Source organism: Adiantum capillus-veneris, chromosome 19 (genome assembly GCF_014529385.1).
Source record: "Adiantum capillus-veneris isolate H3 chromosome 19, ASM1452938v2, whole genome shotgun sequence".
Lineage (NCBI taxonomy): Eukaryota > Viridiplantae > Streptophyta > Polypodiopsida > Polypodiales > Pteridaceae > Adiantum > Adiantum capillus-veneris.
In genome coordinates this window covers 2189267-2333445 of record NC_140949.1, presented here as the reverse complement: position 1 = coordinate 2333445, position 144179 = coordinate 2189267, and the positions used below count along the sequence as shown (strand labels likewise).

At 43.3% G+C, this 144179-nt stretch overlaps 1 protein-coding gene across 4 annotated transcripts; it reads right to left on the bottom strand.

The window, feature by feature from the left end:
- Positions 1 to 57985: 57985 nt before the first annotated feature.
- Positions 57986 to 111535, bottom strand: LOC147433463 (uncharacterized). 4 transcript variants are annotated; one of them, XM_086490140.1, is made up of 13 exons: positions 111250 to 111535; positions 64614 to 64667; positions 64432 to 64520; positions 64139 to 64254; positions 61918 to 63882; positions 61734 to 61812; positions 61394 to 61539; positions 61166 to 61263; positions 60902 to 61085; positions 60509 to 60817; positions 60256 to 60421; positions 60061 to 60179; positions 57986 to 59965 (listed from the first exon to the last, which is right to left on the bottom strand). In XM_086490140.1, the coding sequence occupies exons 1-13, from the start codon at positions 111309 to 111311 to the stop codon at positions 59645 to 59647; spliced, it is 3708 nt and encodes a 1235-aa protein (XP_086346266.1). In that variant the 5' UTR covers positions 111312 to 111535; the 3' UTR covers positions 57986 to 59644. The 4 variants fall into 4 exon arrangements, with proteins under 4 accessions (XP_086346266.1, XP_086346268.1, XP_086346267.1 ...); XM_086490142.1 differs by having other exon boundaries at positions 61394 to 61482; XM_086490141.1 differs by having other exon boundaries at positions 57987 to 59965; positions 61918 to 63879.
- Positions 111536 to 144179: the final 32644 nt, after the last annotated feature.

Genomic DNA, 144179 nt, shown 5'->3' with positions numbered 1-144179 from the left:
CCACTCTCTATCATTATATTAAGAATATTGGGTGTTAAGGTCCACCACTTGTCCAACCTATAAGACTATATCTTAATGGTTATTCTTTCTCACCCCTTGAAAGACTATATCTTAATGGTTTCCCTAGCTATTATTGCTAGTAGCATGAGTGGTTTGGTCTCAGATTCACACTTTATTAAGAATATGGGGTGTTAAGGTCCACCACTTGTCCAAACCTATAAGGCTACATCTTAAAGTTATTCTTTCTACTACTTGGAGTGACCATGATAGGTTTTACATGGGGGTTTGTTCCAAGGTCCACCACTTGTCCAAGCTAACTCTATTGAAACATAGAGAGAAGCAAAGGTCCACCACTTGTCCAAGCTAGGGTCCATTGAAACATGGAGAGAAGGATGCTCCACCATTTGTCCAAGTAGGCTCCATTGAAACATGAAGGAGAAGCAAGGTGCACCATGTCTCCAAGATGCTAGGCTCCATCGAAAAACATTAAACCCACGATTTGTCGTAGATGAGGGGTTTACATTCAAGGTCCACCACTTGTCCAAGCTATTATTGCTAGTAGCCTGAGTGGTTTGGTCTCAAGATTCACCACTTTTCCACTCTATGTCATTAATATTAAGAATATGGTGTTAAGGTCCACCACTTGTCCAACCTATAAGGCTATATCTTAAAGGTTATTCTTTCTCACCACTTGGAGTGACCATGATAGGTTTTACATGGGGTTTGGTTCCAAGGTCCACCACTTGTCCAAGCTAACTCTATTGAAACATAGAGAGAAGCAAAGGTCCACCACTTGTCCAAGCTAGGGTCCATTGAAACATGGAGAGAAGGATGCTCCACCATTTGTCCAAGATAGGCTCCATTGAAACATGACGAGAAGCAAGCTGCACCATGTCTCCAAGATGCTAGGCTCCATCGAAATACATTAAACCCACGATATTTCGTAGATGAGGGGTTTACATTCAAGGTCCACCACTTGTCCAAGCTATTATTGCTAGTAGCCTGAGTGGTTTGGTCTCAAGATTCACCACTTTTCCACTCTATGTCATTATATTAAGAATATTGGGTGTTAAGGTCCACCACTTGTCCAACCTATAAGGCTACATCTTAAAGGTTATTCTTTCTTACCACTTGGAGTGACCATGATAGGTTTTACATGGGGGTTTGGTTCCAAGGTCCACCACTTGTCCAAGCTAACTCTATTGAAACATAGAGAGAAGCAAAGGTCCACCACTTGTCCAAGCTAGGGTCCATTGAAACATGGAGAGAAGGATGCTCCACCATTTGTCCAAGATAGGCTCCATTGAAACATGAGAGAAGCAAGCTGCACCATGTCTCCAAGATGCTAGGCTCCATCGAAAAACATTAAACCCACGATATTTCGTAGATGAGGGGTTTACATTCAAGGTCCACCACTTGTCCAAGCTATTATTGCTAGTAGCCTGAGTGGTTTGGTCTCAAGATTCACCACTTTTTCCACTCTATGTCATTAATTAAGAATATGTGGGTGTTAAGGTCCACCACTTGTCCAACCTATAAGGCTATATCTTAAAGGTTATTCTTTCTCACCACTTGGAGTGACCATGATAGGTTTTACATGGGGGTTTGGTTCCAAGGTCCACCACTTGTCCAAGCTAACTCTATTGAAACATAGAGAGAAGCAAAGGTCCACCCTTGTCCAAGCTAGGGTCCATTGAAACATGGAGAGAAGGATGCTCCACCATTTGTCCAAGGTAGGCTCCATTGAAACATGAGGAGAATCAAGGTGCACCATGTCTCCAAGATGCTAGGCTCCATCGAAAAACATTAAACCCACGATATGTCGTAGATGAGGGGTTTACATTCAAGGTCCACCACTTGTCCAAGCTATTATTGCTAGTAGCCTGAGTGGTTTGGTCTCAAGATTCACCACTTTTCCACTCTATGTCATTAATTAAGAATATGCGCGTGTTAAGGTCCACCACTTGTCCAACCTATAAGGCTATATCTTAAAGGTTATTCTTTCTCACCACTTGGAGTGACCATGATAGGTTTTACATGGGGGTTTGGTTCCAAGGTCCACCACTTGTCCAAGCTAACTCTATTGAAACATAGAGAGAAGCAAAGGTCCACCACTTGTCCAAGCTAGGGTCCATTGAAACATGGAGAGAAGGATGCTCCACCATTTGTCCAAGATAGGCTCCATTGAAACATGACGAGAAGCAAGCTGCACCATGTCTCCAAGATGCTAGGCTCCATCGAAATACATTAAACCCACGATATTTCGTAGATGAGGGGTTTACATTCAAGGTCCACCACTTGTCCAAGCTATTATTGCTAGTAGCCTGAGTGGTTTGGTCTCAAGATTCACCACTTTTATTAAGAATATGGGTGTTAAGGTCCACCACTTGTCCAACCTATAAGGCTACATCTTAAAGGTTATTCTTTCTTACTACTTGGAGTGACCATGATAGGTTTTACATGGGGGTTTGGTTCCAAGGTCCACCACTTGTCCAAGCTAACTCTATTGAAACATAGAGAGAAGCAAAGGTCCACCCACTTGTCTAAGCTAGGGTCCATTGAAACATGGAGAGAAGGATGCTCCACCATTTGTCCAAGGTAGGCTCCATTGAAACATGAGGAGAAGCAAGGTGCACCATGTCTCCAAGATGCTAGGCTCCATCGAAAACATTAAACCCACGATATGTCGTAGATGAGGGTTTACATTCAAGGTCCACCACTTGTCCAAGCTATTATTGCTAGTAGCCTGAGTGGTTTGGTCTCAAGATTCACCACTTTTCCACTCTATGTCATTATATTAAGAATATGCGGTGTTAAGGTCCACCACTTGTCCAACCTATAAGGCTATATCTTAAAGGTTATTCTTTCTCACCACTTGGAGTGACCATGATAGGTTTTAAATGGGGGTTTGGTTCCAAGGTCCACCACTTGTCCAAGCTAACTCTATTGAAACATAGAGAGAAGCAAAGGTCCACCACTTGTCCAAGCTAGGGTCCATTGAAACATGGAGAGAAGGATGCTCCACCATTTGTCCAAGATAGGCTCCATTGAAACATGAGGAGAAGCAAGCTGCACCATGTCTCCAAGATGCTAGGCTCCATCGAAAACATTAAACCCACGATATGTCGTAGATGAGGGGTTTACATTCAAGGTCCACCACTTGTCCAAGCTATTATTGCTAGTAGCCTGAGTGGTTTGGTCTCAAGATTCACCACTTTTCCACTCTATGTCATTATATTAAGATATATGGCGTGTTAAGGTCCACCACTTGTCCAACCTATAAGGCTATATCTTAAAGGTTATTCTTTCTCACCACTTGGAGTGACCATGATAGGTTTTACATGGGGGTTTGGTTCCAAGGTCCACCACTTGTCCAAGCTAACTCTATTGAAACATAGAGAGAAGCAAAGGTCCACCCCTTGTCTAAGCTAGGGTCCATTGAAACATGGAGAGAAGGATGCTCCACCATTTGTCCAAGTAGGCTCCATTGAAACATGAGGAGAATCAAGGTGCACCATGTCTCCAAGATGCTAGGCTCCATCGAAAAACATTAAACCCACGATATGTCGTAGATGAGGGGTTTACAGTCAAGGTCCACCACTTGTCCAAGCTATTATTGCTAGTAGCCTGAGTGGTTTGGTCTCAAGATTCACCACTTTTCCACTCTATGTCATTAATTAAGAATATGCGCGTGTTAAGGTCCACCACTTGTCCAACCTATAAGGCTACATCTTAAAGGTTATTCTTTCTCACCACTTGGAGTGACCATGATAGGTTTTAAATGGGGGTTTGGTTCCAAGGTCCACCACTTGTCCAAGCTAACTCTATTGAAACATAGAGAGAAGCAAAGGTCCACCACTTGTCCAAGCTAGGGTCCATTGAAACATGGAGAGAAGGATGCTCCACCATTTGTCCAAGATAGGCTCCATTGAAACATGACGAGAAGCAAGCTGCACCATGTCTCCAAGATGCTAGGCTCCATCGAAATACATTAAACCCACGATATTTCGTAGATGAGGGTTTACATTCAAGGTCCACCACTTGTCCAAGCTATTATTGCTAGTAGCCTGAGTGGTTTGGTCTCAAGATTCACCACTTTTATTAAGAATATGTGGGTGTTAAGGTCCACCACTTGTCCAACCTATAAGGCTACATCTTAAAGGTTATTCTTTCTTACTACTTGGAGTGACCATGATAGGTTTTACATGGGGGTTTGGTTCCAAGGTCCACCACTTGTCCAAGCTAACTCTATTGAAACATAGAGAGAAGCAAAGGTCCACCCTTGTCTAAGCTAGGGTCCATTGAAACATGGAGAGAAGGATGCTCCACCATTTGTCCAAGGTAGGCTCCATTGAAACATGAGAGAAGCAAGGTGCACCATGTCTCCAAGATGCTAGGCTCCATCGAAAAACATTAAACCCACGATATGTCGTAGATGAGGGGTTTACATTCAAGGTCCACCACTTGTCCAAGCTATTATTGCTAGTAGCCTGAGTGGTTTGGTCTCAAGATTCACCACTTTTCCACTCTATGTCATTAAATTAAGAATATGCGCGTGTTAAGGTCCACCACTTGTCCAACCTATAAGGCTATATCTTAAAGGTTATTCTTTCTCACCACTTGGAGTGACCATGATAGGTTTTACATGGGGGTTTGGTTCCAAGGTCCACCACTTGTCCAAGCTAACTCTATTGAAACATAGAGAGAAGCAAAGGTCCACCACTTGTCCAAGCTAGGGTCCATTGAAACATGGAGAGAAGGATGCTCCACCATTTGTCCAAGATAGGCTCCATTGAAACATGACGAGAAGCAAGCTGCACCATGTCTCCAAGATGCTAGGCTCCATCGAAATACATTAAACCACGATATTTCGTAGATGAGGGGTTTACATTCAAGGTCCACCACTTGTCCAAGCTATTATTGCTAGTAGCCTGAGTGGTTTGGTCTCAAGATTCACCACTTTTATTAAGAATATGTGGGTGTTAAGGTCCACCACTTGTCCAACCTATAAGGCTACATCTTAAAGGTTATTCTTTCCACTTGTCCAAGCTAGGGTCCATTGAAACATGGAGAGAAGGATGCTCCACCATTTGTCCAAGATAGGCTCCATTGAAACATGACGAGAAGCAAGCTGCACCATGTCTCCAAGATGCTAGGCTCCATCGAAATACATTAAACCCACGATATTTCGTAGATGAGGGTTTACATTCAAGGTCCACCACTTGTCCAAGCTATTATTGCTAGTAGCCTGAGTGGTTTGGTCTCAAGATTCACCACTTTTATTAAGAATATGTGGGTGTTAAGGTCCACCACTTGTCCAACCTATAAGGCTATATCTTAAAGGTTATTCTTTCTTACCACTTGGAGTGACCATGATAGGTTTTACATGGGGGTTTGGTTCCAAGGTCCACCACTTGTCCAAGCTAACTCTATTGAAACATAGAGAGAAGCAAAGGTCCACCCCTTGTCTAAGCTAGGGTCCATTGAAACATGGAGAGAAGGATGCTCCACCATTTGTCCAAGGTAGGCTCCATTGAAACATGAGGAGAATCAAGGTGCACCATGTCTCCAAGATGCTAGGCTCCATCGAAAAACATTAAACCCACGATATGTCGTAGATGAGGGGTTTACATTCAAGGTCCACCACTTGTCCAAGCTATTATTGCTAGTAGCCTGAGTGGTTTGGTCTCAAGATTCACCACTTTTCCACTCTATGTCATTAAATTAAGAATATGCGCGTGTTAAGGTCCACCACTTGTCCAACCTATAAGGCTATATCTTAAAGGTTATTCTTTCTCACCACTTGGAGTGACCATGATAGGTTTTAATGGGGGTTTGGTTCCAAGGTCCACCACTTGTCCAAGCTAACTCTATTGAAACATAGAGAGAAGCAAAGGTCCACCACTTGTCCAAGCTAGGGTCCATTGAAACATGGAGAGAAGGATGCTCCACCATTTGTCCAAGATAGGCTCCATTGAAACATGACGAGAAGCAAGCTGCACCATGTCTCCAAGATGCTAGGCTCCATCGAAATACATTAAACCCACGATATTTCGTAGATGAGGGGTTTACATTCAAGGTCCACCACTTGTCCAAGCTATTATTGCTAGTAGCCTGAGTGGTTTGGTCTCAAGATTCACCACTTTTATTAAGAATATGTGGGTGTTAAGGTCCACCACTTGTCCAACCTATAAGGCTACATCTTAAAGGTTATTCTTTCTTACCACTTGGAGTGACCATGATAGGTTTTACATGGGGGTTTGGTTCCAAGGTCCACCACTTGTCCAAGCTAACTCTATTGAAACATAGAGAGAAGCAAAGGTCCACCACTTGTCCAAGCTAGGGTCCATTGAAACATGGAGAGAAGGATGCTCCACCATTTGTCCAAGTAGGCTCCATTGAAACATGAGAGAAGCAAGTGCACCATGTCTCCAAGATGCTAGGCTCCATCGAAAAACATTAAACCCACGATATTCGTAGATGAGGGGTTTACATTCAAGGTCCACCACTTGTCCAAGCTATTATTGCTAGTAGCTGAGTGGTTTGGTCTCAAGATTCACCACTTTTCCACTCTATGTCATTATATTAAGAATATTGGGTGTTAAGGTCCACCACTTGTCCAACCTATAAGGCTATATCTTAAAGGTTATTCTTTCTTACCACTTGGAGTGACCATGATAGGTTTTACATGGGGGTTTGGTTCCAAGGTCCACCACTTGTCCAAGCTAACTCTATTGAAACATAGAGAGAAGCAAAGGTCCACCACTTGTCTAAGCTAGGGTCCATTGAAACATGGAGAGAAGGATGCTCCACCATTTGTCCAAGGTAGGCTCCATTGAAACATGAGGAGAAGCAAGTGCACCATGTCTCCAAGATGCTAGGCTCCATCGAAAACATTAAACCCACGATATTCGTAGATGAGGGGTTTACATTCAAGGTCCACCACTTGTCCAAGCTATTATTGCTAGTAGCCTGAGTGGTTTGGTCTCAAGATTCACCACTTTTCCACTCTATGTCATTATATTAAGAATATGCGCGTGTTAAGGTCCACCACTTGTCCAACCTATAAGGCTATATCTTAAAGGTTATTCTTTCTCACCACTTGGAGTGACCATGATAGGTTTTAAATGGGGGTTTGGTTCCAAGGTCCACCACTTGTCCAAGCTAACTCTATTGAAAATAGAGAGAAGCAAAGGTCCACCACTTGTCCAAGCTAGGGTCCATTGAAACATGGAGAGAAGGATGCTCCACCATTTGTCCAAGATAGGCTCCATTGAAACATGACGAGAAGCAAGCTGCACCATGTCTCCAAGATGCTAGGCTCCATCGAAATACATTAAACCCACGATATTTCGTAGATGAGGGGTTTACATTCAAGGTCCACCACTTGTCCAAGCTATTATTGCTAGTAGCCTGAGTGGTTTGGTCTCAAGATTCACCACTTTTATTAAGAATATGTGGGTGTTAAGGTCCACCACTTGTCCAACCTATAAGGCTACATCTTAAAGGTTATTCTTTCTTACTACTTGGAGTGACCATGATAGGTTTTACATGGGGTTTGGTTCCAAGGTCCACCACTTGTCCAAGCTAACTCTATTGAAACATAGAGAGAAGCAAAGGTCCACCCCTTGTCTAAGCTAGGGTCCATTGAAACATGGAGAGAAGGATGCTCCACCATTTGTCCAAGTAGGCTCCATTGAAACATGAGGAGAATCAAGGTGCACCATGTCTCCAAGATGCTAGGCTCCATCGAAAAACATTAAACCCACGATATGTCGTAGATGAGGGGTTTACAGTCAAGGTCCACCACTTGTCCAAGCTATTATTGCTAGTAGCCTGAGTGGTTTGGTCTCAAGATTCACCACTTTTCCACTCTATGTCATTAAATTAAGAATATGCGCGTGTTAAGGTCCACCACTTGTCCAACCTATAAGGCTATATCTTAAAGGTTATTCTTTCTCACCACTTGGAGTGACCATGATAGGTTTTAAATGGGGGTTTGGTTCCAAGGTCCACCACTTGTCCAAGCTAACTCTATTGAAACATAGAGAGAAGCAAAGGTCCACCACTTGTCCAAGCTAGGGTCCATTGAAACATGGAGAGAAGGATGCTCCACCATTTGTCCAAGATAGGCTCCATTGAAACATGACGAGAAGCAAGCTGCACCATGTCTCCAAGATGCTAGGCTCCATCGAAATACATTAAACCCACGATATTTCGTAGATGAGGGGTTTACATTCAAGGTCCACCACTTGTCCAAGCTATTATTGCTAGTAGCCTGAGTGGTTTGGTCTCAAGATTCACCACTTTTATTAAGAATATGTGGGTGTTAAGGTCCACCACTTGTCCAACCTATAAGGCTACATCTTAAAGGTTATTCTTTCTTACTACTTGGAGTGACCATGATAGGTTTTACATGGGGGTTTGGTTCCAAGGTCCACCACTTGTCCAAGCTAACTCTATTGAAACATAGAGAGAAGCAAAGGTCCACCCCTTGTCCTAAGCTAGGGTCCATTGAAACATGGAGAGAAGGATGCTCCACCATTTGTCCAAGGTAGGCTCCATTGAAACATGAGAGAAGCAAGTGCACCATGTCTCCAAGATGCTAGGCTCCATCGAAAAACATTAAACCCACGATATGTCGTAGATGAGGGGTTTACATTCAAGGTCCACCACTTGTCCAAGCTATTATTGCTAGTAGCCTGAGTGGTTTGGTCTCAAGATTCACCACTTTTCCACTCTATGTCATTAAATTAAGAATATGTGGGTGTTAAGGTCCACCACTTGTCCAACCTATAAGGCTACATCTTAAAGGTTATTCTTTCTTACCACTTGGAGTGACCATGATAGGTTTTACATGGGGTTTGGTTCCAAGGTCCACCACTTGTCCAAGCTAACTCTATTGAAACATAGAGAGAAGCAAAGGTCCACCCCTTGTCTAAGCTAGGGTCCATTGAAACATGGAGAGAAGGACGCTCCACCATTTGTGCAAGGTAGGCTCCATTGAAACATGAGGAGAATCAAGGTGCACCATGTCTCCAAGATGCTAGGCTCCATCGAAAAACATTAAACCCACGATATGTCGTAGATGAGGGGTTTACATTCAAGGTCCACCACTTGTCCAAGCTATTATTGCTAGTAGCCTGAGTGGTTTGGTCTCAAGATTCACCACTTTTCCACTCTATGTCATTAAATTAAGAATATGCGCGTGTTAAGGTCCACCACTTGTCCAACCTATAAGGCTATATCTTAAAGGTTATTCTTTCTCACCACTTGGAGTGACCATGATAGGTTTTAAATGGGGTTTGGTTCCAAGGTCCACCACTTGTCCAAGCTAACTCTATTGAAACATAGAGAGAAGCAAAGGTCCACCACTTGTCCAAGCTAGGGTCCATTGAAACATGGAGAGAAGGATGCTCCACCATTTGTCCAAGATAGGCTCCATTGAAACATGACGAGAAGCAAGCTGCACCATGTCTCCAAGATGCTAGGCTCCATCGAAATACATTAAACCCACGATATTTCGTAGATGAGGGGTTTACATTCAAGGTCCACCACTTGTCCAAGCTATTATTGCTAGTAGCCTGAGTGGTTTGGTCTCAAGATTCACCACTTTTATTAAGAATATGTGGGTGTTAAGGTCCACCACTTGTCCAACCTATAAGGCTACATCTTAAAGGTTATTCTTTCTTACTACTTGGAGTGACCATGATAGGTTTTACATGGGGGTTTGGTTCCAAGGTCCACCACTTGTCCAAGCTAACTCTATTGAAACATAGAGAGAAGCAAAGGTCCACCCCTTGTCTAAGCTAGGGTCCATTGAAACATGGAGAGAAGGATGCTCCACCATTTGTCCAAGGTAGGCTCCATTGAAACATGAGGAGAATCAAGGTGCACCATGTCTCCAAGATGCTAGGCTCCATCGAAAAACATTAAACCCACGATATGTCGTAGATGAGGGGTTTACATTCAAGGTCCACCACTTGTCCAAGCTATTATTGCTAGTAGCCTGAGTGGTTTGGTCTCAAGATTCACCACTTTTCCACTCTATGTCATTATATTAAGAATATGCGGTGTTAAGGTCCACCACTTGTCCAACCTATAAGGCTATATCTTAAAGGTTATTCTTTCACCACTTGGAGTGACCATGATAGGTTTTACATGGGGGTTTGGTTCCAAGGTCCACCACTTGTCCAAGCTAACTCTATTGAAACATAGAGAGAAGCAAAGGTCCACCACTTGTCCAAGCTAGGGTCCATTGAAACATGGAGAGAAGGATGCTCCACCATTTGTCCAAGATAGGCTCCATTGAAACATGACGAGAAGCAAGCTGCACCATGTCTCCAAGATGCTAGGCTCCATCGAAATACATTAAACCCACGATATTTCGTAGATGAGGGGTTTACATTCAAGGTCCACCACTTGTCCAAGCTATTATTGCTAGTAGCCTGAGTGGTTTGGTCTCAAGATTCACCACTTTTATTAAGAATATGTGGGTGTTAAGGTCCACCACTTGTCCAACCTATAAGGCTACATCTTAAAGGTTATTCTTTCTTACTACTTGGAGTGACCATGATAGGTTTTACATGGGGGTTTGGTTCCAAGGTCCACCACTTGTCCAAGCTAACTCTATTGAAACATAGAGAGAAGCAAAGGTCCACCCTTGTCTAAGCTAGGGTCCATTGAAACATGGAGAGAAGGATGCTCCACCATTTGTGCAAGGTAGGCTCCATTGAAACATGAGGAGAATCAAGGTGCACCATGTCTCCAAGATGCTAGGCTCCATCGAAAAACATTAAACCCACGATATGTCGTAGATGAGGGGTTTACATTCAAGGTCCACCACTTGTCCAAGCTATTATTGCTAGTAGCCTGAGTGGTTTGGTCTCAAGATTCACCACTTTTCCACTCTATGTCATTAAATTAAGAATATGTGGGTGTTAAGGTCCACCACTTGTCCAACCTATAAGGCTACATCTTAAAGGTTATTCTTTCTTACCACTTGGAGTGACCATGATAGGTTTTACATGGGGGTTTGGTTCCAAGGTCCACCACTTGTCCAAGCTAACTCTATTGAAACATAGAGAGAAGCAAAGGTCCACCCTTGTCTAAGCTAGGGTCCATTGAAACATGGAGAGAAGGATGCTCCACCATTTGTCCAAGGTAGGCTCCATTGAAACATGAGGAGAAGCAAGGTGCACCATGTCTCCAAGATGCTAGGCTCCATCGAAAAACATTAAACCCACGATATGTCGTAGATGAGGGGTTTACATTCAAGGTCCACCACTTGTCCAAGCTATTATTGCTAGTAGCCTGAGTGGTTTGGTCTCAAGATTCACCACTTTTCCACTCTATGTCATTAAATTAAGAATATGCGCGTGTTAAGGTCCACCACTTGTCCAACCTATAAGGCTACATCTTAAAGGTTATTCTTTCTCACCACTTGGAGTGACCATGATAGGTTTTAAATGGGGGTTTGGTTCCAAGGTCCACCACTTGTCCAAGCTAACTCTATTGAAACATAGAGAGAAGCAAAGGTCCACCACTTGTCCAAGCTAGGGTCCATTGAAACATGGAGAGAAGGATGCTCCACCATTTGTCCAAGATAGGCTCCATTGAAACATGACGAGAAGCAAGCTGCACCATGTCTCCAAGATGCTAGGCTCCATCGAAATACATTAAACCCACGATATTTCGTAGATGAGGGGTTTACATTCAAGGTCCACCACTTGTCCAAGCTATTATTGCTAGTAGCCTGAGTGGTTTGGTCTCAAGATTCACCACTTTTATTAAGAATATGTGGGTGTTAAGGTCCACCACTTGTCCAACCTATAAGGCTACATCTTAAAGGTTATTCTTTCTTACTACTTGGAGTGACCATGATAGGTTTTACATGGGGGTTTGGTTCCAAGGTCCACCACTTGTCCAAGCTAACTCTATTGAAACATAGAGAGAAGCAAAGGTCCACCCCTTGTCTAAGCTAGGGTCCATTGAAACATGGAGAGAAGGATGCTCCACCATTTGTGCAAGGTAGGCTCCATTGAAACATGAGGAGAATCAAGGTGCACCATGTCTCCAAGATGCTAGGCTCCATCGAAAAACATTAAACCCACGATATGTCGTAGATGAGGGGTTTACAGTCAAGGTCCACCACTTGTCCAAGCTATTATTGCTAGTAGCCTGAGTGGTTTGGTCTCAAGATTCACCACTTTTCCACTCTATGTCATTAAATTAAGAATATGCGCGTGTTAAGGTCCACCACTTGTCCAACCTATAAGGCTATATCTTAAAGGTTATTCTTTCTCACCACTTGGAGTGACCATGATAGGTTTTAATGGGGGTTTGGTTCCAAGGTCCACCACTTGTCCAAGCTAACTCTATTGAAACATAGAGAGAAGTAAAGGTCCACCACTTGTCCAAGCTAGGGTCCATTGAAACATGGAGAGAAGGATGCTCCACCATTTGTCCAAGATAGGCTCCATTGAAACATGACGAGAAGCAAGCTGCACCATGTCTCCAAGATGCTAGGCTCCATCGAAATACATTAAACCCACGATATTTCGTAGATGAGGGTTTACATTCAAGGTCCACCACTTGTCCAAGCTATTGTTGCTAGTAGCCTGAGTGGTTTGGTCTCAAGATTCACCACTTTTATTAAGAATATGTGGGTGTTAAGGTCCACCACTTGTCCAACCTATAAGGCTACATCTTAAAGGTTATTCTTTCTTACTACTTGGAGTGACCATGATAGGTTTTACATGGGGGTTTGGTTCCAAGGTCCACCACTTGTCCAAGCTAACTCTATTGAAACATAGAGAGAAGCAAAGGTCCACCCCTTGTCTAAGCTAGGGTCCATTGAAACATGGAGAGAAGGACGCTCCACCATTTGTGCAAGGTAGGCTCCATTGAAACATGAGGAGAATCAAGGTGCACCATGTCTCCAAGATGCTAGGCTCCATCGAAAAACATTAAACCCACGATATGTCGTAGATGAGGGGTTTACAGTCAAGGTCCACCACTTGTCCAAGCTATTATTGCTAGTAGCCTGAGTGGTTTGGTCTCAAGATTCACCACTTTTCCACTCTATGTCATTAAATTAAGAATATGCGCGTGTTAAGGTCCACCACTTGTCCAACCTATAAGGCTATATCTTAAAGGTTATTCTTTCTCACCACTTGGAGTGACCATGATAGGTTTTAAATGGGGGTTTGGTTCCAAGGTCCACCACTTGTCCAAGCTAACTCTATTGAATAATAGAGAGAAGTAAAGGTCCACCACTTGTCCAAGCTAGGGTCCATTGAAACATGGAGAGAAGGATGCTCCACCATTTGTCCAAGATAGGCTCCATTGAAACATGAAGAGAAGCAAGATGCACCATGTCTCCAAGATGCTAGGCTCCATCGAAATACCTTAAACCCACGATATTTCGTAGATGGGGGTTTACTTTCAAGGTCCACCACTTGTCCAAGCTATTATCGCTAGTAGCATGGTTTGGTCTCAAGATTCACCAGTTTTCCACGCTATGTCATTATATGAAGAATATCTGGGTGTTAAGGTCCACCACTTGTCCAACCTATAAGGCTATATTCTAAATGATATTTTTTTTGACCACTTGGAATGTGCATGATATGTTTTACATGGGGTTTTATTCCAAGGTCCACCACTTGTCCAAGCTAGATCTATTACATATATATTATACATACAATATTCAACTAGATTCCCTACCTATCATGTCCAGTAGCATGGATGCTCTAGCTTGAAGGTCCACCACTTGTCCAACCTATACTCTCTTATGTAAGGGAGATCTCGCTATAAATTCAAAACCTTCCCGCCTAAATTTAAAATATCCCTCCCAAATCTTAAATATCCCGCCTAAATTTTAAACTATCCCGCCCAAATTTTAAAATTCAAACTTTTTTATAAAAATTTAAATTTTACTACTTAAATTTAAAATATTCTACGCAAAATTGATTTTAAATTCAAGTTTACCACAAAAAGATATCATTATACCACCTAAATTCAAATATGCAAACCTCAAATCATTATATTGTACATAAATTCAAACAAATTCAAATTAACAAGCCTAAACTGATATTAGTTTGCATAGATATGAATTTATCACACCTAAATTATGTCACCATGTTAGAGAGAGTGGTTAGAGAATTTGAACAAGGTCCACCACTTGTCCAACCTAGATACCAAGAAGGATTGAGTGTACAAGGTATTGTTTGGAGGTCCTTATAGTCCATTGGTCTTAAGGTCCACCACTTGTGGTAAGGGTCACCAAAAAGTGTATATATTCATCCAAAGAAATACACGTATTTTTGGTCTACATGTCCTAGTTTAAACCATTTATGTCCATTAGGTGTATCACTAAACAACACTACTATTTTGAGAAACAGAAGTTACAATCATATCTACAAATGGATTAGAGGAAAATCAGCTCAGCATACATCCAGAACTCGCTACAAGAATCGACTTTAACAGATCACGCAAGTAAGTCTTCCATTCAATTTTACTAGTATTACAATGTGTTAGTTATTTGTGATATTTATGTATGTATATATACTATGTGTGCATATCGTAATTAAGTGTAATTGTGTATCTGCATTATGTATGAGTATTACAATGAAATAACACAAATATACATACATACACATAGATAACACAGACGCACACATACATGAGCATGTATTTTCAAGAGAGAGATAGCAAATACAGAGATAGATAGATAGAGAGAGAGAGAGATAAATAACTGTTTTTTAGAGAGAGGAGAGAGAAAGATAACAGATTTCACTGTGTTTATGTATGTGGAAGAGAGGAAGACGATGTATGGGAATATGTGCACGTATTTTCAAGAGAGAGACAACAAGATAACAGATTTCATTGTGGTTATGTATGTGGAAGTGAGGAAGACGATGTGTGGGAATATGTGCATGTATTTTCAAGAGAGAGACAGCAAGATAACAGATTTCACTGTGGTTATGTATGTGGAAGAGAGGAAGACGATGTGTGGGAATATGTGTATGTGTGCAGGGATACGTTTAAACTATGTATCTCTGTCTTTTGACGAGAGAGTGTGTGTGCAAGAAGAGTTACAGAGAACCATCTTCTCTATATGGAGAAAGACAGAGAGTGAGAGAGAGAGAAATACCTGTTTTTTCTCTATTCGTGAGGTGTGCAATGTCTCCTGAGAAGACTGCCCGATCCTGCCCTTCTGGAAAGCGTTGTGTATGCTGCTGTTTCTTTGTCTTGTGCGCGAACTTTCAATCCTGTGCACTCCACCTGTGTGTTGTGTACGATGCCGAGCTTGCTCCTCTACGCGCGCGTATACTCCACTGTGTGCGATCCGTGTGCGCTTTCTGTGTTTTTGCTGCTCGCCTGCTTTCTCTGTGTGCGTTTCTCGTGCGCTCTCTGTGTGCCTAATCTTGATAGGGTTTATTAGAATGCCACGTATGCTACAAGTCCATGTTTTATCATAGGATTAAAAAAAACAAAAGCAATATAAAAAATTAACCAATTCACACGGCCAAAATTAAAGAAATCATGGTTGAAAATATGAAAAACATGCATAACTCTATACTAGGAATTCACTTAAAAAAAAAAAAATCTTTGGGCGCTGCCCCTAGCCCCGCCGCTGCCCCTCGACCCCGCCGCAGTCGCGCCGGGAGGCGACAGGGGCTGCCGCCCCTTGACCCCGCCCGGGGCGCTGCCCCGGACCCCGCCTGGGGCGCTGCCCCAAGACCCCGCTCAGAACAATATCCCAAAATCAACCTCCCAAGCCCCGCCATCGAGAGCGCTATATTCCACATCCCCATCAAGAGCGCTACCCCAAACCTCACGTGGAAGCGCTGCCTTGTCACCCCATTGTGGCATTGCCCTAAGACCCCGCATCTGGAGTGCTAAATGGGAACATTCTTCATTAGTGAAATTTTGAACATAAATTATATTAGCATATACTTAAATATAATACAAATATTAACATATTAGCTATACTACTAATTTACTATAGCAGTTCTAGATTATGTCCCATACTATATTTAAGGTGCCAAAGGTTTGGCCTTATGGTCCTAGATTTAGCCAAGTGGTCAACACATATAGGACCAAGTGCACACTGTGCCACAAAACTTGGCCACCACTTCACTTGCCAAAGTTTAGGCCACATGGTCAATCCTAACTTTCCAATGTTCTTATTATGTCACCTTTTGCCTCGTGGAAAACCTAGGCTTGTTTTCACATACTCAGGCACTTCAAGCCACAATAAATTGTCATTACTCTTCAACAACCCTTTTGTTCAAGTCTTTGAAAAAACATTGTTTAAGGCCACCCTAAACCATTTTCATTTAGGGGTGTCTAAAACTAGCTTTTTGGCAATTCGAGAAGAAAATGGTCAAAGTTTTATACTTAGTTTTAACCACTTGACCAATTCAAATATTGGAAAGCAAGGTCTTGTAATACTTTTCTTTGGACATCACACATTAAAACTAGGTCCCTCACTTGTCCAAGCTATGCTCTAATACAATAAAGGGCTTTTGGTTTCAAGATGCACCACTTTCCCAACCTTGATTCCATTAAAGAAGCTAGCTCTACTTAGACATTTAATAGCAAGGTCTTGCAGCAGTTCAGATTGAACATTTTCCATGGCAGCTAGGTCCACCACTTATCTAAGCTATGCTCTAATAGAGTAAGGGGGTTTTGGTTTCAAGATCCACCACTTGTCCAAACTTGATTTGGGAAGCAAGGTCCTATAATAGTTTGCTTTGGACATTCACCATTACAACTAAGTCCACCACTTCTCCAAGCTATGTTCTAATACACTAAGGAGGTTTTGGTTTCAAGGAGAACCACTTGTACGACTCTGTTTTTGGAAGTAAGGTCTTTACATAGTTCACCTTGGACCTTGGACATTGGATACTACAACTAAGCCCACCACTTGTCTAAGATATCCTCTATATATAGCCAAAGGGTTTGGGTTTCAAGATTCACCACTTTTCCAACCTTTCTTCCATTAAAGAAAGGAGGGGCTTTATAACTAGGTCCACCACTTGTCCAAGCTATGCTCTGATATGGAAAGGGGATTTTGGTTTCAAGGTCCACCACGTGTTCAACCTTGCAAGACTCAAGGGATACTTGGACATTGGAAAGCATAGTCCTATAGTAGTTGATAGGTGGCAGTGGGTATTACAACTAGGTCCAACGTATGCTCTCATATCGCAAAGAGGCTTTGCTTTCAAGGTCCACCACTTGTCCAACCTTGCTTCCATTAAAGAAATGAGGGGCTACGTAAACATTGGCAAGCAAGGTAGCAAGGTTCTAAGGTGTTTCACCTTGGATATTGGGCATTATAACTAGGTCCACCACTTGTCCAAGCTATGCTCTGATAAAGAAAGGGGATTTTCGTTTAAAGGTCCACCATGTGTTCAACCTTTCTAATATGGAAAGGGGATTTTGGTTTCAAGGTCCACCACGTGTTCAACCTTGCAAGACTCAAGGGATACTTGGACATTGGAAAGCATAGTCCTATAGTAGTTGATAGGTGGCAGTGGGTATTACAACTAGGTCCAACGTATGCTCTCATATCGCAAAGAGGCTTTGCTTTCAAGGTCCACCACTTGTCCAACCTTGCTTCCATTAAAGAAATGAGGGGCTACGTAAACATTGGCAAGCAAGGTAGCAAGGTTCTAAGGTGTTTCACCTTGGATATTGGGCATTATAACTAGGTCCACCACTTGTCCAAGCTATGCTCTGATAAAGAAAGGGGATTTTCGTTTAAAGGTCCACCATGTGTTCAACCTTTCTAATATAGAAAGGGGATTTTGGTTTCAAGGTCCACCACGTGTTCAACCTTGCAAGACTCAAGGGATACTTGGACATTGGAAAGCATAGTCCTATAGTAGTTGATAGGTGGCAGTGGGTATTACAACTAGGTCCAACCTATGCTCTCATATCGCAAAGAGGCTTTGCTTTCAAGGTCCACCACTTGTCCAACCTTGCTTCCATTTAAGAAATGAGGGGCTACGTAAACATTGGCAAGCAAGGTAGCAAGGTTCTAAGGTGTTTCACCTTGGATATTGGGCATTATAACTAGGTCCACCACTTGTCCAAGCTATGCTCTGATAAAGAAAGGGGATTTTCGTTTAAAGGTCCACCATGTGTTCAACCTTTCTAATATAGAAAGGGGATTTTGGTTTCAAGGTCCACCACGTGTTCAACCTTGCAAGACTCAAGGGATACTTGGACATTGGAAAGCATAGTCCTATAGTAGTTGATAGGTGGCAGTGGGTATTACAACTAGGTCCAACCTATGCTCTCATATCGCAAAAAGGCTTTGCTTTCAAGGTCCACCACTTGTCCAACCTTGCTTCCATTTAAGAAATGAGGGGCTACGTAAACATTGGCAAGCAAGGTAGCAAGGTTCTAAGGTGTTTCACCTTGGATATTGGGCATTATAACTAGGTCCACCACTTGTCCAAGCTATGCTCTGATAAAGAAAGGGGATTTTCGTTTAAAGGTCCACCATGTGTTCAACCTTTCTAATATAGAAAGGGGATTTTGGTTTCAAGGTCCACCACGTGTTCAACCTTGAAAGACTCAAGGGATACTTGGACATTGGAAAGCATAGTCTTATAGTAGTTGATAGGTGGCAGTGGGTATTAAAACTAGGTCCAACCTATGCTCTTATATAGCAAAGAGGCTTTGGTTTCAAGGTCCACCACTTGTCCAACCTTACTTCCATTAAAGAAATGAGGGGCTACGTAAACATTGGCAAGCAAGGTAGCAAAGTCCTAAGGTATTTCACCTTGGATATTGGGCATTATAACTAGGTCCACCACTTGTCCAAGCTATGCTCTGATATAGAAAGGGGATTTTTGTTTCAAGGTCCACCACGTGTTCAACCTTGAAAGACTCAAGGGATACTTGGACATTGGAAAGCATAGTCCTATAGTAGATGATAGGTGGCAGTGGGTATTACAACTAGGTCCACCACTTGTCCAACCTATGCTCTCATATAGCAAAGAGGCTTTGGTTTCAAGGTCCACCACTTGTCCAACCTTGCTTCCATTAATATAGCAAGGAGGATTTGGTCTCAAGGTTCACCACTTGTCCAACCTATGCAAACCTTTTTCATGTTGTAGCATGATTTTTGGTTTGAAGAGTATTTTTCTATAACTATGGATTTAACAATGTAATCTTTTTACTTACAGGATGGACTTTGAATCTGGGGAGAAAGTACATATGATACTTGACAATGAAATCGTTGGTATTGGTTGTGTGTGTAGAACAGATCCAGATTCCACTTGTGGTGGTACAAAGATAGGGCTGGGAAATGTCTCCATACTAGTGGAGGAATGCTTGAAGGATGTGGTCCTACCTTTTCCTACAATGGATACTTCATCTCTCCAAGGCTCATTATGGAGTGCTGTTCGATGGTCAAAGCTTCTTTTGCAATCTTTTGTATTAAATGGGAACTTAATTGATCCACACGAAAGCTACAATGGTGATGAAGAACATGATCATTCTGATCCTCTAGTTACAGATGCAATACCTATGACAAGCCCAGAATTTGAAGCAATGATTCGAGAGTCTTGGAGAAATCAGAGGGTCCTTTTAAAAGATGACACAATGATGCAAACCATGAATGAAGGGACCATCTTATATGTATTTCCACATGATTATGTCAACTTTCAGGAACTTGGTCCTGATTGTGTGGGTGTGGGTATTGAAAGAGAAAATGCAAGCATTCATGATGTGGTTGAAGTGGGTAGCATCACTTTGCTAAAGTGGCCCATCAAGCAGACAACAATGTTGAATGGGAGCCCATTACAACGCTTTGTTCCTGTTGATGGCATGCATGCTACATATGAGGATGTATCCAACGATGGCAATGTTGGAAAAAAACTTGATGGGAGTAATGTTGTCCAGTTGTCAAGGAAGAGACGATACACTTTCATGAACAGGACTCAAAAATCAAAAGCAGCACCAGCTTCGACTTTTTACCTTTCAAACAAATCAATTCAAAGGGTATCATGCATTGATTGTTGTGCACAAAAATGCTGCCAATTTGCAGATCGTGATATGGTGACAAGGTTACGACAACAATTTTGGGGAGAGTCTCAAAAATCACGCACTAATTATGTTTATGATGTTCTTTCTATATGTTATCAGAAAGATGAGAAGTCACGATACCAATTCAGGCTAAATGGCTCTATTGTTTGTTGTAGAGCATGGTATGAGCTACATGGAATACCAAAGACATCATTTTATCGATACAAGGAGAACTTTGAAAATGGTGTGCGCCAATATGTACATGGGAACACATGTACATTGAGAAGGGGACTTCAACATACTAGTTTAGCAAGAGCACTACTAAACGAGTTTGTGGAAAATAACTCTGAGAAAATGCCACATAGAAGTAGAACACTGCTAGATGGCTCAAGAGAGACTCAATTGGTGATTCCATCAACATACAAACAAGTGGATATTTTATGTGAAATCAACACGACACTTGACCAAATGGGCTATGAGAAGAAGCTATCCCAATCTTCTTTTGGTAGAATTTGGAACAAAGAGTACCCACATGTCACTTTAACAAAGACGAGTGAGTTCTCTAAGTGCAATATTTGTAGCTCAATCAAGGCAAGGTTAGAAGCTAAACCTTCTCTTGAAGAGAGAGCTCTTCTCTTGAGGGAGAGAGAAGTTCACATGGCACAACAAAAGAGTTGCAGAAGCCTATATTATGCATGGCGCACGTATTCAGAAACTCAACCACAAAAATATGTATGCATAATCCATGATAAGATGGATCAAAAGAAGACTGCCATTCCTAGATTACGCATTGTTCCCAAGGGTGTGGATTCAGGATATAATCTGCAGGTGGCATTGATTGGCATGATCACTCATGGACATGGAGAAGGTCATTACGGACACTTTGTCTTGAATGGTTTGTGGCCAGCTGATCCAAATCTTACAATTGGCTCAATTGCTAATTGTTTACATAACCTCGAGAGGATAGATAAGCATCCTCTTGGTGATCTAGTAACAAATGGACTTCCAAGGAGCAATATTTCACTACTACATGCTTTGAACTCAAGGGATGCTTTGGACTACCATAACTTGAGTGATGGAAAAGAGCCCATTGTGCAGTCGTCAGAAATTGCAGAAGAGGAATTGGGGTCAACATTTCGCAGATTGCCAGAGAACTTGTTGCTGCAATTGGATAATTGTGCAGGGGAAAACAAAAATCGATACTTATTTGCCTATTTGTCAATGCTTGTTGCAAGGGGTGTTTTCAAAACCATCCAGCTGGGATTTTTAATGGTTGGGCATACACATGAGGACATAGACGCCATGTTTAGTAGGTTTTCAGAGAAGTTGAGAGTTACACAAACCTATACTTTGCCACATTTGATGGATACATTACGAAACAGCTCATCTTCATCTCCAGCTCCATTTTTTCTCACAAAGATCCCTGATTTCAAGCAATATTGTGATGGCTATCTTTGTGATGGACAAGACATACTTGTTGGACATTCCAAACCGCTTCAGTTCAGGTTCTTTATGCAAGATGAGACACCAATGATGCAATATAAGGCACATGTAGGTGTATCAAGTTGGAGTGGAAGTATTCGCCTTTGGAAAACAGACACAGAAGGCAAGCCAATGTTACCACATGGAGATCCACCTCTAGTACAAATGGCGGAGTATGTCAAGGCCCACGAAGAAGTCATTTTGGGGCTAAAGAACTATATAAAATTTTGGAAAAATTTAGGGAATGGTTCAAGTATTCCGCGATATTATAGACCCGTGATAGATTATTGGAGTAAGGTAATTGAAGAGATTGGAAAAGCAATCATATCAGAGGGAGTCTTGTATGAAATGTTTTGGCCAAAAACTCAAGAATATTCTCATCTACAAAGCACTACAATGAATTTGCAACAAGGAGCAGAAAGATTCCTAGGCCTTGAAGAGTTGAATGATCATTTTTGTGGGCCTCAACGAGATAGGCCAAGGGAAGAGTTTGACCCTATGTCTGATGTGCACCAAGGTGACTTTCTTATGCTTGTTCCGAGTGACACAGAAATCTATCCAGTGTGGCTTGCAATGGCTTTATCTGACATTGATAATGAGCCTACATCACCAAACTACAGAAAACTCTTGATTCAATATTGGGCACCTTGCGCGAGAAAAAGTGGGATGACAGATACTCAAGCTTACAGTAATTGTTGGAAGGGTTATTGGGCTGTCAACTATAAGGACCCACAAGTGTGGGAAACTATAGATGCAATTGTTTGGTCCTGGAGACCCAACAAAGAAGGACCATTTTCTAGAATAAAGATTCCAGAAAGACATGCTCTAAAAGCCAAAGAAGGCCTCACTCGTGCACATCAGCCACACTTGGATCAAAGTTCAGATATGGTATCAAATGTGGAGTAGAATTATGTGGAGCTTCTATTGTGACTATACTAGTCAATTTGTAAACAAAATCTTTTTTGTATCTTCCTTTGTTTTATGTAATTTATAGTTATTATTCAAATCCATGTGTTGTACATCCTCTTGACTTTTGGTGTTTATCAACACCACAATCCTATGAGATTTTCACTTTATTTACTAGCCACACACCTCAATTTTTCCCACTTTAAGTGGAAAATTCCCAAATTACATGAATTCGGTCGATTTGGAGATTCCCATAATGTGAGATTTTTACCAAAATACCTAATATGGTCTTAATCGCTGAGCCGGCCTTTCTTCAATACAAATGCACTTGCGTCCTCGATAATCAGAATAGACTGGGACTCCCCTCGAGTTTGTTCCCTCTAAGAAGATCACATTGAGCTTGGAATCATTCAAAGGATTTAGGGAGGTGCTTCCTCCTGGCATTGGTCCATCATAGGTGAAACCTCCTGGCTATGAACTACCCATCATGAAGAAAGATTTGTCTGACGAAGTGTCAGTATCACTACCTTCCTCAATAATCGGTGCTAGTGGATCTAGCCTTGCCTGAGTTACACTCTCCTCGGTGGACACTAAGCTACCTTGGTCACCTGCCACCTTCTGGTCTCTAAAAATGTATCTTCCTGATCTTGAATTCATCAAACTTATCAATGCAATTTATCAAATCCAACCACTCACCTGGCAAAGGATCAGTCTCTGCACAACTTCTTGCTTTGCTGCTGAATATACCTGTACACAAGCGTTTAATTTTGGCAATCGAATCAAAGCATTTAACTGCTAGATGTTATCTTAGCAATGATTGGTATAACTGGAGAATTAATCTCAACCACTACTGTATTTTATACACTGCTGATGTTCTGGATTAGGTCTGCTAATCTGTCTTTGCTCCGTCAAATGGACAAACAAGGTCCAAATTCACTTCTGAAAGAAGTTCTGGGACCCTTAAGCCAAATGGAATCTCACTGTCTAAGCCCAGATAAATTTTCTCTTCAATAGGCCCCAGTAGACATCCTATGCGTAGGATGTATCTTGTTCTGTTTTGCCTAGATTTTCACACTATGGATTCCCCTTGATGTGCTGAGTCCACAGCTATTTTTACTTTTTGATTCTAACACTTGTAGGCTGGTCAAATGATCAAGAATCTGTTCCAGAAGCCTAATGTCTGTTCTGATGAATTCCCAAGTCAAATCAACTCCAAATTGGACTAAATTTTCCTAGGAGGCTTATCTAAGGCTATACCATGCCTTGCTATGCCCACAGTCAGTATCTGGCTTCAATTTCTTGCTTTAGACATCCTACGCGTAGGATGTCTTTTTCATCAGAATGGCTTCAAATTCAAAACACGGGCTCCCCTTGAGTTGCTAATCACTTTGGTATGCTCAAAATTAGGTTTGGAATGCAAAATCACAAAGAAGACATCCTACGTGTAGGATGTCTTTTTGGCCTAGTTGACCCCAGACTTGACCGACAGCTTCCCCTTGATGTCAGCAACCCAGTGGTATGCTTAGATTTTGGTTTGGATTTCAAAAGTCCCCAATTTTAGTTGTTCTTGCCTTTTTCAGTCAAAAGTGCTAAAGTCTGTTTTGAATCCAATTTCCTCACCCAAATGAGATGAAACCCCTCTCAGTCACTCAATATATCATGCAGATCATGCTCATGCAGCCATCCTATGGTTTTGGTCTTAAAATAATGCTTGGGCATAATTTGGATAGGATGTCTGGCAATTTCAGTCTATCGGGCCTTATCCTATCAAGATATGGTCAAATTTCCACTTTCCAATTGAAAATAGGGTAAACCCCACCTTCTGAACACACTAGTCAACTCAAAATCCCAAAATTCCCACTAGATTAGCCTGTAGACATCCTACGCATAGGATGTCTCCTGGCTTAAAATTAAATTTTTTCCTGACAGAAATGCTCATGATGCTCTGCAGCTCTATCAGAAACACTCACAATAACTTTTGAACTTCACTTCAGCTTTCAAACATACTTTTGTGTCGTTTTGCGTCTTTTACAACCTTGTGATGAATTTACCAAGCAAGTATACATGCATGAAGTGCTCTAGATCCTGAATCATGATGTCCTACTTATTCTACTCCTACTCATCATGTGAAATGGTGATAATGGTGTTTTGGTTACTCTCTGGCCTCTCCGGACTCTCAAGCTCTTCTTTCACCGCTTCTACCACTCCAACTCCTACTCTCGAACTCAACTAATATCTAAAAATGTCTCAATCTACCTAAATCTACCTAAGTCGAAGGATCTAGGCCAGACACACGCTTCCTACACTCCCTCTAAGACCTAGAGAGTCCTCCACCCTCTGGTCCTATCTAAATGTAAAACGAGACTCTTGGCAAGCCAAAAATCCCTATCCTCAAGGACTACTCTCGGTCACCTACCTAAGGTTTTCGTCCCCGGCAGCGGCGCCAATAATGGACGGATACGCCGCGACGGACGTCAGCACAGCGAGAACTCACCTAACAAGATTTGTCAGCTAAGGACGAAGCTCGACCCGCAGGCGCGTGGAAGCAAGTATAAGGTGTCAATCTACACTCGATCGACTCCTAACTAATTCCTACAAACGTCTCTATCCAATGTCTAAGTCACAACCCTCAAGAGTGCATAAGAGGAAACTTCCTACAACGCTTTCTAGAACCGAACACCCATCAAACAATCTCAAAACACCACAGAACTTGAAGGAGACCCTACTAACACCAATAGGTCGCTCTCCCTAAGGTCTATGAACCAAAACCCCAACCCAAAACACCCGGTGCAAAATAACGTAGGATGTCTGGCCGAAATTTGCAGGTCTTCGTTTCCAAAATCTAAAGTGCCTAATGTGTAGCTCTACTCAATGTGAACGCGTGGATATGCTGCAATGCAAAATCGGACAACGTATGCTCACCGAATCACCAGATGAAGCTCGTAGATGGAGCTCGCAAAACCGAACCGTACGCGCACAATGTAGGTATCGACATGTAGCTCTCGTCGGGGGCAACACGTTGCACTTCTCCGCACTCGATTCCGACCACTGATGCACACGTTGCATCAAGATGAAGCTCACACTCTCTCTCGTACACAGTACGCTCACTCACAGACTTCAAAACTTCTTTAAAAATGACAAAAGGTTTTTTTCATTAAGGTCAAAAGGTGGTATAAATACCTTACGATTCTCAAACCCTAAAGTTCCAAATTAACCATCTACTCAATCTAACTATCAAAACTGGGATACAATCTGGAAACTTCTGTAAGCCCCAATATTTACAAGGTGAAATGTCTAGTTTTCTCAATAAATGAATAATTACAAAAAATGATAATCTGCCGAGTAGTCAGTTTTCGTAGGGTGTGTCCAGCTTCTAACACTCATACACAATGCTTTTCATGTGAGTCTACTTAAGCCCTACAAAGGAGAGCCACCAAGTGAACTAATTATTGAAGACCCTCTAAGGTGCTACAACCCAAAGCTATCCTTCAGCATGAAGACAAGGTACTACGACATGGTAAGATTATCCGATGTTATCTTATTAAGTTCAAAAATTATCCTTTTGAAGATGCTAGATGGATGCAAGGAATATAGCTTAAGGATAGTATGAACCTTGTCAATGCTGACAATTCTACATTAGAGTAAGCAAATGTACAAATTTCTTTTCAATGACCAATGTTTTTGTCTTATAAGACTACTTCTCTTATTTTTGTGCAAAAATTTGAATATTATGCATACTTAGAATCATGTTTCTGATGACGCGTCTCTCAAACACCAAGTAGAATTTGTCACTCTACTTGGGAGAATGAATGGACTAAAGAGCAGGCATGATTGCAGTAGCTATGACTCCCAAGCACAAAATGGATTAATCATCCATCTTGGACAGATGTCGTAGGGTAAAAAAGGATCCTTTACACGCTAAGCAAGATTGACTAATGACTAAGGCTTTATCTCTTCTACCTCATAATCGAGGACGATTATGATTTCAAGAGAGAGGTAATGTCATAAAATCTAATATCTAACCAACCCAAATGATTTTCTCATATTAAAGTGATCAATTAATGTGGGAGAATAAATGAGAACAAGGGTTAGGATGATATAGACATGTGCTTATAGATCTATCTCAACACAGGCACAATTGGTAAAGGGGCCCAAATGAGATATTGTCTGTCAAAGAGCAAGGCTAACCAATGGAGATTAAATGCCTTAGGGTTAGCTTCATTGAAGACCTCCAATAGCTAGTGTTAAAAGTACTTTGACCTTAGGAAAGCTAGGGATGTGCCTGAGGTGGGAACCCGGCCCAAGCTTGAGGTGCTTGTCATGCCTGATGATTGAGATACTTGAGATGCTTGAAGTGCTTGATGATTAAGATGGTTGAGGTGCTTGTCATGCTTGAGATGTTAGGGCTGTACTTGAGATGGGAACCCAACCCAAGCTTGAGGGGCTTAAGGGCCAAGCTTGTGGTGAGACATCGGCCCAAGGCTGAGGGGCTTGAGGTGTCACAAAAGTCAATGCAAATCCCTACAAGGAGGGGGCAACCCATGCAAGAAGGGAGGGGGGGGGGGGGGGGGGGGGGGGGGAGGGTAGTTTCTTGACCACTGTCTCTCCCAAAGGGCACCCCTTGCCCAAGAGGCAAGTAGGACACATGTCAAGCCCCTAGCTAGGTTACCCTCTAGTGTGCCTAAAGCCTATTGGTTCACCTTCCAAGGGGTCCAATGATAATTTAATGGATTTAATTAATTGTTTTAGCATTTATCAAGTCCTCTCTCTCAAACGGGAAAGGGAGACACTTGTCCCAAGGCTACCCTTGTTGCTTGATAGGCCCTTGCTTGTGATTGTCTAGGCCAAGAGGGGTCCAATGAGCTTCAAGAATGAGCTAAAAGGGGGGGGGTCAACCAAAGCAATCTAGTGGGTTTCTTGAGGGATATACTCTCCCGCACACACTCACACACACTCTCATTATGTGTAGTGCAAAGTGCAAGAGCTCCCTCTCCTTCTCCAAGTAGGTAGAGAGGTTGAGAGCCTACACCAACACTCTTGGCTATGGAGTGCAAATCCAACCAAGAGCCTTGCTTCAATGCTTAAGCTTTCCATCTTCTCCATGTTCATTACTATGCTATTAGGTATGCTAGCAAGAAGAGTGATGATAAGTGAGAAACTAATTCTTTCTCCTATGAAATTGTGAGATCCCCAACCCGCCGCTAACGGACGCAAAGCGGACCCCGAACCCCGACGGCCTCTAAAATGCCGGGGGCCGAATGGCTCGCCTCGAGCCTGCCACGGTAAAGCGAACAGGGGGCACCACCTAGCTTTGAGCGGCTAGGACGCAAAGCCCATGATGATATGAACACCGTAAGCCTACACACAGAGAGAGACAAAGAGAGAGAGAGAGAGAGAGCACTCGCAATTGATGAAAACAACCTCGGGGGTGTGAGGATGAATTATTTATGCAATATTTACAAGGTGGCATGCCGTGGTGGTAGAGAGGTAGGGGAAAGAGATGGTGCAACCTACTTGGTGCGTTCTCTAGGGCAACTCAATGACTGCAAATGTTCATTGCCAAGAGCGTGCATACGTGTGTGCATCGACCATTGGAGTCGAGAGATGGGTGTGATTCCCTTCGCATGGTGCAATTTCCAAGGCAAACCCAACACACGAGACCCTAAACCCTCTCCCCATGATGGTGATGGTTTCAATCCCTCCCACTACACTCTACCCAAAGCTTAGTTCCACATAAGTTGGCCCCCCGATAGTGACCTCTCAGTGCCAATTTATAGGTGTTGGCTGCTTGGATTATGGTAATCCCAGTGTGGCTAGGGTAATCTTAATCGGGAGACAAAGCAAGTGGTGGGTCCGGTGTGGTTGACCCTTGCTTTGTTTTTGGGGGGGAGGTTATTAAAAGATGAGAATCTCTAGGTGGGCCTTTGTTACCCTCCCTAGAGAGAGGATATTTACAAAAGATAAATTTACAATGGCTTGGGGTGAAAACTGAAGATAATGGTAAAATAACCTAAAAATTACTGAGATGGCATCGAGGTTGCGTGTTGCCGGCGAATGGCTAGCTGCCGGTGCGTTGGTGTCGAGCGTACTTCTTTTCGGAGTCGGCCGGGGCATGCCTTCGGCGCATTTTCTGTTTTTATCGTTGGCGGCGCGTGCTTTGAATCCTTCTTCTTCCGTTTGTCGATGTCGTAAGCGTTTGTGCGTGTGTGTATGTATGTATGTGTGGGAGCATGTGTGTGTGTATTTTCTTTATGGATGAGTGCGTATAGGGATATGTACGTGCGCATGCGTGCGTGGGAACATGGGAAAGGGGGGGGCAATGTATATATATATAATTATATTTTTTTCTCTTTTTTCTTATGGCGGATGGAGGATTTGTCTGCGCATGGCGGAAGGAGAGGGAGAGGGGGGGAAGTGGGGTGGGGTGTGTGTGTGTGTGTGTGAGTGTATGTGTGTGTACTGCTGCCGCAAGGCGAGAGAGGGTGTGTGTGTGGGCTGCGAACTGCGCGCGAGAGAGAGGAGAGGTGGGGGGGGAGTGTGGTGGGGTGTGTGTGTGTGTGTGTGTAAGTGTGTGTGTGTGTACTGCGTGTGTGTGTAAGTGTGTGTGTGTGTACTGCTGCCGCAAGGCGAGAGAGGGAGAACACTTGCGCTGGCGGCATCCGGATGAGAAAGAGAGAGAGAATTTTTGGCGTGCTGTCCTGCCGTGAGAGGGAGGAGAGGGAAGGGTGAGGGGTGAGGGGTGAGGGGATAAGGAGAGTGTGTGAGGGAGAGTGAGGGAGAGAGGGATATGGCGGGGCATGGGTTTGTGTGGGTGAGAGGGAGAGGGGGAGGGTGGTGTGTCTTGCATGGGCTTAAGGATGAAGAACAACTAAGTCAATGGGGGGGGGAATATATCCGCGGGCCAGGGGAAGGAGAGAATGAGGCCGAAGGAGGGTGGGGAAGAGGGAGGGGGGGGGGGGGGGGGGGGGGGGTCGGGGCATGGAATATTGGCGGGCCGAAGAGGGGGGGGGGGGGGGGGGGGGGGAGAGGGAAAAAAAAAGGGTAGGATAGGGTAGAGGGTAAAGGGTCATGGGAGAGGGGTGAGTGTAAGAGTGAGGGGGGGGGGGTGATCTCAGGTGGCGCACACCGAGGGAGCACGAGAGAGGGGTTGGGGATTTCTTCTTGATTTTTGCCTGGCCGGGGAGGGTAAATCGGGGGGGAAATGAGGGGGGGAAGGAGGGTATGTAAAGGAAATGGGGGGGAGAGAGTGCGAGAGTTTTATCTGATGCTCGCGGGGTGGGACGGGAAACATAAGTTACGGTGGGGGGGTACTGAGACGGGGGGGGGGGCGAAATGAGTTTTTTTTTTTCTTTGATTTTCCGAAAGCCGGCTATCACCGCCACACAAAAAAACGGGATGAGAGTTTCTAAGCAAGAAAAATCCAAGGAATAGACATTTACCATTGACAATGGCTTGGGTCTATAGCCTTAGAAGAAGACCTAGTCCTGTCTCTCAGCGAAAACAGGACAACGTATTAAAAGTCCAAAAAACTATTTCGGCCCTATAACTTCGACCACGAATTGGGCTAAGGTATCCTCAACCAACGCTTTTTTCCCCCTAACATAGGTGAGGGCACAGTCGCTGGTGGACTCCTCCTCCAATTGAAGATGTTTTCCAAATGTTTTTAGTACGCAAGGATGGATAGTTACCTGACTAATTAGGTCCACCCATCCATGATTGACAACCTTAGTCAATCCCCACTTACCATCCCGCACAACATATGATTCTTTTGTTTTCTAATTACTATCACATTGTTTTAACACTTAAAATAATAGTTTCTTTTAAATTTTCATCACAGTAATTCCTTCAATCAATTATTAAAGACGGCATTGAAAGCATTCTTTTAAACAGACATCTTTAAACTTAAGACAGGGTACTGTCAATCAAAACATTGTCCATAATAACCATGACCAGTACTCTTCTTGTCTCAAGACCACCTAAGGTTGAGAAAACGGCACCCATTCCTTATTCACAATCCGGAGTGGATAAACCCCCACCCAAGGTTCCAGGTGCCCATACACCAAATCAATTGCCCATACAACCGGGCGGCTCCCCTAGGATAAAAATGGTATCCTAACTTATGTAGAACATCAAGACATGACACGGAGTAGAAACTCATCGTTCATGGGGGTAACCAACTTATCTGTGGGGCTGGAAAGACATCATTATCATCAATTTATACCAAGGAGTCGGAGGTGTCTTGAGACAAGCTGTCGTAAGGATGATCAATCATATCTTTCCTAATTCAATCAGTTTTAACCCAAACAATTCTTTCCTATTTTATAAACAAATGTGCGTTGATTTCTTGAAAGTTACCTTCGTTTTTTACCAACTATTCCTTTTCTGATTCTTACTCACTCCTTATGTATGCAATGTTAACTTATAAAAGAACTTAAACTATTAAAGACTTAATTGAACAATGGGAAACCCACCTAGGACTGATCGGCCATCTGCCTCTGCGCTGGCACCTGAAGACTCTCCTCCGTAGGCCTATTACTAGGCCCAGCTTCATCGTCATGTGACACTCTAGTTCTTTTTAGAGCTCCCCTGCCCTCATCAACAGATGTAGGATTGGCTCGGGTCCTTTTAGGTGCCATAACTTCTTATTCCTTATAAAAAGGATGTCTAATCATTAGGTAGATTATCCGAAATCTAGACTTAACCTTTGTATCCAATTTTACCCAAATCTAGGTTAAATTTATACTCTTAATTGGTAAATTTTTGACCTAGTAATTTCTCATTTTCCTATATAAGCATGATAACTTTTTTCACAACTTCCCTAAGGGTTTTCTAAGCTATCCTAATGTTCTTATAATTTTGTATATCTTTTTCCTAATTTTTTCACCGAATTTTAAGCTTGGAATCTGCTTATTTTAAGCTTAATATTTATTCTAATTGTTTTCTCTCAAAGATTTCAATTCCTCAACTTTATATCATAGGTTTACACTTATAATAATTTTCCTAAAAACTTTTGATCGCAAAGTCTATTTATTTTAATTAATCTTTTGCTAAAAATAGAACTTTTGATCAATTATAATTTCCTAAAATCATTAATTAACTATGATATAATTATCAAAAGTAGATAAGGATATTTTTTACCTCTGGTAATTATGTTTTAATTTTCCAACTTAATTATCTAATTTTCATCTTTAATTTTCAGCTAGAATTAGTATATTTTGACTTAGATAAATATCTATACTAAGTTTCTAACCTTGACATAATTATCACGGCTTTTTCATGATGTAATATAGCTCAAAAAAAATAGCATGTAATCATCTAACATGATTTAATAATTTACCCTTTACTTTTTATCTAAAATTAGTATAATTGGACTCAAATAAATATCTATACTAATTTTTCAACCTTGTAATAATTATCATAGCCTTTTTATTATATATTCTAACTTTGATAAATAGCATGCAATCATATAACATGATTTACTAATTTTCCCATATAATTTATCTTCAAAAATAAGGTCTTTTAACTAAGATAATTAGCTTAATTAACTTTATATGGTTAAGCTAATTATCACAGGTCTCTAGTGATGCATTTTAACTATCTCAAAGCTATTTAATTTAATTTGCCTTTCAATTTACTCTTAAAAACAGTGTTTTTCTACTAAGATAATTAACTAAACTATATATCTAAGATTAAACTAATTATCACAAGTTTCTTAAGATGAGTTTTAACTCTGAAAATTATCTCAAAGCTTTTTAGCATAATTTGCTAATTTCTCTGTTTAATTTTCCCTTAAAAACAATGTTTTGCTACTAAGATAATTATTTAAACTGACTATTGTGGTTAAGCTAAATATCCGGGTTTCCTAAGATGTATTTTACCTCTGAAAATTATCTCAAAGCTTTTTAGTGTAATTTGCTATTTTCCATTTTTAATTTTTTCTTAAAAACAGTGTTTTTCTACTAAGATAATTAGCTAAACAAATATTTGTAGTTAAAATAATTACCACAGGTTCCCTAAGATGTATTTTACCTTTGAAAATTATCTCAAATATTTTTAGTATAATTTGCTATTTTTTTCCCTTTAATTTTTCCTTTCAAATAGTGTTTTTCTACTAAGATAATTATTTAAACTAATTATCTGTGGTTAAGATAATTATCACGGGTTTCCTAAAATGTATTTTACTTCTTCAAATTATCCCAAATCTTTTTAGTCTAATTTGCTCTCAAATCCTTTAATTTTCTCTTAAATTCAATGTTTTTCTACTAAGATAATTAGCTAAACTAATTATCTATGGTTAAGATAATTATCATGGGTTTCCTAAGATGTATTTTACCTATGAAAATTATCTCAAAGCTTTTTAGTTTAATTCTCTATTTTCATCCTTTAACTTTCTCTTAAAAATAGTGTAATTCTGCTTAAGTAATTACAAAAATTATTCAAAAAACTAAGGGATAATTTTCTTAGCATCTTGATAGTGTGATACAGCTCTGATAATTATCTTATCTCAATCTAAGTTTCATTAAAATAATTACCATTAATTTATGATTAAAATGATTAATTTCAACCCTAATATAACATAATAATTAATTAGATTAGTATCCCTAAGCTTAATCTTAATAATCAGCAGAGAATTAAGAATTAGGAGAGAATTTTAGAGTGTAAGTAAGTTTAATCTCCTTAATTAATTGGATTAATTAAGAAAATGTAAATAGATTATCATAATTCTGCTAATTAAAAAGGTTTAGTGCTAATTACCATGGATTAATCAACTAGAGCTTTGCTCTCTAGTGATTTTTGGGTAGAGATCTCTCTAAGTGAGAGAGAATTTGCCAGGACTCCGAGTCTCCTTAAAATGTGAAGCAAGGGGTCTTATTTATAGGTTTCTGAGCACTCATAGGCTGAAAATGGCAGTTTCTTGCAGCTCAAGCAGCCCTATAGCTCAAGATGGCATCCCCTGCTGCTAATTGAGTCTCTGGCAGGTCAGTGATTACCCTCCCATTACCTGTCAGCTTTAAAATATCAATTCTTCTATATTTTGATCTATTTTTTCTTAATTGGTAAAAATCTTCTAAATATATGGGAGGCCTTTAGTAAAGTCTATGCTTAAATGATTACTGCAAACATTCAATTTTTCTTAATAATTTAATTTACATTGAATCTTTCGAAAGGACCAACGGGATCAGTTTTTGTTCGAATTTAAATCTGAAAATTTCTAGCCCAGGGTTTGTTGTGCTTAAGATTCCAGAAATACCATTTTAATTGCTTTTGAAATAGTGCTTTACCTGTTTGTAAGTCCAACGCTTTCCCCTAAAACTTTGAGTTCATCCCTCTGCAGCTCGAAAGGTGGAGACCTTACAATCACCCCAACTTAAGAATTTGAGATGTCCTCATCTCAATCGAACTGGGAAAGTCCTTGAGAAGAGAAATTCATCCTCCCAAGTGGCATCTTCGGAGGGATAATCTTTCCACTTTACCATATGTTACTGATTACTCTAAGAGTTCTTTCTAGTTTCTGGTTGGAGTTACTTGCTAGTCAATTTTCCTCAAGAAACTCTCAGTGTTGAGCCCATCTTAAAAACCTTTACAAACGATTTATATCATCTCAAAAACCAGGTTAAATCAATTCCATAAAAGATCCATATATCCACCTTGTCAACATGAACGCGCTCGGTCTAACTGACCATTCAGAGCAATCAGCATTCGGCAACTATCATGTATTTTAGCTTTGCCAATCTGAACGCACTCGGCGTGTTCTTGCCATTCTGAGCAATCTGCGTTCAGCACAAGCTTCCACCATTGCACCAGAGGTACCCTCTCTGTGCTCTAACCTAGTTGACCAACAATATGTAAAGGGTTTTAAGAAGTATCATACCAAGAGTTCTTTTTGGCTTCCTATTAGTCTCGTACATTAATACTTTCATATCTAGGTCATTTTTCAAGGAAGGCAATCGTGTGCATAAAGAATGTGAGTTGGTTTCTTAATAATTGTCTCAATCTCAAGATTCAAATTCTTTTCATACTATCGAGAACCTCTGTCTCGTTTGCTAGATCAATCCTTAATTTCTTGATTGAATGCTAATTTAACTTTAGATTCCTTAAGTAATTTGGGAAAGAAAATAATGTATACCATTATATAAATAACTCAAAGTTTTACAATATCGACTTATAGTGGTTCACAAAACTGCCTATTGTTGTTGAGCTCTAGGATTACTAACTGTAGCCAAGCAAGTGGCTCTTTCATCTTTCTCATTCATTAATGTTGGTTCTCCCATGACTACATAAGCTTTGGCTCTTCTTGCTCTTCCTCTACCTCGTCCTCCATTTCTACCTCCTCTTAGATTATCTCCTTGATTTTGAGGAACGGCTCTAGCAGTATTTCGAGGGTTTTGCTCTTCTGGATAGTTATTTCTATAGTGCCCCATTTGATTGCATCCATAGCACCTCACATTTGGGAAGGTCTGCTCCAAGTTCACTGCTGCAGCTACTCCACGTTGTTGTTATCCTTGGTTGAAAGTTCCCGTGGCTCTTCCCCTAAAGTTATTAAATCCATTATAGTTCCTTGTAGAGTGGATTCCTTCGGCTGCAAGAGGCTTAGCCCTGAGAAGGGCATCCTGTATTGATGTAGGCCTCATGGCTTCGAGACGTGTACTCAGGGGTTTGTTGAGGCCTTGACAGAAACGGGGAATTTGTTGCTCCATGGTCATCTGAGGAGCATAGCGTCGTAAAGACACAAACTTGGTGTAGTACTCCTCTAATGAAAGTCCTAGTTGGCGTATACCAAAGAATTCGTTCATCTTGATAGCCTGATGTGCAGGAGGGAGATAGCGTTCTTTGATTGTCTGCTTCATTTTCTCCCAAGATGGACTACTCGTGTGATTATCTTTGCAGTGTTGCTTCCTGAGCAGTTCCTGCAGTTTTAAAATATTCATCCATAACATCTAACCATGCTTCGGCATCTCGCTCCAAATTGGGTCCCTCTCCCTTGAAAGTAGGGAGTTGAACTTGCTTTAGTAGTAATTTTTTCTCTTGAGCAACAGTGTAAAGGCTATTTCCACGAGGATTTTCCTAAGATTAAATTAGTGGAATTTAGTACCAAATGAAATCTCTCTCACTTATGCTTTTAACTTATTTGCACACAGGATGAAGACAATTTCCAAGCCATAAACAAAACTGCTTATAGCATACCCATGAGAACCATAGTATGTACAAGAGTTAATACAATCCATGAAGGTCCTACTATGTACAAGGGTGACGACAATCCTATACAAGAATCTTGTGGACTTTGGGTGGATCAGATATAGGATCAAAACATACAACATCTTTTGGTCCATTAAAACTAGGGCCTACACCTATGGGCCTAATTCTACCTGGGTAGATTACTTTAGACACCTGATCAAACACCCACTGATTTTGTGATACTTGGACATCACCTATTACAAGGGTTTCCTCTGGATTCTTCGTTCCAATGAAAAAGTATACTTCAATCACTTTGAAGATCTTCGGCCCATTTGAGTCTCTTCATATTTAGTTCTAAACCTTCTAACTCTCCCGCATCAATGAAGAAAGTTCCACCAGATCCTGACCAGTTGATCCTTCAAGTGGAAGAAAAAAATCTATTATCTAGCCATTTCATCACGTTTTTTTTCATTGAATAGTGTCGAGATAGGCAAGCTCTCATGAATCTAATGTTGAAATCCATGGATTTGCAGTAGGCATGATGGAATCTTCCTGCAAAGATGGGGATAATTCTCTCTCTTTCTTTCTCTCCCTCTTTTCAATTAAATACGTCTTTAATTTGAATTTGTCAGAGATCACTTTTTTCAACCTAATACCTTAAACTTTTCTCTAGGTCCAAGACTTTGATTAACACACGCTCTAATAGCACTTGTGAGATCCCCAACCCGCCGACACAAAAAAAAACAGGATGAAATCCTTGACAAGTCTCTAGGTCTGATAAAAATCAGAGTCTTTAAAGAAGAAAAATCCAAGGAATAGACCTTTATCATTGACAATGGCTTGGGTCTATAGCCTTGGAACAAGACCTAGTCATGTCTCGTTGCAAAAACAGGACAACGTATTAAAAGTCCAAAAAATTGTTTCAGTCCTATAACTTCCACAAATTGGGCTAAGGTATCCTCAACCAACGCTTTTTTCCCCCTAACATAGGTGAAGGCACAGCCGTGTTGGTGGACTCCTCTTCCAATTGAAGATGTTTTCCAAACGTTTTTAGTGCGCGGGGATGGATAGTTACCTGACTAATCAGGTCCACTCGTCCATGATTGACAACCTTAGTCAATCCCCACTTACCATCCCGTACTCACACATGATTATTTTGTTTTTTAATTACTATCACATTGTTTTAACACTTAAAATAATAGTTTCTTTTAACTTTTCGTCATAGTAATTCCTTCAATCAATTATTAAAGACAGCATTGAAAGCATTCTTTTAGAAAACAGACATCTTTAAACTTAAGACAGGGTACTGTCAATCAAAACATTGTCTATAATAAACATGACCAGTACTCTTCTTGTCTCCAGACCACCTAAGGGTGAAAAAAAGGCACCCATTTCTTATTCACAATCCGAAGTGGATAAACCCCCACCCAAGGTTCAAGGTGCCCATACACCAAACCAGTTGTCCATACAACCGGGCGGCTCCCCTAGGATAAAAACGGTATCCTAAATTATATAGAAACATCAAGACATGACACGGAGTAGAAACCCATCGTTCATGGGGGTAATCGACTTATCCGTGGCTAGAAAGCCATCATTATCATCAATTTATACCAAGGATTCGGAGGTGTCTTGAGACAAACTGTCTTAAGGATGATCAATCATATATTTCCTAATTCAACCAGTTCTAACCCAAACAATTCCTTCCTACTTTATAAACAAATGCACGTTGGTTTCTTGGAAGTTACCTTCCGTTTTTTACCAACTATATTTCCTTTTCTGATTCTTACTCACTCCTTACGTATGCAATGTTAACTTATAAAAGAACTTAAACTATTTAAAGACTTAATTGAATAATGGGAAATCCACCTAGGACTGATCAGCCATCTGCTTCTGTGTTGGCGCCTGAAGACTCTCCTCCGTAGGACTATTACTAGGCCCAGCTTCATCGTCATGTGACGCTCTAGTTCTTTTTAGAGCTCTGTCCTCATCATCAGACGTAGGATTGGCTTGGGTCCTTTTAAGTGCCATAACTTCTTATTCCTTATAAAAAGGATGTCTAATCATTAGGTAGATTATCCGAAAGCTAGACTTAACCTTTGTATCCAATTTTACCCAAATCTAAGTTAAATTTATAGTCTTAATTGGTAAATTCTTAACCTAGTGATTTCTTATTTTCTTATATACGCATGATAAGTTTTTCCACAGCTTCCCTAAGGGTTTTCTAATCTATCCTAATTTTCTTATAATTTTGTATATCTTTTTTCTAATTTTTCCATCAAATTTTAAGCTTGGAATGTGCTTTTTTTAAGCTTAATATTTATTCTATTTATTTTCTCTCAAAGATTTCATTTCTTCAACTTTATATCATAGGTTTATACTTACTATAATTTTCCTAAAAACTTTTGACTGCAATGTCTATTTATTTTAATAATTAATCTTTTGCTAAAAATAGGACTTTTGGTCAATTATAATTTCCTAAAATCTAATTTTAATATTTAATTTTTAGCTAAAATTAGTATAATTTGACTCAGATAAATATCTATACTAATTTTTTAACCTTGACATAGTTATCACGGCCTCTTTATCATGTAATCTAACTTTGACAAATAGAATGTTATCATATAACATGATTTACTAATTTTCCCCTTTAAATTTCAATTAGAATTAGTATTATTTGACTTAGATAAATATCTATGCTAAGTTTCTAACCTTGACATAATTATCACGGCTTTCTCATGATGTAATATAGCTCTCAAAAATAGCATGTAATCATCTAACATGATTTACTAAACTCCCTCTTTACTTTTTATCTAAAATTAGTATAATTTGACTCAAATAAATATCTATACTAATTTTTCAACCTTTTAATAATTATCACAACCTTTTTATTATGTATTCTAACTCTGATATATAGCATGCAATCATATAACATGACTTACTAGTTTTCCCCTTTAATTTCTCTTCAAAAATAGGGTCTTTTAACTAAGATAATTAGCTTAATTAACTTTACATGGTTAAGCTAATTATCATAGGTCTCTAATGATGCATTTTAACTCTAAAAGTTATCCCAAAGCTATTTAATCTAATTTGATAATTTTTCCTTTGAGTTTATCCTCAAAAACAATGTTTTTCTACTAAGATAATTAGATAAACTAATTATCTGTGATTAAACTAATTATCACCAGTTTCTTAAGATGTGTTCTAGCTCTGAAAATTATCTCAAAGCTTTTTAGTATAATTTGCTAATTTCTCCGTTTAATTTTTCCTTAAAAACAGTGTTTTGAATTATTCAAAAAATTATCTCATAATTTTTCTAGCATCTTGATAGTATAATACAGCTTTGATAATTATCTTATCTCAATTTAAGTTTAATTAGTATAATTACCATTAATTTATGATTAAAGTAATTAGTTTCAACCCTAATATAGCATAATAATTAATTAGATTAGTATCCCTAAGCTTAATCTCAATAATCAACAGAGAATTAAGAATTAGGAGATAATTTTAGAGTGTAAGTAAGTTTAATCGCCTTAATCAATTGGATTAATTAAGAAAATGTAAATAGATTATCATAATTTTGTTAATTAAAAAGATTTAGCGCTAATTATCATGGATTAACCAACTAGAGCTTTGCTCTCTAGTGATTTCTGGGTAGAGATCTCTTTAGGTGAGAGAGAATTTGCCAGAACTTCGAGTCTGCTTAAAATGTGAAGCAAGGGGTCTTATTTATAGGTTTCTAGTCACTCATAAGCTCTCATAGGCTCAAAATGGCAGTTTATTGCAACTCAAGCAGCCCTACAGCTCAAGATGGCGCCCCCTGCTGCTAATTGAGTCCCTAGCAGGTCAGTGATAACCCTCCCATTACCTGCCAGCTTTAAAATATCAATTCTTCTATATTTTGATCTATTTTTTCTTAATTGGTAAATATCTTGTAAATATCTGGGAGGCCTTTAGTAAATTCTATGCTTAAATGATTACTGCAACCATTCAATTTTTCTTAATAGTTTAATTTACATTGAATCTTTCGGAAGGACTAGCGGGGTCAGATTTTGTCCGAATTTAAATCTGAAAATTTCTAGCCCAAGGTTTGCTATGCTTAAGATTCTAGAGATACCATTTTTAATTGCTTTTGAAATAGTTCTTTACCTGTTTGTAAGTTCAATGCTTTCCCCTAAAACTTTGAGTTCATCCCTCTACAGCTGGAAAGGTGGAGACCTTACAGAAATGTTTCTTCTTCCTCTTCCCTACCTTCATTCCCCGCTAGCTCTCTCCACCTTCGAAGGTTTTTGAGGTCTTGGGACTGAGGGTTGGGATAGTTAATGCTTTTCACAAAGTTTATTCTATGCTCGTGATGTATGAAGCTTTCCATATACATTGCATCACCTAGGTCACAAGGAACACAAAGATTGTATTGTAACAAGTCTCTCTTGATGGGAGAAACTATAATACAAATGCCTATTGGAGGGGGCACCGACTCCACATAAATCCGGTCCTCAATTGTTTTCATGTTCTATAAACTCTCTCTCTTGCAAAAGTATTGTTCATGTCAAGTTAACTAAACGCTATGTTTATGTTGCTACCATCAATTAAGTTCACCCCCTATGCTCACAAAGTAATTTCTCTAATTTTCACTACCCTCTAAGTTAATAGGCCATTTCTATTACCATATACATGTTTTAGTGATGTGTGTGAACACACTTAGGACCACCATGCCATTTTTTCCTCTCTAGGAGGTTTTTTCCCCCCTGCATTGTATATACGCCCATTCATTCTAGGGCTATCTATCTTTCTATTGCACACTAAGTAATACACTCTCTGTTGTGTGCCTTGAGCTTCCTTCCTCTTCTCCAAGCTGTGTATGTTTTCCAGTAACCCTTATTCCAACAATTTGAATCAGAGCAGGTTGCATCCTCCTAGGCTTAGTCACTAGCAGCTCCAGCACACACCTGCTCACTTTCTCCGATTTTAGTGATCTTTGGCAAGCATTCGCATGTTGACAAAAATTTTGGGTAATCTCGTAGAGCTTAGTCTGCTTAGATTTCTGACTCGGGCTCATTTCGGCCTTCGTTTCCACTACATGCAAGACTGCACATGCTATTTTGTCATTTTGTGCAAAAAAAATTTCATTGCTGTTTTGTGCATAACAGGTCCCTTACAGTCTTCTACAGTTTGTGCTATATAGCACGTGTTTTTCTCATTTTGTTTCTCCTCTTTTTGGGTAGTTTTTACATCAGGTGCAGCATTTACCATTACTAACAACAACATAGATGTGTTCAAGATGTTTGTTGTTGAGAACAGATTGGCTAGGGACAGCTACCCTATGTGGGCTTACATTATGCAACATGTTCTTGTGTCAAAGGGCGCCTAGAATATTGTGCAGGGTATTTATGTACGTCCTAGTTTTAAGGATGTAGGAGATGTTGAGGATGTTGCAGGTCTTGGTGCTGCAAGGATTTCTGTTGTTAGAGTTGTTTTGCCTGTAGCTGACCAAGCTCGTTGGGATGTAAAAGATGCACAGGCTCGTGCATTGATTGCATTGTCTATGAAGCGCATTATTACGCCCCACATTCGTTCAGCGAAATCTGCCAAACAGGCTTGGGATATTCTGGTTGGTCTTTATGCAAGTCGCAACGAGGCTAAAATTGCATTGCTGCATAAAGAGCTGGAATCAAAGATTATGCATGAGGAAGATGATATGGAAACTTTCCTTGCTGGTGTCAAAGATATCAATGAGAAACTTTATTCTGCAGGTGCAGTCGTTTCAGACAGTTCCCTTGTGCACATTGTTCTTGATGCCTTGCCAAATTTTTACCATATTTTTGCTAGTACTTGGAGACTTATGACCCAAGGAGATCGTGAAGTTGTCAAGTTTGATGCATTATGCACATTGTTGTTGCAAGAGTCACTTTCCAAAAAAAACAGGACTAGACAGTGTGCAGTTGAACAAGCTTTTATTGCTGCTCAAAGAAAGGGTGGTAATAGCAATGCAGCCACTTCTTATGGTTCTTTTGCGAGTGGAAAATCACATGTTCCTAATGCTTTTGTTGGCAACAATTTGTCTAGAAATTCTGGTGATAAGGGAAAAAATAAGATGTGTTGCCATTATTGTAAAGCTAATGATCACTTGATCAAGCAGTGTCCTAAGTTGAAGGCCAAAGAGGCTAAGAAGAAAGAGGGTGGTTCCACTGCAAATGTTGGTTCCACTACAAATGCAGCTTTTTGAGTCTTCTGTGAAAGGAGACTATGATGCTAATGTTGATGCAGAATGGGCTTTTAGTGCAGACTGTACCTATAATCCTACTCTCTATGATGCATGCATGTTACTTGCTGCAGATTCACATGTGTGGTATTTTGACAGTGTTGCTACAAAGCACATTACCTCACATCGTGATTTGTTCACCTCTCTTGACTCTATCCCTCATGGGAATTCAGTCACTTGTGCCAACAACGCCTCTTATCCAGTTCAAGGAGTTGGAAAGATTGTGCTTACTGCCACAAATGGAAGTTCTTTCACACTTGTTGATGCACTTTATGTACCTGGGATCAAGAAGAGTCTTTTGTCTGTATATGCACTTCCTAGACTTGGACTTGTAGTCAAGTTTGTAGATGATAGGTTTTGGTTATGAAATTGTTGCATCTAGCATATTATGTTGTGGGTTGTATAAGCTCACTTTATATGAAAAGTGTGGGCAGAATTAGCAAATGCAGTTGTGGATTCTAACGCTATTTCAGATGCAAAACTTTGGCATGCACGTTTTGGGCATTTGAATTTTTGCCAGTTTGCTGCGTTTGCAGAAATCTGAATGGTTGCTTCTTTGCCGCCTCTTGAAGCACTTGTCAAACATGTTTGTGGAGGCTGTATTTTGGGTAAAGTGCAGCGTTCTTAGTTTCCAAAGGATAGTTCAGTTAGGGCCACATGCAAGTTGCAACTTGTGCATAGTGATGTTTGTGGGCCCATGCAAACTCCTTTCTTGGGAAATTACCTTTACTTCGTGACTTTCATCGATCATTACTCCAGGAATGCATGGGTATTTTTGCTTAAAGCAAAGCTCGAAGTTTTTATGTGCTTCAAACAATTTCTGGCTATGGCTGAAAATATATGTCTCAAAATGTACTATGGACACCCTTCATTTCGATCGAGGAGGGAAGAATATATCTCATGAATTTAATGCATTTTTGGCTAGTCGTGGGATAAAACACCAATATAGAGTGCCTTATACACCTCAATAAAATGGTGTTGCTGAGAGGAAAAATAGGTCACTTACAAAAAATGGCACAATGTATGGTCAAAAGTCAAGCTTTGCCGCATTCTTTTTGGCTTGAGGCCATCATGTGTGCCACTTATGTACTAAACAGGTATCCTACAGAAGCTTTGCAGTCTATTACTTCAAATGAAGCATGGCATGATAGAAAGCCTTCTATTGAGCACATGCGTGTTTTTGGCTATTTGGCATATGCTTTGGTGCCACAAACAAAGCGTAGAAAATTGAATGATAATGCTGTCAAATGTATTTTAGTTGGTTATAGTGCTGAAAGCAAAGGTTACAAGTTGTATCATCCATAAACAAAGCGTATTCTGGTTTCACAAGATGTTGTGTTTGTGGAATATTTTGTTCAGCCCTTGTTGTCATGTACTAGAGACAGTAATGTAAGCTCACATGACATTTATGACACTTTGTTGCCTCTTTTCAATGGTGGAAGTACGAATGTAAATTCCAATGAGGCAAATATACGGCCTATGGGGGTTTTTGAAAATGTTACAGACCAGCCTATTACTAACGCAAATGTACATGATGTACTTGATGAGGAAAGGGCTAAAAATGAGCAGGCTAGACGTATGCGAAATTGGCTGGTGCGTACATTGCGCAACAGTAAATTGGATGCACCTTTGTCTAGTCGTACTTGTTCAGGCTCTCGCCATGCATCTTATGCATCAAATTTTTATGCTTTGGCTGTGTCTCGCCTACATGATGTTGAGGAACCCCTGTCTTTTGATAAAGCACAGAATTCAAAAAATTGGATGGCTGCCATGCAATCAGAATATGATGCACATGTAGAAAATGACACGTGGACTTTATGTGATTTGCCTCCTGGCAAAAAGGCCATTGGTATGAAGTGGGTTTACAAGTTAAAACGCAAGCCTGATGGTGAGATTGATCGCTATAAGGCTCGACTTGTTGCAAAGGGTTATGCACAGCAAAAAGGCATAGATTATGAAGAGACTTTTGCTCCCACTTGTCGTATGACTACTGTGAATTTTCTATGTGCATTGGCAGCTCATTTTGGTTGGGATGTACATCAATCAGACATTTTTACTGCTTTCTTGAATGGTGACATATTCGAGGAAGTTTATATAACGCAGCCTCATGGTCTTGTCAAGAAAGGACAAGAGGATAAGATGTGCAAATGTAACAAAGCTTTGTATGGGTTGAAGCAATCTCCTCGTGCTTGGTATGAGAAGGCTGACACTCATTTGGTCAAACGAGGCTTTTGTAACAGTCCAACAGAAAGCACATTGTATGTAAAGCGTGAGGGTGATGTACTTCTCATTGTGGTTCTTTATGTAGATGATTTGCTGATAATTGGACCAAATGAGAGACATATTGCTGAATTTAATGCTGATTTGAATGCTACTTTCAAGATGAAAGATTTGGGGCTGTTGCATCATTACTTGGGTATACAATTTAAGCAATGTGATGGTGGTATTGCCTTGTGTCAGAAAAGTTACATAGAAACATTGATATGTAAGTTTGGACTTGAGGATTTAAAACCTATTGCCACTCCCATGGAAACAGGTTTGAAATTAAGTCTTCATGATGCTGGTGATCTTGCAGATGTCACTCTTTACCAAATTGTTGTTGGATGCCTCATTTATGTATGCAACACAAGGCTGAATATTCAGTTTGCAGTCTCATAGGTTAGCAAATTTATGCATAGTCCAGGGTCTAAGCATTGATAGGTAGTTAAGAGGATTTTTTTGTACTTGAGTGGCACTTTACATCTTGGCTTGTTTTATCCCAAGGGGGGATCCTTGCCGCCATACTTACATGCTTTTTTGGTCTCAGATTGGGCTGATTGTTTTGACACACGAGTGTCCACAAGTGGCTTTTATTTCATACTTGGTAGTTCATGTATATCATGGTTGAGCAAGAAGCAACTACTGTGGCCACTTCTAGTTGTGAGGCTGAGTACAGAGCGATCTTCACAGCTATGGCTGAGTGTGTATGGCTCAGACGCCTTATGACTGATTTGGGTGTTGGACAGGACACTACCAACACTATCTACAGTGAAAGTCAGAGTGCATTGGCAGTTGCGAGAAACCCAGTTTTTCATGCTCGCACAAAGCACATTGAGGTGCATTACCACTATGTGAGGGAGAGGCTCTCAGCAGGAGAGATCAGCTTGGCTTATGTGCCAACATAGGAAACCTTGCAGATATTTTCACAAAGGCATTGTTTCGTGAGAAGTTTGAAGATTTTTGCAAAGCTTTGGGCTTACTCCCCTTTGTAGACTGATCATGTCCTCAGGGCATGGCACTTTCCTTTACTCATGTGCCAGCTCTTGTTCGCCGCATCACTCTAGGGGGGATTTGTTACCATATACATGTGGTAGTGATGTGTGTGAAAACACTTAGGACCATCGGTGCAATTTTTCCCTCTCTAGGAAGTTTTTCCCCCCGTGCATTGTATATACGCCCATTCATTCTAGGGCGTACTATCTTTCTATTGTACACTAAGTAATACAATCTCTGTTGTGTGCCTTGAGCTTCCTTCGTCTTCTCCAAGCTGTGTGTGTTTTCTAGCAACCCTAATTCCAACAATTTCCATTACAGAAACTATTGCGGAAGAAGTGCTAGACACTTACTCCGATTCAAGCTCACATATGTCTTCTTTTTCAAATCAATCACGAACAGGGACCTCTTGCAAGTTCAAGCACATCTTGACTTTCTTCAAAACCAACAAGTACGAAGCCTAGGTTTATTTGGACCCAAATGAGGAGTTTGCAAGCAGTGAGGATAGACGACCATACCATTGGTTTTGAAGAGGAGGTTAGGACAAACAAACAAGATGACCTTTATGTAGACCAAAATGGAGTACAATATCGCAAGATACAAGACCCTGATTCTATGGATAAATGGGGATTAGAGGTTGATACTCTAATACCAGATAAGTCTATAAAGGAAGGACCTTTGGTGTTAGAATTAGAAGGGTATGAGTTAATAGATGCTAAAGCAGTGAAATGCATCCCCAATGATAACCCAAGACTTGGAGTTTATTGCTGGGAAGAAAACAATATTACAGATTTGGTATGGACTACTCATGCCAGAATAAGACAATTGACACCCTTGAAATTGTGTACATTTTCAAAATCAAGGAAAGGGATTAGCAGGACTTCTTGCTCATCTCTTTAGGGATTGTTACAACAATAATTTTGTCATGATGAATCCGAAAGAGATTGAGCAAGCCAAGTACCAGGGACACTCAGTCCGTGAAGTGATCATGGGAGCCATACAAGAAACCGATCGAGATGTGGATCCAAATGCTAAAACTTATGATAGCATGGCCAATCGACAAGGAAGTGTTGTAAGGAGTAGCCACCTCAATGATGCCAATATGAAAAGAAAGGTGGAAACGACCTATAATAGGGACGGAATGAGTGACATGAGGACGAGAATAGATCCACATGAGTCACACTTACCAAACAGCTGGTTTGAGGGATTAATGGGAGAAACACCGGCTAGAAGGGAGAGAGTGGATGTTGAACACAATCGTAGAGTCAGACCAACGTATTTGTAAAACAATGCTAGAACTTATGATAGCATGGCCAATCAACGAGGAAGAAACACTGTCTAGAAGGGAGAGAGTGGATGTTGAACACAATCATAGAGTCAGACTAGCAAATTTTCAAAACAATGCTAGAACTTATAATAGCATGGCCAAAATCAACGAGGAAGTGCAGCAAGGAGTAGCCACCTCAATGATGCCAATAGGGAAAGAAAGACAAAAACCACCTATAACAGGGAAGGAGGGAGAGAGTGGGTGTGCAACACAATCGTAGAGTCAAACAAGCAGATTTCCAAAAGTGGGTTAGAAAATATAGCGGGTCAGGAAATCCATATGACCATTTGGCCAGCATCAGACAGGTTTTAAGAGCTGAGTGTATAACCCATTTCCATACACAGTTTGAGGGGATTTGGGATGACCTTGGAGGGAAAAGCCTTGACTTGGTTCCAAACCATACCTCCTGGATTAATAACTGACTTACCAACTTTGGCCATTAGATTTGTCGCTACTTGTCCTAAAATGGGAATAAAGCATAGTACTTTGGCACAAATCTATAGTTTCAAGTCAGATATAGTGTGAGTTGAATACGGTAGTACATCGACAGATGCCCGGAGTTGGAGATTCCAACTGAAGAAAAACTAGTCTCATTGTTTCTAGATGGGCTATTAAACAAAGATTTACATGCTATTTTGTATTGAAAAAAATGCATGACTTGGGAAGCATGCAGTCTAGATGCGATTGACTTGAGTGATAATTGTGAGATCTTCAATGAGGAAAGTAAAGCTAAAGATACACAAAGCAAGCGAAACACATCCATTATGCCAGCACAAGTAGGATCAGCTGATGCAGCTCCTGTCAATGATGCGATAGAGGACATGCTTAAAGGCATGAATGATATGATGATTAACATGCAAAGCATGCCGATGCAAGGCTCAGTGCAAGGACCAAATCAAGGACAACCTATGGGACAACAAAGGCAATTAAAATGGTTCACCATTGAAGGAAAATGGACAAATCATGAAACAAACGAGTGCTACTACAAGCCTAAATATGATGGAAATGTCTAGTATGTGCCAATGAGGCCACAGGAACAACCCTTGTATAGATACCCACCCAATATGGCACCCATGCAAAGATCACCCATGAATGAGGAGCGAACACCACCAGCCGCCACTTCTAGGGAATAGAGCTATATCGATCAAGTACATGGTGTCTGAGGAACAAGCGGAGGAACAAGCATTAGTACCGATTACTCCATATCCTGAGACTAGTTTAAAAACAATTGGGATAGAAGAAGAGTGGTATAACCAACCTACTCCAATCCCTATCAAGTCGATGTGTCAAGCACCCACTGATACATCACTTGTTTATTTTATTGCAAACCAGGGGGCGAGATCACCTATGGTCAAGCCAATGCCCAACCAAAAAGTAAAAAATTTCACAATTGTGGAGAGGATGACCATTGGAAAAATGACTGTCTTGAATCGGATAAGAATGTGAGACCTATAGAGGCATATTGCAAAGCGTGCAGACGCAAGGGTGGACGCTTTCTTGAGAACTTCCCTAGGAATTTGGAAAACAAAGGAAAAACTACCTTAAATATACTTCAAGTGGTGCCAAGTACATCAGAGGGGGAACCGATAATTCATGTTCAAGTGATGACTAGAGCATAAACCGAGCAAAACAAATAAACTGCGCAAATGGATATGATAAATCCAGCAATTCTTAAAAACTCCAGGAAAGAAAGACGCAAAAGATACAAACTCAAGAGACAAAAATAGTGAAAGGAGATAGAAGAAAAAATGCAGACTATTTCAACAAATTTTAAGGAACCCCAACCAAAATTTGGATGGATCTATTCTGATTGATGAAATTTATGAACCAATCAATGCAACTTTTCAAGCTTTCCAAGTGGGATTAAAATCCAGGCAAACGTTGGAAAACCAATGGAAAAACTATCCAACGCCTAAAATGGAAGCAGCTAAATTAGAAGCTTACAGAAACCTAGTGAAAATTATGCAAACCTTGATGGAAAAATAGAATCCTTAGCAAGAATTTATAGGAGAACCAGCAGAAGTTGAGACCAAAATCATGAGAGAAAAAGCTAAAGAAAAGGGAGGATCGAAAAACTGGGAAAATGATAGAACACAATCACCTAAACTGAAGCTCCTTATAGTGAAGAAGGATGGGATGGGGTACTAATAGTTGAGGACGATTGGCCAAACTATCTGTGGAAACGAGTTAGGGAAGTGAAAGATGGGAGCTTGACTCTAAAATCAACACCAATCAAAGAAGTTCGGTTTGACAGACCATCCATGAAACTAGATGAACAGCCGTTATATAGAGATTGGGGATCAAAACAGTCAGACTCTACAAAAGCTGAAACCTTGCGAACACTATCGTCTTACTTAGGCGAGAATGAAGAGAAATTAATGGTCTACAAAATGACAAAACTAGAAAGGGCAAGAAAAACTTTGGAAGAGGCTAATCTACAATCCATTATGTCAACATCAATTCAGTGCACAATCAATTTGGGTGAGCTATTGGAGCCACATCTATAGGGAGATATAAGAACCACCATGGGATGATGGGATTAAACAGAGCGTCTCAATTGAACATAGAAAATTTGCAAACAAAGAGATACAGACTAGCCTCATCAAGTTGGTACCTATGAATAAGGTTGGGGACTATTGTGAAGGGAATGAGGGAAAAACAACCCTTCCAGTGCAATACAATGATGTAGCGACTATGGCTATTTTAGATAGTGGAGCAGGCATAGCCATAGCAACCAAATCTTGGGGAAAGACAACAATGAGGAAAATAAGAATGAAAGTGCAATTGGCAGATGGACTCATAGAGAAACCAATGGGCCTACTAGAGAATGTGATAGTCACCTCCTGTGGGATTGACTACCATAACATTTTCTCCATTGTAGACATTGGAAAGAAGCTCAATTATGAAATCATCTTGGGAAGATTGTTCATGAGACAGATACAACCTAAAACAAGTAGGAGTAGTCACTCGAGTGAAGTTGAAAGACCTTTCTTACAAGGATGTCCGGAGGATAGAAATACAAGAACTGGACTCCAAAACTTGTGAAAAAATTAAACTGTTGTCATGGGTACATTAAAACACTCCGAAACTTGTGAAAAAATTGAACTGCCATTATGGGTACATAAAAACACTCCAATTTGGATGTGTGGGGCTTCTCAATTGGGTAGTTTACGGAAGGAAGATTGCATTTTGGACAGAGATGTAAATGATGCAGATTACATACCTGAACCATTCCCTGAACATTTTTTCAAACCCTTTTAATGGACTCAGATCCTGGCCACCATGGATGTATGTGTTAAAATGAATCTACACCTATACACTTTTGTGATGAAGAGGGCTATGATATAGTCCCAATCCAAATGGTATCTATTGAAATGATCATAGAGCAACATGTCTTCTCTGATCACTATTAGGATGCTACAGATGAATGGGAGGAAGAACCAATTACAACAGAGGGATCGGATTCTGAAGAAGAGCAGGTAAGGGGCAAGCTTCTACTCAGAGGAGGGGAAGAAAGGTTTTTCAAGTTTCCAAACCAAGAGCAAAGACACTAACAAAGATATCAAAAAAAACGAGACCATAATTTAAAAAAGAAAGATACAAAATGGCCATTAGAAACCAAAACTCAATTCTTGATGAAAGTGAATGCAGTAGACTGCATAAAAGATAAGATAAATGGAAGGTATCTAAACATAGAGCATACAAAGATACAAAACCAAGGTCGCTTAAGCCTGATAAAATCAAATGGAAAGAACCTCTAATGACAAAGATGGAGAAAAAAGTAAAATACAAAGAGTTGAAACGTACTTTGAAAGAAGTATAGACGACAAAAATGGAATCGGATAGTGACAAATCAAGAAAAATGAGTGTTCCAATTCATTATAAGATAAGCACTTTACAAGATCGCAAGATCATTGTAGAGCAACCCTTGCGACAATCGATAGAACTAGGAAATTACTATGAAGGGCCAAAGAACGCCAAACAAATTGACCTTGCAAGACCTGGAGAAGAGCCAAAACCAGCATACATAACCAAGGATCTGTTGCAAGAAGAAGAGGAGATTCTCATAAGGATGTTAAAAGAATACAAAGATGTTTTTTCATGGTCTTATAAAGATCTCAAAGGAGTGGATCCTACAGTATGCAAGCACACTATCCCTATGAGAGATGATGCTAAGCCAAGCAGACAAAGACCATACACCTCTAATGAGATCTTTGCCAAAAAAATCAAGGAAGAGATAGAGAAACTCAAGGAGACTGAGTTTATTTATGATATAGAACACACTGATTGGACACCAATTGTAGTGGTGCCAAAAAAGAATGGAAACCTTAGAGTGTGTGTAAATCTCAAAAAGGTAAACTCTGCCACCATACGAGATAACTATCCTCTTTCCATCACCGATCACGTACTAGAAAAGTAGCTGGGAAGCTTATAGCTTCTTGGATGGCTTCTCTGGGTACAATCAATTGACTATCAATCCCAAGGACCAACATAAAACGGCCTATGCCACGGAGTGGGGAATTTTTGTTTATTGAGTATTTCCTTTTAAAGGCTACATGACAACCAATGCACTGAAAACATTCCAAAGGCTAATGAGCCATGCCTTTAAGGAATAACTGCGAAATTTCTTAGAAGTATACATGGACGATCTTTGTGTGCACTTCACAAAATGGAAAATTAATTTCGAACATTTACGATGTGTCTTTGAGAAATGCCGTCTATATAGGATTTATTTAAATCCTAAAAAATGTGTTTTATATGATTAGACAAGGCAAAATTCTTGGACATATCGTGTCAAAAAATGGTATAGCCACAAATATGGAAAAGGTGGCAATGATTAGCACGAAAATTGCTAGGCAAACAACATTCAAGAAGTGCAAGCATTTATGGGACATTGCGATTACTATTGTAGTTTTATCTACATGTATGCAGTAATTGCTCGGCCCATGTAAGCCTTATCACTCACTTTGAATGGACTGATGAATGTGAGGAATCCTTCCAAAAGCTTAAGAAAGCCTTGAGCAAAACACAAATACTGAAAGGTTTAGACTAGAACAAAGTGTTCCACGTACATGCCGATGCTTTAAGTTATGCCATTGGCTACATCTCAGCCCCCAACTGAGACAAGGAACAATGAATTTTCCTATCTCCTATGCTAGTATACAATTAAACCTGGCGAGAAAGAACTATACAACCACAGAAAGATAAGGTGTTGGTATGGTGTATTCAATCAAGAGATTTCCACACTACTTGTTAGCTAACAAGTTCGTCTTTTTCGTAGACCATCAAGCCTTGCTCTATTTGGTGAATAAGCCATGCAATACAGGTAGGATAGTAAGATGGTTTATTATATTACTTGAATTTGACCTCACAGTTGTGATAAACAAAGGCACTACTCACAAGCGGGCAGATCACCTATCATGGGGGAGCACCTAAAGGGGTAGACGACTTACCCTTTGCATATTTGTTCTCTATGGAAATGATTTTAAGATGGTCAAAAGATCTTGTGTCTTTAATGACTATAGGAGTGGATTCTCAAATACCAATTCCTATTACACCACGATTGATTGAGGATTGATTGAGCAATCAACCCTATATCAATTGCTGACTAGAAGATTGTATCACAAAAATAAGGATGAAATCTTGCTCTTGTGTATTAATCCTAAGGAGCAAGAAGCCTATTCAAGTCAAGCTCATACCATGATTGTAGGTCTACATTTTGCACGAGATCAAACCCTACAAAGATTAACTTGGTTGGTTGTTTACTGGCCTACCATGAAGAGAGATGTTCATCATTACGTGAATGATTTCTCTCAATGTAAAGAAAAAGCTGCCATACCCCATGCCACGTTATTCTACATTTCAATCACACCACAGTAGAGTAGATACCTGGTTGAGTATCTGACTAACAAAATATTCCCAAAATACATGAGTAAAATATGAAAAAGAGCAATAAAAACTGAGGCAGCTAACTATACAATGATTGGAAGCTAGCTCTATCGATGAGGCTTTATTTCATGATCATCTATCCTTAAACAAGGTTTATATTTTAGATACACACTTCATGATCATTTAACTTCAAATAATTTAAGATATAGTGATATATCAAGAGTGGGTTTGAAACCCCAATCCTTGAAGCTATTGCCAAAGACATTGAAGACATTTTTGATTTGGTATTTGAGTATGTGGCGTACACTTCTTCAAGAACAATAGGCAATCTATCTCCTTGGTTCACACTTTCTTTTGTTGATGCTCTATTGAACTTTTCACTTATTGTACCAAGATTTTCTAGCACTCTACTAGATCTCAAGTTCATAAAGATTCTTAATGACTATTCAACTAGCAGCAAGCCTCTAATCAACTCCTCTTGGTTGAAAAATCTTCCTTGAGAGTAATCACTAGTTGCTTGCTTACCAAATTTTCCAACTCCTACAAATTAGTAAAAGCAGTATGTGATTCCACAAAAGTTCAGCCGTCATAATTTATTTCAAAGCTAATACCACTTCATTGCTAGGAGCTTGAATTGTCAATTTTTTCTTGATTTTCTCTAGCTTAAAATAGGCATGCCTAATTCGGCTCAAGTCTATCTGAGGGTTTTTTGCCCAATTTTTGATTCCTTAAGATTATTCTAGTGGATCTATACTCCTCTATCAAGTTTCATTGGGTTTGGTTCTCCAGATTGGATTTTGTTTATAGTTTTGTAAATTTCAAAGATTTCAAGCACAGGGTGGAAAGACTCCCTCAAACTATCTTTGTGATATGTTAATTGGTTCTTTAGGTACACATTTGGAAGAGCTTGCTTAAGTAAGTGTGCTAACTCATCCTATCCAATGAAAGTGTTGTTCATGATGCAAACTCTAGGAGATGGGGTCATCTCAAGGCCCTTTTTGCATGGTAGATCACTTTATTCTATGTAGAAAGAGTTAAATAGAGCCCAAGTGCAAAATGTTACATAAGATGGGGGTGGCTAATATGTGAAGAGCCACTTATTATGGGGTATTTGAGTGGCTTCTGTGGTGAAGAGCCCCTTACTTAAGAAGGAATGTTAAAACATCTATATAAGGTCATTTACAAGTCTTTTGTGCCATAAAAACAGAGAGATCTCCATGGCTTGGACCAAAAAAACTTCTCAACTCAAAATTCCAATAAGAACACTTAGCAAGGCTCTCCGACCCCACCTAGATCATGCAGCAGTTGTAGCCACCCACAATAATTGAAGCTGCAACAACACCCCATGCGCCATGCACACAAAGACAAAACAAAGTAAACTTACCACCGCAGCCATAGACAACAAGCATTTGAAGCACACCTGTGTGCACCCTTGGATTTTAAATGCTTTTAATCCACCTTTGAGCTTGATGTCACACCATGGTGGCTCCACCAAGAGTGACCCACTCCCTACCTCAAAGATTAGTGATGATCAAGTTCCGTGGGAGGATATGGCAAGCTATATGGCAGATATGAACAATACAAGGCAAACATAAAAGATATCACAGTGCCAAATCAAATAGATGCAAACTCATATGGATGGAGTGTCTCCTACATGCTAAGTACATACTAGTCCTTATTACTATACAATCACCAACTTATTGCAATGCATTGCAAAATGGCTACCTTTGATACGAGCTTTAATGCAAAGAGATCTAGAGATCTCAACTTCTTTTAATTTTGCATAGTGCATTAGAGAAGTACATGTCAAAGTATTTGCAACGATACCATGTGACACTTATCTACAATCTACTCTCTATCTCAAGCCCGATCCCCTTTGCTCGACCCTGTAGCTAAGGGCAAGATCTCTCTCTCTCTCTCTCTCTCTCTCTCTCTCTCTCTCCCCCCCTCTGCCGCTGCCTCTTTACCTCCCATAGAGGTGGGTTCATCTCTTCTGCCTTTTCACCTCTCGACTTGCGTCCACTCGTGTTGACGCCCCGGGTGACCAGCCGATTCTAGTTGGTCTGCGACGCCTAGTACAATTGCCATTTCAATACACACACAATAGGTTTCCAGGTAGGACGTAGGAATTGACAGAGAAGGCACTGCCCACCAGCTTCCATGCTATCAAGAAGGGGAGGCTTGTTACGCTTGCATGAGAGCTCCCACTTCAATAGCTCCCACTTCAATTCCAAACAATGCTAGCTAGCGAGATAGCAATCGTAAGTCCTCCGTCGACTTGTAGCATGCATGAACTCCCTGGCATGGTGCTTTCAAGGTGTGTCTGCTCGGCACTCGGCCTGTAGCTGCTTCAGTGCTTTGTTTATGTGCTACCCCTACCAACTCCTCGTGGGCCTCGCCCTTTAATGCTCCGATGGTTGTACCGCTGCACTGCAAGTGATGCTTCCATAGTCGCCCCCTTCAACTATTATCTCCTCCGAAGTTCCAGCTCGAAGTGATCAAGTTTCTCCTTCCATCGGCCTGTGCCTGCATGTTAGAGCTCCCAGGGTTCGCAACTACCTGCATGAAGCTTTCTAGTCCAAAGAAATGATTGCCTAATCAGTAGATGAAGCAATGAGAGAATCGTGGTCTCCAAGTAGTGTGAAAATGAGTAGCAGGTGACTATGCAGTATATAGCGAGGAAGCCAAGCTTAATTATGGCTTGCTGCAAGCCTTGGAGAGTGCAGCAGGCACCAGCTATGAGCGACGTCGTGGCAGGGCAAGGCAAAGAGGTCCTTCTCAACCTACGGGCACACTTGAGATCGGCAAGCCCTCTACCAACGGGAGTAGTTGCATTGAGTTGCGGGTGGAGTAAATATGCATTGTCAGAATTGACTTGAGTTGTGGTGGAGCTTGCCAGTGTCCAGTCTTCAGTACGGACAGGGTGGAGGTTTGAGGGAGTGCCTCCAAAGTGGCTGCATGCATTTGCAGCCACGTGGAGGTGCATTCTAACCTTTTTGTGCAGAGAGAGAGAGAGAGACTGAAGCGGCCTATTTAAGCAAACCAAGCAGGCCTTCAAATTGTTGCGGTCAAGAGGAAATTTTTGAGGCGGCCTCTGGATGCTTCCAGCTACATGCTCGCTAGACGAGAGTGACCGCTCAATACATAATAGCCCACTATCGTGGATTGTCTGTTAACCTGGGGAAAACCAAGGTTATGGTCTTTAACACCACACCACAATGGGTCAGGAGATCACCACCCACTTTTACATATAACGAGGAGACGGTGGAGTATACAGATCATGCATACACCTATCTTGGGGTAATCTTCGTTGGACCGATATTTTCATTGAGGAGAGCAGCAGAGACTAGATTGGCGAGAGCATATGCAACCTTGGGAGGATTGGATAAGATGTGTTCGTAGGTACAATTTCAGGAACCTTGAACAAATCTGTGGCTTTTTGACACTCTACTAGCTTCAGCTATGCTTTATGGGGTTCAAATTTGGGGACCCTCAATGGACCACCATGGATGATCTGATAGCATTGATAAATGGAGATGTATAGAGAGGCCTCTAGTCTCTATGCTCTCTAGGCTGATTCGAGCTAAGGCCTTCAGCACTACATGAGAGTAATCGAGCCAAGCTAGCTGCCCCCCTTACTAGATCAGTTTCCTTCATGCATAATTTATGGGACCTCCCCAAAGATAGATATGCTCGGCTAGCCCTTGAGTCATCCCAATAGCTAGCGCTACAAGGAGACACAACATGTTGGTATGGACAGATGACATCATGGTTTCAGTCACATGGCTTCAGCATGGATAGATTGCCCCCATTCCAATACTCCTGGGATGCACCCTCCCTTTCTCTCACACAAACAGAGATCACTAGACCTATACGTCAGGATTTGATTCAACTAGATACCAGAAGCACATGGATATAGTTGGTACAAGAGTTGGGCACGAAGATGGCTTTCTAAAGAGAGCATCTTCTCCAACTAACAAAGGATGGATATGTGATCAGACCAATCTATATGGACACTCACTTATTTTATGGGATATGCTGTGATATTGGTCAGATATGCACATCATCGCATCAGCTAGAGATTGAGACTGGCAAATTTAGCAGAGTACCAACAGAAGCCAAGGTATGCCAATTGTGTTATATAGAGCCAGAGACAGAGTTACATCACACTTGTCATTGTCCGGTATACTATGAGATACGTGGCTGCTTTCATTGACTATTTAGAGAGGGCTTTGGACCGTTGGCTAGAGTCAAGAGATATCAGGATCAAAGATGCCTTGGGTGTTTTTGCTAGAGCTACACAAAAACAGGGAGAGTCTCTTGAGGAGACCAAGCACTGGGAGACATTCATAGAGGGAGATCACTGACTTTTTTAGAGCAGAGACTCAACAGCTAGATGAGCATGCTTCACAACAAACTTCAGAGCCCACTTATACCATAGATATATTAGTAAACACGACCACTGAGATAGGGGGAGCTAGACGCCCATATCTACAAGGGTGACCACGACATCGACAAAGGCTCCATCAGAGGATCGAGACTATTCTTGCACGATATGGGAGACGCCCAGTACAACTATTTACAAAGGCGACCTTTGACAAATCTCTTCAAGAACTGATGCTATACTTTCTCGGACAACACCCAATGTCAAGCATCTTTGGGCATTGGTGATGATGATGATGATTCCAGTCCGATGATTTTTTCCTTTTAGTTTTTCTAGTTTAGTCTTTCGCTTTACTTCATTTTATGTTTGTACCCAAACATTGGACTAGATCCACAAGGATTGTATCATTCTAGTCTCAAAGGTCATTTTGGCCGTTTGAAGATGTTTAATATAACATTTCATTTCATTTTCATCTCTCTCTCTCTCTCTCTCTCTCTCTCTCTCTCAAAATGCTTCTACTTCCTCTCCATCATGGTCTCTCTATTTTCTCTGAAATCTCCATTGCTTGGTGGTTCTTCTCCTCCTCCTCCTCCTCCTCCTCTCTCTCTCTCTCTCTCTCTCTCTCTCTCTCTCTCTCTCTCTCTCTAGTACAAGCTCAAACAATTACCGCTCTTGCTATCCTTGGATACACCATAGCTGAAACAGTTATGGAGAGCTCTTACGAAGGGCTTGCTCATCTCCTACAGCTCCTCTACATGAATCCTAGTCCGGCCTTTTATATATATATGTAAGATATAAGATATGTGTTGTGTTTGACAAGTCTTGGCCTTGACATCCTATGGACAAGGACACACCTACCACAGGTTCGAGTTTCCACTCATATATGTTTACATTGAGGCCTTGCCGCCCCTTTGATGTTGCATTGGGGTTGTGTTGTGTTTGATTTTAGTTCTAACCCCTAACCAAATGGTGTTGGATGTTTCGGCGAAAGGGGAATCACTTTTGTGACTTTTACCCTTTCGCCTACTGAGTACATATGGCCAATTTGTTACGACGCTCATCCATTCAATGGCTAGACCCGCTTCGAGTTTGGGGTTATGTTTGATTTTAGTTCTAACGCCCTAACCAAAGGGTGTTGGACCTTTCGGCGAAAGGGCAGTCACTGTTGTGACTTACCCTTCCGCCAACTGAGTACATTTGGCCGATTGGCTGCCAGTACCGGGTTCTTCTCATTGGAAAGTTGGGGCGGGCATGCAAGGACCAGCAGCAAGGTTGCCGGCCTCGTGGTCAACTTCAACTGCTTTGGTCTGCTCTTTCCCTGCGATCATTCAAAGTAGCTGCGCAAGAAAGCGAAAGAGGGATTCGGCAAAATGAGCGCCCTAGGTGCTCCAGGCATTCGGATGAGTGCGACTGCGGCCAAGGTGATCCTTGCTATCGATCCTCCTCCTGTTGTTGTGTTTTCTTCCCTATTGTGGCTAGGTGTTAGTGATCCACATCTAGAATTGGGCTTTCTCTGAGATGGCCAGCTAAAGGAGGGTGCGGTGCAAGAGAAGTTGAAGTTGCAGGCCAAAACCATCACCTTGAATGACTAATTGTAAGAGCACTCACAAAATTGGGAAGAGCAAGAAGAAAGAAGTGAAATGGGATGTCTAAAATATGTGTTGGATGCTACAAATTGCAATTACTTCAAGACAACCAGAAGGCTCATCTATAGAGATGGGTACACACCTTGTCTTGGTATCGCGATCCCATACGTCACCTTCTTGCTCGACTCAAATCCATTCTTTCTCTAAAGGTGTGTCTATGCTCCTCCTATGCCTGCTATATCCATCATCCAAGGTCCCTTCAAAAAATTCACCACAAAACCTTTTCTAGATCACGATAAAGAACCTTCCAGCTAAATCAACTAATAGATACTGATTTGGGCGACTCAATAACGTCAAAGCCTTTGAAAGGTTCTTCATATGAGAACTTCAACAGATACACAGAAGTGTATTCTTTGATGCAAAATCCGAAGGATACTCATGCTTGAAGGTTGCAACATGACCTACCTATCCATAATCTTTGTTCCGACATTGTAATTGAGTACATTTGTAATGAATTTGCAAAATCAAGGTATTTAATAGCAACATATTGTGCCGTAACCCCTAGACAAAATGGGGTTTCTAAAAGGACCCAGAATGTAGTTGAAGCCGCATGTGGAAGGCTCCTCACTACTAGCTTTCTTGAGGATTATTGACAAGAAGCAATTGCCACTGCTTGTTACCTTCAGAGCTGCATTCCCCATGCAAACATCCCCAACATACCACAAGTACTTTCGCTTATTTCGAAAGGTCCCCAACCGATCCCTTCATATGTTTGGGTATCTAGCTTAGTGCAACTCTGACACGAACTTGATGCAGCCACAAGAATGGTGTTTGTGGTTGAGGGCATTCTTGTGTTTGTGGTTGAGGGCTATGGTGATCATTATGATGTGAAAGCCTATAGGTTGTATTATCCTCGACGGCAAGAATTGAACTTCGCTCATTCAATCAACTCTGATGAATCTGCCCTGATCAGCCCCAACAAGGCGATGTGGCCACTCCCTTATCTCATCCTCCATCAAAGAAGCTACCTCCAGTCCAATTGCTCCCCATCAGGTTGAGTGAGAAGAGCTAGATCTTGCGTCGCCTCCATCCTTGCAGATGCAGCCAAACGCCCTGAACTAGCACCACATGCCCTCTTCTCCAACACCAATTGGTAAACTTCCATCTCTTGCACACCCTTGAAACAGAAAAAGGTCTCTAATTCCATCATTAATTATCCTAGTCTGACTTGTCCTCTAGGTGCTTTTATGATGCAGCTAATTCTTCTTCAAAGCTACATGCATGTGCAAGGCGGACATGAAGACCAAGGAGGAGAGGAGCCTCTAGCAGGCCTGACATCAATGATGGAAGGGCTGCAGCTCATAGGCAGCTATGGAGTCTAGGATCCAAGTGTGAGCCACAACGTATGCTTGAGCCTTGTGAGCAACAGACTTGGCTTGTGACCACCTGCTTCTAATGACTCCCAGAGACTCAGCATCAGGTGTAATGCCCGCATTGTACACTACAATCCTTGTACAAGTCTGCATCGCTTGTGCATTCCAGCAGTCGTCTTCAATCCTTCCTCCTGCCGCGCTCACAAGGGCTTGCAAGTCCATTTTGTAGGCTGCAGCATAGTCTCCCAAGAAATAAAATTCAATATTTTCTAGCAATTTGCGTGTCTGCATGATGAACATCAAAGACAGACAATAAACCATGAGATGTGCAAAAGAGAGAAGCAGCTCAAGTACAGCAGAAAGATGATGTGCTAACTCACTGTTGAAGCTACAATTAGACGAGCTCGCCTCGGCCCACCAACCCGTTTATGTATGTCGAGATTGACCTCGTAAGGCTCCTCCCTGACAAGCTGGCAGGCAGACATGCAGGCTTCCACCCCTGAACCCACAGACAAGCATGTCATAAGATGCTGAAGTTGATAGTAGAAAACAAGACAAGAAGATTCCCAACTCACAATTCAATTTTAAAATCCATCTCCCTGCCAAGGTTGCTGACATGAACTTGAATGTTCTAGCTGCAGCACCCTCTCCATCTGTGGCGATGATTAAATGTGTCACCCGAGAGTCCCAAGGTTCAGTTAGTCTGGCACCTGTCTGCATTGCGAACGAGGCCAAAAGCGCCTGCAGATCCATAGCAAGCATAAGAAGCCTGTCCAAGCAGGCAGCCTTATAAACGAATAGAAACCAGAAGCAAGGGCATATGCATACATGCGCTGCTGAGTTCAGGCCCGAGCCACATAAAACCAACTCACGACCCACAACTGAAGTCCATTTTACAAAGGAAATTCTTGCAGTATTCATGCAGCTTGGTTCTGCTGCAGGCTTCTCAGCTTTGCATTCTCTTTGGTTTTCTGAGCTGTGGCCTTTATAAACCTTGATTTGTCCAAGTTGGTCTGACTGTGGTAGTTTTCCAGAGGCAGCTTTCAGCTTGTTTTTAAGCTTTATTGGTTTAACCGTTGGCTCATCACAAGGAAGACATTCAGCTACATGATCAGGGCAAAGAACTACGAAGTTATCCTGCATTCAAGAATGTAACAGTTGCACGAGCTTCTGGAAAGTGAAATACAAGATCCAAAGTGTTGTTTGCATGGTGAAACGTACAGGATCCCATCTGCATGAAAGAGACCGAGCACATGGATAGTGATAGCTCTTTATGCAACACTTGATGAGGCATCCAAGCACTGCTCCTTTTAATCCACACTGACTGCACTTGAGCTTTTGACCTCGGGCTACTTCTTTGCCAAGATTTTTGACAGCATTGCCCACATAGTATACATTGGGTGCCCTGTTCAATAGACAAAAATGTAATCTACAGCTAACAGTTAAGAGTACCGGTTTTTCAGGCTTACAGAATGCCACACTTACCATTCCGCACAGAGCTGATGTACACTTACAAGACTCTTTATTCTTCTCCCTGCTTGCACTGGCAGTCCCCTCGCATAATGCATCATTGGACCCGCTACCTACAGCAGAAGTCTTACTTGCAGAAGAAAGATAGAATGGCCAGTTGTCATGATTAACAAATACCATTTTCCCCAGAAGAACAGATCAAGCAAATGGAAATTTAGAGTAGTAGCAGGCAAGCATGATTACCAGAGAATTATCAGGAGCTTGACAAAATACACAGCTCAGCTCATCTAATGCAAGAATCTTTTGCTTGTTATTGCACCCTGCTGATGTCTCTGAATTAGAATCCAGCAACAATTGGCTTTTAGAAATCTGATTCCCCGAGTCTCTGCCTGATGCATTCATCTTAAAACATCATAACATGCAAAACCACGAGTACTAAAAATGAAGAAGGACAAGAAGATAGTAATCACCAACTGCAAACATATGCTCGTTGAATCAAAGTAACATACGGTGTGTTCAGAAGGTCCGAGCAACTGAAACAAAATCACGAGTTTTTATTTCCTTACAGCAGTTGAATGATTACCATGATTACTTGTTGGACTGCTCACGGTATGATCCTCTTTCGACATGATACCAATAACATTGCCTATTACAAGATTGCCCTGCTTTGACACACAAACAAAAATAAAAAACTGTTAACAGTTCAATGGCCTCCATTTTTGGAGATTGAACCTGATGATATCAAGAGTAAGCACCAAGATTATAACCTTCGCATCTTCACAGGGTAGACAGAAACAATCTGTCACCGTCTTGACCACAGCAGTCTCCGGATCATTGATTAGGTGTGGATTACTGTCTGACACAATTGGAAGACTTTCCTTGTTCATGTTAGAAATTTCCTGCAATGCCTCAGACTGCGAAGGACATGTTTTGTGCACCAAAGATGCATTCTCTTCCTGTTCTTCTAAATCTTTAAAAATTGGGCAAGGTAATTGCACACGTTTTGACATGGTTGGATGGCCTTTGTAGGAGACTAATCTTTTCCTTTTTTTATTTTTCTTTGGTGCACAAATATTTTGGACTTCAACACTATGATCAGAAGCTTTCTTGTCCTCTTCCACAACACAAGGTGATCTCTGGGTTGAAGAAATGCTAGCAGCTTCCCTGTGCCCTCCCACTGGACATGCTGACCTCTGATTCAAAGAGCCAGCAGCAGCTTCCAGCCCTCCTTCAGCTGCATGAGGCGATATCTGATTCACAAAGACAGCAGCTTCCTTTTGCTTTTCCACTACACAAGATAACCCCTGATTCAAAGAAGCAACACTAGCTTCCTTCTCTTCTCCAACATAAAGTAACCTCTGAACCAAAAAAACTGCAGCAGCTTGCTTGTCCACTTCCACTATGCATTCTGATCTCTGATTCAAAGAAGCTAAAGCGGCTTCCTTGTTCCCTTCCACTACACCACTTTGATTCAAGGAAATCACAGCAGCTTCCTTGTCCCCTTTCAATACACCTTCTGATCTCTGATGCAAAGGAACAACAGGATCCCTCTTACGCCTGCGCTTTTTCTTTACTTTCTTTATTGGATAAGAAGCGACGATAGCTTCTTTCTCTTCTCCTACACAAGGTAGCATCGGATTCAAAGAAAGAACAGCAGCTTCTGCCTTCCTTTCTGTTACACATTCTGACCTCTGGTTTGGAGAAACTAAAGCAGCTCCCTCCTTCCCTTCCACTACATTTTCTGGCCTCTGATGTATAGAAACAACCGCAGCCTCCTTTACACCTTCTGCTCTTTGATGCACAGAAACAACAGCATCACTCTCACGCCTGCGCTTTTTCTTTACTTTCTTTATTGGGTAAGAAGCAGCAGTAGCTTCTGTCTCCTCTTTTCCTACACAAGGTAGCATCAGATTCAAAGAAAGAACAGCAGCTTCTTCCTCCCTTTCCGCTACACATTCTGACCTCTGGTTTGGAGAAACTAAAGCAGCTCCCTCCTTCCCTTCCGCTCCATTTTCTGGCCTCTGATGTATAGAAACAACCGCAGCCTCCTTTACACCTTCCACTACAACTTCTGCTCTTTGATGCACAGAAACAACAGCATCACTCTTACGCCTGCAATTTTTCTTTACTTTCTTTATTGGGTAAGAAGCAACAGTAGCTTCCGTCTCCTCTTCTCCTACACAAGGTAGCATCAGATTCAAAGAAAGAACAGAAGCTTCTTCCTCCCTTTCCGCTATACATTCTGACCTCTGGTTTGGAGAAACTAAAGCAGCTCCCTCCTTCCCTTCCACTACATTTTCTGGCATCTGAAGGATAGAAATAACCGCAGCCTCCTTTACACCTTCTGCTCTTTGATGCACAGAAACAACAGCATCACTCTCACGCCTGCCTTTTTTCTTTACTTTCTTTTTTGGGTAAGGAGCAACAGTAGCTTCCTTCTCCTCTTCTCCTACACAAGGTAGCATCCGATTCAAAGAAAAAACAGTAGATTCTTCCTCTCTTTCCACAACACATTCTGATCTCTGGTTCAGAGAAACTAATGCGGGTCCCTTAAGAGAAACTAAAGCAGCTCCCTCATTCCTTTCCACTACATTTTCTGGCCTCTGATGTAAAGAAACAACCGCAGCCTCCTTTTCACCTTCCACTACACCTTCTGCTCTTTGATGTACAGAAAAAACAGCATCACCCTTACGCCTGCGCTTTTTTTTCACTTTCTTTATTGCATTTCCCTGCTACAAAAAGCAACACCATTGACTGTCACAGCATGAAGGGCCGACATGAAAGAAGAGAAAGGAAGATATTTCTGAAAAGAGCTCAAAACCATAAGCGAGAATTAACCAAGAAACATGTAGGGATCAACCAAGAAACTACTACGTGTAAACTCAGGAGCAAAACTTAACACCATCATCGAGTTTTATTAAAGACATTTACTTTGAAACATAAATAATCCTATGCAACATGATGCAGTGGAGAGGCTACTAAACATACCTCCTCCTTAAAGTTCTTGTATGTCTCCCTACAGCATGGTCGAAGACAAGCAAGGTCAAGCTCCAACCCTTGATAGATTGATACAAGTTTGTCAAATTCTGGGGAATAAATTGCTTCTGCAGACAAGCACATTTTACAAGTGCATAGGTGAGCTCAAGCTATGGATATCTTGGCATAACCTTCTTTTATCTTCACAATCCCACATAAGGTAATCCAAACCCAAGCAGCCAAGAGCTGGTATTGAAAAATTGTGGCACCAAATTTGAACTCGCTCATTAGAAAGGGGTGCTTACGATGCCTGGTAGCAGGTAAATTGCACTTTGGGCAACAAGTTCCAAAGGTGATGGTATACTCTTCACTGGTCAGCTGAAGTATACAAGCCCTGAGCAGAAATTTTTGTAAACCAAATGGATCAGCTAAATTTGTAGCAAATAAACTGGAGCCTTTGCAATATGTAAATAAATGGAATGCTTACATGCAAAAATGGTGGTTACAAGAAAGGCTTGTTGGTGTTTTCATAAGGCGATTGCTGCTCAGATTGCAAAGCAAAGACAAGATGTTAGGTGATGCACACTTCACAGCTTTAGCATTCAAGAACAAATTATACTTCATCAAAATACCAGCTTTACCATGAAATGACAAGTTGCAAGTAAATATGGAGATGTTTCACTGTTGACAGAATTTGACGATGGTATCACAAGAAGCTCACATTTAAAACACTGTCTAGGCTAAGCGAACATTTCCCACTCAGATGCACTCTGTCTAGTCGCTAGTGTCCGGTTCTCTTTCAAGTTCAAGTAATTGTTGTTTCGGTTGAATTTGTGGTGCTGTCTGCCTTACCATCTTGTCAGGTGACTTGCTGACTTGCCATTTATAGTGGTATCAGATCACCACTCAAACAGAGAGTCCAGTCTGATTTTTGCAACAACCAACCACGGACGCAGCACCTCATGACTTTGAGGAAGAATGCAAGTATGTGGAAGAGGAAGAGGAAGTGAGAGTTGATGAGGAAATCAAGGATGAGGAGTCGGCACACGAGGAATGCCGCCAAGGTGGTCCTGCAATAGAACCTCATCTTGTAGAGGCTTAGGACAGACGAAGTCTTATTTCTCGTGGAGAACTATTACAAGCTTGGACACTCCAAGCAAGAAATCGATAGCGACACACGAACCGAAACTGCAAAATCACTAAACTTGAAGAGAGAAAGAGAAGAGGAGAGTCGACACGGCATGTCAGAGTTCCGAGCCAAGACGCACTAGCCCCAAAGACTGGTGCCCCTTTCAATATTTCTTTATTATTACTCTTTGCAAAGTACAACTCTCAAGGGTCCAACTCTCTTCGAGACTCTACGTCTAGATGCTATCTGAAAAGTGGCACTCTGGGCACTTATAAACGTACAATGGATGCCAATAAGCAGAGCCCCAAAAGCATCAATTCTAAAAGCACTTGATCTTCAAAAGCATTTGCTCTCAAAAGCTAACATAGAAAGCTACCCAAACAACCAGCACAAATCGCAGAAATCTGTACAACCTGCCACGTCATCAGTCAACGCAATTTAAAGAAATCAGCCCCAAATATCAAGCTCTTAATACTTTTGGTTAGGCCCCTCGATCGGTGCTCCAGAAGTTGGGTTTTTTAATTAAAACTCTAACCCCTTTTGTTTAGGCCCCTCAGCCACACTTTCTAGGTTCAATTCTTCTCATCCTCACGACCAATTCTTCCCAATTGGGCACGCCACATCATCACTTTGTGAAATTCCCCCCTCTTTAAAGAATTGCAATCACCCTCGATTACACCTACAAAACAACCAAAGGACAAAAACTTTCTTCAATAGACATTGACTCTATGTATTCAGACTCCAAACTCCACAAATCCAACACTTTCACAAAGACGTCAGTCACTGATCAATCACATTTCTGTCGAGGATCTTACATACAAATCATGATCGTTGTACCCTATTTAGCAATCACATCCAGACCGCGCTGATCTGTCACAAATGTCTCGATCTACTAAATCTTGTTACTATCAAATTCATATCCCTTTCTTTTCACAATTCAAGCAAACCATGCCAATGACCATCCTCACAAGACACTACATTCATATAGCATGCAATCCACAAAATCACACACTTGGTTCACATTGAACACTGTGTTTCAATCAATCAATGTACCCATCTCATCTTGTCTAAAACTCTTGAGGCACCTAGATCACTGTGAAACCATCTCATCCTTCTGAAAACTCTTGATGTAATCACAACCGTATCTAATCATCTCATCCAGATAGAAATCTTGATGCACTAGAATATCATTCAATTCTCATTCACTTAGCCAACATATCCAAATCTCGTTGATCTCTAACAAATGTCTAGATGCACTAAGTTCGAATCATTCATCAGACAAAATGCTACAGACAATTCATCTTTCCATCACATACTCTAACAATACACACATGAAAGAGCATGTTCAATCTAGGAAAGTCAATGTATATAATTACATAAAGTCATTCCGCAAAATACTATCAACCTATTGATATCCCTAAAATTTCAAAGAGAAATTAATGACTTTATTCAATCTAGGCAATTTGTGACAAAGAAGTGGAGTGGCTCTCTTCTTGTGCATTCCGTACCCCACCAGATTCAACCATAGCAGCTACAGTACGGGACGGAGATGTTTAATACGCGGTATACAATACGCGTACTAGACGTATTTTTGAGAATCAAAAATCAAATACGTCAACTTTTTTAGATATGAAACTTTGATAAGAACAAATGAAGCGGTTCGTGGACCTTCTCAATGATTCTTCAATATTTAACCATAGCATAGATAAACAAGCACCATGAAGCTCTAAAACACAATTGATCAACTAGAAAAAGACATACGTTTTGAGCAAAAATAGAAAACGTTATGAGACGTATTGTACGTTTCAATACGGGACGTCGTGTATTCTAAATAAAATACGCGTATTTTAGCTGCTATGGATTCAACATGTTGATTCATCGATAACTTTTGGCATAGACACTGCTAATAATCCAAAAGCTTCAAAGTACAGCTCAAATTGAAGAGAATTTGCGATGTTCTCCTCCCCCATCCACTTTGCATTGAGAGCCAAATAGTGCCCTTGACCAAATTTTCCGATGGACCTAGCCCTGTGACCTGTAACCTATTGATGGCTCCACTGGCCTCCCTTGTCCATTGGCACCTCGATCGAATTCTTTGATGAACCATCAACTGATTCCCTTGCTTCGTCGGAACCTTCGGATGCACTACTTTCAGCCGATTCCCTTACTTCTTCAAAATCCTTTGATTAACTTTCATCCGGTTCCCTTGGTTGTTTCTCTTTCTTGGAAGACTCTTGTCATGTTGAGGTGGATATTGGCTTGTCCGTAGGAAAGGTCAATGAGCTTGCATGCGTACCAAACCTTGCTTGGCATGTCCTATAAGTCTCTACATGGAGTCGGACTTCTGTTGCAAACAATACTGTCGAATCTCTTTTGGCAATCCACAACAAAACCACTCAATCTCGTCCTTCGAAGTGACCATCCGAAACGAGGACATTGACAAATAGGTATCCTAAAACCTTTGGCAATAGTCATCCAAAATATCTTTCCTAGTCATTCTCAAATGATACCAAGCCGTGATGACATCTTCATATTCTTCCGTTACCCAGGCAAAAGTGAAAATTCTCTTGAATTTTACCGACTTTTTAGGTGCTTCTCTGCGCAACAACAGAGTAGACCCCATGTCTGTGCATTTCCTTTCAAGTAAGATGCCACCCTTCGCACCTCGGAGCATTCCGAGAAAAGACCTCCTAAGAAGACGACGTCAAATTGCTGAATGAATTCAAGGGCTCGATGGGTGTCCTGTAGTTTGAAAACGTGTTGAGCTTCACTGCTTGACCCCATCCTTGAACTCCTTGGTCTTCTTGTTCTTTTGTTCACTATCTGAACTCTCAATAGAGGACGGAGTCTCCTCCTCTGAACTGCTCAATGGCACCCTGTGCTCTCTAGAATTTTTCAAAAATCTGCTTTTCTTGCTTTTTCTCCGCTTCTGCCGCTTTTTCTCATCCTAGGACGACAAACTGTTAGAAGTCTCTAAAGACGAGGAAACATATGGTTCATCCTTGAAACGAATACGCTTCTTGGATCTTCTTCCACCTCAAAAGTCCACTTCCAGCCCAAATAACCAAAAAAACCCATTGATTTCTTCTTTCAAGAGTGCTTCAAGCTTTTCAACACTCAGTTTGCTTCTTTTCAAGAGCTTTGTCAAACTCTTTTTGCGAGTACAATTTCTGCTTTTTTGCACTCCGCTTTTCTTTTTGCCTTCTTACCACATTGAGAGGAGAATCGACGACCTCTCACCATCTCAAGTGAATCTCATCAATCGGGTAATTCTTCAAGTGATGCACATACTTCAGGTCTTTGGAGTACTTGATCAATCTTGTCACACACGTGTCAACCTGCAACTGATGTTTGTACTCCGCGTTGTCAAGATTCCCCATTGAAAATTTGCCCAAATCTTTGTTGGTTTCTTTTGTTCCCATGTTGGGTTCTCCCCGAAGAGGCGTTGTCACATTGTAATTCATTTAGCCGGGAACACGTGGGGTGCCTCATTGTTAGAGTGTGTCTGGCAGAGATGGCGTAATCGGAGAAGCGAGTAGCAACGTGCAACCACCAAGCACAAAGAGACAAAATCACAACACCGTCTATATCCAAATCCTTTACAGATACCTGAATTTATCACCCTTGTACATGAATGAGAGCTATGGAGCTTCATGGAAACTGAGAGACAAATTAATTAGATATCGAAACTAATGAGCTTGGTCTTTATGAAGGCGAGAGAGAATAATTAATTAGATATGGATTAACAATGAGCTTGGCTTGAAGAAGGCGAGAGAGAATAATTAATTAGATATGGATTGACAATGAGCTTGGGCTTGAAGAAGGCGAGAGAGAGAGAGAGAGAGAGAGAGAGAGAGAGAGAGAAATGAAATGAAATGATATATTAACGTCTTCAAAAGGCCAAAATGACCTATGAGACCATCAGATACAAAGTGGTGAATCTAATACAATGTATGAAGTACAAGTACAAAAAGTACTGAAAGTAAAAATGAAAATTGAAAATGAAGTGTGAAATGTGAAATCTGAAAATGTAGAATAGGCCCTCAATGACAATCTGGGTGTCGTGCTAGAATGCCTCTGATCCTCTGCTGGAGTCTCCGTCGATGTAGTGTGCTCCTATGTCTCGGTCGTGGTCGTCTCGATCTCCTGAGCTCAATCGCCCTATCAATGAGGGTGCCTCTCGTATGAATGCGGGTACAACCCTGTGCTGATGGTTGGTCTCTTGGCTCCCTCAATCCAAAGAAGTCTGTGATCTGTCTCTACGACTGTCGTCTCAGAGAGAGAGAGAGAGAGAGAGAGAGAGAGAGAGAGAGAGAGAGATGAAATGAAATGAAATGTTATATTAACATCTTCAAAAGGCCAGAATGACCTATGAGACCAAACTGATACAAAAGTGGTGAATCTGTTACAATGTCTGGGTACCTTAATACTAAAGTACTAAGTGTGAAAGTGTGAAAGTGTGAAAGTGTGAAAATAAATGTGAAAAAACTAAATACAAAGTATAAAATAAACTTCTTAGGAGCATTCTGGGTGTCTGGCTAGAATGCTTCTAATCCTTTGTTGTAGTTTCCTCCGGTGAAGTGTGCTTCTGCATCTCGATCGTGGTCATCTCGATTTCCTAAGCTCAATCGCCCTGTCAATGAGGGTGCCTTTGGTATGAATGTGGGTACTCCTTTGTGCTGGCTGCTGGCCTCTTGCTTCTCCTTCCACTCCTACTTCTCTCGATCCGAAGAAATCTGTGATCTGCCTCTGAGGCTGTAGTGCTCTTTGTCTTCTCATTAGATTATCCCTGTGCCGATGTAGTTCCAGTAGGTACAAGCCTCAGCATCTTTGGTCTTGGTATTGCATGACTCTATCAAGAGGTCCAAAGCCTTCTTTAAATAGGCAATGGAAACACCCACGTATCTCATAGTATACGGTGCAATGGCATATGTAGTGTAATTCTGTCTCCGGCTCCATTCCGCATAATTTGCAAATTCTGCTCTCAAGTGGGATTCCCCTAAATCTGCCAAATTCAATTTCCAGCCGGTGTGAGGATGTACGAATCTGAGCAATAGCACATCTCAAACCGTGAGACAGGTGGGTATCCATGTAGCTCGGGCGAATCACAAATCCATCTTCAGATAGCTGTAGGAAGTTTTCTTTGTAGTCGGCCATCTTCGTGCCCAATTCTTGTGTAGGGTCTACCCATGTCCTTTTAGTATCCAACTGTATAAGATCCTGACGGATGATTTTATTAATCTTTGTTCGTGTAATTGCCAGTGATGGAGCCTAAAGAGAGTATTGGAAGGGGGGTAATCTTTCTATACTGAACCCGTGTCTTTCAAACCAGAGGACAGTTGCGCATACTAGCATGATGTATCCCCTTTCATTGCTAATTGTCGAGAGGATTCGAGGGCCAGTCTAGTATATCGGCAATTATTTGTATCCCAAAAACCATGTATAAAGGACACTGATCTGGTAAGAGCTTCAGCTTCTATTAGAGGGGTAGCTAGTTCCACTCGGGTAATCGCGTGTGGTACGGAGGCCTTGACTCTAATCATTCGGGAAATCATAGATACCAAAGGTCTCTTCATTGACTTCCAATTATCCTGATCCACAGATGGTCCCCAAATCTGGACCCCATAAATCATAGCCGAAGCCACCACAGTATCAAAGAGCCAAAGTTTTGTTCGTGGTTCCTGGAACTACACTTGTGAACACATCCTCTCCAACCCTCCCAAGGCCGCAAAGGCTCTGGACAATCTAGCATCCGCTGCTTTCTTAAGAGTAAACTTCGGTCCTACAAATACCACACCAAGGAATGTGTATGCATCTGTGTACTCTACTGTATCCTGGCCATATGCAAATGTAGGTGCCGATCTCCTAACCCACTACGGTGTGGTGTTAAACACCATAACTTTGGTTTTACCCAAGTTTACAGACAATCCACTGTCCTCTACGAATTTATGTAATGCATCTAGCTGCCTCTGCATTCCATCTGGTGATTCTGCTATCAATACAATATCATCTGCATACAACAACAAAGGGATCCATGACCCTGCAAGTTGAGCATCTCTGTCACCCTCTCTATCAATGTAATCTGATACCTCATCTATGTACATACCAAATAAAGTAGGGGACAGTGGGCATCCCTGCTTTACTCCAACGGTGGAATGAACAATGTCGGAATCCCCTTCTGGAGTACGTACATAACCAATTACTGACCCGTATAAGGCCATGATCCCCCAAATAATCTCTTTGGGGACCCCTAACTCTTGCATCCTGCGCATCAATCTAGCCCTTGATACTGTATCAAAAGCTTTCCGAAAATCCACAAAGCAACAATACATCCTTCTCCCGCTTGCTCTTCCTTCCTCAATAATGGCTCTGAGCGTAAGAATATGATCTAAAGTGGAATAACCCCTCATGAATCCAGCTTGTCCTGTTGCCCTTATGCCCTCATTCTCTGCCCATCTACTCAATTTTTGTTCAAGAATGGATGCGTACAGTCGGGTCAATGTGTGACCTACCTAAATGGTACGGTAGTTCCCGGGTATCATAGGATCCCCTGACTTGAAAATTGGTACGATAGTAGATAATTTCCAAGATTCAAGTAATCCTTCACACATGACCCGATTAAACAGACGAGCAAGGACTTCTGAAAGTAGATCCCTGGCATGGATCAAATGTTCTGCTACTAAACCATCATGATCATATGCTCTTCTTGTCTTCATCTTATCAATGGCTTTTTTCACCATTTCCGTAGTAAAGAAAGTACTAGTAGCAGGGAATGGCTCTAGCGGATCTGGCAATGGAGGCTGTTTAGATACCATATATAATGATGTCACATATTGACCCCAAATCTCAGGAGAAGTAATCGTCGGAGGCGGTGAGTGCTCGTGAAATAAACGCCAAGCCTCATGTGAGTCCTAACTCAAGAAGAGCTGATATAAATCCTTCTCTAGTTTGGCTAAAAATGCCCTTTTCTTGCGACGTACTATACGCCGAAGAGCAATCCGAGACTGCTTATATGTGATGATCCCAAGTGTAAGCTCTTTCTGGACCTGGGTTCTCGTCTCTCTGCATTCCTCGTCATACCAACTGTTTTGAGGCATGTTTCCAGATCCTCTCTTCTGATCAGGTTGAGTATGTGGGTATGCCTCTTGTGCTGCTCCATGTAGTATCTCTGTTAACTGAGAAGTAATCTCCTCTACAGTATATACTGGCTCGGCTGCCCACATCCTATTATAGATCTTTTCCACATAGACTGAATCAGTCTCTGGCGTGAAAGTATATCTTGTGTGTGTCTTCTTCCTTTGTACTTGAGAGGCATTGTATTGGAAGGAGATTGATAAGGTCAAGAGAGCATGATCCACTGCAATCCCAACCGGTCTGGGTTGCACCTTAAAGTCCTCGATACTAGAAATAAAGCTTGGTGAAGTCATGACATAATCCACTGTACTGGCCCCATGCCTGTGCGGGAAGCATGTGAATCCCCCATATAAAGGGAAATTCTCTAGACCATTAAGTATGGCCAAACCATGTATAGTTGCCATCTCCATGAGATGTCTCCCATATTCAGTGTGTTCTTTATCCTGTGAGTTTCTAGTAAGCCCCCTCTGTGATAAATCCACTTCTCTGAGCATTTCCTCAGAAGTATCATAGAATACTGCTTGAGAGTTGGCCGTTCTGGCATTAAAGTCTCCTAAGAGAACGATGTCTCCATCTCTAGAGAACTCCCATATGTCATTATTCAATATGGAGAAAGGGGACTGTCCTTTAGGTGAGGAGTAGGCTGATGTACTTGCACAGAGAGAGAGAGAGAGAGAGAGAGAGAGAGAGAGAGAGAGAGAGAGAGAGAGAGAGAGAGACGGCTTCTATTCAGTAGTGCCCTGCAGGCTCTTCTTTCTGCCGCTCGAGTTCTGCTTCCCCCAGTGTGTCCAAGCCCTCCTCTAGCAGGTCCCTCCTCTCAGTCCTTCAAAGGCACCATGGGCAAAGCCTCATGCTCCCCCCTTCATCCTTGGTGACTCCTCCCGTGCATACTGTACATCAAAGGGATCCCGAGGCAGCCCCTTCTTCATGTACCGCCCTCCAAAAAATCTCCAAAGGCTGCCCTTGTTTCCTCTCCTGCAACGCTATTGGCAGCTCTTTTCATTCAGCTTGCCCCCCCCCCCCCCCCCCCCCCCTCTACTATGCAACTTTTGGCCCTCCTCTTCTCCTCTTGGCGGTCTTCAACCTCAGCCCTCGCCACTAGCCTTCTTTTCTTCTCTGTTGCTTCCCCACTTTAACTGCTCATGGCCACCTCCCGTTACCTACACATGGTAGCCACTTTGAGCATTGACGGCCTGCACTCCTGTTGTTCATGCCCCCCTCTGGAGCTCCTCCTGCTCCCGGCTCCTCCTCCCGCTGTTCTAGGACGGGGCACCCACCCTTGGCACCCCCTTTTCTTGCACACCTTTGGGTAGCTCCTTGGCAGCACACGGTCTCTAGCACCCTGCAGCCTCTCGGCTCCTTCTCGTGCAGCTAGAGGCATCCCTCTTCTGCAATAAACGGCTCAGCACAAACTCCTAAGGCCTCCTACTTTGCAACGCTGGCCCCTCCTGACGGCCTCCAACTTGCAGCACCTCGGTCAGTCCCCTTGTTCCTTTCCCTTCAGATGGAGCCAACCCTTGACACCCCCCTCTAGCCTTGCAGCTCTTGGCTCTGTACATATGCCACTCTGGGTGCCCTTTCCCATGCAGCCCGCTCATAATCCCCGATGAAAATCAGCCCCAAATGTCAAGCTTTTGATATTTTAGGTTTTAGGCCCCTCGACCGGTGCTCCATAAGTTGGGTAGGGTTATGTTTCTTTATTAAAACCCTAACCCCTTTTGTTTAGGCCCATCGGCCACACTTCTTGGGTTCAATTCTTCTTGTCCTAGTGGCCAATTATTTCGAGTTGGGCACGCCACGTCATCAACTTGTGACAAGAACTTACTCACTTTTTTTTTTCCCGAAAGATCCTTCTATTAGTTAATGAAACTGCCCATAGGGCTACAACCACCTATACTAGAGAGGGCTACAACAATCATAAGGGGGAGACTCTCCCAATGAAAAACAACATATGTACAATGAGGCTAAATCAAGAGATGGGAGGAGGGAAAAGCCACACAGGTGGATGGTAGTGCAATCTCAGCACACCCTGGACCATGTGAAGAAAGGCCAAGGGCACCAGAGTCGAAGGAAGGCCTCTCTACGCTCCCGCATGCGGTCGGAGCTGCCTTGGAGTCTCTCAAGCTGTCCTCTGAAAGTATGGACCAGCTCTAGCCAAAGATCACGAACAGTCTCTGCTGATGGTACAGGGCGAGCCTCAGAGATGCAGAAGCAGTAGGCCCGCCAAATGAACCAGAGTGTCAGGCCGCAGATGAGCTCCCAACACTCCTCTCTGGTTCATTTGGCAGTGGGCCCACCAAATGAACCAGAGTGTCAGGCCGCAGATGAGCTCCCAACACTCCTCTCTCTCCCTGCACCACTCCTGTGGAGTAAGGTTTGTAGCAGGCTGGAGTGTAGGTAGACCTCACTGCATCACTATCATCCTGCTGATGGAGGATAGATCAAACTGAAGTGCCGAGCCCGTGAGAGTGGACCAAGCAGTTGCCCCCCAAGTGTAATGCCGTGCCGTGGAAAGAGCTGGCATCAATCGAAGGACACGAAGCCAAACCTGTTGGCGCTGACTCTCCACGGGATGGTCACAAGCTACGCATGCTGCCGAGAGACCACTATGTACAAGCCAGCTCCCAACTGCTGTAGCTCGATGTGCAACCAACCACTGGAACAAAGTGACTCGCCGCGGCTATCTGGAGTCTCACAATCTCTCCCAAAAAGCTGACAAGAACTCAGTTGTGAGACCCTCCTCCTGCCAATGAGGTGTTGCAGCAGGACGAGTCTCTCTCCGTGCTGCGAGTATGTGACGTCCCAGTCGAGCAGTGTACTAAAAGAAAGGGACGCCTGGATGGTCGACTGAGGAGAAAGGGTCCCTCCAAAACCACTCTCCAGGATCCCACAGCACTCGTGCCAGTGGACAACACTCCCAAGTCCACATCCTCCAGTAGCCAGTCTCAAGAATTGAAGGGCCAGTATCTATGTCACAAGTCTTCACACAGATGCCCACAACTCGGATCCTCTGAAAACAGCACTCTGCCACTTGTAGGGCCTCTAGTGAAACTCAGTGTAAGCAACCCTCACCCTGTAGCTCAAAAAACAGGGAGGGTACAATCTCTGAGAAAGCCTGAACTGCGATGAGAACCTCCAGTGATGTGAAGGCCCCCATCCATCTGGGTGCTGCTAACTCAAGAGGTGTGAGCCACTCAGCTAGTACTGCCTCTGTGGTGTCCTCACACATGCTCTGCACCCCTCTCATGCCTTGTAGCTGGATGCTCTCAAGCTCCTCTGATAAGCCTGAAAACTGTAGCCAGTCACCTACAATGCGTGTTGGACCCTCTGCGATGGGACCCCAAGAAACACGAGGCCTACTACCAACCAAGTGGCTTCTCTAAGTGCTAACCATGGGGTTCCAAACAAGGGGCTTTCTCAAGCACTCCTCCGTGCAAGTAGGATGATGCTGCTCCAGGCCTCTCGACGGCTGCTCCCAGGAACGGAGCAGACTCACAACGAAACGGTCCTCCAATCTCCTGCTCATGCCAACTCTGCGCATCTCTGTAAAAATTCATCTGATCGAAGGTCAAGGGGCCTCCAACCTGAGGTACTCTAGCGCTGAGCCGCTGAAGCAAAAACACCTTCCAAGAAGGGCTCTACTCTACTGTGTTGAGTCTATGATCCCCAACCCTCCCTGAGAATAAGGAAGAGTGATGACCTGCCATACCACTTTGGCTCGGGCTATCTGGATTCTGAGTGTCACGCCCTGACCAAAGGAAGTTCCTGATCAGCCACTCTACCTAGCTGATGCAGGAACTCGAAAAGATCCAACAAGAAGTGATGTACCACATAGTAGCCAACAACACCTGGTTGGCCACTACAACTCTGCCTACCAAAGAAAGTCATGCGGAGCTCCAATGTAACAACTTCCTTGTTAGGTGCAGCGGAAGTGAATGTTGAACTTTGCTCAAGATGAGTGCTCCAAACTGTGCTCAAGGGTTCCTTTTACTTACGAAAGGGAGAGCCTTCCGTTCCTTTAGTGAGAGAGTGCAATGGACACAAACAAAGTGGTGAACATTGTGAATGAAGGTGTTGAGAGTCGAGACTGAGAGATAGAGAGAGAAGAATACGACACCAGAATGTTGTCAAACCCTCCTCCAAAGGCCCCACTCTCTATGGCAAGAGCGGTCTACTATTGATTGCACAAATCTCTACAATGCTTGGACTTGCCGACGATATCGACGACGATGATGACGACGACGGGACGGGCGGAATCTGAGAATGCTAAGGGGCTGAAATCTGCAATGAGTCTAAGTACTGCTATACCGAGGTTGACGGTGCGGATGATGATGACGAAGCTAAGGCTGAAAACTGAATGCTGTGGATTGGTTCATGTCACGAAGATCTCCAAAAACGCTGAGGATCGGTCTGATGCAAAAACGCTGGGCTGAATCTGTATTCTGCTCCAAAAATGCTAGGCTAAATTCTGTCCTACGAGGGAATCTGCTAAGCGAGAGGATCTGTTGGTCTTGCTGTCGCCAAGAATCTGCAATTGCAAAAACGCTAGCTGATCTGATGCAAAAACGCTAGGTTCTCAAATGGCTGAAAACGCTAGGTCTACTGCGGGTGTTGGTCTTGTTGAGAAGTTGCCTGTTGAGCAAGGTGCTCCTGCTGCCTCTTCTGCCAGAAACTGCTAGCGCTAGGTTTTCTTATATAGTACACTTGTCAATTTGCCCTACCTAGTTCCCAACAAAAGTCACTTAAAAATAATAAGTGAAAAATGTCAAAAATAGGGAAAATAGGTCTATGTACTGTAGAAATGCTAATGATGGATTCTAACTGGAATCTAATGGTCATGCTGTGTGCAACCAGAGGATATGCATCTAATCTAAGTGTCTAGGCCCATGCACGGTCTGCGAACAGACTCACAAAAGTGCCAGATCACTTTCTATCCTAGACTGACTTGACTAAATTGAACCCTTGTCATGTTGTAGCTTGTCCACGGACACATAGGGTTGGATGTGTCACGTGACATCCCCTCCTTTTCAAAGTGAGGTACTGGTACCGAACTGTATGGCGTCGAGCGAGATCGCCAATAACATCCGGAATCCTGAAAGGACTCTTCGCAGGCCCATTCTGATGTGTGGGTCGTGCGATACTTGAACTTCATAAAGGTCTGCAATGCCTTCTTTGGGCAGCGCCGAAAGTGACACAGTCATCTTTAATGCTTCCACTTCGTCTAGAGTCACGCATCTACCTTTTTCAAGAATCTCCGAGGATGAAAATTCCTGAAACCACTTCCAAGGACCAACACAAAAACATGAACATATCCATTCCATGTAAAGTTATTGGAAAAAATCTCGTCTTCCTCAAAGACTGTGCATGCAATGTAGATGACGGAGTGCCAACCCATTCATCCAACACATGCAAACAATGAGATCAAATCTTTTCTTTCTGATCTAAATCAATCAACTCTGGCAAATCATAATGGAAATGCCTATGCTTGATGCTCAATCTTTCTTGTGCTCTTTCTACGACTGTGTGATGCCAAGGGAGAGACATGGAATGTGACTTCCTTGAATGCAAACATTTCAGGTTTCCATGAACAATCCGCATACATCCGTGCTCATTCATGAGTGAAACGTGCTCAACGTAAAACATGTCATGCCTAAGAAAAAGGATCACATAAAGACGCTGACTAAAATATAGGAAACGATCACGAATGAAACACTCGAAAAATGCGTGCTGACTAATCATTCGAACACATAGTACTTCCTGTGAGGGTTCTTTAAACCTAGGCTCGAGAGCCAAGATCGGTTCTTCATGTATAATCGAATCTTCCTGTGGGGGTGCTGTGGACCTCGACTCGAGAGCCAAGATTGGTTCTTCGTGATTGATCGAATATGCAATGAGGTTAGCTTCACTAGAAACAATATCAACTAGCCCATCATTCTTGTGAACAATCACAACGTGGTCATACAAATCATCATGCTCGTGAGAAATTACATCTTGGTCATGCAAATCATCATGCTTGTCATTGTCATTCAATTCATCATCCTTATCACCATGCAAATCCTGTGTGTCATGCTTTGGAGAAGAAGAGACTGAGAGAGTCTTCTTTTCCCGCATCTCTTGCATCTGTGCCTGCACTTTGAGAAAAGAATCGGAACAAGGCGGCTTTCCTTCTGTTGTGCTCACGCTCTATGGCTGCCAATCTTTCTTCGTTTTCACGGGCTATAGCGTCATTCTTTCTTCGTGTTCGCGGGCTATTTCTGCATTTCTTTCTTGGTGTTCGCGCTCCATTTCGACTCTTCTTTCTTTGTATTGCGATCCATTTCTGCTTTTCTTTCTGCTCTGCTTTTTTCGCGTTCTAACTTCCTGTCCATAAACAACTGCTTCAACTCCTCCACAAGAGTTAGTGCAATCCTTGGCGTAGATGGGGAGAGGGGAGGGTCGAAAAAACCTTTTGGTGGGGGAAATTCTTCTTCGCCTCTCTCATGCTCATCACCTCCAAGCGAAGTATCCATTCCGCTTCGAGTCATGACCATCCACTGAAGTTGTGGGTTCTTAAGTTCACGAGGAACTTGGATTCTTGTGGGTCTTGGGTTCTTGGGTTCTTGAGGGTCTTGAAGTTCTTCTTTCGCTTGCAATCTGTGTTAGAGAAGGATCCTCTCTTCACCCGAGTTCTACTCTTTCCTATAGGCGCACCCCTTGGCAGCCTTGCACTCACACCAAGGTTGCTTTTTCCCACCTCACGTTGATTGGCCGGCCGCTAAGTACATGGGCCGCTCGCAATGAGTGAAAAGAGAAACAAGGGGAGGTTGGACAAGCCCTTCTTTCTTGGGTTTCCTATCACTCTTCAAAAACACGATTAGGAATCGACATGCCCAAGAGGTCTTGGGTTACGTGCGACCGCAACAAGCAAAAAAAAATTGTGATTCTTGTGGTTCTTTCCTTGAGTGATACAGAACACTGCCAAAGCTCTGATACCAATGTTAGGTACAACGAAAGTGAATGTTGAACTTTGCTCAAGATGAGTGCTCCCGATTGTGTGCTCAAGGGTTCCTTTTACTTACAAAAGGGAGAGCCTTCCGTTCCTTCAGTCGGAGAGTGCAATGGACGCCAACAAAGTGGTGAACACTGTGAATGAAAGTGCTGAGATTGAGAGATAGAGAGAGAAGAATACGACACCGGAATGTTGTCAAACCCTCCTCCGAAGGCCCCACTCTCTATGACGAGAGCGGTCTACTATTGATTGCACAAATCTCTACAATGCTTGGACTTGCCGACGATGATGACGACGACGAGACGGGCTGAATCTGAGAATGCTAAGGGACTGAAATCTGCAATGAGTCCAAGTACTGCTATACCGAGGTCGACGGTGCAGACGACGATGACGAAGCTAAGGCTGAAAACTGAATGCTGTGGATTGGTTCTTGTTGCGAAGATCTACAAAAAGGACTGAACTTGTATTCTGCTCCAAAAATACTAGGCTGAATTCTGTCCTGCGAGGGAATCTGCTAACGCTAGAGAATCTGTTGGTCTTGCGGTCGCCAAGAATCTGCAATTGCAAAAACGCTGGCTGATCTGATGCAAAAACGCTAGGTTCTCAGATGGCTGAAAACGCTAGGTCTATTGCAGGTGTTGGTCTTGCTGAGAAGTTGCCTGTTGAGCAAGGTGCTCATGCTGCCTCTTCTGCCAGAAACTGCTAGCGCTAGGTTTTCTTATATAGTACACTTGTCAATTTGCCCTACCTAGTTCCCAACAAAAGTCACTTGAAAATAATAAGTGAAAAATGTTAAAAATAGAAAAAATAGGTCTATGCACTATAAAAATGCTACTAATGGTTTCTGACTAGAATCTGATGGTCATGGTGTGTGCAACCAAAGGATATGCATCTAATCTAAGTGTCTAGACATGCACCGTCTACGAACAGACTCACAAAAGTGCTAGATCACTTCCTATCCTAGACTGACTTGATTGAATTGAACCCTTGTCATGCTGTAGCTTGTCCACGGACACATAGGGTTGGATGTGGCACGTGACATTCCTCCTGATGGATAGGAGGAGGGGAGCAATCTGCTGCTCAGGAGACAAGTCCAAGCCAACCTGACAACCCAAGTATCAAACTGCAATCCCTAGGGGAATCCATTTGAAACCCTCTCTTGGCAGCCAATTAAGCGTAGGAGCACTACCAACCGAGAAAGCCATTGTCTTTCTCCAGTTGATCAGCGCGCCTGATGCACAACAAAAGGTCTCAAGAGTGTAACAGACTTGGACACTCCAAGTCAAGATTCTACCACGACACGGCAGAAATTCACTTCAACACGGTTCTCAGTTCACAATTGATTCGACACGGCCCCAACCGAAGTTCCGTGCCTAGAGATATTGGCCCCAAAGACTGGCGCCCCTTTCGGTATTTCTTTTTGTATTAATCTGTTGCACAAAGTACACGGAGTGGTTGGGTCTCACTCTCAGACTCTGCGTCCGGATGCTCTGAGAAGTAGGAGCCCAGGCCACTAATTTATAAGTTTACAAGGGATGCCAAAAGCAGAGCCCCAAAAGCTAGCCATTAAAAGCCTTCTCAAAATAAAGCAATCCCAATAAAGCTCTCTCCCTCTCTTGCAATTTGCGTAAAATAAAGCAAGTCAAAAAGCTGCCGTTGCTGCCTCTGTGAAACGCGTCGTAAAAAGCGGAATTCGGTACATCCTCTGTACATTGCTGCCACGTCAACCACTACCAACGCATTCTGCGACGGGATTTTCGGGACCAGCCAGCCACGGAGAGGATGTGTGTGTGCTTTGCTTTGCTGCCCAAATGGTTGCCACGTCACTGATTTGTGACATACCCCCTCTTGAAAGCATTGTAATCGCCCTCGATTACGCCTTTTTTTTTCCGAGAAAAAGATCCTTCTATTAGTTAATAAAACTGCCGATAGGGCTACAACAACCATGAAGGGGAGACTCTCCCAATGAAAAAACAGCATATGTACAATGAGGCTAAATCAAGAAATGGGAGGAGGGAAAAGCCACACAGGTGGACGGTAGTGCCATCTGAGTACACCCTGGACCATGGTGGAAAAAGGCCAAGGGCGCCACAGTCGAAGGAAGGCCTCTCTACGCTCCTACATGCGGTCAAAGCTGCCCTGGAGTCTCTCGACCTGTCCTCTGAGATTGTGGATCAGCTCTAGCCAAAGATCGCGAATGGTCTCTGCTGGTGGTACAGGGCGAGCCTCAAAGATGCGGAAACAACGGGCCCGCCAGATGAACCAGAGTGTCAGGCCACTGATGAGCTCCTAGCACTCCTCTCTCTCACTGCACCACTCCTGTGGAGTAAGCTCTGTGGCAGGCTAGAGTGTAGGTCGCCCCCCCTGCATCACTATCATCCTGCTGGTGGAAGATAGCTCAGATTGAAGTGCCGGGCCTGTGAGAGTGGACCAAGCCACTGCCCCCCAAGTGTACTACCGAGCCGTGGAAAGAGCAGGCATCAGCCGAAGAACACGAAGCCACACCTGCTGTGCCAAAGGACAGTCCCAAAGACAATGACGCTAACTCTCCACAAGGTGGCCACAAGCTGCACATGCGACCAAGTGACCACTATGCACCAGCCAACTCCCAACTGCTGTAGCTCTGTGTGCGACCAGCCACTGAAACAAAGTGACTCGCCTCGACTGTCTGGAGTCCCACAACCTCTCCCAAAAGGCTGCCAAGAACTCAGCTGTGAAACCCTCCTCCTGTCCATAAGGTGCTGCAGCGGGGTGAGCCTCTCTCTGTGCTGCCAATATGTGACGTCCCAGTCGAACAGTGTACTGAAAGAAAGGGACACCTGGGTGGTCTGCAGAAGAGAAAGGATCCCTCCAGAGCCACTCTCTAGGGTCCCATTGTACTCGTGCCAGTGGACAACACTCCCAAGCCCACAGCCTCCAATGTCCAGTCTCAAGAGCTGCTGGGTCAAGATCGATGACACAAGTCCTCCCACAGATGCCTACCACTCGGATCCTCTGAAACAGCACTTTGCCACCTGCAGGGCCTCAACTGCAACTCGTTGTAAGCGTCCCTCACCCTGTAGCTCGAAAAACAGGGAGAGAACAGTCTATGAGCAAGCCCAAACAGATATGAGAACCTCCAGTCGCGTGAAGGCTACCATCCATCTGGCTCTTTTGACTCGAGAGGCGTGAGCCACTCAGCTGGTACTGCCTCTGAGATGTCCTCACACATGCTTTGTACCCCTCTCATGCCCTACAGGCTGCAGCTTAAAGCCATGTAGCTCCTCTGACAAGCCTGAAAACTGTAACCAGTCACCTAAAGAGCATGCTGGACCCGCTGCCATGGAACCCCAATAAACATAAGGCCGACTACCAACCAAGTGCCCTCTCTGAGGGCTAACGATGGGGTTCCAAACAAGTGGCTGTCGCAAGCGCTCCTCCGTGCAAGTAGGCTGGCACTGCTCCAGGCCTCGCCTCAAGTGCTCCCAAGATCGAAGCAACCCCACAACAAAGCGATCCTCCAGTCTCCTGCTCAAACCAACTCTACGCATCTCTGTGAAGATCCATCTGGTCGAAGGCTGCCAGGGGCCCCCTACCTGAGGCATCCTAGCCCGAAGCCGCTGTGACAAGAACTCCTTCCGGGGCTTCTTACCTGGAAGAAGACCTCGGACAATGAACTTCCCAAGAAGGGATCTACTCTGCTGTGCTGGGTCAATGATCCCAAGCCCTCCCTATGAACAAGGAAGAATGATGGCCTGCCAAGCCACTTTGACTCGGGCAGTCAAAGTGTCTCACCCTGACCAAAGGAAATTCCTGATCAGCCGCTCTACCTGGCTGATACAAGAACTCGAGAAGATGTAGCAAGAAGTGATGTACCACATAGTAGCCAACAGCACATGGTTGGTCACTACAACTCTGCCAGCCAAAGAAAGTCGTGCGGAGCTCCAATGTAACAACTTCCTCCTGATGGACAAGAGGAGGGGAGCAATCTGCTGCTCGAGAGACAAGTCCAAACCAACCTAACAGCCCAAGTACCGAACTGTCGTCCCTGGTGGAATCCACCTGAAACCCTCGCCTGGCGTCCAGTCCAGCACAGGAGCACTACCAACTGAGAAAGCCACTGTCTTTCTCCACTTGATCAGTGCGCCAGATGCACAACAGAAGGTCTCAAGATCCTGCTCACACCTGTGAAGGTTGGCCTCCTGGCCATCCAAGTACAAGGCTGAGTCGTCAACAAACTCAGTGTCCAGTAGCTCATCTCCCTGAATAGGGAGTGCTAAGCCCCGTAGACCAACCTGCTACGACACCAAAAACCTGCGCATCGCCTCAACATAGAACAGAAATAGGAAGGGGGCAAGAGGACAGCCCTGTCTGACCGAATGTGTGAGCATGAAACGATCACCTCTACCTCCTGACAAAAGTACCTGACTGTGTGCCTGTCTGTACAAAGCTAACACCCCTCTGATCCAAGCATTTGAGAAGCCCATCCTATGTAGAGTGCCCTCTAGAAAGTCCCAATCAACTCTGTCGTATGCCTTCTCAAAATCGAGAAGAAGAATCACCAAATCCTCACCACGGAGCCATGCTAGGGCAAAAGCCTCCCAAAAAGTAAAGATGTTGTCAAGGATACTGCGCTCCTTGACAAAACCTGTCTGAGTCCCATGTATAAGGCTCTCTAGAGGTGGCTGGATCCTCAAACTCAGAGCCTTGGCAAGAATTTTGTAGGCTGAGTTGAGGATGGTGATGGGGCCCCACTGTCGAATCTCATCCAAGGAGCCATCCTCCTTGGGAATGAGGTAGATCAAACCCTTACTCATGCTGTCAGGCATCACTCTTGTGTGCAAGATGTACTGAAAAGCACTACAGAGATATGGGCCAAGCAAGTCCCAGTACTCCAAGAAAAAACTGGGAGTCAATCCATCCTCACCTGGACAATTACCACGGGGGAGTGCACTAAGAGCCGTGTGCAGCTCCTCAAGATGAAGTGGCAGCTCAAGCCTCCGACGCATCTCCTCAGTCACAAGGCAAGGCATCTATGCCCACACTTGCTCCCTGCATGCATCCTGACGCTCTGACTGCAGCTCTGCAGACAGTAACTCACGGTAAAAGTCAATAGCAACTGCACGCTTGTCCTCTCGCTCAAAAGCAACTGACCCATCGGGCCTCCTCAACTGACTGACCTTGGCATGCGTATGCCGAGGTCCCACTGCCTCGAAGAAAGCACCAATCACTCTGTCACCCACCTGTGTCCACTGAGATGCCTGTCGATGGAAAGCAAACTCATGGCGTCGCTCCTCTGTGCTAACAAGCTCCTGGCGAGCCTGCTGTAGCTGCTCCTCCAGCCAAGGACTGTCTGGATGCTGCTCCTGCATCCTCTATAACGAAGCAAAGCCCCGTCTGAGACGCTGCTCCTCCTCTCTCGCTGCAGCCAAGCGAGCCAAAGACTAAGAAGCGACTAATCTGAGCTAGCCCTAAGGCCACTCTGTCAGTAGGAGAATCCTTCATGTCCAAGCTCTCTGTCCAGAGAGCCTCTACTCGCTCTCTGAGTGCAGAGTCCAGCAAGACCCTCTCTGGGATGCGAAGCATCGTGCTCCCCCTCCTCTGCCTGCCTGCCACTGTGAGGATCACTGGTGTATGGTCCGAGAAGGAAGTCCCTGCCAGAATGCCAATTGTCCCACCCAAGTCACTAAAATGGTCACTAGTGTAGAAGCGATCTATCCGCGATAGATTCACTCCTCCCACTTTGCAGTCCGAACGAGAGACTGGGGGCCTCACAAAACTAGAGTGCTACCACACATCCGAGACCCTCAAAGTCATACAGAATCTCTCCCAAGCTGCCAGCTCAACTCCATGCACAATAGCATGGCTACCACCAATCCTGTCAGAAGGGTCCTCCAACATGTTGAACTCCCCCCCTATGCACTAGTGTTCTGCCTGCGGCAGAGACTCGACTATCTATGACCAAAACTCTGCTCGTGCACTCGCCACATTGGGCATAAGTAGATCAATCTCTCCTCCCACAAGGCAGCGCTGAAGCTCCTGACGCAGTCGGCCCCGCTGACGCTGAAATTGGGGCCCACCAAGTCTCTGCACGTTCCATGAGACGATCCTCATGGGGAGCGAGAGAGAACACATGCTGCCGCAGCAGCTAAACGTGCTATCTTCGAGGCTGGCTTGGATGGGGAGTAATCCGCATCCGAGCATCCTCTAGACAAGCGTGACTGCAACGAGTGCCTGGCCCAAGCCCAAGCAGAGCGAGCCGTACGTAAAGCAACCTCCTCTGTCCAAGAGTCCTCATGAATGTGTACATAGCATGGCAAGCACTGCGTATCGGCAAAGAAATAAACCACAATGTGTCTACATCCTGCTGTATCTAGAGGGGTCACCACAAACTTGGCCAATGGCCACAGTCTAAAGCATGTCTATAACTCCTAGTTCTCCCATGTGGTGAGAGAACTCTAGGACCTGTGTATGCAACCACTCCAACACTGAGTCGAGAGTCCACTGAGTCTGGTCCTTGCCACAAAGGAGAAAAGAGAAGCCAACCGCTGAGTCCAAGGCCTCTATCCCCCTAGTAGCAAGGAACAGAACATGGACCCTGAAGCAGGCTGCCTCATGGTCTGTTGAAGGGTCGCCGAGAAAACGCGTAAAGTCGTAGTCGAAGAAGTCCCATCGGCTCCGAATGTCGAAGCTCGTCAGACCACGAGGGACTGCTGCAAAGGGAGACGTTGGAGAGGGGGAATGGGGGACGCACCCAGCGCGCTAACACGGCTGCCTCCTATAGCCCAGGGCACACACAGCACCCCAATCCACTTGGCGAGCACCTTCAACTCGCACTTCTCACCAAATTGCACACGCTCACACAGACTCACCTGAGACCACTCAGAGCATAACACAACCCACACCCATAGAAAATGCACCAGCAATCGCCGCCCTTCGCACACAATACCACACACAATCTCTCCGTCTTCTGCACACACACTGTCAGGGGAGGCAACAATGCCGACACACACCCGAATGCACTTGCAACAGAGCAGAGAAGAAAAGGGAAGGGAAACCCGACACGACGCGATCGCACGTTTCAAAATGGGGGGACTTGCTTCATTTAACAACAGAAAACCAATACAACCATGGCCGTAGATCGGCGCACACAAAGAACAAGTGCGAGGGCGAGCTCTCTCCAGCTCCTCGCATCAAGCTTCCCATGGCCGCTTTCTCCACACCAAGCTCTCTCTCTCTCTCTCTCTTCCTTGTCCTTGTCCGAGCCAAAATCGAGCGTGCACCCAAAAAAGAACCTCCCTCCTCCTTTTCTCGTTCCCTCTTCAATAAACCTCCTTCTCCCCTCCCTTAAAAAAGAAAGTTTTTTCCTTTCTTTTGCTTCCAAGGGGCAACGACGGCGCCGTTGTTGCTCCCTTGCGTTTTCTTCCCTTTTTCCCCTCAATAATGCTCATTTTTTTTCTTCCTTTGAGACTCCTTCCCTAAGAAAAAGATAGCTTTTATTAACCAAGCGCCTGGATGACTTGCTCAAGCTGAGTCTCTTTTTTTTCATTTGCACTCTCTTTAAGTATTAGTACCATTTCCTTTTTCACTTTAACACCCACCAACAAAGGGATTTTTTGGGCACAAGCTCCATGCCGTCGGTGCTTCCCCGTATCGAGTTTGCCAAACGTCCACCTCGTGAATGCATCAAAATTCCGTCTTGCTGATTCAAAACCATGAGCAATTTGCCACACACCAACCTTCTCGAGCCCGTCCATCGAAACCGCTCAAAAGCCGAAAAAAGGCTTGTGACCGCCTTACATTCTCCTTGGCGTGTCCAATCGCCCATGATTTCGATTTCCAAGCCGTCGATTTCAACTGACCTCCCGCAGTGCATGCTACCTTGCCAAACCTGGTCGAGGCCAAAAAAACACCTAGCGGCACGTCTTTTAATGCGGACAACCTTGCACACACCCAGCCCCCGAAAAACTTTCAACTGGCCATAACTTTCTATCTGTGAGCCTGCTTCTCAATCCGAGAAGACCAACATGCTCCACAAATCAAGCACTTCAAGCATATCAACTTGCATCACCTCTCGCAACCACTTGCACCCGCCCGATCCGGCGAGAATCTGCAATGCATCCCACTTCAAGGTGCCACATCTCTCACATCCGGGCTCCGTTTGACGAGCCGTTTGGACGGGCTCATAGAGCATCTCAAAGACCACATTCTAGAACACTGACTCAGCATTCCGGGCACCTTTACCTGCTATTCCACCTGGACCATTCTGGGGCCTTTTTGGCCCCAAAAACCGCATTAGACATACACTTCTGCCACGACATGCTCTCCCAAGGCCTTCATTCTTGCTTTAGCCCTTTGACATGCGCCTGCTGGCACCCTTTGCACTTCATAGCACACTTCCCAGAATACATAACAGGGTCTAAAGGCTGAGTGGAAAGAGGTTGAAGACACAGTCTCATTGCTTGCTAAGAGGCAACGTCGTAGGGACAAGATGGTGGTGAATGGTACTACCTCTCCTCCTAGCACGTCAGAAATTCCACCAAAGCCTACTGTTGTGAGTCCAAAAGGTGATAATTCAATGCTTGATGAGCTTGTTAAGGGCATGCGAGAAATAAACTTAAAGCTAATAAGGCTTGAAGAGAAAGGACAACGTGCTGCAGGACAAAATCCCAAAGCAAAGAAGGATTTGTGCACAAATGCATATGATGTGATGGCACAGACCATGGCAGAAGGGATTGTGATAGCTTTCGTGATGCCATAAAAAGAGATCTTGTGTTTTTTAACGATGGCAAGATCCATCTGTGGGAGACATGTATGCCATTAGGAACTAACTTTGGAAAAGGAGGTATACAGAAGTTAGTGAGAGTGATTCGGCGGCTCTTAGTTAAATTCAAGAACTATTTGGCATTATATGCGAAGTGGATGGAGGAGGACGACCTAGAAGATACTCCTCAGATTTTGGAACTTTACCTTGAAGCATTTGGTTTAGCTACGTCTACTTCGAGAGATCCCGCAGATCAGCAGGGCTGAATGTGGTGCAGAGGGATTGCACAAGAGGGGAGTCACTCCGCTTCTTTGTCACAAATTACCTGGATTGAATAGAGTCATTGATATCCCCTTTGGGTTTCAGCGATACTGCTGGGCTCACAATATTCTATTGTATGACTTTATGGACCAACTTTGGATGCACCAACGTTTGTACCTGTAGAGGGGGTCGCAAGAAAGGTTGTCCCTCTCTCGCCAAGCGACTCGTGGCAAAGGCGTTGCCAAGAGATCTCCTAGCAGTCGGAGATGGCCCTGCCCCCTGGGTCGACTGTGGCACTGGAGTGGGAGGGGGGGTGTAGGAGCAGGGGGAGAGGTGGAGAAGAGAGGCGGGGGGGGGAGCGGCACAGGTAGAGGGGCAAGGGAAAGAGGCGGCGAGAGCAGGAGGCGGGAGGGAGGATGATGAGGGGGGGAACTCTGGGGGGGGAGGGGCTGTCGAGGGTGAAGCTGAGGTGGGGGCTGGAGCAGGGACCTCGTCCTGCTCAAGAGGACCGAAACGGTTCCCCGTGGGAACCCACTGCTGCTGGGCAGGCGCCTGAGGACCACTTAGTGCCAGGCTGTGGTTGTGGCGCCTGCCATCGTCGACCACGGACTTGCTGCCATCCCTCCTCCACTGGAGCCCCACGCTCGAAGGGTGACTCTGCATGTGTGCGTTGTCTCTGACTGTGGCTGCTGGCCAGTCCTTGCAGGTTGGGGTTGAGTCTGTGGTGTAGGTCGAGGCCTCCTCCATGGACAGGCGTTCGCAAGATGGCCCATCTGTCGACAAATGAAGCACTGGTTTGGGAGGCCCGAATACTCCACGCTCTGTCTAAACCAACCCCCACTCACCCGAGGCAGAAGAATGACCTTCGGAAGAGTGTGAGTGTCCCTAACCAGAACACGAACTGAGAAAATGTCGGCCGCCTAGGCAGCTACTGAGACTGCCGTGCGAGGTGTCTCCAGGACAGTCCCAATCGCTGAGCCTATCCTGGACAAAAGAGGTAAGTACTCCCTCCGCAAACCAGGAAAGCAAACAGAGTTGGGGATGTCTACCTCCTCTACAAGAACATCTGAAGCAGGGTCAAAACCATGTCTCCACTATCGAAAGTGGGCTCGAGCTGCTCGGATAGTCAATGGACTCATGGCGATGACCTTGGACACCATCTCGGGGGTCTCGAACTCGATCTGGTAGTAGCCTCGCCCGAGGATCTGAACGTCCAAGATCTTGTCCACCTCTGCAAGAAGGCGGGCCTGGAGAAGGTCACGCAACTCTCCTCTGTTGGGTCTGGTGCCGAGAATCTTGCAGATGATTGAGGTCACCTGCAGACGAATCCACCTCTACGGCTAGGCTCGCTTGCTCCTTTGAATGACTTTTGCAAATCCGGCAAAGTCAAAATTGGTCCTGTAGTCAATTTCTCTTTCACTATCTAAAAGGCAGTCACCTCTGTGGGTCACCACGAGAAAGGGACTCCTTTCTACGTCGAGATATGCAAAGGGGAAGCAACCTCTGCAAACTTTCTGATGAACCACCGGTAGTAAGAACATAAGCCCAAGAAGCTTCTAACTTCATGGACATTCTTCAAATCGAGCCAATCACGTATAGTCTCAATCTTTGCCGGGTCCATCTGTACTCATGCTGTTGAGATGATTTGTCCCAAAAAGTGCATCTCTGGTAGGAAAAATTGACTCTTCTTTGCATATATCACCAACTTGTGATCCCGCAATGCCTGAAAGACCTGTAGCAGATGTTCTCTTTGTCTTGCCTCATCCTTAGAGAAGACAATAATGTCATCAAGAAAGTGCCCACAAAAGATCTGTACTCTTTGAAAATCTTGTCAATCATTCGGTTAAAAGTCGTTGGAGCATTGGTAAGCCCAAAAGGCATCACCAAAAATTCAAATAAATCGAAGGTCGTCCGAAAAGCTGTCTTATAGACATCTCCCAGCGCGATTCAGATTTGATAATATTCGCTCTTCAAATCGATCCTGCTAAAACAAGAGGATCCCTATAGTCGGTCTAGAATATCATCGATCCTAGGAATCGGAAATCTGTTCTTGATGGTGATTTTGTTGAGAGCTCTATAATCGATGCACATTCTCCAAGATCCGTCTTTCTTCAAAACCAAAAACACCGGAGAGCAGTAAGGTGAAGTACTTGGTTGGATAAGATCCTTTTCCAAGAGGTCTTTCACTTGGTTCATAATGTCTTCATTTTGGGCTCGGCTCACACGGAAAGGTGGCCGGTTCGGTGGTGTGCTTCCAGGTATCAGATCAATGGTATGATCCTCAGGACGAGTTGATAGCAACTCCCTTGGCAAACCCTCAAAAAAGTAATCGGCATGAGTGTGGAGAAAATCTTGGCGTTCTTTATCAAGGTCAGATATATTTGTCTTATGTTCATCATTTAACTCTTTCAAAAAGATCGAGTAAACAAACAAATAGATTTCATTAATTTCGAAATGAACGAAGCCGATACAATAGGGACAAACTCGCCCTTAAGGTTCACATCAAGTACAATGGTTTGGCCCTTTTCAATAGTCAATGTCACTTTCTTCGCCCGATAATCGACCATGGCGTTGTTCTTATGGTACCAAGGGACTCCGAGGAGAACATCACAACCTTCCGAGGGTCCTCGTGCCCCAAATACCCCTGACAATACAACCGAAGTTTGCCATTGACAGGTGTAATGGCCACGTCCCTGTCGGGTGCCGCTAGAGCTGCCTCTGCTTGTGATCCCATCCAATCGGGTGTAATCTCGAGCCGCGCCGCCAATTCAGGTTAAATGAAGTTGGCCTTGGCTCCTACATCAAAGAAAATCAGGGCTTCTTCATCTTTTACTTTGCCCCAAGCTCGGCAAAGTTCTGTACTCTCATCATTTGTGCTTGGGTCAGTACCCATGCAATCTGGAACCAATTCTGCTTTCATCTTGCCTTTTCGTCCACGTTTCTCAGCTACTTTTGAACTCTCTGGCCTTTCTTCATCTTGATCTTTTTGTGCACTTCGCGGAGATGTGCCCATGTTTCTCGCATCCAAAACACTTCCCCTCTTTGATCTAGTTGGCTCTCTCCCGAAGAGTGAGCCGGGGTCGTGCATCCTTATCTTTCTGTTCTTGGGGGCTCTTCTTCTTTCTACTTCCATTTTTAGAAGTCTGTTCGGTTCTCTGCATCATGACCTCATCTGTGGGGTAAGTCAAACTGCCTGAATGTATGGCAAAACCCCGTTTCGCAGCGTACTTGGGTCAGTACCCATGCAATCTGGAACCAGTTCTGCTTTCATCTTGCCTTTTCGTCCACGTTCCTCAGTTGCTTTCGAACTTTCTGGCCTTTCTTCATCTTGATCTTTTTGTGCACTTCGCAAAGATGTGCCCATGTTTCTCGCATCCAAAACACTTCCCCTCTTTGATCTAGTCGGCTCTCTCCCGAAGAATGAGCCGAAGTCGTGCATCCTTATCTTTCTGTTCTTGGGGGCTCTTCTTCTTTCTACTTTCATTTTTAGAAGTCTGTTCAGTTCTTTGCGTCATGACCTCATTTGTGGGGTAAATCAAACTGCCTGAATGTATGGCAAAACCCTGTTTCGCATGACTCATCAGTTCTTGAATAGAATCTGACTTTTGTTCTAAGCAATGATCTCGGATCTCTGTAGGATGTCCGCAGCTAGACCGCTCAAACTATGCTTTAAACGAGATCTTCTTAAATGAAGAAGCGGGTAGAAAAGAGCTCCAAAATCTCTCGCAATATGCGTCCAAAGTATCTTTCTTGGTCATCCGAAAATGATTCCAAGCAGTTCGAATTCTCGTTCGTATTCCCAAGTCAACCAAGAAGAAATAAAAAACCTTTTAAATTTCAGCCATTTAACTGGCGCTTTCTTGTTCAATAGAAGAGTGGACCACCATGTTTGAGCATTTCCCTTGAAGTAAGAGGTAGCCCTCCGAATCTTGGAGTGCTCTAAGTAATGCCCTCCAAAGAAAGCTATATCAAACTGCTGTATGAAGGCCAAAGCCCTCGAAGCATCTCGAAATCCAAAAAAGTGTCAAATTTAAATGACTGTCCACCTTCTCTAAATTCTCGAACTTTCTTGCTTTAATCCTGCAGAAAGTCATACTCGTTGGCTTTGTAGAAGTGTTTCTTCTTTGCATAAAATCTGTGATCGTCGGAGTCCGAATATCTGAAGACAAGTCCTCTGTAGAAGTGTCAGAAACTGGGCGAAACTTAGGCTTCTTTGCCTTTTTCTTGCCCTTTCCGAAGCTTTGCTTTTTGCTTCGCTTTTTCCCTTTCTTGTCTTCTTCGCTTGAGTTGCAAGAGCTAAAAGAATTGTCAGAAGAAGAAGAAGAACTGGAGACTCCTTCAAAACGCACACGCTTCTTTTGCTTTCTTGCCGAAGCAAAAGTAGATTGACGACCCAAATAACCCGGGCAGTCAGTTCCTTTCTTCTGCTTTTTGTCGTGCTTTTTGGCTTTGTTGTTCGCGTCAAAAAGATGGGTAATTTGTGTATCAACCACCTCTTCCAATTCTTGCTTTCTAAACATCCTCGGAGTAGGAGGTTTCTTGAGTGCCGGTTTGAGGGGTGGTTCTGAGGCCTTCCGCCACTGGGAGTGCACTTCGTCGAAGGATGTCTGAGTCAAAAATTTAGCAAATTTCGAATCCTTCGCAAGGTTGATCATCATCTTTGTCGCATCGTCAACCAATTGTCGACGTTCCATCTCTTCAATCTCCGCCTGAGTAGGCCGAGGCGGGCCGTACTCTTCGTAAGAATCTTCTGAATCTTCTTCGTGATCTCTTCCCGCATCCCCAAATGCAGAGGAAGTCGACTGCTCGTTGTTGAAATCCACAAGTGCCGCGAGAAAAGGATCGGATTTCCCGAAAGAAGAGAAATCAACCACGCGCTAATACCACTGTAACAAACTTGGACACTCCAAGTCAAGATTCTACCGCTACACAACAAAGAGTCAATTCAAAACAGTTCACAATTGACCATTGATTCGACACGGCCCGACGAAGTTCCGTGCCTGGAGATATTGGCCCCTAAGACTAATGACCCTTTCCGTATTTCTTTTTGTATTAATCTGTGTTCAAAGTACAAGAGAGTGGGAGGGCTCTCACTCTCAAACTCTGCGTCCAGATGCTCTCAGTTGTGAGACCATGCCCACCAATTTAAAGGTTACAAGGGATGCCCAAGAGCAAAGCCCCAAAAGCTGCCACTTTTAAAAGCATCTAAAAATAAAGCAACTTATCCCAAAGCTTATCCAAAAGCTTGCGTAGAATTTCAGCACTACTTTTCCGTACAAATCAGCCTGCTTTTTCTGTACGCACTGCCATGTCAGCAGCTCAGCGCAAAAAGCGCCGCAAATCACGGGATCTCCCTTACGGTATGCCATGTCAGCATATCAACGGATTTTCCAAGAATGATTGCCAGTCGGGAGGGTGTGTGTGTGCTCTGCTGCCCCACTGTGTTTGTGTCCAAGGCCATGTCCATGCCATGCCACGTCACCCATTTGTAACAGAGGAGAGGGAGGGGAGGAGGCGGGGGAGGCGGAGCGGCAACGTCTGAGGGAGAAGGGGGTAGAGGTGGAGGAATTGAAGTGGACGGGGCCTCCTCAGGCGGATCCTGTTGAAGGAGGTCAAAATGATTTCCAGTCGAAACCCAATGTTGTTGAGCTACAAAAGGTCGGCCACCAAGGGGAGCAATGGGGCGAGCACGCCTCTGTTGACGGCGGCCAGGCAACTGCTGCCAACCGTCAACTGTCTGATCATTGGTCTCAGTCGAGGTATCAGCCTGTATGTCTGGCTGTTGGGCTTGCTTAGCCTTGGGAGGCTACGCATGCGCTGTGGGTCAAGGTCTCGTGCGAGGACAAGCCTTTGCCAACCAAATGGCCCATCTGTCTGCAAATGAAACACTGATTCGGGAGACCCGAATACTCCACACTCTGACTGAACCAACCCTCACTCCCAAGGTAGTAGGATGACCTTCGAGAGTGTGGGGCATAGTTACCCGGAACGCGGAACGGGAACGGCAACGGAATCCCCGCGGAACGGGGGAACGGCTAGGGGTCCGGAACGGGAGCGTCACGGAACAGGAGGTATAAAAAACACCCAAATAGTGCAATTTTTAGCTCCTTGTGTTTAAATACAAGGAGTATTAGAGTGCTTTGACTCTAATACTCACAAAAAACTCGTTTTGAAGACCATTCAACCTTGCTATGACTAGATGATGAGAGAGAGAGAGAGAGAGAGAGAGAGAGAGAGAGAGAGAGAGAGAGATGGAGAGGGAGAGATTTGAGAGAGTGGGAGGGAGAGGAAGAGAGCTTGAAGGCTTGAAGCCTTGAGCCTTGAGCCTTGAGAGAGTGAGTCTTGAGAGGGAGAGATCTTGAGAGTGAGAGGGAGAGAGCTTGAGCCTTGAGGATTAGCTTGTGAAGAGAAAGGGGGAGGGGGGTGCATTTTATGAGTCCTTGAGGCCTTGCACACTTTCAAAAGAAGCCCAAACATTTACTTCAATTTTTTCAATTTTTGCCAAATTTGTTTGTAGCCGTTGGCCGTTCCAGGGGCATTCCGGAACGGTCCGGGGGCGTTTCGGAACGTTCCGGAACAGCCATTCCGGTTTGCATTGGCCACCCGGAACGTCAGACATTCCGGAACGTTCGGGAAGGGAACTGCCCCCCGGAACGCCGGAACGGGGGCTAGGGGGCGTTCCCCGGTAACTATGGTGTGGGGGTCCCGAACTAAAACACGTACTAAGGGGATGCCGATCGCCTTAGCAGCTACAGAGACTGCCGTGCGAGGTGTCTCCACGACAATCCCAATTTCTGAGCCTATCCTGGACAAGAGTGGCAAGTACTCCCTCCTCAAACCGAAGAAGCAAACGGAGATGGAAAGGTCTGCCTCCCCTACCAGAACATTTGTAGCTAGATCAAAACCATGCCTCCGTTGTCGAAAGTGGGCTCGAACTACTCAGATGGCCAAGGGGCTCATCGCGATGACCTTGGACGCCATCTCTGAAGTCTCAAACTCTATCTGATAGTCGCCCCGTCCAAGGAACTGAACATCCAAGATCTTGCCCACCTTTGTGAGAAGGCGGGCCTGGAGAAGATCACGCACCTCTCCTCTGCTGGGTCTAGTGCCGAGAATCTTGCAGATGACGGAAGTCGCCTGAAGGCGTTCCACCTCTGCTGCGAGGCTCGCTTGCTCTGTCGGAGAAAGAGCAGGTTGGATGGTGGGCTCTGCAGGGTCGGGCAAGGGGGCTTCTTGAGAGTCCCTCTGAGGTGGAGCATGAGCCTCCAGCAGTGTCTGCTGCTGAGAGAAAGGGCGAAGTGGCGTCGGCGAATGAAGGCCTTCTGTTGGAACGAGCACGTCGAAGGTGCTAGCGAGACCAGCCAAAGCAAGACCGGGAGTGGACGAGGAGGAGGGCAGTGGGACAATGGGCAGGCGGGCAAGGCAACAAGCGCAAGAAGCGGATAGCTAGGGAGGGAGGATGGGAGAAGGGGGGAGCGCGATGGCGAGCAAGGAGGCGGGGGGGAAAGAGCAAGCAGCAGCGAGCGCGTCACTGGTCAGATCACAATTTAAGAACTTACTCACTTATTCTTAAGATCCTCAATACGCAAAACACATAAAGGTGCAACCAATGACTATTGAGCGAATTGAGTTGGATGAGACTACTAAATTTACATTCATGTAGTGGAAGCAACTGACTTTTCAAGACTTCTATTTAGATGCACAAACGCATAAAAGGAGGCATGGGCTAAGACAACAGAAGATGAACTCTTCATTTGTTGTTTCATATTTTATTCCCAAATTGAAGCTATTCTAACTTTGATTAGATTGCAATTGTGAACAAAACCGCTAGGCATATAACTGCAAGTACCAATACACTTCGTTTGGATCTTTGACTTAAATGATCTAATCTAGCTTGGAATACCTCTATTTGCAATGTAGTTCACTTAAAGACTCTCTTGTGGCAAATTTGTGCATACAAATTGGAGTGTGAAGCATATTAGTCCGCATGCCTTGTTAAACTAAGAGCTGGTGCTCATGACATTATAATGAACTATCTGTGCTAAGCATACCATCAATAATGTTCTATTTGGAGCACATATTTCAAGGTCCTAACCAAAGCTATTGTCCAAAATTTTCTATCATCAATAAGCCTTCAATTGAATGACAATTGCAGGTGTCTAAAGTCAATACCTTTAGTATGGAAGCTATTGCTCCAGCATTATTCAGAGTCGAACGATGATGCAAACAATAAAAGAAGCAAGAATTCCGCAATGAATTCCGTATATTGCATGGAAGCTGGTGTAGCAGACTTGGACACTCCAAGTCAAGAATCAATCACGACAACAGCAAATAACCACTTCAAAACAGTTCGCAGTTCACAATAGATTTGCACTGGCCCGACGGAGTTCCGTGCCTAGAGATATTGGCCCCAAAGACTAGCGCCCCTTTCGATATTTCATTTTGTATTAATCAGTGTTCAAAGTACAAGAGTGGTTTGGGTCTCACTCTCAAACTCTGCGTCCAGATGCTCTGCAAAGTGGGAGCCTAATCCACATATTTATTTTACAAGGGATGCCAAAAGCAAAGCCCCAAAAACTTAAAAATAAAGCAGAGGTTCTTTTCTCTCTCACAAGCTCTCTTGAGCTTCAAAAAAAACAAAGCAAAAGGTTTTCTTCTCTCTCTCTCTCTTTTCCAATTTACATAGGAAAAAGCAAATCTGCCGCAGCCCGCACTTTACGCCGCAATTTCTGGAATGAGCCGTACGGTGCCACATCATCACGGGTTCTACCTTGTTGCCCTTTTAGGGTTAGGGTTGGGTTAGGGTTAGGATTTCTGCTGTTTTAGGGTTTTTGGTAAATTTTAGGCTTTGCAGGTTTTAGGGTTAAGGTTTCCAGATTTAGGGTTTTCAACAACAGTCCAGGTTAGGGTTTCCTCTCAAGCAACCACGTCATCACTTTGTGACATACCCCCCTCTTGAAAGCATTGTAATCGCCCTCAATTACGACAGACAGAGGCCATAAACCGTCTTAGCAAACACTGATTGTTAGTACCTACGTACTAGGAACACACATCTAGCACATGTACCAATCGACAGTCACATCACACGACATCACAGGACATAACTAGACATCACAGGACATTCAACATTCATTCGGATCTTAGACCATGATTTATCGGCAATGTAGCTAGCAATCGCATCTAGATCCAGTCGGGACCTCATCGATATCCGATTGACTAACCTCTATTGCAACCATGTCTATTCAAGATCAAGTAGACCAAAATGCTGCAGTCATTTCATCTATCAGTTCCTGCACTTAAAAAGAAGTCAAGAACAAATCAGTATCATATTAAGGAATTCCATTTCATAAAGTCATACAGCAGAATATTGTCAGCTTTTAGTATCCCTGAAGCTCAAAGAGACATCAGTGACTCTAGTATCAAAATCAAGGCATCTATTGAGAAAGGAGCGGAGTAACTCCCCTCTTGTGCATCCCAGTGCACCAGATCTCCGGCCAAGCTGAATTCTGGGTTCCATTTGGAGTAGACTATGCTAAACCAAAAGCCTTGAGGTAAAGTTTCACAATCTGAGGAGTATCTGCTAGGTCCTCCTCATCCATCCACTTCACATCCAATGCAGGATAGTTCTTGAACTTAACCAAGAACCACCTTCGGACTTTACCTTTATTCTTCGTATCCTTATGTACCAAAATTGTTCAAGAACAAGGATCTCCTTGTTTTCTTCCACTTCGGGTTGCTCATCACGCTCCCCATCATCAAGCACATCACCTTTGAAAGGTTTTAAGAGACTCACATGAAATGCATTGTGAATCCTCCAAGTATCAAGCAGTTTCAATCGGAAGGAGACATCATTTATCTTAGTATCGCATACTAAGCTTTGGAAAAAGCCTCTCCTTTCCCTTTTTCTTTCTCAGGCGTGCCTGCTCAAAACGTAAGAGCATCCAATCATCCTCCTTCAATTTCAAGTCGCGACAATGGCGATCCGCTACCTTTTTCTGTCATTCTTGAGATTTCTGCAAAGCCTCGCGGACCTTGGCAAAAGCCGTGTCTAAGTTGCACGTATACTCATCAGCTTCAAAATCCTTATCTTTCGTGCTTAGGAAGGGTGGAACCTTTGCAGCACCTTCAACAATCTCAAATGACGCCTTCCCCGTTGAAGAGTGTATCGTGTTATTGTAGGCAAATTCCACCAAAAGTAAGTACTTTTCCCATTCAGTCTTCTAATCCAAGATATAAGACTTCAATAAATCTAAAACCATTGAATTGGCAATCTTAGATTGCCCATTAGTCTGCGGGTAGAACGATGATGAGAACTGCAACCGCGTGCCAATGTTCTCCCAAATTGCCTTCCAAAACAAACTCGTAAATCTGGGGTCTCTATCGGAGACAATCGTCTCAAGCATGCCATGTAATCTGAAGATCTGGGCCACAAACAGTTTCGCTAAGTGATCCGGCTTGACTGTCTTCTTCACTGGAATGAAATGAGCCTGTTTGCTAAATCTGTCAATAGCAATCAAGATACCAACGTGACCACTCTGTGTTCTCGAGAGATCAAAAATACAATCCATTGCAATACTTTCGCAGGGGCAGGTGGGTATGGGTAAAGGTTGTTGGCACAAAGTGATGACGTGGCTACCGACAGCAAAAACCCTAATTTTTGCAAGAAACCTTAAAATTCCTACAAACCCTAATTTTACAAAAACCCTAATTTCTGTAAAACACGGAGGTGGAAAAAAAAAACTAATTATTTTTTAGCGACACAAAATCCCAGATTTTCGTTTTTTGCTACGAAAAGAATTGGATGAGAGAGAGAGAGTTGAATTGCTTTGTTTCTACTCTCATTGAGAGAGAGAGAGAGAGAGAGAGAGAATCTGCTTTTGCTTTCAAGATTTTGGGGCTCTGCTTTTGGGCATCCCTTGTAACATTTAAATATGCGGTGAGGGCCTCACTTCTCAGAGCATCTGGACGCAAAGTTTGAGAGTGAAACCCTAACCGCTCTCTTGTACATTGATGATTGATTAATGCATAAAGAAATACCGAAAGAGGCGCCAGTCTTTGGGGCCAATATCTCTAGGCACGGAACTCCGTCAGGCCAGTGCAAATCTATTGTGATCTATGAATTGTTTTGAAGTGGTTATTTGGTGTTGTTGCGATTGATTCTTGACTTGGAGTGTCCAAGTCTGTTACAGTGGTATCAAAGCACAGCCGATTTCTCTTCTACGGGAAATGCGATCCCCAATTTTTTTTCCGCGGCACCTATGGCTTCACGCAAGGATCAGTCGACTCCCTCTACATCTGGCAGAGAGTATGCCCGCCTCGGCCTACTCAAGCGGAGCAAAGAGAGATGAAGCGTAGTCAATAGATCGGCGATGCAACAAAGATGATGCTCAGTTTTGCGAAGGATCCGAAATTGGCAAAATATATGAGCGAGACTTCTTTTCAAGAAGTGCATGCGCAGTGCAGAAAACCACTACACCACCCCTGAAACCCGCTCTCAGGAAACCTTCTAATCACAAACAGAATTCAAAGAAGGAATTACAAGAGGTGGTTGATGCACGGATTGCTCAGCTTTTTGACGCGCAATAGAAAGCCAAAAAGCACGGCAAAAAACAGAAGAAAAGCACTTAGACTTCCCAGGATATTTGGGTCGTCGGTCGACTTTTGACAAGGCAAAGAAACAGAAGAAGCGTGTTCGATTTGAAGGAGTACCCAGTTCTTCTTCTTCTTCTTCTTCTTCTGATAGTTCTTCTAGCTCTTCAGATTCGAGCGAAGAAGACAGAAAAGGTAAAAAGCGAAGCAAGAAACAAAGCTTCAAAAAGGGCAAGAAAAAAGGCAAAGAAGGCTACATCTCGCCCAGAGACTGACAGTTCTATTGAGGACTTGTCTACAGATAGCTCAGATTCCAATGAGGCAAACTTTTACGCGAACAAGAAGAATTTTTACAAAGCCAACCAGTATGACTTTCTCGACGACAAAAACAAGAAAGTCCGAGAGTTTAAGGAAGGTGGCCACTCGATCAAGTTTGATACCTTTTCAGGATATTCAAATGCTTCGAAGGCTTTGTCTTTTATACAGCAGTTTGACATCGCTTTCGCGGGAGGACGCTATTCAGAGCACTCCAAGATTCGGAGAGCTACCTCTTACTTTAAGGGGAATGCTCGTACTTGGTGGTCCACGCTTCTTTTAAACAAGATTGCGCCAATTAAATGGGTGAAATTTAAGAAGCTTTTTATTTCTTCTTGGTTGACGTAAGAATATGAACAAGATGTACGAGCTGCTCGGAACCATCTTCGGATGACCAAGAAAGATACAATCAATGCTTACTGTGAAAGATTCTGGAGCTCTTTTCTACCCGCCTCTTCATTCAAGAAGATCTCGTTCAGAGAACAAATTGAGCGGTTCACCTTGGGTCTACCTACAGAGATTCGAGATCACTGCTTGGAACAGAAGTCAGCTTCTATTCAGGAGTTGATGAGTCATGCGAAGCGGGGCTTTGCCATTCACTCTGGCAATCTGACCTACCCCACAGATGAGGCCATGACACAACGAGCCGAACAGACTTCTGGGAATGAAAGTAGAAAGAAAAAGGGAAATCCAGAGAAAAAGGATGCACGACCCAAGCTTACTCATGAGGAGAGAGCTAGCTTCATCAGAGAGGGGAAGTGCTTTGAACATATCTCCGCGAAGTGCCCTAGAAAGGCACAAAAAGAACAGAATGATAAAGACAACAATAGGCCTGAGAGTTCGAGAGCAGCTGAGGAATGTAGCAGAAAAGGCAAATAGAAAAGCAAAACTGGTACCACATGGCGTGGGACTTGCACCGAATCAAATGAAAGAAAGTACGAACTTTGCCGTTTTTGGAGCAAAGTGAAGGATCAGGAAGCTCTTTTAAAGGAGCCAAGGCCAACTTTTTTTTTCTCTTGGAGTTGGCAGCTCGATTTGGAATTACGCCCGACAGACTGACGCCACAGGCGGAGGTAGTTCGGATGGGATGTTGCCATTACACCGAGCATTGGTTAGGGGTGTTCAGGGCACGCGAGTGACGTTCTACTCAAGATCCCTTGGTACCACAAGAACTACGCCGTGGTTGACTACCAAGCCGAGAAAGCGACTTTGATAAATGAAGGGCTCAGAGATTGTACTTGATGAACTTCAGTTTCTTTACTCATTCTTCTGGGAGAGAACTGAACGATCGATAAAGGTTGAATATGTTTTGACCTAATCAAAAAAACGCCAAGATTTTTCTCCACTCATGCCGATTGCTTTTCAGAGGGCCTGAAGATCAAACCATTGACCCGATACCTGGAAGCGCGCCACCAAACCGGCCACCTTACTGTGTGAGCCGACTACAAAATGAAAAGGTTATGAACCCAGTGAAAGACCTCTTGAAAAAGGGTCTTGTCTAGCATAGTATTTCACCGTATTGCTCTCCACTGTTGTTGAATTTGAGGAAAGACGGATCTTGGAGAATGTGCATCGATTATAGAGCTCTCAACAAAATCACCATCAAGAAAAGATTTCTGATTCCTAGGATCAATGATATACTCGACAGGTTACAGGGATCCTCGTGCTTTATCCGGATTGATCTGAAGAGTGGATATCATCATATCCAAATCGCACCGGGAGACATCTACAAGACGGCCTTTCGGACTACTTTTTGGATTATTTGAGTTTTTGGTGATGCCTTTTGACTTAACCAATGCTCCTGCGACATTTAACCGGATGATGAACGGGATTTTTTGAGAGTACAGGCTAGTTGTTGGCACTTTCTTTGATGATATCATTGTTTCTCCAAGAATGAGGCAGAACACAGAGATCGTCTACTTCAGAGACTTTTTGGGACACTTTGTCTCAGCAGCAGAAGTGCAAGTGGATTCGGCCAAGATAGACACTATCCGTGATTGGCCCAATTTGAAGAATGTCCATGAAGTTGGAAGCTTCTTGGGACTGTGTTCGTACTACATACGGTTCATTCGAAAGTTTGCAAAGGTTGCTTCCCCTTTGCATATCTTGATACAGAAAGGAGTCCCTTTCTCGTGGGGATCCACAGAGGTGACTGCCTTTCAAACATTGAAAGAGAAATTGACTACAGGACCAGATTTGACTTTGCCGGACTTGCAGAAGTCATTTGAAGTATTTTGTGATGCTTGTGGTCGTAGTCTGGGTGCGGTCTTAATGCAAGAAGGCCTTGTCATTGCTTACGAGAGCCAATTGTTCTCTAGGCCGGAGATGACAACACAGATTTATGAGAAAGAGCTTTTGGCGGTTATCCATGCTCTTACTCAGTGGCGGCACTACCTACTCGGAGTGGATTTGACTGTCTTTACAGACCATCAGAGTTTGCGCTACTTCTTGCCATAGAAGTAGTTTTCGGAAAGCAGATGCGGTGAGCGAACATCTTGTCACAGTTTCACTTCCAGATTGTCCATGTGCAGGGAAAGAAGAATGTGGTGGCAGATGCTTCGTCTCGGAAGCCGTTGGTTCTAGCTATTTCCGCGATACGTCATAGGAGCTTCGAGGATATGGTCGATCAGTATGCCACAGATACAGACTTTGCAGATATTTTCACACGGATACAGGATGGGGAGACAATTGCTGGATACTCCCTTCGGGAAGGCTACTTGATGAGAAAGACTATGTTGTGCGTTACACAACCGTTGAGGGAAAAGGTTATGACTGAATGCCACTGTCCACATTTTACGGGTCACCGCGGCATTGCTACCACCATGAAAGGGGTAGAGAGATACTTCTTTTGGCCGAGACTCAAAAAGGATGTGGAAGAGTTTGTACGCAGTATGCCAGAAGGTCACGTTTGACAGGCATAAGGCACAAGGATTGTTACAACCTTTACCCATACCCACCCACCCCTGGGAAAGTATTGCAATGGATTTCATTTTTGATCTCCTGAGAACACAGAATGATCACGATGATTTTCCGATTACATGGCACGTTTGAGACGATTGTCTCCGACAGAGACCCCATATTTACGAGTTTGTTTTGAAAGGCAATTTGGGAGAACATGGGCACGCGTTTGCAGTTCTCGCCATCGTTCCACTTGCAGACTGACGGGCGATCTGAGATTGCCAATTCTGTGGTTTTAGATTTATTGAAGTCTTGTATCTCGGATCAGAAGACTCAATGAGAAAAGAACTTACCTTTGGAGGAATTTGCCTACAATAACAAGATACACTCTTCGACGGGGAAGACGCCATTTGAGATTGTTGAAAGTGTTGCGAAGGTTCCATCCTTCCTGAGCACGAAAAATTAGATATTTGAAGCAGACAAATATTCGCGAGATTTGGATACGGCTTTTGCCAAGGTTCGCGAGACTTTGCAGAAGTCTCAAGAACAACAGAAAAAGGCAGCGGATCGCCATCGTCGCGACTTGAAATTGAAGGAGGATGATTGGGTGCTCTTACGTTTTGAGAAGGCACGCCTAAGAAAGAAAAAGGGAAAGGAGAGGCTTTTCCCAAAGCTTAGTATGTGATACTACGGACCTTTCCAGATCATTGAAAAGAAAAATGATGTCTCCTTTCGATTGAAACTACCAGATACTTGGAGGATCACAATGCATTGCATGTGAGTCTCTTGAAACCTATTAAGGGTGATGTGCTTGATGATGGGGAGCCTGATGAGCAACCCAAAGTGGAAGAAAACGAGGAGACCCTTGTTCCTGAACAGATTTTGGCACATAGGGATACAAAGAAAGGTAAAGTCCGAAGGCGGTTCTTGGTTAAGTTCAAGAACTTTCCTGCATTTGATACGAAGTGGATGGAGGAGGACCTAGCAGATACTCCTCGGATCGTGAAACTTTACCTCGATGCTTTGGTTTAGCATAGTCTACTCCAAACGGAACCCAAAATTCAGCTTGGCCGAAGATCTGGTGCAGTGGGATGCACAAGAGGGGAGTCGCTCCGCTCCTTTGTCAACAGATGCCTTGATTTTGATACTAAAGTCACTGATGTCTCTTTGAGCTTCAGGGATACTGAGAGCTGACAGTATTCTGTTGGATGACTTTATGAAATGGAATTTCTGATTATGATACTGATTTGTTCTTGACTTCTCTTAAGTGCAGGAACTGATAACCAAAATGACTGCAACATTTTGGTTTAATTGATCTCGAATAGACATGGTTGTAATAGGGGTTAGTCAATCGGACATCGATGAGGTCCCGATTGGACCTAGATGTGATTGATGGCTACATTGCCGATCAATCATGCTCTAAGATCCGAATGAATGTTGAATGTCATGTGATGTCCTGTGATGTCTGGTGATGTCCTGTGATGTCGTGTGATGTGACTGTCGATTTGGTACATGTGCTAGATGTGTGTTCCTAGTACGTAGGTACTAACAGTCAGTGTCTGCTAAGACGGTTTATGGCTTTTGTCGGTTTTGCAAGCGTAATCGCGGTTGATTACAATGCTTTCAAAAGGGGGGTATGTCACAAAGTGATGACGTGGCTACCGACAACAGAAACCCTAAAATTCTTGCAAACCCTAAATCACAGAGGTGGAAAAAAAAATTAAAATTATTTTTGAGCGACACAAAATCCCAGCTTTTGGCTTTTTGCTACGAAAAGAATTGGATGAGAGAGAGAGAGAGAGAGAGAGAGAGAGAGAGAGAGAGAGAGAGAGAGAGTTGAATTGCTTTATTTTTACTCTCATTGAGAGAGAGACAATCTGCTTTTGCTTTCAAGCTTTTGGGGCTCTGCTTTTGGGCATCCCTTGTAACATTTAAATATGCAGTGAGGGCCTCACTTCTCAGAGCATCTGGACGCAGAGTTTGAGAGTGAAACCCTAACCGCTCTCTTGTACATTGATGATTGATTAATGCATAAAGAAGTACCGAAAGGGACGCCAGTCTTTGGGGCCAATATCTCTAGGCACGGAACTCCGCCAGGCCAATGCAAATCTATTGTGATCTGTGAATTGTTTTGAAGTGGTTATTTGGTGCTATCGCGATTGATTCTTGACTTGGAGTGTCCAAGTCTGTTACAGCTGTAACAATCCCTGTGCTTTATGTCTGTCAAACTTGCCCTTCTGGCACACCAAGCAACTGCGCAAAAACTCTTCCAAATCCTTCTTGAATCTCGGCCAAAAGAAGTATCTCTCTACCCCTTTCATGGTGGTAGCAATGCCGCAATGACCCGTAAAAGGTGGACAGTGGCATTCAGTCATAACCTTTTCCCTCAATGGCTATGTAACGCACAACATGGTTTTTCTCATCAAGTAGCCATCCCGAATGGAATATCCCGCTACTGTCTCCCATCCCGTATCCGTGTGAAAACGTTTGCAAAATCTGTATCTGTGGCATACTGGTCGATCATATCCTCGAAGCTCCTACGATGTATCACGGAAATAGCCAGAACCAACGACTTCCGAGACAAAGCATCTGCCACCACATTCTTTTGTCGTTGCACATGGACAATCTGGAAGTGAAACTGTGACAAGATGTTCGCCCACCGCATCTGCTTTTCTGAAAGCTACTTCTGTGACAAGAAGTAGCGCAAACTCTCATGGTCTGTAAGGACAATAAAGTCTGCTCCGAGTAGGTAATGCCGCCACTGAGTAAGAGCATGGATAACCGCCAAAAGCTCTTTCTCATAAATCTGTGTTGTCATCTCCGGCCTTGAGAGCACTCAGCAATCGGCTCTCGTAAGCAATAACATGGCCTTCTTGCATTAAGATCGCACCCAAACTACGACCACAAGCATCACAATATACTTCAAAGGACTTCTGCAAGTCCGGCAAAGTCAAAACTGGTCCCGGGACCCGTACTCAATTTCTCTTTCAATGTCTGAAAGGCGATCACCTCTGTGGGTCCCCACGAGAAAGGGACTCCTTTCTGTATCAAGATATGCAGAGGGGAAGCAACCTCTGCAAACTTTCGAATGAACCGCATGTAGTACGAACACAATCCCAAGAAGCTTCTAACTTCATGGACATTCTTCAAATGGGGCCAACCACGGATAGTCTCTATCTTGGCCGGATCTATATGCACTCCTGCTGCTGACACAATGTGTCCCAAAAAAGTGTATCTCTGGTAGGAAAAATTTACTTTTCTTTGCATTAATCACTAACTTGTGATCTCGTAATGCCTAAAAGACCTGAAGCAGATGATCTCTATGTTCTGCCTCATTCTTGGAGAAAACAATGATATCGTCAAAGAAAGTGCCAACAAATAGCCTGTACTCTCGAAAAATCATGTCCATCATCCGGTTAAATGTCGCAGGAGCATTGGTTAAGCCAAAAGGCATCACCAAAAACTCAAATAACCCAAAAGTCGTCCGAAAAACTGTCTTGTACACGTCTCCCAACGCGATTCTGATCCAATGATATCCACTCTTCAAATCAATCCTGCTAAAGCACGAGGATCCATGTAATTTGTCGAGTATATCATCGATCCTAGGAATCGGAAATCTATTCTTGATGGTGATTTTGTTGAGAGCTCTATAATCGATGCACATTCTCCAAGATCCGTCTTTCTTCAAAACCAACAACATTGGAGAGCAATACGATGAAGTACTAAGCTGGACAAGACCCTTTTCCAAGAGGTCCTTCACTTGGTTCATAATCTCTTCATTCTGTGTTCGGCTCACACGGTAAGGTGCCGGTTCGGTGGTGTACTTCCAGGTATCAGATCAATGGTATGATCTTCAGGATGAGCAGGTGGTAACTCGCCTGGTAGGCCCTCTGAGAAGCAATCGACGTAAGAGTGAAGAAAATCTTGGTGTTCTTTATCAAGTTTAGAAATATTTGTCCTATCCTTATCACTCAATTCTTTCATAAAGATCGAGTAAACAAACAGACTGGATTTCATTAATTTAGAAATGGCCGAAGCCGATACAATAGGGATAGACTCGCCCTTCAGTTTAATGTCAAGTACAATGGTTCTTCCCTTCTTTGTAGTCAATGTCGCTTTCCTCGCCCGATAATCGACCACGGCGTTGTTCTTATGGTACCAAGGAATCCCAAAGAGAACATCACAACCTTCCAAAGGCATTATGAAAAAGTCCTCATGTCCCAAATACTCCTGACAATGCAACCGAAGTTTGCCAATGATAGGTGTAATGGCTACGTCCATGCCGGGTGCCGCTAGAACAGCCTCCGCAAGTGGTCCCATCTGATCGGGAGTAATCTCCAACCGCACCGCCAATTCCGATGAAATGAAGTTGGCCTTGGCTCCTCCATTAAAGAAGATTAGGGCCTCTTGGTCTTTCACTTTGCCCCAATCTCGGCAAAGTTCTGTACTCTCGTCCATGGTGTTGGGATCGGTACCCACACAATCTGGAACCAGTCTTGTTTTCATCTTGCCTTTTCTGCCAGTTCCTCAGCTGCTCTCGAACTATCAGGCCTTTCGTCGTCCTTGTCATTCTCTTCTTTTTGTGCCTTTTTACGGCACTTCGCGGAGATATGTCTATGTTCCCCGCATCCAAAGCACTTCCCCTCCCGGATGAAGCGAGCTCTCTCCTAAGGAGTAAGCTTGGGTCGTGCATCCTTCTTTTCTAGGTTGTTCTTTCTCTTTCTACTTTCATTTGCTAAAGTCTATTCCGCTCGTTGTGTCATGACCTGATCGGTGGGGTAGGTCATACTGCCAGAGTGAATGACAAAAGCCCACTTCGCATGACTCATCAACTCCTTAATAGAAGCTGACTTCTGTTCTAAGCAGTGATCTCGGATCTCTATGGGTAGACCCAAGGTAAACCGCTCAATCTATTCTCTGAACGAGATCTTCTTGAACGAAGAGATGGGTAGAAAAGAGCTCCAGAATCTCTCGCAATAAGCATCCACTGTATCTCTCTTGGTCATCTAAAGATGGTTCCAAGCAGCTTTTTTATCGCGTTCATACTCTTGGGTCAGCCAAGAAGAAATAAAAAGCTTCTTAAATTCAGCCATTTAATTGGCGCAGTCTTGTTTAAAAGAAGCGTGGACCACCAAGTTCGAGCATTCCCCTTAAAATAAGAGGCAACTCTCCGTATCTTAGAGTGCTCTGAGTAGCGTCCTCCCGCGAAAGCGATGTCAAACTGCTGTATAAAAGACAAAGCCTTCGAAGCATCTTTATATCCTGAAAAAGTGTCAAATTTGATCGACTTTCCACCTTCCTTAAACTCTCGGACTTTCTTGCTTTATCTTCCAGAAAGTCATACTAGTTGGCTTTATAAAAATTCTTCTTGTTCGCATGAAAGTTGCCGTCATTGGTATCTGAACTGTCTGTAGATGAGTCCTCTGTAGAACTGTCACTCACTAGGCGAGATATAGACTTCTTTGCCTTTTTCTTGCCCTTTCAGAAGAGTTGTTTCTTGCTTCGCTTTTTGCCTTTTCTGTCTTCTTCGCTCAAATCTGAAGAGCTAGAAGAACTGTCAGAAGAAGAAGAAGAAGAAGAAGAATTGGGTACTCCTTCAAATTGAACACGCTTCTTCTATTTCTTTGCCTTATCAAATGTCGACTGACGACCCAAAATAACCCGGGAAGTCAGTGCCTTTCTTCTGCTTTTTGCCGTGCTTTTTAGCTTTGTTCAGCGCGTCAAAAAGCTGAGCAATCCGTACATCAACCACCTCTTCTAATTCCTTCTTTGAATATGTCTTGTGAGCAGAAGGTTTCTTGAGAGCGGGTTTCGGGGATGGTGTTGTGGTTTTTTGCCACTGCTCGTGCACTTCCTGAAAAGAAGTCTCGCTCATATATTTTGCCAATTTTGGGTCCTTCACAAAACTGAGCATCATCTTTGTTGCATGGCCGATCAATTGACGACGCTTCATCTCTCGTTGCTCCGCTTGAGTAGGCCGAGGCGGGCCACTCTCTGCCGGAATCTTCGTTGTGATCCCTGCCCACATCTTTGGCTGCAGAGGGATTCGACTAATCCTTGCGTGAAGCCATAGGTGCCGCGGAAAAAAAAAATTGGGATCGGATTTTCCGTAGAAGAGAAATCGGCCGTGCTCTGATACCACTGTAACAGACTTGGATACTCCAAGTCAAGAATCAATCACGACAGCACCAAATAACCACTTCAAAACAGTTCACAGTTCACAATAGATTTGCAGTGGCCCGACGGAGTTCCGTGCCTAGAGACATTGGCCCCAAAGATTGGCGCCCCTTTCGGTATTTCTTTTTGTATTAATCAATGTTCAAGGTACAAGAGTGGTTCGGGTCTCACTCTCAGACTCTGCATCCAGATGCTCTGCAGAGTGGGAGCCCAATCCACATATTTATTTCACAAGGGATGCCAAAAGCAGAGCCCTAAAAGCTTAAAAATAAAGCAGAGGTTCTTTTCTGTCTCACAAGCTCTCTTGAGCTTCAAAAAGATAAAACAAAAGATTTTCTTCTCTCTCTCTCTTTTCCAATTTGCGTAGGAAAAAGCAAATCTGCCGCAGCCCGCACTTTGTGCCGCAGTTTCTGGAATGAGCCGTATGGTGCCACATCATCATCACGGGTTCTGCCCTGCTGCCCTTTTAGGGTTAGGGTTAGGGTTAGGGTTAGGGTTAGGGTTAGGGTTAGGGTTAGGCTTTCTGCTGTTTTAGGGTTTCTGGCAGATTTTAGGGCTTGTAGGTTTTAGGGTTAGGGTTTCCAGATTTAGCGTTTTCAGCAGCAGTCAGGGTTACGGTTTCCTCTCGGGCAGCCACGTCATTTTGTGACAGCTGGTCCACAAGTGAGTGAAGCCAATTCAATCTTCCAATCCGTTGACCCTTTCTATGTATATTTACATCGCATCTTCACAAACACTAATCTTCACAGGCTACACTAACGGAATGCTATTTCACGATAAGGATGAGCCTTAACAGATTTCAGTACTCCAGTTCATAATGTATATGCCTAGATGACAATATAACCACCAAGTATAGTAACGAACAAAAGCGGAACTCTTACTAACATTGTCAACTCCCATTAGTGGGTGTAATAATACAGATCAATATGTGCATACGCAAATGGTTATGCATGCTGAGTTTCCCCATGGGCTTCATGGAAAGGTGAACCCTTCCCTCGCCTACTAGCAAACATGTCAAAGAGATGTTACTTGTACGAGTCCTCAGATTCTACCCAATAATGACCAGGATAAACTTTGTTTTTAGCATAGCAATGTTTAGTCAAAGACCTTCAAGCTTATTGTAGGACTGTATCTGCAACCCTCTCATTATTTTCCTTGATCAGAAGAGGGCACAAAGATTGTTACTGAAGCTCCTATCTTAAATCCTCATTAACGAAGCAACACTTAAATGGTATCAAAGCAACACAAGTAGTCTTGCATTACTAGAGGCGTCGTTAGTGTTTGACTCAAATACAAGATCATAAAGCAATCGAGCAACGCAGGCAAAGTTCAAAAGGCTTTATCTTATTCTCCTAAGCATGAGCAGCAGTACTACGGTGAAGTCCCAATTTTGAGGCTATTGAAAGGTCATATTCAAATTTTAATGAATGTGTGCAAAGTATGATGTACATAGTGCATCCTGACTGAGGCCCTTTGTCATGACTATGAAGGCCCTTTACTTGCATTCCTTTCAAACAACAGATTTGCATCGTGCAATGACAATGGAGTGTGGTATCTCTTTCCAAGAAACTCATTGAGTGACATATCTAATCAGAGAATAATGAGGGTGCAGCTTTGGACAAGAGGAATAGGTGCTGTGATTGCAGGCACGTGCAAAGGCAGCAAAGTTAGGTGTGCAATCGTATACACTACTTTAGGTCATTCCGTGCTCCGGCACTCAACTGTGAAGCTGGAATTTCGCAAGCAGCATGAGAAAAGGCATGCATGCCAAAAGAACAATTAGCGAATGAATCAAACATGAACTCACGCCCCCATCACATATGGGTGCTACCCCTTTGTAAAGGACTTCTGTACCAACAACATGAAGCAGAAGAGGACGAGACGCCTACCACAGACGGCAGGTGACAAGTTCCTTCAGCTCGTCAAAGTGCAAGCGCAGAGCAGCAGCCATTCTCTCTCTCTCTCTCTCTCTCAAATGTGTTTAAACCGCGAAACAAAAAATTTCGCGCTCAAGTTATGCATGCGCAAATTAAATGATGATGTAAACATATTGTGTAAGAACATGCTCACGCGAGGCTTAGTTAACTGTAAGCCTCGATAGATCTGAGGCGAGGCAGGTACGGCAGTTCAGAAGGGGACGGGGAGCAGCAGGTAGTGAGAGAGAGAGACAGTGGGCTGCGGGGTAACTGAAAAAAAACCGGCATAGTTTGGAAACTATGCCTAAAGTGGCATAGTCACAAAACTATGCCGGTGGAAAGTTGATGGTTGTCAGTGATGGTCGGCTCAGATTACATGAAACTAAGCCTTCAGTGAACACCGTCTAATGTGTCCCCGGGTACCATGGGATAGGGCAATAGGAGTAAATTTTATGTAAGAGGGAAAGCATTGAAACCCTTACAAGGCATTTGTCTTGTGCGCTAGGCAAAGCTAGGGTAATACCAACTCTACCAAAGTTGGCAAAGGTGAGGGAGATGGGCTTCATTGATGATGCGCGCTAGGCAGAAGTAGCACCCCCATACATGCGAATGCGCTCGTATGCTTAGATCCGCTCCCTCTCCCCAACAATTGGTCCCCACTCTAGGCACTCCCCATTTATCTAGGTGTGATAGATCAAGAATAGAATGACAGCTGACTATTCGTACCATAGGTTGAGTGGGATGCAAACATGGGCTAACTGCAATGACTAGGATGGGGGTTGGTTGGGATGCTTATAGATGTGTATAGGGCTACTCCATATCTATGCCCTGAAAATGAAAATGTGCTTGCTAATAATATCATTTCATGCATATCATGTGAGTGGATGTGATAGTCCCCTTTGAATGAGTTTGTGGTAGGGCGGACGTCATAAGACTTTGTATAGTCCTGATCATTGATGGGTTAAGGACTCGCTAAGTCCCCCCTTGCAAATAGAATAGTAGACCTGAAATACATCACCATGGTCACTACAAGAGGTTGTGTGCTCTTGTGACGCTGTTAGCGACGGAAATACACTGGGTTTTTATAACCCCCGGCGTCGCTAAAACCGTCGCTACGAGCGTCGCTATAGGCGTCGCTATATAGCGACGCACATAGCGACGCTCATAGCGACGGTTATAGCGACATTTACACAGAAGACTATAGCGACGCTCATAGCGACGCTACAGAGCCATAAATAGCGACGCTTATAGCGATGCCCGAGAGAATTTTTTTTTGGGTGGCAGACTTGATTCACTTTTTAAAAAAAGTGCAAGGGTAGATAATAGACCCAAAATAGTCACCCACAAGACGCATTGTTTGCAAAATTGACAATTGTACACATCATAGGCAAAATGAATTGATTGGCAAATGTAATAATGACAATTGTACAACATCATAGGCATAAAGAATTGATTGGCAAAAGGAACTGCGGTGACAAATGTAATAATATACATGGTTCAAAAAGACGTATAAAATCCGTCTCATGATACATAAGCTATGAGAAACCCTAAACTAATGCTATCTAGCTACGGCTAAACTGACGTCGTCTAGTCAGACGTCTCATCGCGTCCAAGCGGCGTATCTGTCGGATTCTGCAAAAAAAAACAATAAGACAGCTTTCAGTAAGTATAAACATATAACGACATTTGTAAAACAATACAAAAAATAAAAAAGAGTAAACCCTAATACTAACCACGCCGCCGCGAGAACTGAGAATGTCCATCAGGGCGTTTAAGCCCTTCCTGCCTGCGTACTCGCGCTCGTACGGTGTGGGATCACGTCCTGTCATCGACCATTGTCAAAACATACAAAGATTTCATTATGTTAGAATTAAAAAACTCATAAACCCTAAACTATCGAACATAAAGAGCAATGTGAAAACACTTACAAAATCGGCCTCAAATGATGTCCATCCACCGCTCCCCAAGTGGTGCGAGCTCCCTGCCTCTACTCGCGCTCTGGCTGCATCCTTTTGTTGCTTCCACTTGTCAGGATTCTCGCGCGCTGCTTTCTTCGCATTCTTCCAATCTTCTTTGGCCAGCCAATCTGGCCTGTTCCACCCATTCTTGATTGCTTTTTGCACTTCGGAACGCTTGTGTTTGCAGTATTCGCGCATTCGAATCTTCATCAGGTCTTCATTGAAGCGCTGATCTCGTGTTGGAACGGGAAACTCATCATGAAGTATGCTGATGACTCTGTTTTTTAAATCACTTGGTACTTCACTCCATTTGTTTAGTATGTAGTGTCTAAACAGCTGAGAGCAAAGACCACGCATGCGCGAGATCACCTTCTTGCCGTCATCATCCATGATGATGCCGCCGCTGATGTCGACGGAGTAAGGCAAGCCCTCTGGCCGGTGACGCGTGAACCTGGGTGTCCCGGCAGGGGTCTCTAGCGACGTGTCGATGGGGGTACGGACGTCAGGTGTCTCCACCGGCGTCTGGGCCCCGAAGCAAGGAGTGTCGAGTGGGGTGGCTCCTGGCAGAGTAGGTAGAGGTGTGTAGCTTCTAGGAACAGTCTGCCGTGCAAAACCTGGCGTAGATGGCGATGTTGTGGCTGGTGTGGGGGCGGGCAAAGAAGAGGAGGGTAAAGAGCCTCGTCGAACACGAGGCGGTGTGGAGGCATCGGTGGTGGAATCCCCACAACAACCGCCACCGCCACCACTAGAGCGCCGGTGTCTAGACGAGTGTGAAGCTCGTCTCGTCGACGCCGAAGCTTCGGAGCGCGCCGAATGCTCCGAAAGAGAGGGAGATGCGAATGGAGTAGGAACGCGCGATGATGCGCCAGAGCGATGACGCTCCATGTACCACTGTCTTTGCTGCGGTGACAAAGAAGAAAGAAACTCCTCATCATCCATACCTGCATTAAACACACGAATATTTAAACTTAATATTGAATGAATAGAGTAGACAATGACGCAAAGACCATTAAATACAATGACGTAATGACGCATATAAATACAATGACGCAATGAATTGAGTGATAGAAGAGGCAAGTCGAAAACTCAGAATTTTCAATCAAAAGATGTGAGCGCGAGTAGAAAAGAGCGTTATACACCATGGAAGGTACTTAGAGAGCCAGAGCTTTTACAACACGGAGCAAAATTGTTCAAATACAATATTTGTGGCTTTAAGAGATCTCTCTCTCATCCTCGCATAACTCAGCATAACTTCCTATATCTATATAGAGCTCTCCGTTTAAACACATATCCTCTGTTTCATTTTGTAGCTCCTCTGCATGCACCCCATATAGAGTAGTAGCATCTTGATGCTCGTCTGGCACCACCGCATCGGCTTCTGATTGAGCATCTTCTCTGATCTCCTCCATTGATGTCGTTGTGATTGGCACATGGTAGCCTTCATACGTCCTTGCACTACGAGGGGCTACCTCTATGACGTACCACCAGTTTGATGTAGACTTTGTAGGATGAAATATTACCTGCCAGAGCCACATAACTTACATGAGAGCTTTCAAGCACATAACTTGTAAAAGGGGGATGTTAACTATTTACATACTTACTTGTTCACAATGCTCGGGTAGTACGAAAGTGTCTCTTAGGTCAGTCCATTTCTTAGTAGAATCCACCTCAAGAAAACCAGACTCTCCTCTACACACAGTAGCGTTGCGACCCTCCATGATTATCTTGAACCATTGCACGTCGAACAAGTCGACAAAAAATCCTCCAAAATCTCTTGCAGCGTGCCGAAGTAAGTGAGTTCCGCCACCACAGGATCTGCATCAGAGGAACATCGTCGACTAGACTGTTCAAATTTAGCCATGATTCCACAATCTTGAGTAAAACGCTTTTTGTCGATTCGTTCCACCCTAAAATGTCGACCTTTACACCACGCTGTTGTGTATGACTTATACTACAACGAACAAAGATTATGAGTGGCCGTTCAAACGTTTATAAATAAAGTCACTTGCTAGTCGTACATTGCAAACTTACCTTGGTCGCGCAACCCCGAGAGTACTCCCACTCTTCTTCAGTCACTTCGTCACCGCATTGTTGTGCGCTTTTCAATTGGTTGTGCAACCATCTTAAGCTCATGAAGGTTGGTAGGCTCTCCAGAACCGCTGGATAGTGCATCGGTGGTCGTCTTCCCCATCTCCACTCGATTCGTGCCCTTTGTCGCTCTTGCTTTGCATCCTCATATTGTGAAATCCACTTTTGCATCACTGGATTGTGAAGCATGCAAAATCGGTTGATTTTAGCCTCTAGATCTTTCGTCATCTTCTTCTCAACACCGAGATTGCACATGACAATCCCAGATATGCGCTCATCATCTATGTTTCGCCATAGCATGTCCCGGGATTTATCAAATCCGTCTAGCCACTCTCCAATGTACACTAGGGACTCTGATACCAACCAACCTTCTACCATGCTACCCTCCGGACGTGCCTTTTGACGCACATATCCCTTAAGCGTTTTCATGAAACGCTCTAAGAAGAACATCCATCTGGAATGAACTGTGCTAGCTATTTCCACCTCATCAACTATGTGAACGAGAAGATGCACCTAAATGGTTAGCATTGTAGTAGGAAAATGTTTCTCAAACATGCACACAAGCTCCGCAGCATTTAGTTTGGCGAATGGTATGGAGTCTACGTTGATCTCCTTTTGTGAGATCCATTGCACCAGCTTTGCAAGTTTGTAGATTGTGTTACGGATGTCGAGAGACAAACATCCCTCAATGGCAACCGGTAAAATAAACTGTAAAGTATGTGCAGCAATGATATTAAAGTCCACATTTTATGCAATGATATTAAAGTCCACTATGAACGTACCTGACACATTTTATGCCAATCGTGTGACTTCAAACCGGTAAGCTTTCCTTCTTTAGTAAAACACATTCGGAGCGAGTGCATTACGCCAGTGGGGGTCCGCAAAGATCGAATGGTCTCTTTTACTTTGCGTTCTTGGGCTCCTGTGAAAATCCATGGTGCTTTAGGGAGTTTTATCGATCCATCAGACGCTGTTTGCGGCCAATATTGCTCCATACGATCCACATTTCTAAGGTCAACTCTGGCTCCCAAAGTATCTTTCTTGCCGGTCAGATGGTCCCATAGTAGATTACCCACATTCTTGAATATGTGCATTGGATCGAGCAAGTGATTGATCATGAGTCGGGGCTAGTATGGTAACTCGTACCATAGAGATAGTCTCTTCATCCCTGGAGGCAATCCGTCATCGCACATCTCCTTCTGCTCTAACCATGCTTGTGCAGACATCCTTGGTGGCTCTCTTCCCAAAAAGCCGTCGCGTAACACATGATTCTCTGGAAGATACGCTTGATGACCTTCGTAGATTTGCTTCTTCAGTGAGGGTGCCCTACGTGCATTCAGTCTAGGTCCACATGTGACACATGCTCTGTATCTGCTTGTTTGAAGCCCTGCATGTATACACATGATAATAGATCAACTATGGGAAAAAACAAGATTTACAGTGTCTGAGTGAGGAGTGTCAATAGATCACCTGAGCATTCTGTTAGCCCGGGATAGTCATGCATGGTCCACATTAGAATGCCTCTGATCAAAGCATTCCGTCGTCCTGTGTGGCAGCTCATATCCACCACCTCTATGCCAATCCACAATTGTTGTAGCTCTTCCAATAGTGGACGAAGATACACATCCATATTCCCCACTTTATATCGCCCTGGCACAATCAAGCTTAGCCATAGGTGCCCCTTCTTCGTAGTCAACCACGGGGGAATGTTGTAGTTGATGATGACAACGGGCCATACACTGTAAGATGTTGATCTTTGACCAAATGGATTTATGCCATCCATAGCCAGGCCTAAGCGCAAATTTCGAGCTTCCCTGGCAAAATCCGACCATGTTCCATCTATATGTTTCCACGCTACGCAATCTGCAGGAATTCGTAGCACACCATCCGAAGATTTATTCTCCTCATGCCATGATGCTAGGGCGGCCATGGACTTACATTCGAAGAAATGCTTGATGCGAGGAAGCAGAGGGAAATGTCGCAAAACCTTTTGTGGAATTTTTGTCCCGTGGAGATCTACTCGATATCTTTCGGAATCACATTTCGGACACTTCTCCATGTCTATGTATTCCCCTCTGAAAAGAATGCAGTCATTAGGACAAGCGTGGATAGAATTGTAATCCATCCCCAAGTTTCACAAAATCTTTGTTGCTTCATCTCGGGAATCTGGCATCACATTGTCAGCTGGTAGTATGTGCTCTTTCAGCAATCTACACAACATAAAAATATGATACAGTCGTGTAAAAATCTATCAGATCATTATACATTTAGAGTTTTATTAAAGTAAACTAATTGTAATAGATCACCTGAAAAGCGTTGTGACGCTAGCGTCACTCCATCCAAACTTTGCCTGCATGTTGAGAAGAACCAGGAGTGCTTTCAATCTAGACATACGTGCTCCATTATACACATGGCGTATCGGCTTCACTTTTCATATCATCATAGATAAGCCTTTCTGAATCCATGATCGTCTCGATCATTTCATCAATCTCGGGCTCAAACATTGCCTCGTTGGGAATGTGCTCTGCATGATCATCCCCCGAGTTGTCAGAGGCTACATCTTGTGGCCTCACATATGCTGCTTGACCAAAGCGCCTGCGAACACGTCTATTGGGTTGCAAGATTGCTACTTGTTGGCCAACGTCAGAGTCCGACGAGTTATAATTGGCAACAACTCGATCTATAATAGATGGATCGAACTCGCCAAATTCGCGAACGTGCTGCAAAGAAACATGTCTTGTCCGTCGCACATCATGCTTGCATTGATTACAAGGACATAAGACCCTCGTTGAGAGATAGGTGTTTCGGTTGGACGGTCCCACATCCTCGTCGCTACTCATAATGAGGATAAAAAACTTATAACCTGGACAACAAATTTAATATTCTATTGGCATTCTTCATCTTCTCTCTCTCTCTCTCTCTCTCTCTCTCTTTACCTCACATTCTCTAGTCATGTCCAATCCCCGCACACCTCGGTCTAGAGGTGCACGGAGATTAGAACCACCGGGTTATAATCTCGTCTTTATTGGTCAATACCTATATTTGTGGGTACAAGAGATCTACACACCCACGTCTACATGATACTGCATGTAGTGGACAAAACCCCTTTGCCTCTTCTCTAGCTGTAGCACTTCACAGCATCTTAACATCTTTTCACAGTAGATCTTTTCACTGTTCGTCTAACTCTAAACCCTAAACCGTAAGTAATTCTTGCGTGGACTCGATCTAACATAAATAAGCGTAAATCTAAATAAACGTAAATCTAACTAAAAATAAACCTAAATCTAATTTAACGTAAGTCTACATCTAACCTAATCTTTAACGTCTTTTGGGATAGTTTCCTACGACGTTACAACTCTCTTCTTCTTGTGTGTGTGTGTGTGTGTGTGGGTAAACCTAAATAAACCTAAGTCTAATCTAATATAACATAAATCTAAATCTAACGTAAATTATGTTATATTAAAAACAAAGAACTAAACTAACAGGGATTATAAGAACCTTAAAACTGATTTAACACATAATTTTTCACATAACTCGGCAAGAGTTGGCATTCTCATCACTAAAGATGTGAGAGTTAACTTCCGGCGGTGACGCTGCCTCATCTCCATCCACATCTGACGACAGCAATTGGCCCTTTAGACCGTTCTTGCTCTTGTTACTAACTTTGAAGTTGCTGTTGAATGACTAGAGGTTGTCTAGATGGTCATTGTGTCGGGGATGTAGTGACTCTTGCCGCCCTGAAGATCCACCTTCTTCCCTATCTTCTGAAGACATTTCACCAGTACTTTTGGATCGACGGAGCCCACCATGAGTGAAGGCAGCAATACCCTATATTCCATTGAGGGCTTTCTTCACCCGCTTCATGCATGCATCGCAATCTATGGAGACCTAAATCTAATCTAATATAACGTAAATCTAAATCTAGAGTAAATAAACATAAATCTAGTTAAAAATAAACCTAAATCTAATTTAATGTAAGTCTACATATAACCTAATCTTTAACGTCTTTTAAGATAGTTTCCTACGACGGTATAACTCTCTTCTTCTTGTGTGTGTGCGCGTGTGTGGATGTGTGTGCCAATAAAAAGAGATAAATGGTATAACCTTTCTATCACCCATGCCAAGTATGATAGATTGATTATGCCATTTCCCTCTTGAATAATAGGTCTTGAGTTCAACTCCTCGTCGGCTAGATCTTTAGGTCTTTTAATTTTAATTAGTTTCCTACGACGTTAAATTAGTTTCTCTCTCTTTCTCTCTCAATGTGTGTGCGTTTTTTTGGATCGTATGCATGTTTTCTCTCTCTTTTCCTCTCTCAATGTGTGCGTTTTTTGTTTATGCATATTCTCTCTCTCTTTTCCTCTCTCAATGCGTGCGTTTTTTGTTTATGCATGCTCTCTCTCTCTTTTTCTCTCTCAATGTGTATGTGCATTCTTTGTTTATGTATGTGTGTGTGCGTTTTTGTTTTTGTTTGTACTCTCTCTCTCTCTCTCTCTCTCTCTCTCAAAAACACTATGTGTGTGTGTGTATGTGTGTGTGTGAGAGAGAGAGAGAGGGAGAGAGAAAGAGGGGAAGGGAACATGAGAATGAGGAGAGGGAAGGAGCATACCTGGCTCTCCTTCCTCTCCTCGTGTGTGTGTGTGTGTGTGTGGAGAAGAAAAAGAGAGAGAGAGAGAGACAGAGAGAGAGCGTTACCTGCTCCTTGCTTGAGGGCGCCGAAAAACTCAGATCTGAGATCTGAGTTTTTGGGCGCGCTCGGTTATTTTTTTAGCCCAGTCGGCGTCGCTATGAGCGTCGCAAATTTGCGACGCTCATAGCGACGCCGGGATTTTTTTTTTTTGAGCGTCGCTAATATGAATAGCCTCTTGTAGTGGGTGTTGACCTTTGCCATATTCATGTTTCTGGAAGGGTTGAGCTTGTTGCAGGTTATGGAGGGCTTGGTGTAGGAGGGATTAGTTTTACTATGCGTAAAAACTCCAAGTTCATATGCCTCGTGTTTGTCCACATGCAGGTTATGAGGGCTTGGTGTAGGAGGGATTAGTTCTACTACATGTAAAAACTCAATGTTCATTTGCCTCATGCTTGTCCACTAATAATGAAGCTTGAGTTTATGAAGTGCCTTGTGAAACCTCAATTTTCTTGCTGAAGAGGGTGCAGGGGTAAACTATGCAACCTGATAGTAAGCCCTTAACAACCCATTAGCTATAAATTTGTGATGCCTTTGTAGTAGGCAATGGTGAATATGTACTCGTGAAGAGCTAGATCCCAGTGATTTTGCACGACGGTGTGTCTCGATGAGGACCTTTGCACCATGTAAGTAAGGGTGAAACTAGGTGAACATCTATCTTGGTTATAAAAAATTACCAGCAACTCCTTTTTTTTTGTGGAATAGCTAACTTCAACAATTCTAAGAGTACATGTGATAAAAGACATTGGTTGTCATCTAGATGGTGCACCTTGCTAGAGTAGTACTACACCTAAACCTTGATTGGAGGAGTCCATCTGCAACCTCAATGGTTGCTAGAAGTCGAGACTTGCCACAAGAGCTGCTTCATGTATACTTGCTTCGATTTTTGAAAAACTATTTCAACATGCAAAAGTCTACGTGTACTGCTTGAGATCGTTTTTTAGTGATTTGCATAGAGGCTAAGTGATTTTTGCCAAGTTGGGTACAAAGCGCAGAGATGAATTTTGCATGCTTAAGAAACATTAGTGTGTTTTGACATTGGAAGGTGGAAGGTAGTTCTATAAGGTAACAATCTTTGCGGTGTTCATCTGGATTCCCTAGGCTACGACTAGAATCAGAAACTTCAATTTAGTGGATACACACTTAAACTTTTTTAGATGAAGTTGTAGAAGAAAAATGCAAGCTCCATCCTAATGAGTTTCAAAGGAGGAAGGTTTACTTTGAAGATGTTACGCCATGTGTTCATGAGCAAAGAAAATGGGTTGTTCATGCACCATAAGGTGAAGAAAGTAAGCAGAATGATGCTCTTAGCCATGCACAAAATAGTGGTAGTCCATCGAGTAGCACAAAAATACCAGTGGTATAGCCAATTCCTCATACAAAACTTGTTGTGTCAAGAAGGTCACCTAGCATTTTTAAGCCATCTAAATCATTTTTGCCTAGCCTAAACTACATCATGCTAAAAATTGGTGAAGAACCCTCTTGCTATGATTAGCATATGTTACAAAATGGAAAGCTTAAGTGGGAGAGGATACTTTGCAAAAGAACCAAACTTGGGACTTAGTACCTTTGCCAAAAGAAAGATGTAAATGCGGTATACAAGTTGAAGATCACACCAATTGATGTGAAGCCTAAGAACAAGAATAGATGATTGACAAAGGCTCGAAGCTAGCCATTATGGTGCTTTGCTTTGCATTTATCGTATAGAGATTTATAGAGTCTTTAAAAAGGTCGACCAGGTACCAAGGCTATATGCCATGCAATAAGAGTCCCCCATCTCCTAGCATTTTCATCATGAGCAACACTTTGATGGGAAAGGTTGAGTTTGAAGCACAATCACTTAAGCGAGCTCTTGTAAATGTGTACCTAAAGAAATAATTAACATATCACAAAGATAGTTTTAGGGAGCCTTTCCACCACGTGTTGTGTGTTCTTAACATATACACCCATTACTCATTAGTGGGATTTTTCCATCCCTTAAGTACTCCATATGTCAACAGATCCATATCCATGCTTGCAATACACACCATGAGCAAACAATATGACATTACGAGGCACACATCAAAAATTGTTATTTCAATCGAGCAAGACACATGCAAAAAATCAATGATATGAGACAAACCATGTCATGGACAATGCTACTTGCACCCTATGCACAAACAAAAATTGTTGTGAATCCATGGAGGAGAGGTTGGTGTCAGGCTAAGGGCCAAAGGCTGGGGCGAGTCTGAACCGAGCTTGAGGGTGCCTATATAAAGGGCACAAGCTGGGTGGAGAAATAGGTTCTACACTCCCTCCGGTCTCACAGTGGTATTAGAGCTAAGTTTAGGAGTGGATATATTTTATAAAAGTTCGTGCATGAATTCTCTCTCTTTCTCTCTCTCTCTCTCTATATATATATATATATTTATTTATTCATATATATATATATATATATATATATATATATATATATATATATATATATATATATATATATATATATATATATATATATGCTTTGGTGAGCATGGCCGCTTAGAGGACGAGAGAGGAGTGGAGCAACATGTGCCAAATTGTGGCCTATCAGGCTCGTTGGGAGCGCGAGAGGGAGTGGAGCGAAATTCATTTCTTTCCTGAGATCACTACAGGGCAGCACTGTAAGCGAACTATGTCTCCAACATTGCCGCCATGGCTGATTATCTCAGAAGCTTTGTGTATGTTCTCACTTGGGCGCCCACTAAGGCCAAGGGACGGCCTTGATTTCTAAAAAAAACTAAGGGAGGGTGCCCACAACATGCCCCCCCCACCTCCTCTATCCTCACAAGCTAACAACTTGCAGGTAATGAAAGCAAGTGAAGATGAGGTGAAACTACGTTGCTATATCTCTGTAAGTTCAAAAAATTATAGAAAATTCCGAGAATTTTACAAGTACACATCTCTTCGATATACTTTATTCGGTGACACTTTCAAGTAGCAAAGTGCATCAACCATGGGTTGCATCACATAAATCCAACAATATCTAGCAAAACCTTTTTGCTACCTACAAGTTGACGAATTCTAATCATCTGATTAGACATGGTCTTTTCTAGTAGGCTTTCTGCTAACGGCAAAGTTCGAGATTGGGCGGTAATTTTTGCAGTTTGCAATCGATATCGACAATTAACTACTATGACTTGATGGTATCAAATTGACAAGGCTAATTGATTTTGTTTGTAGTTCTTCGTAGCCGATTCCAGTCTGATTTTGGCAGGCACCTTTGTCCTTAAGGTACATCTTTCCTCTAGCTAAGCACAACACGTTATGCCATGGATTCGGATATTGACATATAGCAAATGTTTAATTTTGAAAATTCTACACCAACTCTACCAATTTTTGCCCCACCGTCGGCTACTCACGGAGGGTGCTCGCACGGCAACAAGGCGAGATGATAGCATTGAATTGCTTGATATTCAAGAGTTTAGAGCACTGCAAACATGCATGACTATTTTAGAGTCTAATTTTACATAGTTGAATGTGAATGTTATTAAGATGTCTGATATACTTGTGCAATTTATGCAATAGTCGGTCAAGGGCCAAGTTAACGAGTAGAATAGGGCTTTGGTCTACAGAAGCAAGGCTCCAATCCGGAGGGGTTGCACCTTCTCTCTCAAAAAGAGGTGAATGACTTGCCATTGATTTTTAGAGGAGAGGAAAGGGAGAGCAACAAAGATTTTGTGAAAATATTCTTGAGCAAATGTGATGGGTTTCATGATCTTAAACACACTCTAGATGCAGTCAAGGCATTGCAAACAAGTTTGACAGTAGAGAGTAATGCCTACAAATGGTGGATGTCACTCAAGGAGAAGGGCATCAGACCATTGGCTTGGGCAGCCTTTGACAATGTGTTCAAAAAGAAATTTCTGGCCACAAATGAAGGGGAAAAAATTTTCTCTGCATGGGACAAGTTCTCTATGCATCAACATAAGACACTGTTGAAGTATAGCTTGCACTATCGTGATGTGATTCTCAAGCTGGAGGGTCTAGATTTCTTTCAACAAGTGCATGGGTTCATCCGTGATTTGACACTAGAGCTTAAGAAGCATGTGAAAACCCACGGCCCCAAGATGCTTGAGGAGACTATAGTACCAACACATATAACGACGATCCCAATGATGGCTATTTCTCTCACCAAAACAACCAAATGTTGCTAATAAGTTAAAAGATTTATTAATGGAATACAAAGATGCGTTCCCAAATAATTTTCCACTTCGATAATTGTCGACACGTGTTGTGCAACATGGTATAGACATGGTTGCAAAAACAATAACCCCATAAGTAAACCACCCTATAAAATGAGTTATTCTAAGGCTGCTAAGGTGGAACATTAGCTTGTTGACTATCTTATTAGAGGGTTATATAACCCAGTTCTTTACCATGGGTCTCTCCCATCTTGTTGGTGAAGAAAAAGGACAACAATATGTGCATGTGTGCAGATTACCATTGATTGAACACGGTTATTGTTAAGAACAAGTATCCGTTGCCAAGAGCAAATGAGCTATTTGATAAGCTCATCCATGCTCGTATCTTTACAAAGATAAATTTGTGGTTAGGGTTCATCAATTACATATTAGAATTGCTAATATACCCATAATTGCTTTTCAAACAAGGTTTAGACACTATGAGTTTCTGGTAGGCCATTTGGGTTGACCAATGTACCAACAAGTTTCATGGACAGTGACTTGAAGCCGTATCTCGACAAGTTTGTTATCATTTTCCTCGATGGCATTCTAGTATATAGTGCCTCTAAGCAAGAGCACTCACAATATCTGAAGCATGTGTTTAAATTATTATGGCAGAATAAGTTATATGCCAAGGAATCCAAGTGTGATTTTCTTAAGGAGAAAATTCGCTATTTGGGCCATGAGATTTTAGTTGTCCAACTACATATGGATAAATCCAAAGTGGATGCCATTAGGAGGTGACTTTCTTCGAAAGAGCAATAGATTTTCTTGGGATTTGTGATTTTTTACCAAAGATTCTTGAAAAACTATGTTCATATTGTTGTTCCAATGACGAATCAATTGAAAGCCAAGGGGAAAACCTTTCAGTGTGGAGAAGCTCAATAGCAAAGTTTCAATACTCTCAAGGATGCATTGGATGCCAATTGCATTTGAAAGCAAGAATCTTGATTTTGCACATCAAAATGATTTTGCTTTACCAAAGATTCTTGAAAAACTATGTTCATATTGTTGTTCCAATGACGAATCAATTGAAAGCCAAGGGGAAAACCTTTCAGTGTGGAGAAGCTCAATAGAAAAGTTTCAATACTCTCAAGGATGCATTGGATGCCAATTGCATTTGAAAGCAAGAATCTTGATTCTGCACATCAAAACTATTTTGCTTACAAAAGAGAAATCTATGCTATAGTGTTTGCTTTAAAAACATGGCGACATTGTATGTAACTCAGTTTGAAATTGTGTTTGACAATGAAAGTATAAAATGGTTTACACAACAAACATATTTGAAGAGTCAAAAGGCCAGGTGGGTTGAGATTCTTCAAGTGTATGATACAAAGCTTCGATATGGTAAAAGACAATACAATGTGCCAACAAATACTCTTAGTCATATGCGTGAGATCAACTCTCTTCTTTTCACTGAGCTTCGAAGTGAGTTTTTGAAATCTCTCAAGGGCAAATATGAGCATGATGGCGGAAGCTTCGATTTGCTTCAAACAATACATAGAGGGATGTCCTGCGAGATAGTTACCACAATATCAATTCTCTTTATAGAGCGCTTGAGAAACAAGAATCTTAAAAAGTATGCACAACATTTGAGCAAGTCACTAGAGAAGCATTGTATCTAGTTGACAAATGTACGGTTTACGAAGAGGTGATACAATATGCAGACAATGTGACTAGCAATGCCTCTTCTACTACAAGTGGATCCACAAAACGAAGTAGACTATTCAAAACCCAACCATATCGAATGTTGATCAAACAATCAAAGAGGTGATCAAGAGGATAAACCAAAACTATCGATAACTCAAATATACGACAACAACCAATAGCAACCAATGCACCACACGTCTTGAAGTGGTGTGCGATTGAGAAAAAGTGGACCAACCATGAGACAAATGAGCGTTTTTACAAAAAAAATAAGGTGAAAAAAAGGTCATATGGACCACCGGGGATGCATCCATTATCATAACCATTGAGATACCAATTAGGCCCAAACAACGTTGTTCGAGGGGGGGACAAGCCTCATCCAATTTTGGGCCAACGACCTCCTTTACCTCAAGAGAACCGAGAAATCGTTAGGTACACGCATCCCGTAGAAACACTTGCTAATCAAAGAATGTTTCCACCAACTTTGTGTTCTGAGGAACCATTTGAAACTTATGAGAGAGAACCCGAGAGTGCTGTTTATGTTGATGAACTTCATCCTTCTTGGGTAAGTACTGATGCCGTCATACATTGCACAACCAACAAAAAATCACTATATGATGGATGAAATAAGAACATCATTGGGATTTTTTCGTACTCAAGTGGATCCAAAATTGAGCCTACAATTCCAATTAATGCATTGACTAGAGCTCAAGCTCAAGAAGTGGTCAGAAACACACCTATCGAGGATAAAAACAAACTGCATGTTCAAACAAAAATCAAGGCTTAACAATAAGGATCCCAAGAAAATCTCAGAAGGCAAAAGGAGACAAAATGAAAAAAAGAAGCTAAAAGAGAAAAATACCTTAGAAATAGAGTTGCAACGAGCCATGGAGCAGCTAAAACATGAAAAAGAGAACAAAATTCAAATGAAAGGAGCTTTGTCATTCAAAATATCATCGAGAGGTTTAGTCATGGTAGACAAAGTTATAGAACCCTTAGAGGTAGTATTACAAGTCTACGAGGTTAGACTGAAAACCAACTTGAAAGGACAAGAGTAATGCGTGAGCTAGTCTCCACCCAACTGTGCTATCTTATAGCCTCCCCCTAGCGAACACATTGTCCGGCCGTGCCGGTGACCTTACTCGTAGGACCCATGTCCTTACATTAACCCCCCCCTTGGAGAATCGTTTTTGTCCTCGAAAACGAACGTAGGAAAACGTTTCTTAAGTGCAGAGACATTCTCCCATGCAGAACCTTCTTTAGGTCTATTTAGCCATTTTACCAACACTTGTTGTCTGACATAATGTCTGTTGCGAAGCTCATGAGAATCCAAAATCTTTTCAAGTTCATGAGGGATGCTTGGCTGTTTGATAAGGTCAACTAACACATCTGTTTCAATGACATTATCATTTTGTCCTAGCTGTTTTGGTAAACGGCTAACATGAAAAACAAGATGAACTCGTCAGTGCTCGGGAAGAGCTAACTTATAGGCCACTTGACCTATACATTTGAAAATGGTAAACGGTCCACAATAGCGTGGTGAAAAGTTTAGCAACTTTTCTTGTCTTCAGACTTTCTGAATGCTCCAGAACTTTGAGGAAAACCTTGTCTCCTTCTTCGAAAGTAGCAAGACGACGATGCTCATATGCGTACTTCTTATATCGATCTTGAGCTTGCTTAATATTTTGTCACGCAACTCGAAGCATATCAAAATGGTCTTGGAGAAAATTTTTCTCTTGTTGTAGCTTCTCCTTAGCCAACCCCACCGTAATGGGTGATCTAGGTTGAAAACCACATAAAAGCATAAATGAACTAAACCCTGTAGTCACATGCTTTTTTACCATATACATGTGGTAGCGATGTGTGTGAACACACTTAGAACCGTCGGGCATTTTTTCCCTCTTTATGAGTTTTTTCCCCACGTGCATTATATATACGCCCATTCATTCTAGGGCTATCTATCTTTCCATTGCACACTAAGTAATACACTCTCAATTGTGTGCCTTGAGCTTCCTTCGTCTTCTCCAAATTGTGTGTGTTTTCCTACAACCCTAATTCCAACAATTGGTATCAGAGTAGGTTGCATCCTCCTGGGCTTAGTCGCCAGCAGCTCCATCACACGCCTACTCACTTTCTCCAATTTCAGTGAGCTTTGGCGAGCATTCGCAGGTTGACAAAAATTTCAGGGTAGCTCGTGGAGCTAAGCCTGCTCAGATTTTTGATTCAGGCTCACTTCGGCCTCCGTTTCCTCTACAGGCAGTATTGTACAGGGTATTTTGTCATTTTGTGTAGAATTTTTGTCAGTGTTGTTTTCTACATAACAGGTCCCTTAAAGTCTTCTACAGTTTGTGCTATATAGCATGTGTTGTTCCCACTTTGTTTATCCTCTTTTTGGGCAGTTTTCACATTCGGTGTAGCATTTATCATGGCTGACAACAACACAGATGTGTCCAAGATGTTTGCTGCTAAGAACAGAGTGGATGGGGACGATTACCCTATGCGGGCTTACATGATGCAACACGTTCTTGTATCAAAGGGTGTCTAGAATATTGTGAGGGCATTGATGTACGTCCTGGTTCTGAGGATGTAGGCAATGTTGAGGATGTTGCAGGTCTAGCTGTTGTTAGAGTTGTTTTGCCTACGACAGAGCAAGCTTGTTGGGATGTAAAGGATGTGTAGGCTAATGTGTTGATTGCATTGTTTGTGAAGCATACCATTGCACCTCACATTTGTTCAACGAAATCTGCAAAACATGCTTGGGATATTCTGGTTGTTCTTTATGCAAGCCACAATGAGGCAAAAATTGCATTGCTGCGTAAAGAGTTGGAGTCGAAGATTATGCATGAGGAAGATGATATGGACACTTTCCTTGCTAGCGTCAAGGATAATAATGAGCAACTTACTTCTACAAGTGAAGTCATTTCAGACAGTTCCCTTGTGCAGACTGTTCTTGATGCCTTACCAGATTCTTACCAGACTTTTGCTGGCACTTGGAGACTTATGACCCAAGGAAATCCTGAAGTTGTCAAGTTTGATGCATTATGCACATTGCTGTTGCAAGAGTCACTTTCTAGGAAAAATAGGACTAGACAACGTGCAGTTGAACATGCTTTTATTGCTGCTCAAAGAAAGGGTGGTAACAACAATGTTGCCACTTCTTATGGTTCTTCTGCGAGTGGAAAATTGCATGTTTTTAATGATTCTACTTGCAGCAATTTGTTTGGAAATTTTGGTGATAAAGGCGGCAAAAAGAAGATGCATTGCCATTGTTGTAAAGTTAGTGATCACTTGATCAAGCAGTGTCCTAAGTTGAAGGCCAAAGAGGCTAAGAAGAAAGAGGGTGCTTCCACTGCAAATGCTGGTTCCACTACAAATGCAGTCATTGTTGAGTCTTCTATGAAAGGAGACTGTGATGCTGATGTTGATGCAGAATGGGCTTTTAGTGCAGAGTGCACTTACAATCCTCCTATCCATGATGCATGTATGTCAGTTGTTATTGCAGATTCACATGTGTGATATTTTGACAGTGGTGCTACCAAGCACATTACCTCACATCGTGAATTGTTCACCTCTCGTGAGTCTGTCCCTCATGGGAGTTCAGTCACTTGTGCCAACAATGCCTCTTATCCGGTTCAGGGAGTTGGAAAGATTGTGCTTACTTCTGCAAATGCTAGTTCTTTCACACTTGTTCATGCACTTTATGTACCTAGGATCAAGCAGAATCTTTTGTCTTTATCTGCACTTGCTAGACTTGGACTTGTAGTCAAATTTCTGGATGACAGATGTACAGTTCATGATCTCAGTTTTGGTGATAAAATTGTTGCATCTGACCTTTTGTGTCGTGGGCTATATAAGCTCACTTTGTATGACAAGTGTGGACAAAATTTTGCAAATGCAGTTTCAGATTTAAGGGCTATTTCGGATGAAAAATTGTGGCATGCATGTTTTGGGCATCTGAATTTTTCCAGTTTACTACGTTTGCAGAAATCTGATATGGTTGCTTCTTTGCCGCCTCTTGAAGCACCTGTAAAACATGTTTGTGAAGACTGCATTTTGGGTAAGATGCAGTGTTCTAAGTTTCTAAAGGATGGTTCAGTTAGGGCCACATGCAGGCCGCAGCTTGTGCATAGTGATGCTTGTGGGTCCATGCAAACTCCGTCCTTGGGAAATTACCTTTACTTCGTGACTTTCATTGATGATTATTCCAGGCATGCATGGGTATGTCCGCTCAAAGCGAAGTCTGAAGTTTTTATGTGCTTCAAACAATTTCTGGCTATGGCTGAAAATGTATCAAAATGTACTATGGACACCCTCCCTTCCGATCGAGGGGGGGAGTATATGTCTCATGAATTTAATGCATTTTTGGCTAGTTTTGGGATAAAACACCAATCTATAGTGCCTTATACACCTCAGCAAAATGGTGCTGCTGAGGAAAAACAGGTCACTTATGGAAAGGGCATGATGTATGGTCAAAAGTCAAGCTTTGCCGCATTCTTTTTGGCTTGAGACCACCATGTGTGCCACTTACTTGCTAAATAGGTGTCCTACAAAAGCTTTGCACTCTATTACTCCATATGAAGCATGGCATGATAGAAAGCCTTCAATTGAGCACATGCATTGACAGACGCAAAGCGGACCCCGAACCTCAATGGCCTCTAAAACCCCGGGGGCCGAATGGCGTGCCTCGAGCCTGTCACGATAAAGCGAACAGGGGGCACCACCTAGCTTTGAGCGGCTAGGACGCAAACCATGATGATATGAACACCGCAAACTTAGAGAGAGAGAGAGAGAGAGAGAGAGAGAGAGAGAGAGAGAGAGAGAGAGAGAGAGAGAGAGAGAGAGAGATTTGCAAATGATGAAAATCCTCGGGGGTGTGAGAGAGAATTATTTCTGCAGTATTTACAAATGGCACGCCGTGGTGGTAGAGAGGTAGGGAGAGGAGGTGGTGCAAACTACTTGGTGCGTTCTCTAAGACGACTCAATGATTGTGAAGCTTGCTACCAAGAGCGTGTATACGTGTGCGCATCGACCATTGGAGTCGAGAGATGGATGTGGTTCCCTTTGCATGGTGCAATTCCCAAGGCAAACCCAACACACAAGCCCCCTCCCCGTGATGGTGATAGTGTCAACTCTTCCCACTACACTCTACCAAGTGCTGACTTTCCATGGACTGCCCCCCCCCCCCCCCGTGATGGTGATAGTGTCAACTCTTCCCACTACACTCTACCAAGTGCCCACTTTCCATGGACTGCCCCCTCCCCGTGATGGTGATAGTGTCAACTCTTCCCACTACACTCTACCAAGTGCTGACTTTCCATGGAACCCCCCCCCCCGATAGTGACCTCTCATGCCAATTTATAGGTGTTGGCTGCTTGGATTATGGTAATCCCAGTGTGATTAGGGTAAGCTTAATCGGGAAGACAAAGCAAGTGGTGGGCCCGGTGTGGTTGACCCTTGCTTTGTTTTGGGAGGTTATTAAAAGATGAGAATCTCTAGGTGGGCCTTTGTGACCATCACCTAGAGAGAGGATTTTTTTTAAAAAAATGAGAATTTTACAATGGCTCGGGTGAAAACTGAAGAAATGATGAAAATAACCTATAAATTACTGGAATGGCATCGTGGTTGCGTGTTGCCGGCGAATGGTGTGTTGCCGGTGCGTCGGGGCATGCCTTCGGCGCATTTCCTCTTTTTGTTGTTGACGGTGCGTGCTTTGGATCCTTCTTCTTTTTTTGTGGTCGTCGTAATCGTGGAGTCCTTCATTTTCTTTGTATTTGTGGTGCGTATACGTGTGTGTGTGTGTACATATGTGCATGTGGGGGCGGATGTGTATATATATATATGTATATGGGTGTGTGTGCATGAGTGGCGTGTGTGTATTTGTATGCGTGCGGGAGCGTGCGGTGGGAATGGGGGGCTTATGTACATAATGTATATATCATATATATGTTTTTTTTTTCCCCTGTTCAGCGGCCAGCGACAACTACACATGCTTGGGGTGGGGGGGATGGTGTGTGTGTGTGTGTGTGTGTATGCATGGTGTGTGTGTGTGTGTGTGGTGTTGAGAGAGAGAGAAAAAGTGTGTTGTGCCTGTACAGGCCGAGAGGGAGATGGAGGGCGGCTGCTGCCTAAATAGAGTGCGAGAGAGGGAGAGGGGATTGGGGTGTGTGCGTGTGAGTGTGAGGATGAGGGAGAGGGTGAGGATGAGGGGTGAGTGTGTGGTGTGGGAGAGCATGGGCTCCATGCGCTGCGCCTTCGGGTTGAAACGGAAGAGAGAGAGAGAGAGGATGAGGTGGCACTAGAGGGAGGGGAATCCCATAGGGCGAGTGCCCACCGTGGGGGGGGGGGGGGGGGGGGGGGGGAAGAGAGAGAGTGTGAGAGGGGGGGGGGGGTTGTCTTATCCTCCGTCTTGCATGCTGTCTCAAGGATTAGAGGGGGGGGTAAAAGTCAATGGTGTGGGGGGGAGAAAGAGGGTGGGGATAGCGGGCCAAGGGGAGGGTGACTGAAGCCGAGGGGAGGGTGAGGCGAGTAGGTGGGGAAGAGGGGAGGGGGGGGGGGGGGGGGGGGGAGGGGGGTGAGTGTAAGAATACGGGAGAGCAGGGGGTTCCCATGCAGCTCGACACAGAGGGAGCACGAGAGAGGGGTCGGGGTGAGTGCTGGAGGCTTGCACCTGGCCGAGGGTGTCTAGTAGGGGGGGAAGGTTTGGGAGAGAGAGAGAGAGAGGTATGTAGGGAAAATGAGAGAGAGAGAGAGAGGGGGGGCGTTATTTCATCCAATGCACGTCGGGGGGATAAACTACGCGGGGGGGGGGGGGGGGGGGGAGGGGGAGAGAAAGGGTATCTGAAACCAAGGGCGATCGACTAGGCTGGGGTATAAACAAGCGGGGGCCTGAGGGTGATAAGGCCGGCCAATCGAAAAGGGGGGGGGGGGGGGTGTACCATGCTCGTAGAGGTGTTGTGAGGATTGACCAGGCGGTGCCGAGCCTTCCAACAGTGTCGCCAAGGCTCCAGCAGTGGAAAAATAAGTTTTTTTCTTTTTGTTTTCTTTGATTTTCAAAAATCGGCCATCATTAGCTCTCTCCCTTTGGCTAGAGGCATTCATGCTTCTAGCTCTGACTCTGATTCTTCTTCTGCTTAGCTATAGGAGCCGATATCGAGTTGCCTTCTGAACTAGCCATTCCATTTGGCCATTGGTGAGATTTCTAGGATATTCATGAATCTGTAACAGGTCCGGGTGATAGCCTTTCCCTTGGAATAGTGTCGGTTGATTAAACGGGAAGCCCATGGCTTCCAGAACTCTATGCCAGTGTCCTCCTGGATCCCAAGTGAAAAATAGGATCATTGTCTGCAGTGTCCGGACAATAAAATTTGCATGCCAAATTGGGTCAAATTTGTAACCACCAGTAGCGAGAGGGGAAATGAGCATCTTGGCTCTTGCAAAGACAAAACTGAAAATTATGATTCCCAAGAGTGTACCAAGAATCCAACATATATGGCCGCCTTGTTGGTGTGGTGAGCTCAAGTTGTCTTCAGAATCCTTCTTAGTGCCATGACTGGAAGAAACTACGAGCATATCATGCTTCTTTTGGGTGTGCTCAAACATGTGAGCTTTCTTTTCTGATGCTAATAGTAAGCCACCTACCTTCCGGCTTAAATACAAGTGTAGTCCACTTACCTTTCTCCAAAGAGAGGATGCACTATTTGTAAAAAATTGTACCAAATTGGGAATGAGGCCTTCATTCTTGCATTCTATCAGCCTTTTGTCTATCCATGGCTGCTTAGCTCTTATCTCCATGCTGATCTTATCTCTATATGTTATAGCGGCTAGCCATAGCCATAGGTCTGATGCATCCCATGCAAACACAATGCTGTGTTGTGGAGGAGTTTGGAACATCCTTAAAAGGTTGGCAACATATTGATCATTAAACTTACTTTGAACACCCTCACATAAACTGGAGGCATTACCCATCTCCAAGTTGATAACACCCTTCAGTAGACTAGAGGCATTACCCATCTCTAAGTCTATAACACTACACCGTAAAGTCTTGTTCGGCTGCCAAGCCTCTGGAGCAATATCCAACTCCAAACCTTCAGTCATACTTACCTCTTCGTTATGGTCCTCTAGTGAAACTTCCTGGATGAAAAATTCTTTTAGCTTGCTACACTGCTCTTGGTCCATGCTGGTGCACAGGCTTCTGTTTTCAAAGCCCTCCCCTTTGCTTGATATGTTGTCCATCTTTTGCAAAGCCTTGCTAGTAGGCTGGTCTTCCTCTTCTCTTGTTTATTCCATGCTCTTTGCATTCCTCTTACTCTGACGAGGCCTGATCAACACTTTACACCTTCTTACCCTTACTGACCAATGCTGTCGATTGATTGCCTTGGTGCCTATTTCATTCAAGGTTGTAGATGTACTCACATTTGTAACACAATTTTCTTGACTTACCTCCCCCGCTGGGGTAGCATCTTTTGATTCTTTATCCTCTTGTTACACTGCTCCAGTTCTTTGAACAATCTTCTCACTTGATCCTTCTTCTGCTATCTTCATCTTGACCTCTTCTGCAAGACCAATGATACTTGGTGTGCGAGTACCAATTGGTGGTGGGAGTAGGATGATTGTAAGTGGTGATTGTGGTTGTGGTTGCATTGGTGACTGGCGTTGAACTGGTGTAGCTAGCTATGGTTGCACTGCGGGTGGTGGGATTTGAACATGTGAGATTGGTTGCTTGGGTGGTGGTGGTCTCGCCTTTGGCGGAGAGATCTGATTCTGTCTCCCCCCTCTATTGAAATTCTGCCTCCGTGGATGTGGGCAGTAGTACATTCCATGGCCATCTTCCCCGCAGTTGTAACAATGGCACTCTTGGTTCTACCTTTGTTGTCCTCTTCCTTGTTCTGGATTCCTGACAGGTGCATGCCCTTGCTGCACCAGATGCACAGATAAAATCTCTAGTTGGGTGGTGATGCGACTCAACAGATCTTGCTGCTCTTTTGATGCCTCTTGTAGTTGGGCTCTATGACTGGATGTTGCAGTCACTGGGGTTGTTCGGGCCGAGCTTGTTTCCTCTGACTCGTTTACTCTTGCTTGCATGCGCAGCTTCTTGTCTTTAAGGCGGGCTACTTTGACTGCCAACTCATATGTTGCAGGAAACCTTCCCTTCACCTTCTCTCTAAGCGGCGACCACAGACCAGCAATGAAACGGTGCTTCTTTAGGAAATTAGGCGCTCCTTCGCCTTCCTCCAATGAGGCAACCCATCTCTCCCATAAGTCCACAAATTTGGACTCGTAGGTGGCATACTCTAGCAGACTTCCCTGCTTTAATTCTGTCAGTAGCTGACATAGCTTCTCCGAGATTGTGCCTCCACCAAACCTCTTTACAAAAGCAGCCCTTAACACATCCCATGCATTCTTGGTGGCCTGGGGCAATGCATTATACCAGGACTTGGCCTCTACTTTCATCAGTAGAGGAAAAATTCTAAGTCGTGAAGCGTCGTCATCTTTGTTGCAGACGACACAAGCAATGTCGAAATCATCCAAAAAGTCGATGGTGAGATCCTCTCTCTTCTTTCCACTGAACGTGGGGAAGAAACACTTGCCATGGTAGTGACTCAGGAAATTACAAACCTTTTTTTTTTTTTTAACATTACATTAACAACAGTAGCAGCTCATAGCGGCTTTTCCAGGGTTGGGTGGATAGGTTAAAACAGGATAAAGATAGATCACAAGGCTAGAATAGAATAAAAATGCTTACATCAAAAGAGTGGTAGTAATCCAGGAGGGGCAAGATGATGGGGCATGGAGATCTTAGGATTTCATCAAGCATCTCGCCTCCGAATAAGAAAAAAATCTCTTGCTGGTAGAATATCTTCCTATCAATATACACGTTCACATGCATGTGTTGCAAGAAACGGAAAGGAAATACTTCTGGCCTATTGTTATTATCCATGCCGGGTGTAGGGCGAGGATCTTGACGACTAGGGTTGCGTACCTCAGGTGTTGACAGGGTGACACCTTCACCACATGCTCCTACCTCTTGTAGTAGTCCGCACAATCCTCCACATTAGGCTCAAAACAGACTAGGCGAGAAGAGTCTACCTCAATCAGCTTTCCATTTTGCATGCGGCGACGGCGCTTGGGTGGTCGAACTTAATTTGAATTCTCTAGGCCTAGAGAGAGTGTAGGCCCACTTGTGTCCACCACATGCTTCAGGCTTTCGGACTTAGACTTCGTGGTTGATGTAGTTGATGACTCCTCTCAAAGCATTAGAGAGAAAACACTTGGTGCTATAGAAAACCTGATTGTTGTGAGAGTGCCGCAGTTTTCAAAAGTAAAACTCACCGTTATTTCTTCACTTCCTCTGTCGGCACTCATTAACAGAATGTTGTGGTTGACAGTAGTGATGGCACTTCATAGATCTCCTACCTGATGCTCTCGACTTGTGGTTAGAATGAGCAACACGAGATGGAGAATTTACCTCTTGAATACTGACGACACTGCAGCCTGGCAGTAGTGCTTCAATGAAGGTGGCTAATGCCTCCTTCGTCTCCTCTTCTTCCATCCTCCAGTTAGAAAATTCCTTCAGCCATTCGTCCATGATTGATAGTGGACGTCACTTTCAGCATTGTAAACTGAAGGGTCTTAGAAAGCCCTTCTCAGTGGGGGCACCAAATGACGGACGCAAAGCAGACCCCGAACCCCGACGGCCTTTAAAACGCCGGGGGCCGAATGGCGCGTCTCGAGCCTGTCATGGTAAAGCGAACAGGGGGCACCACCTAGCTTTGAGCGGCAAGGACGCAAACCATGATGATATGAACACCGCAAACTTACACACACACACACACACACACACGGAGAGGGAGAGAGAGAGAGAGAGAGAGAGAGAGAGAGAGAGAGAGAGAGAGAGAGAGAGAGAGAGAGAGAGAGAGAGAGAGAGAGAGAGAGAGAGAGAGAGAGAGAGAGAGAGAGATTTTACAAATGATGAAAACCCTCGGGGGTGTGAGGGAGAATTATTTCTGCAGTATTTACAAATGGCACGCCGTGGTGGTAGAGAGGTAGGGAGAGGAGGTGGTGCAAACTACTTGGTGTGTTCTCTAAAATGACTCAATGATTGTGAAGCTTGCTACCAAGAGCGTGTATACGTGTGTGCATCGACCACTGGAGTCGAGAGATGGACGTGGTTCCCTTCGCATGGTGCAATTCCCAAGGCAAACCCAACACACAAGCCCCCTCCCCGTGATGGTGATAGTGTCAACTCTTCCCACTACACTCTACCAAGTGATGACTTTCCATGGACTGCCCCCCCCTCCGTGATGGTGATAGTGTCAACTCTTCCCACTACACTCTACCAAGTGCCGACTTTCCATGGACTGCCCCCTCCCCGTGATGGTGATAGTGTCAACTCTTCCCACTACACTCTACCAAGTGCTGACTTTCCATGGAACCCCCCCCCCCCCCCCCCCCCCCCCCCGATAGTGACCTCTCATGCCAATTTATAGGTGTTGGCTGCTTGGATTATGGTAATCCCAGTGTGATTAGGGTAAGATTAATCGGGAAGACAAAGCAAGTGGTGGGCCCGGTGTGGTTGACCCTTGCTTTGTTTTGGGAGGTTATTAAAAGATGAGAATCTCTAGGTGGGCCTTTGTGACCATCACCTAGAGAGAGGATTTTTTTTAAAAAAATGAGAATTTTACAATGGCTCAGGTGAAAACTGAAGAAATGATGAAAATAACCTGTACAGGCCGAGAGGGAGATGGCGGGCGGCTGCTGCCAAAACAGAGTGCTAGAGAGGGAGAGGGGATTGGGGTGTGCGTGTGTGAGTGTGAGGATGAGGGAGAGGGTGAGGATGAGGGGTGAGTGTGTGGTGTGGGAGAGCATGGGCTCCATGGCTCTGTGCACTATGCCTTCGGGCTGAAACGGAAGAGAGAGAGAGAGAGAGAGAGAGAGAGAGAGAGAGAGAGGAGAGAGAGAGAGAGAGAGAGAGAGAGAGAGAGAGAGAGAGAGAGAGAGAGAGAGAGAGAGGATGAGGTGGCGCTAGAGGGAGGGGGAATCCCATAGGGCGGGCGCCCACCGTGGGGGGGGGGGGGGTGAGTGTAAGATTATGGGAGAGCGGGGGGTTCCCATGCTGCTCGACACAGAGAGAGCACGAGAGAGGGGTCGGGGTGAGTGCTCGAGGCTTGCGCCTGGCCGAGGGTGGCCAGTAGGGGAGGAAGGTTTGGGACAAAGAGAGAGAGGATATTAGAGAGAGGTATGTAGGGAAAATGAGAGAGAGAGAGAGGGGGGGCATTATTTCATCGAATGCCCATCGGGGGGGGGGGGGAGAAAGGGTATTTGAAACTGAGGGCGGCCGGCTAGGCTGGGGTATAGACAAGCGGGGGCCTGATGGTGATAAGGCCGGCCAATCGAAGGGGGGGGGGGGGGGGGGGGGGGGGTGCGACATGCCCGTAGAGGTGTTGTGAGGATTGACCAGGCGGTGCCGAGCCTTCCAACAGTGTCGCCAAGGCTCCAACAGAGGAAAAATAAGTTTTTTTCTTTTTCTTTTCTTTGATTTTCAAAAATCGGCCATCAGCGTGTTTTTAGCTGTTTTGCATATGCTTTGAGGCCACAAACGCAGCGCAAAAAATTGGATGATAAGGCTGTCACATGTATTTTTGTTGGTTATAGTGCTGAAAGCAAAGGTTACAGGTTGTATCATCCACAAACAAAGTGTATTCTGGTTTTACGAGATGTTGTGTTTGTGGAAGATTCTGTTCAGTCCTTGCTGTCATGTACTAGAGACAGTAATGTAAGCTCACAGGACATTTATGACACTTTGTTGCCTCTTTTTAGTGGTGGAAATACGAACGTAAATTCCAATGAGGCAAAATATGTACAGTCTATGGGAGTTTCTGAAAATATTACAGATCAGCCTATTACTGATGCAGATGTACATGATGTACTTGATGATGAAAGAGCTGAAAATGAGCAAGCTAGAGGTATGCCAAAATGGCTAGCGCATACATTACATGAAATTAAATTGGATGCACCTTTGTCTATTTGTACTCGTTCAGGCTCTTGCCATGCATCTTATGCATCAGATTGTTATGCTTTGGCTATGTCTAGCTTACATGATGTTGAGGAACCTCTGTCTTTTGATGAAGCACATAAGTCAAAAAATTGGATGGCTGCCATGGAAGTAGAATATGATGCACTTATAGAAAATGACACATGGAATTTATGTGATTTGTCTCCTGGCAAAAAGGCCATTGGTACGAAGTGGGTTTACAAGTTGAAATGCAAGCCGGATGGTGAGATCGATCACCATAAGGCTCGACTTGTTGCAAAGGGTTGTGCACAACAAAAAGGCATAGATTATGAAGAGACTTTTGCTCCCACTTGTCGTATGACTACTGTTCATTTTCTACGTGAATTGGCAGCTCATTTTGGTTGGGATGCACATCAATCAGACATTGTTATTGCTTTCTTGAATGGTGACATATTTGAGGAAGTTTATGTAACACAGCCTCGCGGTTTTGTCAAGAAAGGACAAGAGGACAAAGTGTGTAGATGTAAGAAGGTTTTGTACGGGTTGAAGCAATATCCTCGTGCTTGGTATGAGAAAGCTGACACTCATTTGGTCAAACGAGGCTTTCGTAACAGTCCAACAAAAAGCACATTGTATGTCAAGCGTGAGGGCGATGTACTTATCATTGTTGTTCTTTATGTGGATATTTGCTGATCACTGGTCCCAATGAGGCACATATTGCTGAATTTAAGGCTGATTTGAATGCTACTTTCAAGATGAAAGATTTTGGGGCTGTTGTATCATTACTTGGGCATACAGTTTAAGCAGTGTGATGGTGGTATTGCCTTGTGTCAAAAAAGTTACATAGAGACGTTGCTATGTAAGTTTGGACTTGAGGATTGCAAACCTGTTGCCACTCCCATGGAAACAGGTTTGAAGTTGAGTCTACATTATGCTGGTGATCCTGCTGATGTCACGCTTTATCAAACTACTGTTGGCTACCTCATTTATGTATGTAACACAAGGCCAGATATTAAGTTTGTAGTCTCACATGTCAACAGATTTATGCATAGCCCAGGGTCTAAACATTGACAGGTTGTCAAGAGGATTTTCCGCTACTTGAGTGGCACTTTACATCTTGGGTTATTTTATCCCAAGGGGGGATCATTGCCGCCAGACTTACATGCTTTTTCAGAGTCAGATTGGGCTGGTTGTTTTGACACGCGAGTGTCCACAAGTGGTTTTTGTTTCATACTTGGAAGTTCATGTATATCCTGGTTGAGCAATAAGCAACCTACTATGGCCACTTCTAGTTGTGAGGCTGAGTGTAGGGCAGTCTTCACAGCTACGGTTGAGTGTGTATGGCTCAGACGCCTTATGGATGATTTAGGTGTTGGACAAGACACTGTCAACACTATCTACACTGACAGTCAGAGTGCATTGGTAGTTGTGAGGAACCCAATTTTTCATGCTCGCACAAAGCACATTGAGGTGCATTACCACTATTTTAGGGAGAGGCTCTTAGCAGGAGAGATCAGCTTGTCTTATGTGCCAACGCAGGACAACCTTGCAGATTGTTTCACAAAGGCATTTTCGCGTGAGAAGTTCAAAGCGTTCCGCAAAGCTTTGGGCTTACTCCCCTTTGTGGACTGATCATGTCCTTAGGGCATGGCACTTCCCTTTACTCATGTGCCATCTCTCGTTCACCGCATCACTCCAGGGGGGATATGTTACCATATACATGTGGTAGTGATGTGTGTGAACACACTTAGGACCGCCCGGGCATTTTTCCCCTCTTTAGGAGGTTTTCCCCCCGTGCATTGTATATATGCCCATTCATTCTAGGGGTATCTATCTTTCCATTGCACACTAAGTAATACACTCTCAGTTGTGTGCCTTGAGCTTCCTTCGTCTTCTCCAAGCTATGTGTGTTTTCCTGCAACCCTAATTCCAACAGCTTTGAACTATTATAAGCAAATTCCAATATAGGTAAGTAGTCTTCCCAATTGGTTTGCTTCTTGCTAATATACGCTCGTAGCATATCCTCTAGCACTTGATTAACTCCTTTGGTTTGACCATGTGTTTTTGGATAATCAGCCGTACTAAGATTAAGTGTAGTTTCCAACTTTTGCAACATAGCCCTCCAAAAGTGATTATCTAACTTTTGATATCTATCACTAATGATACTAGCTGGAAGACCATAGAGTCTATATATATGCTCTACAAATAGCTGTGCTAATTTTGGCGTCTTAACCGTAGTCTTAATGGGAATGAATCGACTCGTCTTTGCTAAACGGTCTACAATTACCCATATGGCATCATTACCACGATTTGTAGTAGACAGTCCTACTATAAAATTCATAGAGATACTCTCCCACTTACCTTGTGGAATCTCTAAAGGATGTAAAAGGCCACCTACCTTGAGGCACTCTGCCTTATTTACTTGGCACTGTTGGCAGTTTAGTAAGTACTCTTGAACATCATGATGTAGGCCTGGCCAATAAAATTGCCGTCAAACTAACGCATATGTCTTACGAATACTTGGATGACCAGCACTTGGACTATCGTGACACTCAATTAATATTTGGCGCCTAGTATCTGAGTCCTTTGGCACACATACTCTACCCTTGTGGAGTAAGTAGCCATCATCAATGGAAAAAAAATTCCATCGCTTAAGCTCTTCCTAAGTAGGGGTGGAGCTTTGTGTGTTGGAGGTTTTTATCAGCGCGTGCAGAGACATGTTGATCTGGCTATACAGAGACATGTGAGTGTGAGGGATCCCTTTTTAAAACTGCACTCCACACTTTAGCATATGATTGATCATGTGCACACTTACCACGTGATGAAATTCACTCTTTATTTCCGTGAAAGCAAGTGAATTAATATGAGGCATCCGACTTAGTGCATCTGCTACTACATTATATCGCCCCTTGCGATATCGTAGCTTACAATCATAATCTTGAAGGATCTCTGCTCATCTAGCTTTGCGACACTTCAAGTCCGTTTGAGTAGTAAACCATTTAATACTCTCATGGTCAAAAACTACTTCAAACTCGGCACCATATAAATAGTGTCGCCACTTTCATAAAGCGTGAATTATGGCATAGAGCTCTCTCTCATAGACATAATAATTTTGTTCAGCTCTATCTAACTTTTTACTTTCAAAGGATATAGGTCTTCCCTCTTAGAGAAGAACCACACCAATTGCTTTATCACCAGCATCAGTCTCTACCATAAACGACTTAAGTGGGTCAACGATTGCTAGGATGGGAGCAGTGGCTACAACTAGCTTGAGTTGTTCAAAACTGCGTTGTTGGGCTTCTTCCCAAGAAAAGGTCTTACCTTTTGCTTTAAGTTGATCCGTCATGGGAACAACAATTTTGGCATAATCACGGATATATTGTCGATAAATCCAGCCATGCCCAAGAAGATTTGAAGCTCCTCAACCGTGTTGGGATGTGGCCGTCGAAGAATGGCAGCGACCTTTTCAGTGTTCATTTTGATGCCAGAATAAGGAATCACATGACTGAGGTAACATGTCTCTATTTTAAAGAAATCACACTTGCTTTGCTTAGCATACAAAGCATGAGCTCGTAGTTGTTCGAACACTAATTATAAGTGTTCTATGTGTTCATCTTCAGTCTTACTCTAAATGAGAATGTTATCAAGGAAAACCACAACAAATTTTCCAAGATAGGGACGTAAGATACTATCCATGAGTGTCATAAATGTAGCTGGAGAATTGGCTGGACCAAAAGGCATAACCAAAAAATCAAAATACCCAAACCGTGTTCTAAAGGCAGTTTTAGAGATATCTTCCAAAAGGATAGGCACCTGGTGGTATCCTGAATGAAGGTCTATCTTTGTATACTCCGTAGAGTTGATCAAACAACTCATCCACTCGAGGTAGAGGATACTTGTTCTTGATGGTTATGGCATTTAATCTGTGATAATCTACGCACATGTGCATAGTACCATCTTTCTTTTTTGCCAATAGAATTGGTGATGCCCAAGGTGAAGTGCTAAGTCTAATGAAAGCACGGGCGAGTTAGTCAGCTAATTGACTCTCAACCTCCTTGACCTCACTAGCACTCATATGATAGGATGGTTTACTCACCAGTTTAGTGCCCGACATGACATCTATGCCATGCTACACATCACATGTAGGGGGTAAACCCAGTAGTAAATCACAGAGAATACATCATTATACTCCGTGAGTAAGCGAGTCATCTTTTGCTGTGCAAAATGAGAAAGTAAACTAGAGTTATGCTGGGATAGAGAATCGTGTAATTCCTGTAATGTTTGTTTTACAACAGCTGCATGCTGCTCAATAGAATTAAAATCGAGAGCACTTTGCTCTTTAGAATTGTAAACACTTTGATTATCATTAAAGTTCATTGCACTTTGCATACCATAACTAGAATTTGCAGCACTGTGCTCTTGAGAATTCACAAAACTTGGAGACAAGTAGTAACACAAAAAGACTTCATCTATTAAATCTGGTTTTTTGTAAAATAGAAAGCTCCGCTGTACATATAAGAGGTGCAAATGGTATATTTTTCTCACCAAGCAAAAGCACATGTTTACCATTGTCCATAAAGGATAGGGAGTTGTGTTCATAACTAGTGTGCAATGTGTTTCCTAAACCATGCAACCACTCCCGTCCTAAAACTACATCAACACGGTCCATGTTCATAACTTGAAAGTCAAGGGTCATTGTATGATCTTGAACAATAAGCTCAACCCCTTGAACTAATGTGTCCCATACTTCTTATCATTTCCAGACATCTATTCTACCACATACTTATGAGAGCAGGGAGTCTGTGTAAGCTTCAATTTCTTGACTAGCTTATAATTCAGGAGTTATAAGTTGCATCATCATCCATTAAAATACAAACACATTGTCCGTTAATAGTGCCATGCATGTGAATCAACTCATGAGGGCCAAAGGTGGGCTACCACATTGAAGCAGCACACAACACTTGTGCTTTTCTTCCATATGAAGGACCTCTGCAATACAATATTTAGGAGATGAATCTAATGTGAGGCATTGCACCCTGTGCATGGCCTTTTCTTTGCCTTGCAAAAGAGGACAATCCGTCTTGCTATGTTGGTCCGAAAGACATCTAAAACACAAATTGTGTTTCTTTGCACGCTCAAAATCAGCAGTGCTGAGAGACCCACGTGGAGTATCTCATGATTGCTTAGGCTTCTGAGCCTCTTGTGGGCGTGGAGAGGTAGATTGCCTCTTATTCCTCTTGGAACGTGTGGGAGATCTACCTCGCCATTGGCTCTTAGCAGCATTGCTCTTAGCAAAATTATTCTTAGAGTAG

Bases quoted from the DNA above. Each gene is read 5' to 3' on its own strand.
- LOC147433463 (XM_086490140.1), bottom strand. From the start codon at position 111,311: ATGGCTGCTGCTCTGCGCTTGCACTTTGACGAGCTGAAGGAACTTGTC. The intron at 61,540-61,733 runs GTAATCATTCAA...TGAATGCATCAG, and splicing joins CAGTCCAACAAGTAATCATG to GCAGAGACTCGGGGAATCAG. The intron at 60,422-60,508 runs GTATGCATATGC...ATGGATCTGCAG, and splicing joins GCCTGAACTCAGCAGCGCAT to GCGCTTTTGGCCTCGTTCGC.